The sequence below is a fragment of the Balaenoptera ricei genome, chromosome 8 (assembly GCF_028023285.1).
Source record: "Balaenoptera ricei isolate mBalRic1 chromosome 8, mBalRic1.hap2, whole genome shotgun sequence".
NCBI classification, from domain to species: domain Eukaryota; kingdom Metazoa; phylum Chordata; class Mammalia; order Artiodactyla; family Balaenopteridae; genus Balaenoptera; species Balaenoptera ricei.
In genome coordinates, this window is record NC_082646.1 from 8,678,910 (window position 1) to 8,783,761 (window position 104,852).

The 104,852-nt window shown below is 45.7% G+C and overlaps 5 protein-coding genes and 2 long non-coding RNA genes across 16 annotated transcripts; 4 read left to right on the top strand and 3 right to left on the bottom strand.

The window, feature by feature from the left end:
• Positions 1-25,475: 25,475 nt before the first annotated feature.
• On the bottom strand, positions 25,476-26,355 carry LOC132369530 (small ribosomal subunit protein eS6-like). Its single transcript, XM_059929212.1, has 2 exons — positions 26,331-26,355; positions 25,476-26,134 (listed from the first exon to the last, which is right to left on the bottom strand). The coding sequence occupies exons 1-2, from the start codon at positions 26,353-26,355 to the stop codon at positions 25,476-25,478; spliced, it is 684 nt and encodes a 227-aa protein (XP_059785195.1).
• A 6,719-nt stretch (positions 26,356-33,074) lies between these two features.
• MSANTD2 (Myb/SANT DNA binding domain containing 2) lies at positions 33,075-61,705 on the top strand. Of its 8 annotated transcripts, XM_059930135.1 has the most exons (6): positions 46,665-46,810; positions 48,015-48,081; positions 52,000-52,089; positions 55,990-56,089; positions 57,697-57,757; positions 60,393-61,705. In XM_059930135.1, exons 4-6 carry the CDS (start codon positions 56,014-56,016, stop codon positions 61,243-61,245), a joined length of 990 nt encoding a protein of 329 aa, XP_059786118.1. In that variant the 5' UTR covers positions 46,665-46,810; positions 48,015-48,081; positions 52,000-52,089; positions 55,990-56,013; the 3' UTR covers positions 61,246-61,705. The 8 variants fall into 8 exon arrangements, with proteins under 8 accessions (XP_059786122.1, XP_059786121.1, XP_059786120.1 ...); XM_059930134.1 differs by lacking the exon at positions 48,015-48,081; XM_059930131.1 differs by lacking the exons at positions 46,665-46,810; positions 48,015-48,081; positions 52,000-52,089 and adding an exon at positions 33,089-33,982 and having other exon boundaries at positions 55,834-56,089.
• On the bottom strand, positions 41,580-65,836 carry LOC132370319 (uncharacterized). Of its 3 annotated transcripts, none has more exons than XR_009504544.1 (6): positions 65,736-65,836; positions 63,373-63,413; positions 46,792-46,950; positions 46,475-46,704; positions 41,831-41,970; positions 41,580-41,668 (listed from the first exon to the last, which is right to left on the bottom strand). It is a non-coding gene; the product is annotated as an uncharacterized LOC132370319 (long non-coding RNA). The 3 variants fall into 3 exon arrangements; XR_009504543.1 differs by adding an exon at positions 46,070-46,223 and having other exon boundaries at positions 46,475-46,950; XR_009504542.1 differs by having other exon boundaries at positions 46,475-46,950.
• On the top strand, positions 65,784-74,204 carry ESAM (endothelial cell adhesion molecule). Its single transcript, XM_059930140.1, has 7 exons — positions 65,784-66,125; positions 69,556-69,752; positions 70,812-71,013; positions 71,183-71,338; positions 72,602-72,724; positions 73,005-73,131; positions 73,356-74,204. Exons 1-7 carry the CDS (start codon positions 65,867-65,869, stop codon positions 73,669-73,671), a joined length of 1,380 nt encoding a protein of 459 aa, XP_059786123.1. The 5' UTR covers positions 65,784-65,866; the 3' UTR covers positions 73,672-74,204.
• A 68-nt stretch (positions 74,205-74,272) lies between these two features.
• On the top strand, positions 74,273-79,890 carry VSIG2 (V-set and immunoglobulin domain containing 2). The gene is made up of 7 exons (XM_059930141.1): positions 74,273-75,381; positions 75,758-75,921; positions 76,506-76,713; positions 77,519-77,677; positions 78,642-78,761; positions 78,873-79,017; positions 79,754-79,890. Exons 1-7 carry the CDS (start codon positions 74,973-74,975, stop codon positions 79,884-79,886), a joined length of 1,338 nt encoding a protein of 445 aa, XP_059786124.1. The 5' UTR covers positions 74,273-74,972; the 3' UTR covers positions 79,887-79,890.
• A 315-nt stretch (positions 79,891-80,205) lies between these two features.
• On the bottom strand, positions 80,206-87,411 carry NRGN (neurogranin). The gene is made up of 4 exons (XM_059930143.1): positions 87,268-87,411; positions 81,653-81,879; positions 81,407-81,424; positions 80,206-80,999 (listed from the first exon to the last, which is right to left on the bottom strand). Exons 1-2 carry the CDS (start codon positions 87,280-87,282, stop codon positions 81,658-81,660), a joined length of 237 nt encoding a protein of 78 aa, XP_059786126.1. The 5' UTR covers positions 87,283-87,411; the 3' UTR covers positions 80,206-80,999; positions 81,407-81,424; positions 81,653-81,657.
• LOC132370321 (uncharacterized) lies at positions 80,385-83,094 on the top strand. Its single transcript, XR_009504545.1, has 3 exons — positions 80,385-80,420; positions 81,070-81,154; positions 82,533-83,094. It is a non-coding gene; the product is annotated as an uncharacterized LOC132370321 (long non-coding RNA).
• Positions 87,412-104,852: the final 17,441 nt, after the last annotated feature.

Genomic DNA, 104,852 nt, shown 5'->3' on the forward strand with positions numbered 1-104,852 from the left:
TTATTGTTGTGTTACAATTATAAACAGGACCTTTCTTTTGGACTCTTTCTAAATTCTTTATACCTCCCCCCCTTAAATCCTGAACCTGAGGATGCCAGTCCAGTGAGTCTCTGAGAGCTATTTCATCAGCTCTTGTACCTCCTGCCCGTCTCCACAGCCACTGCCTTAGTTTAGATTCTCACCATCTTTCACTCTGACTATTGCAAACTAACTCCCTGCGTTCAGTCTCCCACTGGGAATCCATCCCCTGCTCTGCTGCTTCAAGGAGTTGTCATATATTTGTTCAAACCCCATTTAGTAAGCAACTGCCAAGTGCCAGACACTGAGCTACATGCTTGTCTCTGATGTTCAAATCTGATCATGTCACTCGCCTACTTAGAAATGACCATGGCTTCTCAATTCCTAAAGGAAGTGCATACGAGTATCACCATAGATCATGTGTGCCTTTCCCAGATCTTCTCCATTACCCCACCTCTCACCCCATCCCTCTGGCCATCTACATCTCACCACCAAGCTGCCTTTTTTCTTTCACGTGTGGTGCTCTCTCTACTCCTGTACCTTAGCTCTTGCCGTCCTCCACTTCCTCTCCCTTCTGTTCTCCACCTGCCAGGATTCCGTGCACCCTGGCAATCCAGTCACCTGGTTAGTGAAGCCCTCCCTGACTCTCCCAGACCACTTGATTTAGTCCCCTACTGTATAACTTAACATGTGATGTTTAAATTATTTGCTCCATGATTAGCTTCCCCATGAGCTCCAAGTTCCCCTTAGGGAGCTGGAACTTATATCTGACTCATCTTTGAACCCTGGGTGCCTGACATAATGTGTAGCATAGCATTTATTGTGAACTTACTATTGACAGGGCTGTTCTAGGTGCTTTGCTCATTTAATTCTCCTAATAACTCAATAAATAGGTACTGTTACTACCCTCATTTTACAGACGGGGAGATGTAGGCACTGAGTGGTTAAGTAACTTGTCCAAAGTTAACTTAAGTGGCTACTAAATGGAGGATCCAGGATTTAAACTCAGGCTGATCATACACCTGTGTGCTTGGTATACCACCTCTCTGTGAAAGACCTGCATCTGAGGATAGCAGAAGGAAGATTCCCCTGCCCCCACCCCACCATTCTTATGTATAATTCATAATTCTAGTAACAGAATGACTTCTACAATCACATTGCTGAGTGTAATCCACTAAGACCTCCAGATCTTTTTCTACCATTCTGTTTTTAGTTCCGAAATCCCATAGTACCTGGTACCTATCAGTATTAAACCTGCTGCTCTTTGCATTTGCTCATTTCTATAATTCCTGGAACTTTTGCAGTTTCAGGGGAGTCAGAAATGGACTATGTTTTTTATCACTCTTTGTCTCAATTTCCCAGCCTCAACCTCTCTCTCTCTCTCTCCCCCTCTCCCCCCTCCCTCTCTCTCTCTCTCTCTCTACGTGAGCATAAAATTCACAAAGGAAGAGACCAATTAAGATCTTCAAATCCCCTGCATCCAACAGAGAATGTCTCATTTTTCAATTAAAGAGAAATAGTCCCATGCCTCTAATGATTTACATTCAGAGGGAAATGTTTTTGCGTTAAATACATATGTGAAAGGTTTTCCACCTTACGTCACTGAGTCTTTAGTCTCTGTGTTCTTTGAGTTGCTACTTGTGTTCATAGATTTATTTGTATTCACCTTGAGTACTGGACCTATCTCCAGTGTCTTTAGGGACCCCTCTGCCCTGGAGTCCTTCCTTCCACTGCTCTACATTGATCTTTGGTTTTCTACACCATAAGGGGCTCCGTTTAACTGACATACCTGGAGCTCAATTCCTGGGAGTGAAGATGACTCCAAGATCTCTCTGGGCTTCCATGGTCTGACCTGGAAAAGCCAGCATCATTGTGACCTCATTCACCATCTACACATGTAGAGAAGTCATTATTCTGACAAGTCATGAGAACCTATTCTTCTTCTTCCTTCCTTTCATGTGTCCCTCTCCTTTCCCCATGGCTTTTCTTCCATGTCCCTCTCTCTCCTTCCATCTTCCCTACCCCCATCCTGCTGCCTGTTTATTTCAAAGCCTTACCTCCTAGGTCCTGATTGCAAGGCTCATAAATATTCAACATTTCCTAGAAGCAACCTCTGAATGTTATTTCACCACTCAGTGTTGTTATCACATCCAATCAGAAATGGAGCTAGACTTTACTCAGGGTCACTTGCCTCCACCCCCTGAGCCCTACACTATCAGCATGGGGGACTTATTTTCCTCTCCAAGATCTTAATCATAAAGGGATGGCCCACTGTGACTTTGGAGCCCTTTATGGATTCCAACCTTGACAGGTGCTGAGACCCCCATCTCAAACATGAGAATTTCCAAATATTCCATCATGAGAAGGTTTACCTATTCCAGAGCAATAACCCTGTTATTAAAAGAGGAGAAGGAAAGATAGGAACAGGTCTGGAGTTATAATCCAGGTAGAAAAACTATAAGCGCTGTGCCTGACGCACAGAAGACATTCGGTAAATACTTTAGTTGTGTGGAATGATTTCTAAGCATACGATGAAAGAAAAATAAACCAAAATCTAAGCAATGGTTGGTTAGTTATGAGGGACTATATGCAATTTTTTCACCTTTCCTCCATTTAAAAATATTTTGATAATTAATAATGGAAAATATAAAATTATCATTTTAAAGATTTAAATAGAGGAAGGAGGGCAGGCAGATCACAGGTCGAGGACTCTCCTCAGGACAAAGAGTTCCTGCCTCAATGGGCACCCAAGCCCAGGCAGCAGCCAATCTCTTCTTTCCTCCATTGGTTTGGAAAAAGGGTCAGCAAACCCACAGCTCTTCATATTGGAGGGAAGGAAGGAAGAGAGATGTAGGGATAGGAAGCAAGTGCAGGGAATCAGAGAATGGTAGGTCCCTTTGCAAATATCCTCCCCAAACCTTTCTTCTCATCCAGGCTTGGCTTGAATCCTTCCAGAGACAGGGAGCTCAAAACCTGGTGGGACGCCTAGGACAAGATGGGCAGCTCCAACAGAGAGAACGGCTCTGGTCTGTAGATACCTGCCTCATCTTTGGGGCTTGGTTCTAGTTCTGCCTCTAAAGAATTGGTTGGGAAGTGGGTAGGAAGAGAAGTAGGATCAAAAAACAGAGATGGAGTCCAAGAATTAAGGAAGAGAAAATCACTTGGTGAGATTCCAACATTAGTCGAGTCATTGGAGACTGAAGGCCAAGCTCATCTTTTAACACAGCCTGGAGCCGTCTCTGCCCAAAACCCACACGGGGACTTAGGTTGGCAGAGGTTGGGGGTGGAGTGGGTGGCGATGAGTTGTGCCAGCGTCCAAAGAAACAGCTTTCCAGCTCCCATTTCAGCACAGCTTAGGTGGGAGATGGAAGTGGGGAATATTCCGTGGGGCTATTTCAAAAGGCCAGGGCTGCTGTGAGAGGAAGCTGTAAAAGTGTGTGTGTGTGTGTGTGTGTGTGTGTGTGTATGAGGGGGAGGGTCGGTGTGGGGACAGGGCCCATGTGTTTTGGGCTCTATTAACTAACTCCCTCCCATCCATCACAGCCTCCCCCCAGGCCTCCGAAGCCCTGGCAGCTGGGTCACCCCGGGGAGGCTGGGCTGAGGGTCCCTAAAGGGAACCAGGCTTCAGGCAGAGCAGCGGAGACACATGTGTGCCTGGCTGGGTTGGGGCTGGCGCCTCATTGAGAAGGGGGCTCTCCAAGCTGGGCTTCATTAGGGCAGTGGCACTAATAGGGGAGGGGGTGCAGGGGGCTGGGCTGACAGCCAATTACTTGCTCGTCTGCATTATGGATTAACCCATCTGGGTCTGGGAGATTGGCTCCGAAAGGGGCACAAAAGGGGGGGCGTGACCACAATCACACACTGAATTATCCAGTCTGAGCACAATTGTCCACCAACAAACGGGGCCTCAGGATGGGTGACCCCCTTGGGTTCTCTCCATCCCCCACCCCTCGCCCCACAGGAAGAGCCAGAGATAAACTGCCGCCTGGTTAAAAGGCAGGGTCTGGGATGAGGAGAACAAGGATGCCAGAGAGGCAGGGAATTTAGGGAACGGGGGGGCTGGGTTTGAGGTTAAGCCAGAGAAGTCAGGAGCCAAGCAAAAGTTCTCCCAACAGACTTTTTAACTTCAGTCCTCTACTTCAGAGGCAAAACATGACTTAAACTTGCCCATCTGAAATACCGGACAGAGTCAGAGAGCAGAGGGTCTCAGCTGAGTCTAGGGGAAAGGAATGGAAAGACTCTCAGAATTGGATGTCTCACATCTCACCCATCACCCTTTCTGAGGTTAATTGATTCCAGAAGTGAATAAGGGGCTTTTAGATGGGGTCCAGGAGGACCCCTGCCCTGCTCTGGCATCTCTGATGCTCTCCCAGTGGGAGTGCCCTGCACCCTCCCCCACACCTCCTCCTCTAGGAATAAGCCCACCGTGCAGGGTGATGGAGGAAGAATGGGAGGGGGCGGCAGGCAGGGGGCTTCTCTCCTCTGGCTAATCCCCTCATTACCATCTCATAATCAGAATCACGCTTTCAATGTAAATGGGGTTGTTAAATATTGGTTTCTCTAGACACAAGCTCCTTTGGAGAAAATTATTGATGCTCCCTTTTTGCCATCCCTGGCTGGCTCCCACAGTGAGGGTGGGTGGTGTGGAGTGTTAGTGAGGGCTGGGGGCTTCAGGGGCTGGTTGGTGGTGAAGGTGAAGGTGTCTGACAAGCAGGGGAAGACTGATTTGTTTTTAGTTGGCCCGGGCAGCCTCAATTTCCCTGGTTCAGCAGAAGAAACTCATCTGGAGGAAACTGGCTCATTTTGAAGTCAAGAACTTCTTGACTTCAAGAAGTCAAGCTGATTGGCTTCTGGTACCAAATCACTTTAGACTGGAGATCAGTATAGAGCTGTAGATCCCAAAGTGAGATTACTGGGAGAAGGGAGGTGTATTCATTGGGCAGCTCTGGCATCTTGCCCTTTGCCCATTGCTAGAAACCCATGGCACGCCCCAGGGCAGTGACCTGGACTCCCTGGCCAGCCATTTCTAGATACAAAGCACAACATAAAGTTACAATGACTCTTTACATGCAAAGCTTCATGCTTGTCCTGTTACAGCAGTCCTGTGAAACAGCTATGGTTGTTACCATCCCAACCGGCAGATGAAGCTCAGGGTCGTCAAGCTACTCACCCAGGTCCACATGGCTGGTCAATGGCAGATTCATATTGGAACATGGTTCTTCCAAGTCCAAACTCAGCCCCATCCCTTTGTGCCAAGCTCTATCCTTTAATAGTGAGTCTACTACTCCCATGCCACTGTGTGAACATGGAGACCATTTGGTGTGTCTGTAGTATGACCGTAGAGGTGTGTGCCTTGAGAGGTGGGTACGTAGAGCAAAGCAGGTCATTTTCTGCTCTGCTCTCCCACTATGGTTAGGACACAAGGCTGCAGACTGTTGGCGAGGCCACCACACCGCCTATTGTCTCTCCCTGTTCAGGGGCCACATCCTTCCCAGCCCTGTCTCTACCTTGGGTCCAAAACTGAGTATGAAAATAATAATAATAACGACAACAACAACAGTGGCTTCTTCTTACATTTGCTTAGCATTTAACACTTTACAAAGACTTTTTCATGTGTTATATGATTAAATCCTCACAACCACCTTGCAAACTAGCACTGTTGCTTACTGCTAAGGACACGAGCTCTGGAATCACACCGTAGGTTGACGTCCCAGCGCCACTTAGTAGCTGGGTGGCCTTGGGCAAGTTACCTCACGTTCCCTGCTTCTATGTCCTTCTCTATGGAATAAAGATGGTAAGAATTGAGCCTGCCTCCTAGAGTTTGAGGGAGCAATTAAGGAGATTATACATGCCAGCTGCTTACAGGAGTGTCTGGTACATACTAAGTTCTCAGTCAACCTTAGCCATTTTGAGGTGGGGTAAGGAGTATGATCCCATTTTACAGATGCAGAAACTGAGGCTTAAAGGACTAAGTAACTTGTCTAAGTTTAGTCGGTTGGTAACGACAGAGTTGGTTATTAATTCGGGTCGGGAATGAAATCTGCAGGGGGTCTGGGACTCCTGCACGACAATGAAGAAGGCGGTCTCCTGAGGTCCTTTGTTGGGTTTTAGTCGGGAAGGGCAGGTTCTTTCTCTCTTTAGCGAGTTTGGGCACACACAGAGGAAGGAGAAGCAAGTTCTCCACCGCGGCGAGTGTGAGGCGACCCCTCCTCTCCCCGGCCGGAGGCAGCGAGCGGAGCCCGGGCACCACGTGGCTCGCGCAGAGCCTCGGCCGAAAAGAGAGGGCGGGAGATGCCTTCGGAGGCCCCCTCCCCCCCCCAGGGCCTGAGAGTGATTCCGCTGCTCGGCTCCCTCCGTTTAGCTTTCTCCTCATTAACTCCCCGGCCTCATTAATCAGCCGCGATGAAATGCGCCCCCGGGAACACTGCCCGCCCGCTCCGCCGTTTGGCGCTTTAATTATCGTCCCAGCGGGAGGAGGAGGGGTGGGCAACGTGCGCGCGCGTACACACACACACACACACACACACACACACACGTGTCCTCGGATGGACAAGACCAAGCCGGGCCCGGGTCGTGGCTCAGCCAGGGCAGCAGACACAGGCTTGGTCCCCAAGATGCTGCATCAGCCCCAGGCAACCCTAGCCAATACTTGGCATCTGTCAGTGAGTTTACTGTAGTGGTGTCATTTGCATCAAGCCCCCTCCCCACAGCGGAAGGGAGAACTTTCTTCTGTCCAAAAAAGTCCACAAAGCTTCATCTCTCTGGTCTAATTTCATTTACTAAACAAAATCCTCGCTGACCCGCCTACTGTGTGCTGCGCTTCTAGGTGTTGGAGATACAGACATAGCACCTGTCAGGCCTCAGGAAGCTCCCACATCGTCCAGGTGGGAGACAAGTGGAAGAAAAAAACGAACCTAACTTGAAACAGAGAATACAAGAACAAAAACCCACACAGGAGGCCACAGAAGTGCAGAACAGGGCAGGGAATGCAACCAGGGCCTACCCAAAACAGTTTTCCAAAGAAGATCAAAGCTTGAAGGGGACTTAAACTATAAGTGAGAGTTAGCTGGGGAAGGAGTGGGTGCTTAAAGAAGCAAATAGAAAGTACAGAGGACAAAATATAGACAGCACTGTGTGTGCAGAGTCCTGTGGGTAATTCAGTCTGGCTGCAGGACAAGATCATGACAAGGGGACAGCATGTGGTTAAGACGCAGGTCACGGGGAACCTTGTCTGACGTGCAAAGGAGGCTGACTTAGATCTAACCTAAAGGCAATGAGAAGTTACTGACAGATTTTTAAGCCAGAGAGTGACATGATTAGACTTATGGTTTGGAACACCTCTTTTTGATGAGGAGGATGAATTGGAGGGGACAGGAATGGAGGCAGGGAGGCTAATTAGCAGGTAGGTGACTGATTGGGTGTAGAAGGCAAGAGAGAGAGAGAGAGGAATTTGGGATAGCCTCAAGTTTCCTCTGCAAAGTGTGTTTTGGGAATTGGGAGGAAGGTTGTCTTGAGGCATTTCAAGGTCTCTGACTCAGCTCAAATTAAAGGTAAGGCAGAGTCCAGCTGGTTCTCTCCTCTGAGGAGGCAACCAGGAGACTTGTCTTCTAGTCCCAGGTAGGTAAATTACTTCACCAGTTCTCTCATCTGTAAGATGAAACACAGATTGAATCTGGTTTACGAACTCACACCTGCAGTGTCCAGGGAGGTAACAGAAAAGATCTGAGTAGACCAGGAGAAGAATAAATGCCCAGTAACGAGGGCAGTGCCCTTCAACAACAGACTGCTCTAGCCATGTTGGAAAAGCGCTCAGGATTGCCAGATCATCTGCAGGAGAAACCAGAACTCAGAATTTTTAATATGGTACCTCCTAATTTAAAAATACCCATGTAATCAAAGCATACTTGGTGTGAAACATATCAAATATATTTAAATCCATGAGTTCATAATGATTTTTTTTAAAAAGTCATTGCTTACCTTTAGAGGATGCTAAGGAATTGGCTCATTATTTTGAGAAATAATAGGTAAAGGAAAAGAATCAAGCCTTTATCCTACCTTTTCTATTTGGATGTACCTAAGTGTAAACAAATAGTTGATGACAGGTTTTCTTTAGAAAAGTATTCCAGCTAATACATGAAGATGGAATCACAGAATTAGAATGCCACAATTTGGCAATCCCTAATGAAATAATGGATCCAGGCAATGATCTTTACTGGATACTGGATGCTGATATAACAACAACAAAAAACAGACAAGCAGACATTACTCCTGATACAATTACACAATATTGCCTATGAAGTACTCTTGCAAAAAAATATCAAGCATTAATTGATCAAGCCTTTATATCTAACAACCAATTTACAGGAAATATAGGAGCAGAAGAACATGTTAAATGACACCATGGGGATACATTCAACAAAATTCAGACTGTGGAAAATTCTACAGAACAAATGACCCAGTTTTGTCATTTGCAAAGAAAAAAAAAAGAGAAAGATTAGAGGGGAACATCCAGTTAAAAGAGACATTGCACTGTATAGATTCATTTGGATCCTAATCTGAACAACAACATTGAAGAAAAATCATTGAAACAACTGGGGAAGTTTGAATATTGATTATATATTGGGAGATATAGGTGTGACAATTAGGTGTCAATTAGGGAGATTGTGTGTGACAATTAGGGAGATCAGGTGTGACAATGTTATTACTCTTATTATGTTATCTAATGAGACCTCACCTTTTAGGACTACTTTGAAATATTTACAAAAGAAATACGATTTCTGACATTTGCTTCAGAATCACGAGGGGAGAGAGGTGGAGATAGATGAAGGAAGATTGTTTTTGAATGGACAAGTGCTGAAGCTGAGTGATGGATCCATGGGGCTCATTCTATTACTCTCTCTGATTTTGTACATGATTATTATCCAGAATATGCTATTATCCATAATAGAATGCTTAAAAATACTTAACGGGCCAAAATGTGTCTGTCGCCTAGATTTGGTCCACGAGCTGCCAGATTCTGGCCTCTGGATCTGATGAGCTTCGGCTTCCACTCAACGCTACCCCCCCACCCCCACCATGGGTCCGAACCCTCGGTGGTGGGCGCTTTATCTCTAGACCTCGCTGTCCCTTTTCAGGTCCTTTCCCAGAGGTGCCCATCTCCCAGGGAACGTAAGAGTGTGGCAAAGAGGAGCATGAAACAAAGCCATAAAGACCAGCGCGAGTTCCCTGGGACAGAAGACATCCCAGAATTAGGGAGCAGGGAGCTGGGTGTCAGGGGCCGTCACAACCTAGCACACTTCATTTAGTTCCCTCCCTCCACCCCTCCTCTATCCAAGTCTTCTACCTCAACATCAAAGGTACACACACCTGTGCAGACCTCCCAGCTTTTATCTCAGCATTCCAAAGCCCAGACAAAGGCTTCAACTGCCCAGGAAAATAAAATTAAATAAAAAGAGGGCATCTCTCCCGGAACAGTTCGGGTTAGGGAAGAGAGTCGTCAACCTGGGGAGACGAAGCATTTGGGGCGCGGGAGGGGAGCGCGTGAAAGTCCCGTGATCCGCAGGCACGAGTGAGGGACGGTGTTGGAGGCCGGCTAGTGCTTTTCTGTGCAGCCTCTGCTTCCTGCCTCCCCTTGCTCTCCTCCCCCCAGGCCCCCTCCGTGAAAGACCCTTCCCCCGGCACGCGCCGGTGGCGCTAGCTGCTCTTTCGAACGGACGGGGCCAGCAGGGAGAAGGAGTTAACGCCAGGCGAGCGCGAGGGGCGGCGGCCGGGCGCGGGGCGCGGAGGGGACGCGGACAATAGGCAATCAGCAGCCCAGCAGGGCGCGCGCTCCCCGGGCGCCGCCCGTCCCTCCCCAGCCCCCTTGGGCCTCTTGTTGTTCCCTGGCTCCTCCTCCCGCCCGGCCTTGGGGGCCCAGATTGGCCCGGGCGTTGGGGGTTTGGCGAGGCTCGGAGCTCGGCCGCAACTGGAGCGGTGTCCACGGTGCAGGCCTCGCCCCTCCACCCTCGCGCGCCCCGGCCCCGGGGTCTGCGCGCAGCGGTCTGGCGGCCGGCCCTGCCCTTCTCCCCCCTCTTTCAACACCCGCTCCCCGGCCCATCGGGGTAATGAGCCGCCCTCGGCCTGGCCCCGGCCCCATTGTGTGCACATAGGGAACGAAACTGGGTCTCCGCGGTGCGATGGAGAGTGACCGCGCGCGCGGCTGCGACCCCCGCTTCACACCTGCTCCCCGCCCCCAGCTCGGGGCGGGCGCGGGTGTGTCCTCTCCCTCCCCGCGGGAGGGGTCTCAGCTGGGGCTGCACTTGGTAAAGAGGCCGTGGAGAGGCCGGCGGCGGCCCGAGGAGGAGCTATAAATTTGGAGCAGATGCGGCCTGACAGGCCCCGAGCCCGGGGAGGTGGGGGGAAGGCTCCGTTCCCGGCCCAGGCCCCATCTTCCCGTCTGCAGCGGAGTTGGACGGACTCCGGGCGAGGTGACCCGGGACTTTGGACGTACAGAGCCCGTCCCCCCCCCCCCACTGCCACCTCCGCTTCGGCTCTTTGTGTGCCCACGTGTGCGGAGGAGGAATGGAAGGCAGGGGGGTGCCGGAATGAGCTTATTGCTTTCCCCTTAAAAAGAGTGGTTTCTTTGGAAGAGACTGGCAAAGTCTGAGCCCCTGGCTCTGGCCTGACACTTCTGGGCAGCGGCTAGAGAGAAAAAAAAGCAGATAATAGAAGCATGCTTCGGCTGTTCATTCCACACCATTTAAATGCCCATTTTGTGCTAAAAATGCAAGGTAGGGAGACAGGCAGACGGGATGGGGGGAGGATGGGAACGGGTGGCAGAAAAATACTAAGGAATAATGCCTGCCATGCTGTAAGTACTATAGGTGCTGCGATACCGTACATTTAAGTAGCATTTCCCTTTAGTAAGTACAGTCCTCCCTGGGTATCCTCTGGGGCTTGGTTCCAGGACCCCCATACCAAAACTCGGATACTCAAGTCCCTTATCTAAAATGTCCTAGTATTTGCATATAACCTATGCACAGCCTCTCATATACTTTAAATCATCTCTAGATTACTTAAAACTCCTAATACAGTGTAAAAACTATGTAAGTACATAGTTGCTCTCCCGCAGCAAATTCAAGTTCTGCTTTCTGGAATTTTTTTTTTCTCAGTATTTTCGATCCACAACTGGTGGAATCTGTGATTGCAGAACCAACGGACCCAGAGGGCCCACTGTAGTATTCTCTCTGTCCAACAGAGGAGGGAGCAAGGTGCTGAGTGCTGCCAGGGGCTTGATGGAGTTAGTATTCAATCCAGGTATCCCAACCCCAAGTGGGAGGAGGTGGGAGGGTGTGCTAAGGGGGCTTTCCAATACACTACACTGCCAAGGAGGTGAGGCGGGCCTGTCATGGATCTGGAAGGGAGTGGAGAGGGTTGAAACTGAGTGTCGGTAGCAGTTGACACAGCCCTGATTGACCTTACCTGGACTCGACACTGTGCAGCTACTTCTCTGGAGTGGCACGAATTGAAGGCTGAGTCCATGTCCCAAGTCTGAAGGTCGTGGTACGGTCACCATTCTGACCTAGGGTGAACTGGGGGTTAGTGTCTACAACACTGGTGCCAAGCTGAGTTGGCAAAAGCCACTGTGTGCAGTGTCATCTCCGTTTACAGCTGTTCTCTGCTTCCTCTGCTTCTAACACGCCATGGGGCTAACCAGATTGGCCTGCAGGAACCATTGCTTCTTCCCTTCCCTTCCCTTCCATTCCTATCAGTCTCCCTGGTCCATACCCACATAGTTTTGTAGACTAATGGTTCTCAAACTTTGGCATGCATCAAAATTGCCTGGAGGGCTTGTTAAAAACACTCCCAGGGTTTCTGATTTATTTAGTCTGGGAAGTCGTAGGGCCTGAGAATTTGCATTTCTAAAAGTTTCCCAAGTGATGGCGGTGCTGATGGCCACAATTTGAGAGAGCTGACCTAGATGGAAGGAGAAACGAGGGCTGGTGAAAGAGGAAAGAACTGATGTGTGTGCAGTGCTGGAGAAGGTTATTGGAAGTTCAAGCTCCCCAGGGTCCTGGGGTGTCTTCACTCTCTGTGAGGGATAGATAGGCTATATCCCCAAGCAATTGTGGGCATATTCCGGAATTAGCCCAGTATGTGGGTTCCTTGTCTGGAGACTTAGCACTCCCTCTAATGGACTCAAACGATTCTGCACTCTCCTCAGCCTCCTAATGGAAACAAGAATTACCCTAATTTATTTTCCCAACCTATCTTGGTCATCCGTTCATCTCTTTGTCACTAAAGGTGCAGGGATGTTGTCTTACACATTTCTGTTAGCAAATTGATTAACATGTTTTTTTTTCAAGGAAAGGCATTTTATTTTGATTAGCATGGTTTTGGGCGCTCAGTGGTGACTCCGTGAATGAATGAATGCTTTCTTTCTTCTTTAGGAGAACCCTAACATCTACCAGTCCCCTCCCCCTCACCTTTGCTTCTCCCAGCTGCTCTAAAATACTCTACAGGTGATTTAAGACCCAGATATTTGCTGAAAAATTCTCCTCAACGTGTCAGCATCATTATCACCAGTTACAAGACTTTGGCTGGGGGCAAGCAAGCCCAAGTCAGAGGCTGAGGATGGGTTTTGTAAAAATGTGATTAAAAAAAAAATAGTATAGCAAGAAATTAGATGAGAAAAGCAGGTGGCATTTTATTTCCTACCACCAGGTGGCAGACCTTGCCCCATTAATGAGAATTTACCCTGGACTTGAAGCCTGGCCTCAACTACTTTTTTCAAATCAGAGCCAGGACAAAAGGCTGTTTCTCTACTTAAATGACTTGGGAGTTGAGGCAGGGAGAGCAGTTACTTGAAAATACCTTTGTTAACTGCTGCTACTCAAGGTACTTGAGTAGATCCCTTGAGTTTCCTCAAGGGCTCGCTGAGACGTGCTAGTTTTTCCTTCCAGAAAAGAGGTTCACCCTCTTGTAGATGGAAGAAAATGGGTTAGTTAACTAAGAAAAATGCAAAAAATGTAACTTCAAACCAGAGGTTTCTGGCGCCGCATACACACGTGGCAGCCCTGAATGGCTTTAAGCCCCAGTGCTTGGCTTCTTCTTCCCAGCCCCCATCTGGCAGTCAACCTCTATTTCCTACCACCCGACAGTTCTTTGTTCTCTTGCTCATACTGAATCTTCCTCAAACTAAAAATGAACGCTTTATTTTAACTCTAGAGTCCACTCCAGGGCCTTCTTACTAAATTCCAGTTTGCAATCTAATGGACATGTGGATGGTCTCTAATCTACCCCTCTCTCAGAGGATCCTCAGTATGTTACAAAACCTAAATCATACAGCAACTTGAGCAAGAGTTACAGGCTCACAGCAAGAATATACATACATATGTGTTTGTGTGAAAATATATATATATATATATATATATATATATATATATATATATATATATATATAAAATGTCTTACAGGAGGGCTCAATGAATGTTTTGGCAGACAAGCAGGTGAAGATTCGGTTTTATGCACCTTTTTTAAATCTCAGTTGTATGTGCAACAGATATTGAGAATAGAGTAGTATCCACCACAGTGCCAGGGTCAGAGCAGATCTATACCTTACACAGAAAACAGGAAGTTGTCTCTACCATTGTTAAGGGTCTCTAACACAGGTGAGCCATTACCCTCAGCTCATCAGCTTGCAGCTTCCTCCCTCCCTTTGGGATGTGCAAATCTCAGGTAATACTGACCATCTTAGACTAAGTAAAACTCACAGCCCAGAGCGCTTCACTGGTTCCCTACCACTGCAGCAGCTCCCTTGGTGGCCTAAAATGTTTATAGATATCTGTGCTAAAGACAGAGGCTATGAGAAAATAAATAATTGAAACAGTACATATTTGGGTTTTTTTTTTCTGTGTGGATTGTTAACAGAGTCAGTCAAAACATATTTATGGCCTGCCTGCAGGGCACATAGCATGGTACTTCACCCCTCATTGAAAATCCATTAAAACAATTACCAGGCCATGCTTGGAAACTTTTTTTCACAAAGGAATTTGCTTTAGTTGCTGGGTTAGCAGGAACTAATTTGAGATGCAAAACTAACAACCCCCTTTGTACTAGGAAGCCCTTATGTAAACTGTCACATACTACAAATAATATATGTGTATTTATTCATACCTGTGTCTGAGTATATGGACTTAAAAGCTACAAACCTAATGGGATAGTGATATAAGGGGAAAATAATTTTAAAAGTTAGTGAATCATCTTCTACTAATGCTGCAAAGTTAAATGTTTACCTGGGAGGTTGTGCCCTGGTTATAGGCCATTAACGACCATCAAAAAATAAAATCATGTTCACATCTATCACACTTACGGAATGTCGTATTGTTTTGACTCTCATACGAAGAAGCTAGGTTCAAAAAACCCCACTTTTATTGAGATACTGTTGATCAATGCAAATAGTGAGACTCATTCAAACCAACATTTGGTCTTTGAAATTAATTTATAAACATAAGAAGATTTCATAAGTTTGTTTATTGCTTTTCCCCACTGCTAACTGTAACAACCTTTATTAGCATATGTACATACACATAGTTGGTTCTGTCTTCTTTCAATTATTTGTTCAACAAGGAATTTTCATTACCTACTTAAGGCACTGAAACAGAACTTACCCCCATATCTTGCAAAGCCCAAGTTATCTAGTAGAGAGATGCAGTTTGAGGGAGTTGTGGGGTCTTGTTAATGGTACCCAGTTGTAGTGGGAGCCCCACCATTGCTACTCTTGTCCTGTGTTTCTAGTTCCAAATCTTCTCTGCAACCAGTGTCCAACCCAAGACCCTCTACTGAATCCCCTACCTACTTTAGGGCAGAAGGAGAGAGAAAGAGTAGACTTGGGCAGAGGGCCTTACTCTTAAGAGAAGAACACACTTTCCATCAAATGGTAGAACTGTGGTGACTGACACAAGGAAAGTAATATAGGTTTAAAGCATAAGCTGAGGTCAGACAGTCCCAGCATCAAAGTTTAGATTCATCATTTACCAGTGATCAGGTTTTGGGAAAGTAACTTAACTGCTCTGAGCTAAGGCTAAACATCTCACTTATAACGTGACAATAAGATAATGCATGTAAAATTCTTAGTATAGTGTCTACCAGAATGCATCAGTGAATGGAAGTTCTTGGTATCCACCAAAGCTCTGTGAGAGTAGAAAACTACTTCACCTCTGATGCTTCAGGTGGCTTCTGGCTGACCTTCACCTGTGATCAAGAGAGTATGTATGGGGAATTCCCTGGTGGTCCAGTGGGTAGGACTTGGCGCTTTCATTGCTGGGGCCTGGGTTCAGTCCCTGGTCAGGAAACTAAGATCCTGCAAGATGTGTGGCCAAATTAAAAAATAAAAATAAAATGTAAAAAGAGAGAGAGAGAGAGAGAGAATGTATGCACTTGCAATACAGCAGAAAGCTCACTGATCTGTCAGTAAGCCAGGGTACTGCATCATGGGAACATTCTATTTGGGGAAAAGCTCTGTTTGGGGCTAGGAGTCATAGATGAGTAAGACTCTTTTCTTTTTTCCTAATTATTTTTCCAATTATTGGTAGGTTAGTTTGGAACTTCCAGAGATCGACGCTGAGACAAGGATTAGAGTGCAAGGAGTTTACCTGGAGAAGAGGACCACCAGTAGGGAAAGAGGTGTTTAAGAAAAGGAAGGAGGGCAATAAAGGGTGAGTGTGGGCAACTGGGGTTTAATCCCGTCAGGGAGCCCTGGGAGATGGTGTAGGACACACCTCAGAGCTATCCCACAGGGAAGAGCAAGGATGTTGGGATATTTATTTACCAACTCTCCATCATCGGTTAAATCTGCTTCTGGGAACATTAACTGTTGCAGGCACAGCCATGCAGCAGAACCCTGGAGGTCTACACTACAGTTTTCCCAGTGGAGCTTGCAAAAACTCTACATGGCATACACATGTACAACTAACGCCACTAGCACCAAGGAATCTACTGGTCATAGGGCCAGGCAGCAAGGCCACTTAAACGGTACCCAGAACCTGCTACAGAGTCTGCTCTTGCTCTGGCCCCCCTCATAATGTGTGACCTTTAAAGTCACTAATACATGGATTCGAGTGGTATTCCCTAACGTGGTATATGCTGTCTCCAAAATCCCAAGAAGCCTACCAGAACTACACCTCCACGTGGTAGGCGGAGCAAGGTACAGGAACTTGTCCTCAAGCTTGGAGTGGACCTCTTGGGCATGCCCCAGACAACTGGACCCTAATAACTACTGATATGGCAGGCACCCCCAATCATTTTAGGGTGTATATCCTCCCTGCTGGTATTCAAGTGATCCAATTAACACAATGCTATCAAAATAGGGGAACTTGTGGTGTTTCGTGTCACATATACCAAGACAATCAAGGTCTCTGGGGGCAATAATTTGGAACTACTGTGGGAAAGCATCCTTAAGATTCTCAGAAGCCCTTGCTGAGAGTCCTTTAGGCATTTACCTTAAATCATTCAGGAGTCTTAACAAAGGTTCTCACAGCCATACCCTTGATTTTGACCAAGGCCTTGGACTCTTTTAATACTGAGAAATATAAATGAGCTGGGAAAACAGGGGGTAAGAGACGGTTCTATCAGCCAAACCAGCAAATCCTTGTGTCTTCTGCATCTCCTCCAGATTCTGCTTGTAAATTGCATGGTGCCTTCTTTCGCTCACCCCTCTCTTCCTGTGCGTTATTACACTCCGTTAGAAGAAACCAAATGGCACTTTCAACATTCTGTCTGGAGATCTCTTTATCGTATATTTTAAAGTTTATTAGGTACGTTTCTTATCTTTCAAGTTTCCACAGGCAACATTTTGCCAATTATTCCATCACACATAACACGTGTTGTCCTTTCTCAAGCCTCTAATAACTATTTTCTTACTGCTTTCTCAGCCTCCAGCAACTGTTTGTTCACCATTCCTCCAGGCTTTGCTAACAGCGTCTTTGGTATTTTTCCAGCTTCTAACCACCAACTGGTCCAAGGGCAGAATTCCAAGAGCATGAGAGGTTAGGCTCTGGAACCCTTCTGCTGCATTTTATTGCAAGCAAGCCCCAGGGCCATTCCAGATTCAAAGAGTTGGGGAAACAGATTCATCTCTTAATGGAAAGCATTGTAAAATATTGTGACAGTGTTTTTCAATATACAGCAGACATCTTTACACTAACCAGTGGATACATTTTTAGAATAAATTCCTAAAAGTGAACTTGCTGAGTCAAATGCAAATATGCATTTGTAAAATGTTGCCAAGCCACCCTTCACAGAGGTTATACGAATTTTGAATCTCCCCAGCAACATAAGAGGGTGCCAGATGAGGTTTCCCCAGATCTCACAACACAATGTATTATCCAAATTTTTTTCTCTGCCAATCTGACAGGTAAAAATGACATCTTCTTGTAGTTTTAATTTGTATTTTGCATACTATGAGTGAGATTGGGAATATTTTATTTACTTAAGAGCCAATTGTATTTTTTTTTCTTGAAACTGACTATTCGTATGTTTGCCATTTTCCATTTGGTTTGTAGGCTTGGCTTATCATCTTTCAATGCACTCAAGAACTTGTATATGTTAGTAGTGTGATACAATTCTGGGACAGGCTCTCTCAAGCCTCTGAACTGAAAGTTTCCTTACATACCTAATTTTGGTCTTTCTGAGGGTAATGAATTCTCTCCTCCCCTGGGAAAGGCCAATAGTATGAGACCATTATGAGCTCTAAGGGAATATGTGGTTCTCTAACTGGCGAAGACCTGGGTTTCTAGAGATTTTTCCCCAAATTTCACTGCCCCCAAAGAAGAAAGTCACATAAGTGGAAGAGGATCCTGAGTCCTAAGTCTGGAGGAACCTAGTTGCCTTCAATTTCCTAACAAGGGCTTAGGCAGAACTGATCATAAAGATACCCCTGCTTATGTGTTATAATTGACTTCTGTAGTTTGTGGGTACTACTATAAAGAGTTCTGTGTTGAAGTAGAACACCTGTGTTTGAGTCTAGTGACCTTGGACAAGTGTCTCCCCTTCACTTCAGTTTCTTTGCTTCTAAAAGGAGGATGATATTACCTGTTTAGAAACTCAGATTTGAAATTTGCCAAGGTAAGTTGTACAAATATGTGGTGTTATGATGTTCACCTAGAGCTACTGGGTACCATCCAGGATCTAATGCAGGCTATGGAAACTCAGTAGTTCTAAACTATCATTGTCTGCGGGACACTACTATTTCTCACAACCTGAGGTACTAGATATTGTTGCCTAACTTCTTCTAATGCTACTGTTAGAGCCAACCGAGGTTAAGAGCACAGACCTCCAGACTGCCAAGTGTGCCTGAGACTAGGCACCAACTGCAAGTTCAGGGATCCCTAGGGCCACGCTTACTTCAGACCAGCTGGCTACAAATTAGGAAACTTCCATGACCACCTTCAGGTTCCATCCTTTGCTACAATGACTCACCGGACTCAGGACTTATGATGGTAGTTTTGTTATAATAAAAGGATACAAATTAGAACCACTCAAAGGAAGAGATACATATGGCAGAATGTAGAACTGAGAGAGTTCCAAATGCAAACTTTTGTGTCCTCAAGAATGAGTTTCTCTCATGGCTTCAATGTGTGGTAATATGCAGAATATTGCCAACATAAGAAGCTCATCCACACCAGTCCCTCCCATCAGGAAGCTTGCACAAGCCTCTTAGATAGCCTCATCCACCAGAGGGCAGACAGCAGAAGCAAGAAGAGCTACAATTCTGCAGCCTGTGGAAGGGAAACCACATTCACAGAAAGACAGACAAAATGAAAAGGCAGAGGACTTTGTACCAGATGGAGGAACAAGATAAAACCCCAGAAAAACAACTAAATGAAGTGGAGATAGGCAACCTTCCACAAAAAGAATTCAGAATAATGATAGTGAAGATGATCCAGGACCTCGGAAAAGGAATGGAGGCAAAGATCGAGAAGATGCAAGAAATGTTTAACAAAGACCTACTAGAATTAAAGAACAAACAAATAGAGATGAAAAACACAATAACTGAAATGAAAAATACACTAGAAGGAATCAATACCAGAATAACTGAGGCAGAAGAATGGATAAGTGACCTGGAACACAGAATGGTGGAATTCACTGCCATGGAACAGAATAAAGAAAAAGAATGAAAAGAAATGAAGACAGCCTAAGAGACCTCCGGGACAACGTTAAATGCAGCAACATTCGCATTATAGGGGTCCCAGAAGGAGGAGAGAGAGAGAAAGGACCAGAGAAAATATTTGAAGAAATTACAGTCGAAAACTTCCCTAACATGGGAAAGGAAATAGCCACCCAAGTCCAGGAAGTGCAGAGAGTCCCACGCAGGATAAACCCAAGGAGAAACACGCCGAGACACATAGTAATCAAATTGGCAAAAATTAAACACAAAGAAAAATTATTGCAAGCAACAAGGGAAAAACGACAAATAACATACAAGGGAACTCCCATAAGGATAACAGCTGATTTCTCAGCAGAAGCTCTACAAACCAGAAGGGAGTGGCATGATATATTTAAAGTGATGAAAGGGAAGAACCTACAACCAAGATTACTCTACCTGGCAAGGATTTCATTCAGATTTGATGGAGAAATCAAAAGCTTTACAGACAAGCAAAAGCTAAGAGAATTCAGCACCACCAAACCAGCTCTACAACAAATGCTAAAGGAACTTCTCTAAGTGGGAAACACAAGAGAAGAAAAGGACCTACAAAATAAACCCATAAAATTAAGAAAATGGTAATAGGAACATACATATCGATAATTACCTTAAACATGAATGGATTAAATTCTCCAACCAAAAGACACAGGCTCGCTGAATGGATACAAAAACAAGACCCATATATATATGCTGTCTACAAGAGACCAACTTCAGACCTAGGGACACATACAGACTGAAAGTGAGGGGATGGAAAAAGATATTCCATGCAAATGGAAATCAAAAGAAAGCTGGAGTAGCAATACTCATATCAGATAAAATAGACTTTAAAATAAAGAATGTTACAAGAGACAAAGAAGGACACTACATAATGATCAAGGGGTCAATCCAAGAAGAAGATATAACAATTATAAACTTATATGCACCCAACATAGGAGCACCTCAATACATAAGGCAACTGCTAACAGCTATAAAAGAGGAAATTGACAGTAACACAATCATAGTGGGGAACTTTAACACCTCACTTACACCAATGGACAGATCATCCTGACAGAAACTTAATAAGGAAACACAAGCTTTAAATGGCACAATAGACCAGATAGATTTAATTGATATTTATAGGCCATTCCATCCAAAAACAGCAGATTACACTTTCTTCTCAAGTGCGCACGGAACATTCTCCAGGATAGATCACTTCTTGGGTCACAAATCAAGCCTCAGTAAATTTAAGGAAATTGAAATCATATCTAGCATCTTTTCTGACCACAATGCTATGAGATTAGAAATCAATTACAGGGAAAAAAACGTAAAAAACACAAACACATGGAGGCTAAACAATACATTACTAAATAACCAACAGATCACTGAAGAAATCAAAGAGGAAATCAAAAAATACCTAGAGACAAATTATAATGAAAACACGACGATCCAAACCTATGGGATGCAGCAAAAACAGTTCTAAGAGGGAAGTTTATAGCTATACAAGCCTACCTCAAGAAACAAGAAAAATCTCAAATAAACAATCTAACCTTACACCTAAAGGAACTAGTGAAACGAGAACAAACAAAACCCAAAGTTAGTAGAAGGAAAGAAATCATAAAGATCAGAGCAGAAATAAATGAAATACAAACAAAGAAAACAATAGCAAAGATCAATAAAACTAAAAGCTGGTTCTTTGAGAATAAACCAAATTGATAAAACTTTAGCCAGAGTCATCAAGAAAAAGAGGGGGAGGACTCAAATCAATAAAATTAGAAATGAAAAAGGAGAAGTTACAAGGGACACCGCAGAAATACAAAGCATCATAAAAGACTACTACAAGCAACTCTATGCCAATAAAAGGGACAACCTGGAAGAAATGGACAAATTCTTAGACAGGTATAACCTTGCAAGACTGAACCAGGAAGAAATAGAAAATATGAACACACCAATCACAAGTAATGAAATGGAAACTGTGATTTAAAATCTTCTAACAAACAAAAGTCCAGGACCAGATGGCTTCACAGGTGAATTCTATCAAACATTTAGAGAAGAGCTAATACCCATCCTTCTCAAACTCTTCCAAAAAATTGCAGAGGAAGGAACACTCCCAAACTCATTCTATGAGGCCACCATCACCCTGATACCAAAACCAGACAAAGATACTACAAAAAAAGAAAATTACAGACCAATATCACTGATGAATATAGTTGCAAAAATCCTCAACAAAATACTAGCAAACAGAATCCAACAATGCATTAAAAGGATCATACACCATGATCAAGTGGGATTTATCCCAGGGATGCAAGCATTCTTCAATTTACGCAAATCAATTAATGTGATACACCATATTAACAAACTGAAGAATAAAAACCATATGATCAGGCTTCCCTGGTGGCGCAGTGGTTAAGAATCCGCCTGCCAATGCAGGAGACAAAGGTTCGAGCCCTGGTCCAGGAAGATCCCACATGCCACAGAGCAACTAAGCCTGTGCTCCACAACTACTGAGCCTGTGCTCTAGAGCCCTTGAGCCACAACTACTAAGCCTGTGTGCCACAACTACTGAAGCCTGTGTGCCTAGAGCCCATGCTCCGCAACAAGAGAAGCCACCGCAATTAGAAGCCTGTGTACCACAAACAAAGAGTAGCCCCCCACTTGCCTCAACTAGAGAAAAGCCTGGAGCAGCAGCGAAGACCCAATGCAGCCAAAAATAAATAAATAAATTTATTTTTTAAAAAAACAACATATGATCATCTCAATAGATGCAGAAAAAGCTTTTGACAAAATTCAACATCCATTTATGACAAAAACTCTCCAGAAAATGGGCATAGAGGGAACCTACCTCTACATAATAATGGCCATATATGACAAACCCACAGGAAACATCATTCTCAAAGGTGAAAAACTGAAAGCATTTCCTCCAAGTTCAGGAACAAGACAAGGATGTCCACTCTCGCCACTATTATTCAACATACTTTTGGAAGTCCTAGCCATGGCAATCAGAGAAGAAAAAGAAATAAAAGGAATACAAATTGGAAAAGAAGAAGTAAAACTGTCACTGTTTTACTATACATAGAGAATGACATGATACTATACATAGAGAATCTTAAAGATGTCACCAGAAAATTACTAGAGCTAATCAATGAATTTGGTAAAGTTGCAGGATACAAAATTGATGCACAGAAATCTCTTGCACTCCTATACAATAATGATGAAAAATCTGAAAGAGAAATTAAGGAAACACTGCCATTTACCATTGCAACAAAAAGAATAAAATACCTAGGAATAAACCTACCTAAGGAGACAAAAGACCTGTATGCAGAAAACTATAAGGCACTATGAAAGAAATTAAAGATGATACCAACAGATGGAGAGATATACCAACAGATGGAGAGATATACCATGTTCTTGGATTGGAAGAATCAATATTGTGAAAATGAGTGTACTACCCAAAGCAATCTACAGATTCAATGCAATCACTATCAAATTACCAATGGCATTTTTTACAGAACTAGACTAAAAAACTTAAAATTTGTATGGAGACACAAAAGACCCCAAATAGCCAAAGCAGTCGAGAGGAAAAAATGGAGCTGGAGGAAGCAGACTCCCTGACTTCAGACTATGCTACAAAGCTACAGTAATCAAGACAATATGGTACTGGCACAAAAACAGAAATATAGATCAATGGAACAAGATAGAAAGCCCAGAGATAAAACCACACACTTATGCTCAACTAATCTACGACAAAGGAGGCAAGGATATACAATGGAGAAAAGACAGTCTCTTCAATAAGTGGTGCTGGGAAAATTGGACAGCTACATGTAAAGAATGAAATTAGAACACTCCCTAACACCATACACAAAAATAAACTCAAAATGGATTAGAGGCCTAAATATAAGACTGGACACTGTAAAACTCTTAGAGGAAAACATAGGAAGAACACTCTTTGACATAAATCACAGCAAGATCTTTTTTGAGCCACCTCCTAGAGTAATGGAAATAAAAACAAAAATAAACAAATGGGACCTAATGAAACTTAAAAGCTTTTGCAAAGCAAAGGAAACTACAAACAAGACGAAAAGACACCCCTCAGAATGGGAGAAAATATTTGCAAACGAATCAACGGACAAAGGATTGATCTCCAAAATATATAAACAGCTCATGCAGCTCAATATTAAAAAAAGAAACAACGCAATCCAAAAATGGGCAGAAGACCTAAATAGACATTTCTCCAAAGAAGACATACAGATGGCTAAGAAGCACATGAAAAGCTGCTCAACATCACTAATTATTAGAGAAATGCAAATCAAAACTACACTGAGGTATCACCTCACACCAGTTAGAATGGGCATCATCAGAAAATCTACAAACAACAAATGCTGGAGAGGGTGTGGAGGAAAGGGAACCCTCTTGCACTGTTGGTGGGAATGTAAATTGATACAGCCACTATGGAGGACAGTATGGAGGTTCCTTAAAGACCTAAAAATAGAATTACCATATGACCCAGCAATCCCACTACTGGGCTTATACCCAGAGAAAACCATAATTCAAAAGGACACATGCACCCCAATATTCATTGCAGCACTATTTAAAATAGCCAGGTCATGTAAGCAACCTAAATGCCCATCAACAGACAAATGGATAAAGAAGATGTGGTACACATATACAACGGACTATTACTCAGCCATAAAAAGGAACGAAATTGGGTCATTTTTAGAGATGTGGATGGATCTAGAGACTGTCATACAGAGTGAAGTAAGTCAGAAAGAGAAAAACAAATATCGTATATTAATGCATATATGTGGAATCTAGAAAAATGGTACAGATGAACTGGTTTGCAAGGCAGAAACAGTGACATAGATGTAGAGAACAAACATTTGGACACCAAGCGGGGAAAGGCGGGGATATGAACTGGGAGACTGGGATTGACATATATACACTAATATGTATAAAATAGATAACTAATAAGAACCTGCTGTATAAAAAAATAAATAAAATAAAATTCAAAACAACATTAAAAAAAAAAAAGTTCATCCATATGCTTTGTATATTCAAGAAACAGGAAGAAGTTTGGTGTGACCGGAGCTGGGAGCAGCAATAGGAGATGAGGTCAGAGAGGTAACTGGATGGCAGCAGGAAGACCACTTAAGCAGTTCTCTAAATAATCTAGGCAAGAGATAATGGTGACTTGGAACTAATACTACTGATATATTATTTCACTAAAGTCCGTAGTTTACATTAGCATTGGTTCTTTGTGCTGTAGAGTTGTATGGGTATTGACAAATGTATAATGTCATGTATCCATGTGTGTATGTCAGTATCATACAGAATAGTTTCACTGCCCTAAAAATCCCTCCTGCTCCACGTATTCTTCCTCCTTCCCTTCCTGCCCAACCTCTGGCTGCCACTGATTTTTTTTTTTTTTTTTTACTGCTTCCATAGTTTTTCCTTTTCCAAAATATCATATAGTTGGAATCACACAGTATGTAGCCTTTCTGACTGGCTTCTCTCACTTAGCAATATGCATTCCTCCATGCCTTTTCATGGCTTGATAATTCATTTCCTTTATTCGTTGAATAGTATTCCATTGCATGGATGTACCACAGTTTGTATTTCCATTAACCTATTGAAGGACTTTCTGGGTGCTTCCTGTTTTTGACAATTATGAATAAAGCTATTATAAACATTCATTTGCAGGTTTTTGTGTGGACATAAGCACTATTGCTGGATTGTGTGGTAAGACTATGTTTAGCTTTGTAAGTGGTTGAACCATTTTGCATTCCCACCAGCAATGAATCAGAGTTCCCATTGCCCCACAGCCTTGTCAGCATTTGGCCTTGTCAGTGTTTTAGATTTTAGCCATTTTAATAGTTGTGTGGTGGTATGTCATTGTTGTTTCAATTTGCAATTCTTCAATAACATATGACATTAAGCATATTTTAGTATGCATATTTCCATCCATATATCTTCTGTAGTGAAGTGTCCATTCAGATCATTTGTCTATTTTTTAATTGGGTTGTTTTCTTTTTGTTGAGTTTTAAGTGATCATTGTATATTTTAGATATGAGTCCTTTATCAAATATTTGTTTTGCAAATATTTTCTCCCAGTCTGTGGCTTGTTGTTTCATTCTCTTAAGTCTATTATTATTATTTTTTTTAATGTCTGACCTTATTTATCTGTTACTCTTAGAGCATCTCATTTTTGACTGGACTCAGACTTAGAAGTAGAAGCTCTCAGGGCGGACAGCCTCTGTCTCATGGCAATCTGTTCCTGCCATTTTTCTTTGGCCTCCTTCATTCTTTAGGCCAAAAGTTTAGCATATTCTGTAGCCTCTTCCTTATTCTTCTTAGTACGCTGTTTCTTCAGAGCAATACACCTATGTTTATGTTGCAGAACACATGGAGTAACAAGACGCTGAATTTTAGGTGCTTTGGTCCTAGGTTTCTTACCTTCTTTGTTTAGGGGCTTTCTCAAAACATATGGGTGGACGTCATGTTCTTTAGAGAGACTGAAAAGTTTGCAGATTCTGCAAGTTCTTTTGGGCCCCAGGCGACGAGGCACAGTAGTATCAGTGAGTCCAAGAATATCCTTCTCCCCTTTTTCTACGATGACCAAATTGAGAACGCTCAGATTGGCATCCACAATGCAACCCCGTACAGATTTGTGCTTTCTTTCTCCAGTCCTCCTCGGTCTGTAACAGGAATGCCCCTTATTCAGTAGCAGGCAGGCTCGGCCATTGGTCAAGACACCCTGCTTCATGGGGGAACCTGGTTTGTCGTTCCCACCACTGATACGGACCACATAACCCTTCCATTCTTCACCCAGAGCGTCAGCAGCAACTTCCGTGGCCATATGCTTCTCATAAAAGGTAGGAAGTTTTCGTTCATCATCCACTTCAGTGAGTTTCTGGCAGCCAGTGGCCGGGAAAGAGATGGTCAGCTTCTTCCTGAAGCAGCCGACTGCCTCCAAGGTGCCACAGAAAATAGCAGTCTATTATTCTTGATTAACAAAAAATAGTCTAAACATCTCTCTAAGTTAATTCATTTGCTACATCATTTTTCTTGTCAGAATAATATTTCATGGAATGAATATAGCAGTGTTCATTTAACTGGTATCTTACTGCTGGGTTTATAGATCCATTCTAATTGTTGGTACTGCACACAGTGTAGAGGTGAACCATCTTGTAACTGAATCTTTGTGTGCAATCTTATTTTCTCAGTATACATTTCTAGAAGTGGAATAGCTAGATCAAGGGGTTCTTACGTTTTTTGAAGATTTTGTTATTTATTAAAATTGTTCTACAGAAAATTTCTCCCAGTTTACGTTCTGATTAGCAGTACAGAGAAAGCATCTATTTCCCCAATCTCTTAAGTAGGTATTATAAAATGCTTTAGAAATGGAAATAGCTTTCTTTTTTCTTCTGAATACAAAAATAACTCATGCTTATGCTATCATTTAAAGCTATTTGAAAATTGAAAGGTTAAAAACAATATTTCGTTCTTTTAATTTGTATTTCTTCGATTGTTAATGAAGTTAAACACTTTGTCAAGAAAAATATCTTTAGTCCCACTTAAATAACATTAATATAATGGATGTGTAATAAATGTGCCATGATAATATTCATAAAACATCATTTGAATACTTGGTACTCACATGGTACTTTGCTGGGTATTACCTAAATATGTATAGAAGAGTCAATCGCTAACCACTAAGAAATCACAGTCCAAGAAAATCAACAGTCAGTCAACAGATGTTTATTGAGTGTCTACTATTTGCCTGGAACTATGTTTTTTTATAACAACTTTACTGAGGTATAATTAACATACAATGAACTGTACATAGTTAAGTGTACAATTTGATAATCTCTAACATATGCATGCACCTGTGAAACCATCACCACAATCACCTTGTTTCCCATCTCTTGGGTTCACTCTCCTTTGTTTTCTGATGTCCTTTGTCTTGAATACCACTGTTTCATATATTTTGTCTGGTTTTCTAGTTATTCAAGGGAGGAGGGTATATCTAGTCCCGGTTGCTGCATCTTGGTTGATGATGAAAGCCTGCCTGGACTATTCTAAGTGCTGGATCTAGTAGAGGGAACAAAATGGACAAAATCCTTGGCTTCAAACAGCCTACATTCTAGAGGGGGGTGGCAGACAATAAATATATGAAAAAAATTAATTTGCATAAATAAATGATTTCAGAAAATGTGTGTCAACAAAATAAGATGGTAGGGGCTTCCCTGGTGGCGCAGTGGTTGAGAATCTGCCTGCTACTGCAGGGGACACGGGTTCGAGCCCTGGTCTGGGAAGATCCCACATGCCGCGGAGCAACTGGGCCCGTGAGCCACAGGTACTGAGCCTGTGCGTCTGGAGCCTGTGCTCCACAACAAGAAAGGCCGCGATAGTGAGAGGCCCGCGCACCGCGATGAAGAGTGGCCCCCGCTTGCCGCAGCTGGAGAGAGCCCTCGCACAGAAACGAAGACCCAACACAGCCATAAATAAATAAATAAATAAATAAATAAATAAATAAATAAATAAAAACCAAAAAACCCCATTTATTTGGCCCACTATCCCCTAAAAAAAAAAATAATAATAATAAGATGGTAATGTGATAGAGATGCCGTAAAGGCGTCTCTGGGGAGGTGACATTTGAGGAGATGACTTATGAGAAAGAGGCTGTCACTTGAAGAGCTAAGATAAGAGCGCTCCAAGGTAAGGATATATGACAAGTCCAAGGGCCCCCAAACAGAAATAAGCTGGACTTACTTGATAGGACAGATACAAGGCCAGTGCTGTTGGAATGTATCTGAGACGGGAGATGAAGTTGGTGTGGTAAGTAGGCTGAGCTTAGAGTAAAAGGGTCTTGTAGATCAGTGTTCCATTACCAACTGCTGCATAGCACAGAACAACAATCGTGCACTATGCTCATGAAGCTGGGGGTGCCTGGGGTGAGCTAGGTGGCTCTTGCTAAGGGTCTTGTGTGGTTGCAGTCAGGTGGTGGCTCGGGCTGGGGTCATCTCAAAGCTTCTTCATCCCCCTGTCTGGAGCCTGGGCTGTTTAGACAAATAACTGGAGGATGGAACATTTCTGGCTCCTGGGCACCCTTTCTCTGTCCCTCTCTCTCTCTCTCTCTCTCTCTCTGGTATCTCCACGTGGACTTAGGGTAGCCCAATTTTGTACATGGTGGCTAAAGGTTTTCAGAGTAAGTATATCAACAGAAACTGGCAGAAGCTTCAGGGTATTTCCAAACCTAGCCTTGAAGTCACACAATGTCACTCCCACCACATTTGGTTCATTGAGATAGTCACAAAGATTTACCCAGGTCCAAGGGGAAGGAACATAAATTCAACTTCTTATTGGAAGAGCATCACATAATGTGTGGATATATTCTTAAATCATCACACTCAGGACAAAGAGTTTGGATTATATTTTTACAGTGGGAAGCCATTGGTGGGTTTTTAACGAGGGAATGATATGCAATGATTTACAATTTTAAAAGACCAATCTGTCAGGATTACTTAGATGCAAAATCAGCATTCAAGCATCAATCGCATTATTATATACCAGCAAAAACAATTAGAAAATAAAATATGAAAACATGATACCATTTACAAGAGTGTTTTAAAAATACCAACTACCTAGGAATAAATCCAAAAAAAATGTGTAAGACCTTTATGCAGAAAACTACAAACATTTTTTGAGAGAAACTAAAGACTAAATAAATGGATATACTATTTTCCAGGATTGTAAGACCAATTCCTATAAAGATGTCAGTTTTTCTCAAATTGGTCCATAGTTTCAATGCAATAGCAATCAAAATACCCACAGCTTTTTCTGTAGAATTTGACAAGCTAATTCTAAAATGTATATGGAAATGTGAAGGATTAAGAATAGCAAGCCACTCTTGAAGAAGGAGGAGGAAGAAAGGAGGAGGAGGAGGGACTTTCTGTACTTGATATAGACTTATCATAAAGCCAGTGTGACCCACTATTAAGGCAGTGTGATATTGCCACAAGGAACACAAATAGAAAAATGGATACATGGACCAATGTAACAGAAGAGCCCAGAAATAGACCCATGAACATATGGACACTTGATTTATGTCAAAGAGACATAAATGTCTTTTTTTGGCATTGCAAAAAAAGGAAGGAAAGGATGGTCTTTTCAGTAAATGGAGTTGGAGTAATTGTGTATCCACATGGAAAGGCGGAAGGAAAGAAGGGAGGGGGAGGCATATACTCTGCAGAAGTACTTGCACATATGCACTGGGAGACATGTACAAGAATGTTTGTAGCGGCATTATTCATAACATCCTAATTTAGAGACAACCCAAAGATTCAACAGTAGGATGGATAAATAAAATGTGATATGTTCATAAAACAGATTATTTTACAGCAACAAAAATGAATAAACTGCAGCCTCATAGAGAATAGATGAATCTTAGTTAAAAATATTGAATGAAAGAAGCCAGACACAAAATACATGTGATTTCACTTCCAAAAAATTCAAAACCAGGGAAAACTTTTAGCGATGTATAATCAAGTGATAAAACTATAAAGAAAAGCAAGTCAGGATAGTGACTTTATGAGGGAGATAGGGGTTAACATTGGGAAGGGATTTTAGGGTAGGCCTTCTAACGTGCTGGCTATATCCTATTTCCAGTCTTGGGTGGTGATTATATAGTATTTGTTTCATAATTCACATAGTAGTTGTACATGTACGTTTTATTTACTCCCCTATATGCACGTTATATTTCATAAGAAAAATGTTTTAAAATACCAAGTTCACTCTGGCTACTGTGTAAGCAGGCAAGTATGCAAGTGGGAAGTCCAGTTGTCCAGTAAAGACATGATGGAGGCTTGGACCAGGGTTGAGAAGTAGTCAAATTTAGGAAATGGTTTAGAGGTACAGGTAACAGGACTTGATATGCAACTTGAAGGGCAAAAAGATAAAGCAACAAACATACCGACAGTCATAAAACACAGCAAGAGAGTATGCAACAGAATTAACTAAGCTTCTGAAACAGAAACATTAATGTGAAGTGCTAAGTTGTGTGAATGGGTATTAGATGGAGGACTTCTGTCCAACAGATTAGGGAAGGCTTCATAGAAAAGCTTGGAAAACAAACACTTGACTCAGATTGTGGAGGAAACGGATAAGGGGTGATATGGTTAAAGGGAGTAGTGTATATTTTACAGGTGGAAGATTTGTATTGTTGTGTACTCTTTTGCCCATTATTATATTTTTGAGACGTTTCATATATTATCTCTCAAATAAGATTTTATCTACTTATGACTACCATTTGGATCCACAATAAAAGGTGTAGCATATTACTTCAATCACAATAGCCATTCCATAAGTCCTGATTAAACCATGAAGTCTTGAACAAGTATATCGCACAACTTCTGGGACCCAGGAGCGGCCACAGGGAGCCAACATGATGATCACATGATCCTGGTGGACTATATAGCAGTGCCTCTATACTATGGAACACATATTAATAGCTTTTACATTATTGGCTTCATTTTAACTTCAGGGTGTTAATGGAAATTTTATTATTTTATTTTTAAAGTAATTTTTAAATAGATTTATTTATTTATTTTTGGCTGCATTGGGTCTTCGTTGTGGTGCGCGGGCTTCTCATTGCGGTGGCTTCTCTTGTTGCGGAGCCTGGCTCTACGTACGGGGGCTTCAGTAGTTGTGGCACGTGGGCTCAGTAGGTGTGGCTCACGGGCTCTAGAGCGCAGGCTGAATAGTTGTGGTGCACGGGGCTTAGTTGCTCCGAGGCATGTGGGATCTTCCCGGACCATGGCTCGAACCCGTGTCCCCTGAAGTGGCAGGCAGATTCTTAACCACTGCGCCACCAGGGAAGTCCCCAGAAATTTAATTTTTAAATTTTTATTGTTTTTATTTTTTTAAATATAAATCTTTATTTATTTATTTAATTTTGGCTGCGTTGGGTCTTTGTTGCTGTGCGCGGGCTTTCTCTAGTTGCTCCGCGGCATGTGGGATCTTCTCGGACCAGGGCTCGAACCCTTGTCCCCTGCACTGGCAGGTGGATTCTCAACCACTGTGCCACCAGGGAAGCCAAGAAATTTTATTTTTGATACAAGATTTTCTCATTGGATAGACTGATGGGTGTGGGAATAAAGGGGGGGTATATAGAAATAATGTCTAGAAACAGAAGTTTGTGGGAAGGGAGACTTCTCAGTCAACCCACTTCATCTAGGAAGGCTTCCTGAATGAGTCAGAGTTGATTTGAGAATCATCCAGAATTAACAGTAGAAGGAGGGAGGATTTTTTTTTTCAGGCTTGTGGTAAAATGAGAGCGGGAGAAGCAATGATTTTAAAACTCTTGGGAGTTTCTGATTTCATTATGATTCTAGGCATGTCACTCCCTCTCATACATCTTATGACATTAAAAAACTTACTGTTGGGCTGAATGATAGTGAATTTTGCTTTGATAGGTGTTTGAGCTTCCACTAGAGCCCTTAAGAGAACTGGAAATGAGAACACTGAAAACCAGAAGTGGAGAGAAAGCGACAAAGGGAAGATTCTATTAATGAGAGTACAGGCAAAGTGAGATGACAGCTAATGCTCATACATGTTTATGTGAACCAGGCACCATTCTAAGGGTTTTATCTGTATTAACTCATTTATTCTCATGACAATACTCTGAGGTCATCCTCAATTTATAGATGAAGAAACCAAGGCACTAAGAGGCTAGGCACATAAGTTGGCTGAGGCTGCAGAATTGGAATTTGAAGCCAGGTATTCTGACTCTAGAAATCATACACTTAACTGAGGTGCTAGACTATATCTTTTATTTATTTATTTATTTTTGGAAGGATGTGAAAATTTTGTTTTTTGTTTTTAATTTTTATTGGAGTATAGTTGATTTACACTGTTGTGTTAGTTTTAGGTATACAGCAAAGTGTATCAGTTATACATATACTATACTATATCTTTTTCTTAGAAAAAGAGGAAGAGATAGCATAAATGTTGGAATTTCTTTATGTTTCTTCATATTGCTAACATAAACTACAGTGTCATTTTAATATGACATACGGAGACAATTATCTCCTCTACTTCATCTCTATTGCTTATTCCTTTGTCTTTCCAATGACAACCATGTCATTCTCTGGGGTGATTCTGAGTTTAAAATGTAGCTGACCTCAGTTCTTTTTTTTTAAACCTAAAATATATTTGCTATTTAAAAAAACATTGAATAGGTTATTCATATTTGAACAAAAAAATCAGCTGGGGCCTTCAAGTTAAAGATCCAAGATAAACAATTAGATTTTTGGCTTTGAAGAATATTGAAATATCTTACAGCGATGTATTGGACTTGGGGTGTTAATGTTCATTTAACTGCAGCATGTTATGGAGGGTTCAGGCGCGGTTACCACTAATTACCGGAGGTCACAAGAGCTGTCATAATTGACAGACTTCTTTTTAGCCTCCTTACACTTGAGAGCATGAAACACTGTGGGAAAAACATGCAACTTCCAAATTAGGGCGGATGGAGAATGGTATTGTAAAGTAACTTTTCTGCCGAGCTCGGGAGTTCCTACCTATTTAAGTTGTAGACAAACCGTGCAAGCGCAATAAAGACATCTAACTATTCTACAAACCGTCACACCCACCCAGATTAACTAGAAAATAGATCAGAACTGGAATCAGAGTTGCTCTTCAAATAATGCGCTTGGGTTTCGTGAAAAGCTACGCCGCAGGAACTCTAACCCTGGTCCCCAAATGCTTTTTAAAGTCTTCCCCAGAAAGCCTCCCCCTGCAGCCTCGGCGCCTTCCTAGCTGTGCCCCGCGCAGGGCTCCCCAGCCTCCGCCCTGGACGTCAGCCTCTGCACCCCGAGGCCAGTTCCGAGTGGGGAGCGGCAGAGCCGAGGGAGAGAGGCGAGCGAGCGAGCGAAATGGTCAAGTCCTCCTTAACTCTGGGCCCCCTCGCGGGCCTCACCCCTCCTCCCAGGGGCTGAGATTGGAGAGGAAGTGGGAAGGCTTCAATCGGTTCCTCACACCAGCGCCCTCATGCCCCCACCCTACTCTTCGGCTCGGGGCTTCGGCGCGCCTCACCGCCGCCCCTCGCCCCGGGAGAGGAGCGGGCGGCGCGGCCGGGCTCGCGGTGAGAGGCCTGGGGCGGCAGGCGGCCTCCGCGGGGCCGCCAGGGCCCGCAGCCGTCAGCCCGCTGGAGGGCCAGGCCCGAGAGCAGCCCCGGAGTCCGCGGCGGCCGGATGCGCGGGCGCGTCACTTCCGGGCGGTGCAGCGGCGGCCGCTTGGAAGATGGCTGCGCCCTGTGGCTCGGAGCTGCCCGCCAACTCGCCGCTAAAAATCCCGAAGATGGAGGTGCTCTCCCCGGCTTCTCCTGGTGGCCTGAGCGACGGAAATCCATCGCTGTCCGACCCTTCCACGCCTCGGGGTGCCTCCCCGCTCGGGCCGGGCAGTGCGGCGGGCTCGGGGGCAGCGGCGTCCGGGGGTCTCGGGCTGGGGCTGGGGGGCCGCAGCGCCGCCTCGTCCTCGGTCTCCTTCTCCCCTGGTGGCGGCGGTGGCGGGGCTGCGGCAGCCGCCGCCGCCGCCTGCCGGGGCATGTCGTGGACGCCGGCCGAGACGAACGCGCTCATCGCAGTGTGGGGCAACGAGCGGCTGGTGGAGGCGCGGTACCAGCAGCTGGAGGGAGCCGGCACGGTGTTCGGCAGCAAGGCCCCCGGGCCAGCCATGTACGAGCGCGTGTCCCGGGCCCTGGCCGAGCTGGGCTACGAGCGGACCCCGTCCCAGTGCCGGGAGCGCATCAAGGTAACCGGCCGCCCGGCCTGGGGCAGCGAACCAGAGGCAGAGAGAAGGCGGGGAAGCGGGCCTCGGGGGCGGGGGCCGGTCTGAGCGCAGGGCTCCCCTCCGGGGCCCGGTGGGCGATTCGCATCTCCTCCGCCTTTTTCTTCTCTCCCTGGGAAGGGGGCTTTTTTCCAGATGGCCGCCAGCCCGTAGGTTTCCTGAGTTTGAAGTTGGGCGTGCCTGCCGCCGCCCCTCTTTCTTGCCAATTGAGGATGTTCTCGCGCTCTGAAGTTGGTAGTTGCTCATTGTGCGGCGGGCGGCGGTCCCCGTGCTGCCCGCGCCTCTCGCCCCCACCGCCGGGGCCCCTCGCTTTGTTCCAGGCCGGGGGCTCCTAGGCAGAGGCTTACCGGCCGGGGCGGGACGGAGCAAGGGTAGAAGAGCGGGGCCGCTGAGCCCCCAGTTTAGGAATTTTCAAGTGAGTGGCAGGGGCAGAGCCGTACGAAGGGCGCCTTCGGACGATGGCCTTTGTGTCAGTCGTCTTGCTTCCGACTTGAGCTTGCTTCTAACTCGAAGGGCGACCAAGTCTTGAGATGCTTTGGAGAATTGGAAAGGCTCGGTTGTAGCCAGATAGTGTATTGCTTTCGTGGAGTTAGGAGCACACAGTTCGCCTGGCTGGTAGTTGGTCTGGAATTTGGAGTGTGATGCCTGCAGAGTTAGGTTGGTTTGAGGCCCTGCTATGTTTCTGACTAAACTCCTTCTTGAAAGCCAGTTTTCCCCTGCTTTAGCTGTTGTGCCGGCTGCGGTGACAAGTAAAGCTCTCACTGTGCATCTGGCCATCCTTGTGTACCTGAATGTTTAAATACAGAGACTTAATTTGGGCTAGAAATTTCACCTGCAACCGGGTTATCGTTTTGCTCTTCCTACTGACTTTTAATCTAGGAGTTCAGATTTGTAGTCTTGGCAGATACGGAGTTATTTTTTAGGTAAGCTGGTTCCCTCTTCACAGTGTCTGCTAAAAGATTCTGGTAGGATTCTTTCTCCCAGTTTTCACGGAACTCCTTCTTGTTCAGAGTTATAGTATCTGTGTGCTTCTTTTCTGGCAGGGATGACACTTTTTTGGGAACTCCTTGGGGGGTAGAAACCCAGTAAGAACTGTCATACTCACACTAGAGAAGGAGATTGCTCCAAAGTTCCAGAGATCTTGGCTTAAGTAGTGTTCATCTGAGGACATTGTTGCTTAGAAAATTTGGTCCAGAAACCAAGATATTTCAAACCTATTAACTCTTGTTCAGGGAATTTGACACCCATTTCTCAATTACAAAATTAAATTGGTGTACCTGATAACATGTACCTCTGGGTTCCGTCTCCCCCCGCCCGCCTTTTTTGAACAAGGATGTCATTAAAGTGATAATTTATAGGTAGGATTAAAGTAGTAGCTAATAGTAGCCACTGTTCTCTGAATCTCATTTGTTGTTCTGTTCAAGGTTAAATTTGGGGGAGAGTTTTTGCATTGTACTGTTTAGCATCTATCCATGAACTTTTCTTGAGTTAAGTGCACTTTAGGTATTTATAATTGTTTTAGCTTTATTGATTTTTGTCCATAGAAATTTCCCAATCAAAAGGAAAGAGTGTCTTATCCAAAACTCACTGCTTATAAATCTAACTGATTATAAAATTGTTTCTCAAATAACCAGGAAATCTTTAGTTGGGTTGCATCTTTGTCTGGTTATGAGAAACATAACCTAAAGCAAGGAAAGGAGATTGAGTGTCTCTGAAGAATTTTAAAAAGAGGATCGTCTTATCTGTCTGCAAACAGATAAGATCAAATTGACCTCAAGCTCTTAGACTATTTTGAGACTATATAGATGATGGTGATGGGTTCTCTGATCCACAGCAGCAGTTGGCAAGGAGGGTAGATAACTGTTTTTTGTTTTCTTTTTTAAGTGCTCTACTCCTTAAGTCAACCAAGGAACCAGACTTCTTCATTAACAATGTAGGTCTTTCCTGCCGGAATTATAAGCTCCGTAAGGACAAGTTCTGGTCTCTCTTATTCACAACCGTATTTCCAGTGTCTAGCACATAGTAGGCACTGGATACATATTTGTTAAGTTCACCAAATAAAGTCTAGAAGGAGAATTTTGGAAAGTATAGAAATCTAGAGCAGTGTTACTCAAACTTTAACCCCAAAACATAGACTTTGAAACCCAGTTTGAAAAAACTGCATTAAAAACTAAGCTCTGTCCCTTTAGGAGGCTTAATATGAATGTAATCTTAAGCATAGAAGGACACATAGTCACTGAAATCATAGCTTTACACAATTATGATGTGGATGTCCAAGTACTCCAGATTACATTTATGAAAATAAAAGCACAACTTTAGAAAATTCTCAGAGAATCCCAAACCCCTGAAACAAATCTTTCTATCCTAGTTTCAGAAATGCCAATTTAGAACAAGTAGTTCAGAAATCTCTTTCACTTTATCGTGTTAATGATAACTGCAAAAAGAAATTCAGTAATCCTTTTTGCTTTAGAGTTTGCAAAACAGAAACAAAGTAGTGCAGTAAGATATGGACCTGGAAAAACATCTTGTATAGGCTAATGTAGCTCACTTAAGTGTGAACTCATGTCAGAGGCTCCCAGGGAAGGAACACCATGTGCGTCAGTTACATTTCTGGTCAAATGTATTTAAATATCTATCAAAGTTCAATTATGAAGACCCAGTAAATAATTTCTTATAAATTTGAAAGGAAGCATGATACATAGTAACTTCAGTTTTTCCCTGAAATTTTCCCTTAATCATAGTTTCAATATATTGATGTAGCGGCCTTCACCTCATCATATGAAGGCAACAGCAAGCTGAGTCCTATCCCAGCCTCTTCGCAGACCACCTTCCTGAGTAACCTTAAAGCACGTCACTTCCCTTCTCTGGACTGCCTCAGTCCTCTTATCTATACAGTGAAAGTATTAAAGTTTTAAATATTGAAATTGAATTAATGACTCTTGGATTTTGCTACCAAAGTACTATTTTTAAGTACTCTCCAAGCGAATATGTATATTTCTAAGCACACAGAATTTGAACTTAAAGTCAGATACAGACATTTTTTTTTTATTGCTGCAAAGACTTTCATTTTGAAGTCTGACATGTCCTGTTATTGGTATTTGTTCAGCCATTTGGATAAATGGATGTGTTTGAGACTGCCTTGCTACACATGTTATTGTTTGGTTCTGAAGTTTTGTTGCTTTTTGTTTGTTTGCCAGAAGAAAATTAGTCTGCTAGCAATTTCAGCCTAATTTTGGAGTCAGATCAACAAATAGGTGGTTTTCTGTTCTTTTCTGTAGACCTTGTCTTCATATCTCCATTCGCCAAATACTTGAGTGTTTACTGTCTGCTAGGTGTTAGGACGAAGAAAAGAACTGTAATATACAGTCCCAGAGCTTAACAGTGCAGTTGAAGTCTGTAAACACACACCCAAAGTTACAAAGCTGTACAAGACAACACAGGGGATAGTATGCAGTGCGGTACTTGATTGAGTGTCGAGTGACAAAAGCAGACAGTAAGTGTGATAACTGCAGAGGGGGGAGAGATCTCAGCACAGTCCATACTGTAGTAGTTGAAAGACCTATCTAGACTTGGAATTCATGAAAGCATTCACTTCTGAGCCAGATGCTGTATTCACACTTCAGCCAGTCAATCTGATGCACTGCAAAACCCATTCTCAAGTCCCATATTTTTGGGTCTTCTCCAAAAATTTGCCTCTTGAGGGTTGGCTTTATGTCTTTGAAACAGATGTGTACTTTTAGCTCTCCCTCAAGGTGAAATGCAAGGTGATTGTATGACCTAAAAAACTTGTCTTTGCTGGATCAATGCTGGTTGCTCATCAGGTAAATTTAAAAGTGGTAGGGAGTCTTCTGCCTAGCAAACAAGATGATTAATCTTTTAGGGACTTTGCTTAGATCTATTCATCATAATTCATCATATCTTTGGAACAAATATTGTACTTTAGCAGACAAATCACAGTATAGTATATGTGGTCTTCATTTTAGCTATCAAGACTTGTCATTATTTGTCTGTGAGAACCAATAGGGCAAAGATAACTTGGAGCCCAAAGATACCATTGTCCCTGTTTAAGCATTTTAAGACTCTATGGATCTCTGAGGACTCTCCTCTGGTGTTTGCAGACAAGACTTTCCTTCTGCATTATCGTTGAAAGATTTTCCAGAAATAACGGTATACCACTCAAAGAGTTCGTAAGATTTAGTGAGATTTGTCTCCTTCCATTTCTGTTGTTCTAAAGCCGTTGCCACCCGAAAGCTTGTGTGTTCCAGTGTTTTTGTCTGCTTGTGAATCTGACAAAGCCTTGATATGTATCCTAAAAGAATAGACCATCCTAGACCCCTAGCCATACATTTATATTCAGGCTTTCAGTTTTGGAGGTAAGGGATCTAGTAAGCACATGTTAAAACTGTGCATGAACAGGCAGGCATCTGAGTTTATTTCCTGGCGTTTTGGGAAGTCTACTGAAGAGTGGAGTGAAATATTCTGGATCCTTCATTAAGAGGATATATTTAAAAAATTTAAAAAAAAAAGAGGATATATAAAAGGAAAAAAAATTAGAAAACCCATAGTACAAAACAGTGTAGTTCAATAAAACTTTCTGTAATGATGGAAATGTTCTGTATCTGCTGCAGTTCGGTGTGATAGCCACAAGCCACATGTGGCTGTTGAGCTTTTGGAATGTGGCTAGTGTGCTTGAGGAACTGAATTTTTAATTATATTTCATTTTAATTAATTAAATTTTAAATTATAAATAACTACATGTGGCTGCTAGTGGCTACCATATTGAACAATGTAGATAAAAAGTTATTATTCAGAATATTAAAAAAGTCTTTATTTTATGAAAGGATTCTCTTGGCTACACACTCAAACCTCCAAAAGGAGCTCCAAGTTTCTTCTTCTTGCCCTCCCTGTCTCTTTCCCCTGAGTAGGAGGAACCTCGATAGAAGTCAAGAGATATGGTCCACCATCATAGGAAGAGGAACTTTTCCTGTAAGGAATAAAGTATTATAACCTCAGTTGGCTGGGGCAAACCATGTCATATTCTTGGTTCTCTAGGGCAGGGCTGTCCAATAGAACCTTCTGTGGTGATCTGAGTGTTCCGTATCTACACTCTCCAGCAGCCACTGTGCAGTAGCCACTGGCCACAGGTGGTGATTGAACACTTGAAATGTGCCTGTGAAACCAAATTTTTAATCTCAATTTTAATTAATTTAAATTTAAATAGCCATATGTGGCTAGCTAGTGGCAATTATATTGGCCAGAACAGCTTTGGAATAATGATGTTCAAACTTTTTTGCTTATGTACTCCCCAAAGAGTTTTGAAATCCGTGCACTCTCTTGAACATTTTAAAGCTGACATTAAAATTTTTTCATCATATGTTTGAAAGTTTATGGGGAATTAACAGGATATAGGACATATTAAATCTAGTATAAGATGAATAAGATGAGAATTGGCTGTAAAATTTATTGAATAATGTACTCTGAATCTGAAAGATTCACCCCAATTCTTATCTATAGGTTTTATCAAATGTACCTTGAAAATGCTGATGATCAGACAGTATTCCACTTACATTTAAAGTAAACAATATCACTAACCTATATTCCTTTGGCTATTCTAAATTCAGCAGCCAAGCTTCATGCCTAAAAAATACATGCAAGACTGAGAATGACAGGAGTTCCTAAGGTTTAAGTTGCCTTGATCAGTCATTAAAAAAGGCATATAGGTACCACAATTAAAGACCACTGCTTTAGAACTTTGAGCATCTTTTCGATATCCTTCTTGGCAGATGTAGAGGGCCTGGGCCCTTGAATTGCACTGCCCATAGGAAACAGGAGAGAGGGGTGGAGCTTAACTCTTGGCTGAAGTCCAAGCACCTGGGGGAGGATTTGGAAATCTTACCCATTCCCTATCATCAGACTCATCTGACAGATTCATCACAGGGTTTCTTTAAATACTAAGGTCTGAAATAAGGACTTCACTTTTTTTATTATTCACCAGCAGATACTCGAGTGCCTCCTGTGGGAGGCCCTGGAAATACAGCAGTGTACCATTTACTGCCAAGGCGTCCGCCTTCCAGGGCAGGAGTCAGGCTGCTAAAGCGCCAGTACTGTGACCACGGCCTGGGTGTTGTGTGGACATTAGGCTCATGGTGCTGCAGGCACACACAGGAAGGGCATGTCAATTTAGGCTTTCAGGAAGTGGATCGCGAAGGTGAGGGGGGACTAAATTGGGCAGAAGGGAGTAGAGATGGATCACTAGTTGGGGTAAAAGCCCAGAGGCAGCATGGCCTAGAATGGTGCAAACTGCAGATACAGTAAAATCTATTTTGTCCAAGAATCCAAAGTTGGAAGCATCCAAATAATGCAGTTCCAAAAATTTTAAGTGATCAGTTATTTAGAAAGTCATGCCTTTCAGTTGAAGAACAGTTTGCCATAGCTCATGAAGGTATTGCTGTAGACACCATGAATGACTGTTCGGTGGTGTCATCAAGGACCTTGTCAAAGGGTGGAGCCGATAGTTTTGGGATAACCGCAGACATACCAATTCTAGAAATTTATATGTTTTGATAAATAACTTTTTTATAGTTTGAATTGCAGTTATGCAAATATCCATTATCTATCTAATTCCTTAATTTATATACTAGAAAGAAAAAGCAACGCTATGTATCTTTTTGAACATACAACAAGAAGAAACATATTTTACCCTGTGGCCTAGTACTCACACAACATACATATATGTGCATAAATATATACATGTATATGTATAACTGAAACAAATTTCACAAAATAATAATGCTTATATAGCATTTACTCTGTGTCATCCACTGTTCTTAGTGCTTTACAAATACTAACTTATTTAACCCACATAATGACACTATACTTAACTGTGCAGTACACTCTGGTATGTTCCACCCTATTTGAACGCAGATCTTCTAGCCCCAGCGCCTCTTGAGTAACGCACGTGCCCGCACCTGGCAGGGCCTCTTTCTCCAGCCCCTCCCCACACCCTCCTCCTCCTCCCCGCCAGTGCTTTTCAGCATTGCCTCCCCTGGCACCCCGGCCCCTCTGGTATGTCATCTTTCCTCTACCCCAGCTGCACTCTCAGTGTCTCCGGAAGGCCCCTCACCTAAAACAGGTGCAAAGAAGACCTGGGAGGATGGGGGCGACCGCACCCACTGGTATTGGGCAGCGGGCTTACTCCTTGGGGACTGGCAGCGCAGGGTCACGTTGGTCCCCACGTGGGGCACGCCCCGGAGGCGGCAGGATGGAGGAGCTGGAGGAACTGGGGGAGGGGAGACAGGTTAAACACTCACATCCGGGGGCCAGCGGCTCCCCCTCCCCCGCTCCCACCCACCGACGCCCTGTCACTCTGTTTGCCCCTCCCCCAACCTTCACACTCAGTCGTTTGGGGGAGAGACCTGCCCCACCTCCCATGGGTGCCTCTCACTTACCCAGCACATTGAGTTCTAAAGTCTTGCTGCTGTGACCTCGAACAGTGCCTTGACTGTCTTGCAAGTTCACGGAACAGAGGTAGGGTCCGGAGTCTTTCTCCTGGAGGCCCTGCAGCCGCAGTGACACATTCCGGGAGGGCATGGGGTAGACCAGGGATGCTCCAGGTTTGCTTGATGTGACCCCACTGATGTGCGCCAACACCTGGTGGGCGGGCGTAACACCTCCCCATTATTACTTGTCTGCTCTGTGCCCAGGGCTCAGCTAGTCCCCCTCCCCCAAACTGGGGGTCTTCAAATGCCCCTCACCTGCACCACCCCCTCTAACCTCTACCAGTTCTCCATTCACCCCTGTCTCTCTAGCTACCATCTCACCGCCCTGGGTCCTCTGCACCAGAACAGGTCCTGTTCCCCTGGACGCTGTCTCTTCATCTCCCACTTGGGGTGTTTGGAAAGGTGCCCACAACTCATTAAAATGGATTGCCCAACGTACTAATGGGCCAGAACCTGCAGTTAGATAAAAGAGGAATGGAAGAGAATGAGGTGAGATCAAGTTGAGAGATCATTGTGCTACTTTAGACTTAAGGTATCAAAACTCCAGAAACATCATTAATTTGGAACAGGTCATGTCCCAGATATTCTGGTGAAATATTTTATCCTGTGTAGTTCTAGATTGCTAGAGCCTAGGGTTTGAGGGAAAGGGTGAAAGGAGGTGGGAAGCAGTAAGAAATGAGACGGGAGACATAAACACGAGATCAGATGATGGGCTAAGGAGTTTGGACTTTATCCTAAATTATCAAAGAATTTTCAGCTGGGGAGTGACATGGTTCATCTTAGGTTCTAGAACTGGCTGTAAGGCGGGAAATGAATTGGAAAGGGTGAGAGTGGAAGCACAGAGACCATTTAGAGGCTGCTTGCAGTGAGCTAGGCAGGAGGTGAAATAAAGCAGTGATGGTGAAAATGGAGAGGAGAGAACAGATTTCAGATATACCAAAATCAGTGGAGCTGTTTCAGAGAATCTGAAGATTCTAATTTATCGGATTTATTAGATCTTAACCTGGCACACAACTCACTCTGTGCTTCTCTACCAACTTACCCAGAGGATTCTTAGTTGAAGTCCTCAGAGATCATCACAGTACCTCATAGCCTAAGTTTTAAGAGTTGGTTCTTTTTTTTTTTTAGCCTTGCCGCATGGCATGCGGGATCTTAGTTCCCCGAACAGGGATCAAAACCTGTGCCCCCTGCAGTGGAAGCGCGGAGTCCTAACCACTGGACCGCCAGGGAATTCCCTAGAGTTGGTTCTAGAACCCAATGAGATCCAACTAAAACACTGTTTTAGGGCAGTCCTGTCTGTGTTACATCCAGGCTATATACAGCCTCTCTTGATTCAGATCTAAAATTTCAAATGTTAATTGTCATGCAGGCACTCTGAAGTCTGCTCATATCACTAGGATGAGGTAGAATAGCAGTCCCCCGTCCCCTACCCTTTGGATGGTTGTATCTGTGTAATGTTCACAAAACGTTAAAAAAAAAAAAAATGGGAGAAAAAACTTATTGAGTTTCAAAAACAAAGACCAGTACCATAAAAAGCTCTAGATTTTAGACAATTGTTAGAATTGCCCATTGATTATTAGGTAGTCTTTAATTTTATTTCTGTTGTGGGGATTATGCAATGTGTTCTTCTGCCTGCTGTTTACCATTGCAATAACTCCCTTCAGTGTTCAAAATGAATGCTTAATGACTCTGTACCTCGTGTGCTGCATATGTTACAAATTATCTGGGGTTTGTAATCTATGTGGCGTCTCCCCCCTATTGTTCTGAATAATTGAAAAATGTCTTCATATTGGAATAAGGCATGTATTTAAATCTGTATAATTCTTACCTATTCGTAGTTGAGAGAGTCCTTGAGAGCCAATGGAAATACTTTTTTTTCTTGGCACCAATCAAGTGAGTGTTACCTTGTCACTTAGTGGGTGGGATGTGGTGTTATTTCTTAGTAAAATACAGACCTGTGTTTATTCTCAGACATCTTAGGAATAACAGCCATCATCTTATTTTTATATATGTGTTCTTGGCTGTATTCATAAATTACATTTTTTGAGCTACCAAATAATACTTCACTCAGTATAAAGTCATACGATAGAATGGAAGTTATTTACCTAGATATGTTTTCTAGTTGCATTTTCTCAGCCTGTGTAAGATGACTTTGTTGTAATAGCCTGAATTTTTGAAACTCACAATGTTGTTTCTCTACTATCTACCTTCAGATTACTTCATTTATCCAAAAAGTCAATTATGTTTGTACTTGATATTAATAAAACCAGAATAAAGTTCATATCTACCAAAACCTGCTTTTATCATTATTATTTAAAATTTACAAATACTTTTCTCTAAATGGATAGAGCTGGTTTATGATTTAGAAAGAAGAGTGTGGTAGGTCAAAAAGTACCTTGACCTTATATTTGACCTCTCAACTGCCACATACAGTCTTAAGGAGTTTTCATTTATTCATTCATTTAGCGAAAATCTATTGAGCCACTTCTGGGTGCCAGGTACTGGGAATACTTCAATGAATAAAACTGAAAAAAAACCCACCTGTCTTCAAAGAGCTTATATTCTGGTAGAAAACAGTATATTTTAAATATGTTAATTCAAAACAACACAATTAGAAAACCACACAAATATGATATTCCTTTATATCAGCCTCATTGACCTTAGAAAGTTTGAGCTCTCTACCTTTCATTATGCATAAGAAATAGAAATTCATTTGCCTTGGCTTTATTAAGAATGATTTACATGATTTCATATTACGCCTTCTTATTGTGATATGTTCAGTTGTCACTTTTACCCCTCCAAGCAGCAAAGTGCCATATTGTTGGTATTCATGCAGTCATTAGATAATAAGCATGTCTGTGCTGGTCCTGAAGGTACAGTTTTCAGCAGAAATAGGTAATGTTCCTTCTCTTTTGTACAAATTAGGAAACATGGTTAATAGTTGGACTTGAGAAATCAGAGTTGTGCCAATTTTAGAACAATATAAAATATTTTTAACATAAATTACGTAAACCACATTACAAAATAAAGAGAAAAAAGCAAGGGAAGAATTTTACCTTCTCCACTGTAGCATAACTACATATCTGTGAAATGTTATTTTTCAAGAAGTGGTGAATCTGATTTTAATTCCAGTAAAATTTCCATGCACCAAAAATGAGAGGTCTACATGCTTTTTGTTTTATTGAACTCCAAGAAAATATATAGGTCATTCATACTTCTTATTTGATTCATGCCTGCCACCTGCTTCTTGCAAACAGGTTGCCCAGTGAGTGAGGCCAAATCCTCACTCTGGATGGGTAGTTAGGATTCCTTTTTTCTCCCTTGTTTATATATCAGTGTGTTAGTCACCATATTCTTGCTGAGACTATAAACCTTTGAAAATGGTTAAATGATTGGCTTTTAACTATAAAAGAATAAATATGAGTGAAAAGTTGAAGCTGTGATGACAAAGCCAGGTGTTTATGAAACTTGAATAATGTGTGGCAAAAACATGTTTGTATAACAATGTTACTTAACATGTAACAAACCTAAATCTAAGTATAAACTTTTACTTATAGATTTCACATGTTATTAAGCAAAAACAACTTTATAAAATATTTTAAGTACTAATAAAACTAAAAAAAAAGAAAAATCAAGTGAGCATTCTTTTAATATTGGATGGTGTAGTTTAGCTGAAACTTACTTGCTTTTCCAAACAAGGTTCTGATACTGACTGCTACAGTAAGGTTCTTTGGAGTTTGTTATTCTTACCATGTGCTTAGTGATAAAACTTCGCTGCTACTTTTTCTCTACTTGAACTGACCTTTACATAAGGCACCTTGGTCTCCAAATGGTGTGACTATCATTTTTGTAATAATAACAAATAGTTAACATTTACTGAGTACAAGCTATTAAGCAAACACTGTTTTAAATGCTGTGCTTGAATTTTTTCATTTAACACAATAAATCTATGATGGAGGTACTGTTATTAGCTCCACTTTACAGATGGAGAAATTGAGGCAGAGAGAGATTAATTTGTCTAATGTCACAAAGCTAGCAGGTGGTGAAGCCAGACTAAGGAGTCTGACTCCATGCTCTTAACCACTTGATTATACTGTCACCTTGTGAATTATCAGCCCACCTTTATTAAAATTTGACAGTTGAACTAATATTTTGGCAACAATGAAATCATAAAGTCATAAATGCCAAAAATACCAAGATCACATAGCAACACCCAATGGACATCATTGTGCTCATACATGTTTCTTGTCATAGAAATGAAAACACAAATTTAAAAAATTCTTGCAGATAATTCATGGTGTCCTAAGATTGTAAACACAGTGAGAAACATTGATTTGGAAGTCCCAAGGAAGAATTTAAAACAAGTGTTAAAACATCAGACTTTTATTGTAGAAGGCTCATTCAGTCATTCATTCAAGCCTTTATATACGTGATGGTATTTATTGGACTACCAACTCCTCTTAAAGGAAGTAAGTTTGACATTATAGAAGGAGAAACATTTACAAAGTAGAATTACTTTTTGACAGTAAAAGTGGGTAAGGATGTGGCTTACCAAAGGAGGCCACGGAGTGTCCATTATTTTATGCCTGCCATTGTTCACCTGATGTGTAAATGATTTGGATACTCTTCTTAGAGATGATGAGGATGAGACAGACTGTCTTGTATAATACAGATATACAAAGAAGGAAATATGCATATGAAGAAAGCTAAAAATAGAATCAGAACATGAGAAATCAGAGTACAGGGAGTATAGCAGTAACCCAGGTAAATATGGTTACTTCAGCTAAATAGTAAAATGAGCTATGAACTTCCCGGCAACCAAGGCAAAAAGGTAAATACAGTGACTTTCTGTACTTTTCAATGTCTGCAGGAGAGACGCATACCAGGTCCTAGTTTTGAAAGCTAAGATGAATTTGCATTAAGGACACTCTGATAGTGACCTCGCATAAGCTCTTACCTTTCTTTTAGTTCTCTTTTCTGTTAAATAGCGATGCATCACATATCTTCTGTGATATGTAATACACTGCCCGGACCCCTCCTCCAGGAATGAGACACTGGTGCGTCTCCACCAGCTGCCTGGAGCGCTGACTGGTGACGGCTTCTGGTTGGATTCCTCCCAGGAATTTCCCGTTGCCCAAGGTTAGGCTCCCTCTCCAGTGGCGTCCTGGACCCAGTGATTGGTCAGTGCTGAAATACAAAGGTACAGCCTCCTTGCCTCAATTCAGGGCAATTCTGAAGGGTCATCCAGCTTCCATACTTCACTTTAGGATTAACCGAGGCCTCTGCTGCAACTGTGAGTTCCTTCAGCTCCTCTCTCTGCCCCGTCCTGCTCCTCGTTTGCTCACAAGTGCTGTTCTGAAGAGCCCTCCGCTGTAAACCTCCTGCACGGTCTCCTCAGCCTCTGTTTCCTGGGACCCCTCTCTTTTAGCATTACTGTAAAAATTAGAAATAATAAATGTAAACTGCTTACCCCAAATCTCAGCACATGGTAGGCACTGAGAAAATGGTAGTTATGGTTGACTTTCATTGCATGGGACATTGAGCCACCTGTGGAAATGTTTTGATTTTTGTAGAAGGTACAGACATTTTTTCATATGGTGATTGCTTTTAGCAATCCTCATAAAGGTAAGGGTAAAATGTAAAAATGCTACCAAATGAGCTATAAAAAGTGTTATGATTACCTGAATTTCTTTCTAACAACTTCCTAAATAAGTTCAGGTTGCCCAAGGACAGGTGCATAAACTTAAAACAGGCTAATTTTCAGATTTTTCATAGAAAGTTTATATGTCAGGATATGAAGATGTATTCTTTTCATGCATTTATGACCTATAGTTTATACCATGTAAATGTGAAAAAAAAATTTTAAAAACCCTTTTGAAGTAATTTAATATTTACCAGGTTTTAACAGTTGACTGAATCTTGACTTAATGCTTGTACCCAGATATCTTGATGGAGGATTTCTAATAACCTTACTTTTTAGATGATTTTGTCTTAGATGTCCAAATTACTTTTTTTCACAACCAAATACATAAAACTTACTAATGGGAAAAAAGTCTGTATTGTAAGTTATCTTTGCATCATAGATGATAGTTTTTAGTAACAAAATAGCTACAAAACAGAGAATCACATGGTCACCATATGAAAGGAATCAAGTGACCTGTTTCAGGGGTTAGCCTGCTCTGCATAAACATTGGTCTCATGAGTATAAGAAAAGTACCTTTGTGTTTGGGAAGCCATACAATGTTGTAATGATAAAGGTCTGTGAGGATTTTTGGAATGTGTGTGCATGTGTGCACGTGTGGTGCCTAACCTTTAGACACCGCTGATTACAGAACAGTCAGTGCGTGATGCAGGGTGTTTGTATGGCAGGACTTTAAAGATGAATGGCTCTCACTGCTATCCTAGATATATTTTAGGTAATTCTCTTGAGTGTGTTTTCTAGTTCTCACATACTAATAAAAGTTACCATTTTAATATCATCCAAATACTACTTCTAGGTGGTGCCGTGGGATGGGAAGTACTGAGAAAAGATTCAACAGAGATGCTAATGTAGCAACGTCAGAGGTAATACAGGAGGTCAGATGAAAATAACCTCTAATCCAAGTCGGTGCTTTACCAAACAACTGATTTCTTTTCCCTTTTAGGTGGGAAGTTCTAGATACATAGTGTTATCTGACTATGTTTGATGACTAACTACCTGCTGCTTATGTCTGAAATAGTTAAGTAGTTCAGTAAACCCTAATTTTTTTACCTGTCTTGTTCTAAATGGAGAAGCCCTTGAAGATGTCTAGAAGGATTCTTGTGTCCCAAAGAAGCCCTTAAACATGACCATACATACTAGGTATAGCTTATCTAGTATCGCTGCCAATATGAGATTTTGTATGAGTATCTGTATGATTTATATACAGAGTAGAGTTAAAAGCTTTATGGCCATATGAGTATAGTTCCTTGAGCCAACGAAAGGTATTTGGTTCTGACAATTAGTATTGTCCTCCTTGAGGGCTTTTTTCTTCATAATCTGAATGGATTAAGACCCTCAGCTCTTAGCATGGAGGAAGCTAGAAAGCTTAGGAGTTGATACTCACTGAGAACAAAACTTCCTGAATGATTTGTTCTGTGCAAGTATTTCTCCCTCATGAAGACATACTGACCAGTTAATAGACATCAAAGTGAGTCGTTGATAGGCAGATTCGGGATGAAGTGCAGCTGATAGAATTCAATCCTGGTCAGTTCCCCACAAAGACTAAGGCTCCAGAGAGGCAGGAGCTCTTGGTTTCTGGTGGTCATTCTTCTGTCTGACCCTGTTAAAATCCAGGAAGCAATTGAATCTTTTTTCCTTTTCTACCTTTGACAGAACTACTGTCAAAGAATATTATATTCTTGAATATTTTATTTATTTAATTTGTAAGGCATAAGAAATACAATTTGGACAGGGTTACAGAGCTCCGTTTGGCAGGTAATGCCGCCCCGCCCCCCCAAAGAAAGTGTAACATGGTAGATATTTAAAAATAGCCTTGCCCTCTGCTGTTAGTCTTCCTTTGTTACAAAGAAATTAATTTGCTTTGCTAATTATAGCTGTATCTGTTTTATACCCTTTAGGGCTCCTGCTTTTTTCAAAAGGTTTTAGGAGTCCTACCTACCTTGGATTTATTGATTTTTATAAATATAATCCATCGTTGTGGTTAACCAATGAGTTTCCTGATTTTCTTTGCTAAAAAAATTTTGATCTTCTTGGTAGTGATTTACTACTTTAAAATTACCTCAATTCATTTAATAAATATATATTGAACAATCCTTATGTGATAGGCACTCTTCTGGGCTCTGGGAAGCAGCGAACTAGGCAGACATAACCCCTGCCTCATGAAATTTACAATCTAGTGGAATAGCTTTCTTAGGATACAGTAACATTTTGTGAGTGGCATTTGGTAATTTTTATATGCCAGATCCCTTTTGAAGGAATACTTAACTTGTCTTGGGACCTTGGCTCCTCATTTGTTAATTAGACCTAGATGATCTCTAAAGTTCTTTTCCATTCAAAACTTCTGTAATGTTTCGGAGGTTGGAACCTGGTTTGGTATCAGAGCATTGGGCAGCTCCACCCACTCTCTGTGAATCAGTATATTACAGAAAGTTTTGCAAAAGAGGCACTTGGCAAGGATGGTGACACAGATAGGTAATGAATAGTATTAAGTGCTGCAGGAAAGTCAAATGAGTTAAGGACAAAGTTTGAGGACCATTGTTCTTAGTAATTAAGAAGGCATTGCTGACCATGACAGTTTCAGTGGAATAATGGATCAGATTTTGATCCCATTGAGTTAAGGATTGAATTAGTGTAGACATTGCCTATTCCTTTGAGTCCCTTTAGTCTTCAGGCAGTGTTAAAATGGGGAAATGTTAAGGCTTAGCCATTATCCACTAAGGAAGGTAGTCAAGACTTACTTTCCTATACTTGTTTCTAGGTGTGTGCATTTCCCTAAGTTGTTACCTTAGGTAATTTATCTAGCATCTCTATTGATAAGTTAATCAGGTAGTGAATGATCAAGTACTATGTGATACAACTGGAACAGGTGATCAACATGTTATGAATCATTTATTATTGTTTAATTGCCACTTCAGAAAAAGATTTCTTCCCCAGCAGGTAGAAAAAAAGCGCTATATTTTTGTGAAGAGTAAGTTGATATCCTTGTATGCTTTTACTGATAGAAATTGTTTCTTTCAAGAAATGGGAATTTTGCTAATTTACCTCTTAAAGGAAATATTAATGCTGCTTTATCTAAATGAGCAGGATACTGAGGAAACTGGAGAAGTTATTCTTGAACTGGCCCCAGTCTCCAGACTCTCTTGTAAAACCTATGACACAGACTAAGTCTACCTCATTTTAAGGTTTCTGACTAATATCTATTATATTTTTTTATGGAAGAAACAACCACGTGGCATAGAGCAGAGTTTCTTAACCGAAGGTTCTTTTATGAGCTCTTCAGTGAGTCCATGTTCCCCTTGACATTGTGTGGGACAGTTTTGTATGTGTATTCTTCTGGGGAGGGAATCCAGGACTCGAAAAAGTTAAGAACCTCTTCTCTGGAGTGGAAAAGGAAAAGGAAATCTTAAGAATAAAAAGATTTCTCACTTGCCAAACCTTCTGTAGCACTAAGAACCGGGGAGTGTGAAACAAGTGCTGTGTTTTTGGTTTTGGTTTTCTTCTGTTGGGGTTTTTGATTGGTTGGTTTTAAAGGATTAGGTGATTGGCAGGTTAGTTTGCCAAATTTTAATGTACAGAAAACCTAAGAAAGTAGGTAGTAAAGCTTCTACTGGCCCCAGATGGATTTTACCTTAAGATGATTTTACCTCATCATTAGTTACAGCTCTGTGCCAAAAATATATATAGTAATTTATACTATGTCCGTAATATCCCTCTTACTGTGCAGAAATGTTTTTACAGTTGTCTGCCATTTCAGGGTTTTTTTTTTGCCCTGCCTTTGTGCTCACAGAAAATAAAACTAATTTAAGAAATTTTGAGTCTTTCTTAGAGATACTGAAATAAACTCAGTATTGTTCTGTTGCCTCAGTTAACTAAGAGCAACTAATTGCAACACAGTAAAGCAGTAGCTTTAGTTTAAAGGAAGAGGATAGATCTATTTCACAAAGGCTTCTTTTGCTTTGCAGTACACATTGCTTAGGCTGAGGTACTGTTCTTAACACTTTTATAAATAGTCACTGGAGATGTGCTCCCAGTATAATTTCCCCTATCTCTTGCGGAATATAATATGTGATTTTTAAGACTTTGTTTGCAAATAAGTGTATTCTTTATTTAATCATTTGGGTTAAAGAATTTTAAATTTATCATATTTAGTTGGCAGAGGGTTAAGATAAACTATAATATGTAAGCCATTTCTAGTATGGCCAGTTTGACAACTACATTTGAAAATCTGTTTCACTGCTTGTTTTTTCTTATAACACTGTTTCCTGCTGTTGTAACTGAGCTGTCCTCCCTGCAGTATGACTATTTTCATCTGACATCTTAGACTGATCATGCCGGTGTTTTCTAAACAACACGTTTATATGGCAATTATGCCTTATTTCTGTTCCCCCCTGTTATATACCCTGTTCCATTGATAGACAGTTCTGTTAGAACAGTGGTTTTGTCAGGGTGATGATTTTATGATTGTATGAAATGGGGCAAATTTTGAGAAAATGATTGAGCCAGTAGCAGAATTGGTTGGCATATGCTCGTATGATTTATTTAGCTTGCTTCCTACTTTGCCATACCAGGGAAGAATTCTATTCTTCCCACTTCTTGAAAGTTGAAGGAGGGATTGGAGGACACTGAAACAAAAGAAACCTTATTTTTACCCCCAAAGTAGCTTATATAATGTCAGGAACGGCTTTGATGAAACCACTGGCCCTACTTAAAGATCTTATTTTCCAAGCCTTTCATTATTTTATTTGCCCTTTTCTGAACTCTACAATTTCCCTCTCTTGTAGCTGGTTCGATGCCCAGAACTGAATGCTGTGCTCCAGCTGTGGCCTCACCGGTGCTGAATAGAGAGGAAGAGCCACCTTCATAGCTTACATGTGATTCCTCTGCTTATACAACCCAATACTGGATTTACTTACTTTGGCAAGATAGCTGCATTGTGCACTGTATTTAATGTTACGTGTACTGTAACCCTGGGTCTTTCTCTGCATTGCTGCCGTTAAACCCCCAATCCTGCCAATCTAAAACTCCTGCCTTTGTTTACCTGCCCCATCCCCTACCTCCAGACTCCCCTTACATTCATCCACAATGAATGTCATCTTTATTCTCTCATTTTCTTTCACTGTAATCTTAAACTTTGGCAAAACTTTCCCTCTGTCTATAAATTGTCAGTTGTCAGCCATCTGATTTTTCTCCCTGCTTTGGTAATGGGACGTCTTTCACGTCTTTCCTGTGGTACTTTTCCTTTCCTAGTCATTGAACACTTGGCACGGTGGATTTACCAAGCATTCACTTGGCATTTCTTCCACATCAAATACCTTTGGACTTCTCTGATCTGACCACCTGGTCAGGTTGTTTCCTGTGTTTTAGTTCTTCTGTTCAGATTTTTTTGACTTCTCCTGACCTCTATCCTTATAACTTCACTCAGGATATAGTATTATCTCATAGCTCTTGTCCCAGGGAGGAGACAGTAATACTGATTTACCATGGACATTCCTAACAATAAGGAAAGTGTTCTTCTTCACTGTGACTAGAATAGTCTTTAATAATTTTAAGCAAATTCTTTCCCCTCTGAGATCTTAATTTTTTAAAAAATGCTAGAGCTAAGTGACTATAAATTTCTAAGATGAGTGAGGTAAAGGAAGAAGGAAGAGAAACAAGGTTTTTGTGTTGAACAGGAAATGGTTCTCCAAGGAAGCTGAATTGAGGTTCTTGTTGGGTTTGGTACAGCTGTCCAAAATGGGAGGCAAGACTTCGTTTTTCCTAGATTCCAGAGCATTATCTTAATCTAAGATTTACAGTAGGTGTTAAGTTGGTTTATTTAGGACTGTTGACAGAGACACACAATCACTTAATTATATGCTTTGGTTAATCATGTAGAGTGTCGAAAGTGTAACCTTTTCTGATTTATTATGGATGATAAGAACTGGAAGGTCTCCATATGTCCTTTTTATCCATTTCTAAAGTCCCTCTCGTTTATCTAAATCTGTGTTTCTTATAGTAGCAGTCAAGCTGATGTTTAAGTTCTTGCTTCTTTTTCTTAGTTGATATGTGCTATTTAAACAGCCTCTCCTTGGATCTGTGGTCTTTACTGAACCCAGAAGATACGTCTTTTGTATATTTATGTCCTGAGAGAGTTAAAATCAATTTGGAAACCTTTCAATACATCAGATACCTATCATATGGATTTAGGAGTTACCAAACATTTTGCATTCAGACCCCTAATAGATATTTTACATATCAGCATATTGCACTATTAAAGTGCATTTCAAAAGTACACTACAAAGTAAGAGGTGGCAAGATCTGTTAGGCTTTTCTGATGAAATATAAAATATATCATCTGACTATTCTTCCATATCTAGAACCCTTAGATATTTCTAGTTTCCTTATTCATAATTACACAAGCCAAGTGAAATTTTAAGCTCGATTCGGTGGTTTAAAAGAAAGTAAATCTTTTCTGTGGTTTCCCACCATATATAGTGTCAAAGATTGGTCGCTTTGCTTATGCCTAGATCACATCCTAAGTGTGGCCCCTTCCTTCAAAGGAATGTTAGTTTTATTCCCTGACTTCTGAAATAACCCTCCGTGACAGATCCAGTTGGGCTCTTTTGTGTGCTGAATGCCTTTCTCTAGGCAGCCAGTAAGTAGTGAGCAGTGGCATGGTTTCCATCTCCATTTATGGCCTTGGAAGGGTGACAGGGACATGGCTGGGACTCTCCATTTACGGTCCTTGGAGGAGCTGAGAAGAGTGGCTGGGGTGCTCTTGGAGGGCAGAAAGTAGACATTGTGAGATAAAAATAAATAGGAGATGTTTGCAATTCAAATTCCAGTCCCTGGGGGGAGGGCAGAGGGCACCGGGAAGGGGAGTGTGTAGCAAGTCAGATGAGATCTGCTGCAGGCATTTGTCTCCTTCCATTGGAAGGGTTGCTCATCACACGTTTCCCAGGTTCATTTCTGATTTGTTCCAGAAAGTTGTGTGTTATGTACTTGTGACTCTCCTTTACGAAGAGAGAGAAGGAACACTAATTAAAGTGTGGCAGAAACCTAACTTCTTTAAGGCATCATTTGAGGCACCAGAAGAAATCTCCAGAAGGGGGGAATGAGGCAGGTGCTTTACGCAGGGGATAGGCTGGCTGGTTTTAGGATGGGGTGACTCTTGTCACTCCTCTGCTTGTGTCAGAGGGAGATCATCATCCGTGTCTTATGTTTATTATTCCTTTTGCCCATCTGGATTTCTGGCCTCGAGGGACAGATCTGCAAAGTATTCAACAGAGTGTCTTCCTGTAGTTTATCAACTGCGATTTAAAGGTACTGAACTTCCGAGGAGGCCCGATAAAGATTATTCAGAGTTGTTTTTGTTTGCCGAGAATAGAGGACATATTGGCTTATGGAGAGTCATCGCACATTCAGGAGAAATTTATAGTCTGGCTAATGTGTGTAAAGTAAGCCTGAGGTGAACTGGTTTGGCACAGCTGAGTTAGAAAGTATTTGGAGCCACCCGAGAAAAAGGGTCTTGTCTGTCACGAAAATCCTCAGAGTAAAACCCAGTAAAGTAGAGAGGAGAGCTGAAGGAACAAAAGGAGGCAGCGATGGGACAGAGAACGATGTAATTAAACTAAATTTGGGACTAAGTCCTTGATTTATCTTTTGAAATTTCGTGTAAGATAGCATAAGATGTACCATGAAACTAAGGAAAGAAATCATCAGACATATGTGTTAGAAGACCACGAAGCAAGTTGAAGGGTTGTGCAAGATAATAAAACTGTCCAGGTTGTATCTGTGGATTTGCATAATGATATTTGCTGTGTGCCACGAAAAAGAAGTGAAATAACACCCTTTCACCTCACTTCCCCCGCAAAAGGAAATTATTGGCTTCATTTGTTGGTGCATTTGGCTGGCAGTTTGAGTTGGTAGAATAGATTAGTATTATCACTGGCTAATTTTAGATGTAGGTATTAGTGTATTGTTTCTTGATAATTGATGTTTGAGACTGGGAATCTGTAGCCTTATTGATTTGATCTCTTTTAAATTTTAGCAACTTCCCCAAAGACAGAGTGAGTTAGTAAAGATTATGGACTATGTAAGGAACAAGTTTTACCAGCTGATTTGTTGAGGCAATTGTTTTTACCCTGTATTCCTTCTTAATCAAGGGTAAGGAAGGTTATATTCTTTGCTTTGGGAAATTCTTCTTTCTGTCCTCCCTCCCCTCACTTTTTCCAAATTCTGGGCACAAATAGCAGCTCTTTCTTTTCTGTGGCAGGTGTGCATCCTATTGGCTGGCTGGTATTTCTTGTTTTCCTTTTTTTTTTTCTTACTCTTTTAAAATGGGGGTGGGGGTGTACAAATACGTGTATGGGACACATGCAATAATGTTGTAATGTTTCTTGTTGTTTAATGGATAATTAATTGCAAAGTAATTGTTTGAATTATAACATGTTTGAGTAAATGCTAAATTAGTATTTTTTTTTCTAATATAATCATGAATTTAAAATCTAGCATTCCTGTAACAATGTGTCTGTGTTTGTCTGTCTGTGTCTGTCTAATAGTAATTAATATCTGTGGTCCGTACCTGGAAGAGGAAGTACAGCTTTAAAGGAATAACAAAAGACTTTGTGTCTTAGACCCTTCGCAGGTGTTACAGTCGGGTGAAAGAACATGGTGTTGGGAAAAGAAAGAGCAGTTACACATTTGAACAGTTGGAACAGGTGTTTGGTCAGGGAGGATGGGATGCTCAGCCCTGCCAGCCTGTACTTATTAACAGTAGTGGCTTGTACCAGGAGCTGGAGTCAGATGGCAGCACTATGGAGGAGTATTCACAGGAGGACTGGGGAAACCACAGTCAGGATCTCCACGGCTATCCAACAGATCAGGAATTGGGTAAGAGAGCCAGTATCTATGTTACTTGTGTGTGTGTGTGCGCGCGCACGCGCGTGCACGTGCATATACATATCTTTATATGTGCACAGGTACTTCATATCTGTAATATCTTCTTATACCATTCCCACTGACAGCACAACGCATATAGCCAGTCTATTGGGGGCAATTTGGGCATCCTTAAACTACCAGCCTAGTGCCTAGTGACTTGGGTTCCACAAAATTCCTAAAGACACAGAAGAATTCCTAATTCTGAGCCGCACAAGGAAGCTCAGTGACAGGCTATGCAATTAAAAATATCCTGCACCTCTTAGTTCTAAGACGACTGCTAAGAGTGTTGACTCTTGGCTCGACTGGTATAGATATAACTGTCTTTTCCTTCCTTTATCCCAAATACTTTTTTTTTCCTGTTTGTGATTTGCAAAAGGTCCCTTTCCAGGCTTCAGTCTGAACAATCAATGAAGGGAAGCCTTGGTTTGAAAGGAGCTGATATTTGAACATTATCAGGGATCATACTCCTTCAAACTCTGTAAAGGATCCCAACCCAACAGTAGCTGGAATGATTTATTCCCAGTCTTCACATTAAAAATGGAAAACAAAACTCCTGGCCATCAAATCTAAACTTGTGTGGACTAATTAAGAGGGTATATGTAGTTGTTTTTCTTTTTTATTTTCAGTAAATGGTCCAATTTTAGTTTTCATAATTTGCAAGTACTAATCAAGTTTCTGCTGCAACCTTTGTACATTCATAGCAAGTTGTGTAATGAGTGCTCACTTATAAGTAAACGTTCTCACTATCCAGTGAAATACTCAGGTAGCCCCCAAGGAAGGATAAGTAGGATTGGTACTATAAACGTGCCTCCCTAGCTTAAGACAAAAGCCAATGGGCACTATTTTACAGAACTCCTGATGATAGAGAAATGCTTAATTCGAAAGAAAAAGGATTAAATGTTAATATTTCTTGTGAATGCTGTGTCTAAAAAAAATCTCTCAAATATCAGAAGAGAGAGGGAGCGAAGAAAGAGGTTATGAAACTGTAAGACTAACACAATGTAAGAGAGAGAATTGATGACTAGAAGAATAAAAAGGGCAGATGCTAAGTGATCACTACCTCTTAATTTCAAAACGGTACTAAGGTCTAAATTACTTTGGCATCCTCTAACTCTGGTTTTGCTGAAGAGAGTTAAGTCACCTAAACCTTTGGGAAAAAAATAACATGTGTAGTATATATTGATCCTGATATTAGGGGAGTAATTGCTCTCTAAAACCTACATATAAAGTCTAAATAGAACAGAATTATTTTCATTCTCGTTCCTTTAAAAATCATGTTTGCCATGAAATTAAGCTTTAAGCTCCTAGCTAGAAATCCACTGGTGACCTTGAAGAATTTTATACTTGTAGAGCTGGGTTCTGATCTTGCATATAAATGTATGCATCTCATTATGTAAGAGTTATATTTATAAATCTGGCATTGGACAGTGTTTGACACTAGAATTAAGTTCTCGCATTGGAAAGTATGGAACAAACAGTAGACATATAGCTACTTAGCTACATAAATGTATGCCACCACTTAGGAAAATATAACTTTTTTCAAAACCTCTGTTTTTCAGATGAAATACCTGTCACAAAGAGAACATTAAAAATAAAACAAGAGTCTTCTGAAGAAGCACAGTAAGTAGATGTTCCACCTTTCTACAGAGTGTATTTACCTAAGTTTAATGACAAAGGTCTTGCTGTAATGAAGCATGCTATGAGGGTTACAGCCGTGCCACTGAGAGAGCATGTCTTGTTGTTCTTCCTCATCTTTTTAGCCTAAGTTTTCCAGTGGTTAATCCAAAATGTTGAGAATGTTGTATACAACAAGAAGAAATAAATATATTATATGAAAATAAGCGTGTTTATGGTATTTTCCTGTGTGTGGATGTGGTATTTGGATGTTTAAATATGATACAAAGTTAAGTCACAGGGCCCAGAGTTTGTCTGGGGTTAAGTGAAATGATAGGAGGGCCAGAGGGACACTTAAATTCCTTATAATATTCCATTTGAGGACTCAAAAAGCAAGTTCTTAGGAACTACAAGGGAGGCCCAATTGACGTAACTGGGGATGAACTCAAGCTTCACAGAACTGGTGTCACCAATCTCAGACCCCCTGAACTTTTCCCATGGTTGGAACTTCAGAAATACAACAGACAGTTCTCAGGAACTGTTTAAGTAACTGGATCTAGTTCTCACTGTGCTCCACAGCTGTGGAAAGCTCATCTGAGGGCTGAGCCCGGGGAGCTTCAGGCCGAGATCAGATCAGTGGGGCAGGAACCTGACAGGCTCTGCAGAAGTGTCCTGTGTGGCTGCCTGTTCTCCAGGTTTCAGCTCACAGGGTGCGAGGGTTCTAAGAGGCGGTTCATTTCCCAGTGCAACAGTTTCCTCAGACCTGTTCCTTACTGATGATTTAGGGCTATGACAGCGCTGCATAAAATGACTTCATTTGGGCACTGGATCTCTTCACTCTAGGTTTAGGTGGGATTAGCCTGAACTAGCTGCTGTAGCCTGCAGTCAAATACACCATCCTTCACCCGCGAAGAAGAGTCACCACTTATTTATCAAATGCCTACTGTATGTCAGGCATAGGAATACAGCAGTGAGCAAAACAGACAAAAAGCTCTGCCCTCCATCCCACCTCCTTAGCCTAGTCCTCCTTGAGATCAGTAAAATATTTTAAAAGAGGACAGGGAGAATGGTAGCTATGAAAGATAATTTTTCTTTAAAGCATTGACCCATGCAGAAGCATGGTCCTATGTCTTAGCCTCACAAGCACCACAATCTAAATATTAGAAAAGTGATCAAGTGCCTTTGTGTACTCTGAGAAGAGAAACAATCTCCAGAAATGCAGTGATTTCATCCTGATGGCCACTCAGATACTTGAGTAGCTTTCAAGACAAACTAAAGTGTGGAGGGTAAGTCCAGGGCAGTCTTTGGTTCAAGAAGCAACTGATAACAAAACGTTAGCTCTTTGCCATCTTGAAAAGAAAATCAAGGAAAGTAAGAGAGAAGGACTATGTGGAAGATTTCCCCAGTTTGTTCCAAAAGCTCTTCCAGAAGGTATGAGAATTTAAGAAGAAAGTTTCCAGGATCTGTCTCCTTCCAAGAAGCTGTTAGCAAACCACCCTTACACCCTGTTTTCTTGCCTGTGTTTGATTGTATGTGAGTGTGGTAGTTGAGTATTTTTGTAGCTTAAACCTATGATTGATGTCGAGTGTAATTGTTTGTTGCTAAGTTGATATTTAACAAACTAAAGTCTTCCAATATCAAAGTTGTACCCTACCTGAGAAACAAATATCCTCATATATATGTACAAATCATCATGAAGTATCCGTTGGAATTACATGAATTAAGCAGCATATGAAACAAGAATTTCCCTGTACTTGTCTTCTTCTGTTAACTGTCCAGATCAAAATTGAAATAATTTCTATACTTTTGCTTCCCTTTATAAAATATATTTTAGAAAAATCTCAATTCATTATCTGGAATTTTTTTTCTCTTACAACTGAAGCTTAATAATGGAACTTTCGCATCTGAATTCTCAGATCTTAATTCTGTGCTAAACTGACAGTTCTTTTAAATTTGGGAGTAGTAATGTATTTCAGACAAATAGAAGAAAATGTCCTTTTTTCATGTTTTTTTATCAGATCAATAGTCATAATCAGTTGTATATTTTCCTATGGCCAGCGTGTATGGGCCAAACTTATTGAACTTTCAGAATTTCCAGGTTAGAAATTAATGTGTTCATTCTTTTAAGTGATACCTACTGGTTACTTTTCTGAATACAGCATCCTTCACCTGCTTTTGGTAGTTAGGTCTGAAGGTCATCATATGCACTATAATAGCCACTTTAAAAAGTACATGATCCTTGGTTTCTGAAATCCTTTAAAAAGTACATGATCCTTGGTTTCTGAAATCTTATGTATCAATGGTTACTAAGTGGAATACAGCCAGACTTTAGAAGTAATGGAAAGCAGTTTTTCACTAGTTCCTAGGAACTTCCTAAGGGTGAGCATGTCTCAGATTTTAATACTATGATTATCTAGACTTGCACAGTCCAATATGGTAGCCACTAGTCACCTAGGGCTATTTAAATGTAATTTAAAATTAATTAAAAACTTAATACCTCACTCACACTAGCCACATCTTAAGTGCAATGGCTAACATATTGGACAGCACAGACACAGGACATTTCCACCATTGCAGAAATTTCCACTGGACAGTGCTCATGTAGACACCTGAAGAATCTGACTTTTATTTCTCTTTCCAGGAAAAGAGACATCATGCAGAATATCGTACAGATTTTGGAATCAGTACAGTTGAAATGGGAACTGTTTCAGAGCTGGACAGACTTTTCAAGGCTTCATCTTTCTAATAAACTGGCCATTTTTGGAATTGGTTATAACACCCGTTGGAAAGAGGATATCCGTTACCATTATGCTGAGATCAGCTCCCAGGTGCCCCTTGGCAAGCGACTCCGGGAGTACTTCAATTCTGAGAAGCCCGAGGGACGGATCATCATGACCCGAGTGCAGAAGATGAACTGGAAAAATGTTTACTACAAATTTTTGGAGATCACTATTAGTGAAGCGCGGTGCCTGGAGCTGCACATGGAAATTGACTGGATACCCATTGCCCACTCCAAACCAACTGGTGGGAACGTTGTTCAGTATTTATTGCCAGGAGGCATTCCCAAAAGCCCAGGCCTTTATGCCATTGGCTACGAAGAGTGTATTGAGAGGCCCCCCTCACCCCACATGGAGCGACGTTCCCTGGACCCAGGAAAGGAGGGCCGGGTTGACTTGGAAACCCTTTCAGCACAAGCCTCACTACAGGTGGAAATAGAACCTACCCGAATTATCTATTGCTACCTCGGGATCGCTGAGGTCAGGACTCTGCAGCAATGCTTATTTTTACATTTCCAAGCAAATACCAAAACCTTCAGCAAAGATTGGGTCGGTATTAATGGGTTTTTGTCTCAGAACTGTATTGTGGATCCTGGAGTTTCCCCCAAATCCATCTATATCAAATTTGTAGAAGTAGAGAGGGATTTTCTTTCCGCTGGCTCTTTAGTTGAGTGCCTGGAAAAAGCCATTGGCTACCCCTTAAAATTTAACAACTGAATGTCATCCTTCATAAGGATTTGGGCTCTTACCTCTCTCTTCTCTACTCACATCCCGTTACCCAGACTGTCCCTCATCCAGATGCTGCCATCAGACTTCATGGAAACTCTTTCCACGATCGGGCCAGTACAACTAAGAAATCATAGTAGACTTTGGGCAGAAAAAACAGACCTCACCTGAAAATGCTCATTTTGAGCCAGCAAGCTATACAGCGGACTTGCATGGTGGGTCAGTTGTTTCTTTTTTAAAAACAAAAAACAATTTTTAAATGGATTTTAGAGCCCTGATGTAAACAAATGTAGGTACATTCCATATTGGACAAAACTTATACTTTGAGTTTCATATGAAATTGAAAAATTGTATTTTTTTCACGATGTTTCATTTTTACACATCTCTATGTCTCTATATAAGTATTATTTACAACCTTGAATAAATAAGCAATAGATAATGGCAAGTTAAATCTTGAGTCACAGTAAATAAGACTTTTTCAATATTACCCTTAGCTACTATTGTATATAATTTAGAGTTTCATTTTTTTCACCAATCAAGTGTTTTGCTATTCCCAATCAGTGTTGCCTGCAAAGACCTTTGTTTCTGTGATGTACCAACTTTATGGTTGTGCTGCCATTTAAACTTTTTTTTAAAAAAATCATTAAAGTAATTCCTGGCCTCTTGGCGTACTAGTGGAGCTTTTTGCAGCCGAGTGTGGTCGCACTGGCAGTGGGGCCGTGCTCTGACTTTACTGCCAGGGATGAACACAACAGAGTAGGGCAGCTTCACTCCCTCTCGCTCTCTGTACCCCACTGACCAATGTCATGATCTCTTGTCAGAGTAACAAAGGTCATTGGACATTTCACTTTGTGCTACTTTTTAAAAAGCTACAAAAGGATATTCCTTTTGGCCCTAAGTACATGAATTTGTAAGAGACTCTCATTCCTCATCTTTACACTCAGTAATCAGGGGCAGCTCTCTCAGGAGCACAGGTGGAGAATTGATGTCATCATACTGCCTGTGAAAAAGGAGAGAAGATCTAATAGAAACATCCAAACAAAAATTTTAAGTGATCCGTAGGATAGGAAACTGTAAGGTATCAGTCCATTAGGAGGGTAACTATCACCTTTAGATCTTGCAGTGATTCCTGTGGGTCAACTAGCACTCCAGTTGGAGGTTAGTACTCTTGGCTAAGAACTACCTTACTAGTAGAGTAGTCAAGGGTCACTTTGGTCTCATGACAGGGACTTGTTAGATTGGTTATTTATCTTTAATGATTCCCCCAGCATCTCTCGGGTACTCTACTTTAAATGGACTGCAAATCCAGGTAAGAGCTATAATTCTCCCCATTTTTCTGTACTATTGAAGATAAAATTGCACATTGATTAAAAAAAATGTTCTTTCCTGCAGCCTGAGTTGTCTTAAATCAGTGGTTTTTCTCATTCTGATACCTCTTGGTTGGTTGATGCTTATTTATTTTTCTAGTGACTAGAGAGCTTATAACCAATGGGATGACTTTTATTAATGTCATTTGAGTCTAGGTTTATGGAGTTGGCTGTTTCCTGATGTGAGTTGCTAAAAGTGGGTGCTAGTTCAGGGAGAGTATATATAAATATTCTGGAATGTTTGAGTGCAGCACCTCTTCTCCCTGGGCACAGGCTGTAGGTATCGGCTTTAGGAAATTCTCATGAGTTTGCTCTTCTTTGGAACTTGGAATTATAGTCCTAAAGACCGAGCCTTCATTGACCATTTTGTAGCAATAATCTCATAATATTAGTGCCAAGTGCTGCAGGAAAAAGCATTATCACCAGGAGTAGTACATGGCATCCCCCAAACTTTGCCACTGATCAGCCCTAAAACTAACATTATGCTTCATTCATTTCTTCCCCCATCCCACTTTTCACTGCTGTTAGTTACTTAGCAGGGGCAGAACATTTGGGAACATTTAGTGAGGATGTCTGAGATCTACCTAACATTACTGAGAATAGGGCATTGCTAGACCACTATGAGCGGCACAGAGTGTATGGCAAAGACTGATCCAATATGTGTTTTCACCATGTGGCTTGGGATGGGTGAGGGGGAGGGGCAAGAGGACAAAGCTGAGCACCGGGAAACGGAGACTTGGAAAGAAAGTACCTTGCTGATGCTGAATATCCATTCTCTTTGGCCAGAACAATCTAGAAAAGAGGACAGCAGGGTGTCAGATAACTATATGAGCATTTCTAAAAACAAAAAGTAGACTATTTAGACCTCAGTGAAGCCTTATAACTGATTCCAGGAGGATGGAGACACTACATTCAAATGTAAGAGTCAGCATTAAAAAATACTGTAGAGATAAAAGATGAGGTATGACGGGGAGAAACACTAGTGAGCTGCAAGTCTCTTAACACATGAAACTATGAACTTAGCTCTTGCACACAACCTGTTGATGCAGGTCACTCACAGATCATCTGCACTAACATTCCCATTTTACACAAGGGTAGAGAGCAATGTTCACCCTAAACTGCAGCTCAGCAAAAACTTTCAGAAAGTAATAGAACTGCTCTGCTAACTTCTACCACTTGACTGCCTCAGGGTCAGCAGAAAAGAAGTGGCTGGAGTAGGAGATAGTATAGAAAATTCTTTGATTGGGTGAGAGCAGTGAAAGAGTCCTGAAGAGACTGTTTCATTGTCACATGGAGAGAATCACTGCCTGCAAATCTTTATTTGTATCTTTACTTCTGATGTTGTAAATTGTTTGGGGCACAAATTCTGGAAAGTTACCTACTGAGAGTGAATGTTGAGGCCCTCCCTGCCTTACGTAGCACTTGATAGGGATGAGCACAGCCTCTGTAATCAGATGCTCTGGTGCTCCTGGGATACAACCGAGAGCATTGTACTGCTGTTTTTGGAAGGAATTACTTATTTGGGGTAACCTAGGCCTGACCTGGAAATAAAGGAGGGATGTTTACAAGAGGTGCTTTGCAGTGAAGACTAAAGTAAAAAAAAAAAGAGTGTGATAGACTAGAAAAACCAAACCAACAGCACCCTCCCCCCATATATATATACACACACACACACAATCTACTTGACAATTCAAAGTTTGTAGGTCCCTGTATAAGGGTATGAGACTAGCAGTTACCTATTACTGTTGCCTTTGCTGTCACTGAGCTGCCAAGTACTATGATTCTAGGGGTTGCATGAGCAGTCTAGTGTTTGCATAGCCATTTCTCAAAGCCACTGCATGGCAGGTATTTGAAGAGCAGCCAGGCCGGTCACACTAGGAAGAAGCAGCTGAGAGCGTCTACAGGGCGCTGTGTAGAAAAAGACCTTGGGCAGCGCAGGCTCAAAGACCACATTCAGTGTTAATGCAGGGCCGTGTGGAGTAAATGGAATCCAGGAGGCCTGGCTGCTTTTCTGCCCAGTCAACTGGTCACCTAGAGCAGGCAGCGCCAGGGACTCCTTGTTATGCCTTCTGTCCTCGGTGACCTTTGCTCGGTGGTTGAGCCGTGCCCGGATGTTTGAAGCATCTTTATTTTGGCTGTCCGACCGAGAAGCCAGAACGGGTGCGTGCCCTTCTGTAAGAGAGCTGCGGCCGCCAGAGGGCGCAGAGGTGCCTGTGACCGGCTGGCGCGGGGAGGGACGGTTAAATTAAATTTCACAGCGAACATGATCTAGTCCCGGGAATTAAAGGATCAGAGCGGGCCTGAGGAGGGCTGGGAGGCAGCAAAGACATGGGGATAAATAAATGGAGGGACTTGGTCCAGTCTACCTTCCCGCAGCTGCCCTCTCCTTCCCAGTCTGCATAAGGCTTTTCAGAGTTAAGCGGGGAACCGGGATCTTGTTTCCTCAGTTTCCTGCTCAGCTCCTGGGGTTTCCTTGCGCCAGTCACTTCCCTGCTCGGGTTTGCGGCGCAAGCTCCGGGTGACCCTCGGGCCTTGGTTTCAGGGAGTCTCCGAGAACCTGCTGAGAGGCCCCGTCTTCTCCCGCCACAGGTGAACACGGTCCTCGGGTCCACCGCCGGCGCATCCCCCACCGCAGCCTCGGGGCCACGCGGCACGTGCGGGGGTGGGCGGGGGTGGGCGTGGCCGCCTCCCTTCCAGAGCCTCTCTCCCTGCCCGCTCCCGCGGCCTAACCCGCCCCTGGCCCTGGGAAATTGGTAGTTGCGGGCAGCAGAACCGGGCCCGCGCGGCCGGCACTCTGGACCTGTCCTGCCGCCTCAAGCCCCACACTGCGGAGCCCCAGTGGCCCCGGGAAAACGCGGCTCCCCTCCTCCCCGCTTAGGCTGAGGACGCGTTACCCCCAAGCTCGGAGCCGGTTGGTCGGGCGGGAGCCCCGGCCGCTTAGGGTGTCGGGTGCGGGTGGCCCCTGGACGTCGGATAATCCCCAAACCTTCCTTCCTTCCTGGCCCTCCTTCCTACCGCACTTAGCGGAGGGGGAAGGCTATGGCGTAGTCTGAGAATTAGGGCTCTTCTCCTCTGCCCTTGCCCCCGGCCGGCTGCGAGGGCGCCACGACTCACCCGACCCCGCCCCTGCGTCCTGACCCGGTGGAGGCCGCGGGAGCCGGCCGTCGGAGCGCGAGGAGCGTCCCCCCGCGGCGGGTCACCCTCGGGCCCCGCCCGCGAGGACGGCGACCTCTCCGCCCCCTCGAATGCCCCGCCCCAGTCCCCGTCGGTCCCCACCCCACCACCGGCACACGCACGCAGACTCTGGCCAGAGCCGCCCTTGGTGTCAGTGGCCCGGCTCCCGCCTCCGCTCCGGCCGTCGTGCGGCCCCAGCACCTGTCGCTTGGTGTGTCCCGGAGCCGGCGCCCCTGACTCCGTCGGGGCCAGGGAAGGCCATGGTTTCCCTGCCCGGGTTCCCTGCGACCAGCTTGCTGCGGTTTTTGTTCCTGGGGCTGACTACTCTCGGTGAGTGAAACCCTGGACCTGGAGGGGACGTGAGATGGGAGAGGTGGGGTGAATGCGACCCTGAGGGAGGTGGTTTTGGGCACTGATGAGGAGCTGGGTGGGACAGGACTCCCGTCTCTGACTCTTTCCCTCCCCGCCCTTATACTTCCCCCCACGCAGGGCATCACTTGTGTCCCCGCTGCGTCGGGGAACAGCTCCCACTTTGGGTGCGGTGTGTTTGTGGTCGGGGAGAGGGTTAGGGCACCGCCTGGGGTGAGTTGTTGGAGCCATTCCTCACCCCCACTCCCCACCTCCACCCAGCAGAGCCGGATGAGCTGAGCTGCTGGATGAGACACTGGCTAAAGAGCTTAAGGACTTAACTCCAGCCCCCCTCCCGACCCCCACCCCGCCACAAACTGATGTGCGAGAGCCCCTGGGGAATTCCCTGGTTCCCGGGCTTGACACACGCACTTCACCTCAATTCCCCAGCCCAGATCCTCCCACTTGCCCCCTCCTCCTGCTTCCTGCCCTGGGAATCAAGGGAGGTGCCCCCAAAGCACGACCGTGAGGTCATTTGGGACACAGGAAATGGAGGAGGGCTTTGAATGCCTAGAGGAGCAGAATTGTGAGCCCCCCCAAGAGGTCCACCCCCCCCCATTGGCTCCCAGAGCCAAAGGGACAAAGGAAATAGAGAAGAGGGCCTTTGAGTCAGAGAGGAAGGGCCCCTCCTTGGAGCAAGTGCTTGAGGAGTGTTTGAAGGCCTCCAGGAGCGCCCAGGAGCTGGGGTGGCCCAGGGCAATATCTGGGAGAAAAGGACCCACAGGAACTAAGCTCATTATAAGCTGTTTCACATGCTGCCTCCCAGGCTTTCTTGCCATCTTTCTTCAAGGATCCCGAATGAGGGTGAAGGGTGGATTTGTCCAGGTCAGCTTTAACTCCTCATTTCTCTCAGGTTGGAATCACCAGGGCAAGTAAGGCTTGGAAAGATGTAGAGTGAAATTCAACCACAGTGATGGGGCCCACCTAACTTTTACCCGTGTCTCCTTTAGCCCAGTCTGTGCTGCAAGGGTGTTGGGGCATGAAGTATTAGGGTCCCCAGACAAAGTGGGGCTCAGGACCAGACCACCAGCCCCTCTAGGCTTGGTGGGGCTGCTCCAGGATCCCTTGACTTCTCAGGCCCCCTCTCCCAACTTCAACATCAATACCTCTTTCCCTTCTGCATTCTACCCCCCAACTTCCCCATCCCCCTTCCTGCTGGGGATCTCTGAAGAAAGGGAGAAAAATTCAAGTTAGCGGCCAGGGCGTCATCGGCAGCTCTCCTGCAACCCGTCCTCTTTCTATCCTAACTCTGAGCCTCAGATTTCATACTGAAGACCCAGGCTTCAGCATCCCTACCCGGCCACCCCCGGGGGGCCACTTGAGGGTTAAATGGCCCTCGGGATGGTCAGCGCTTTGGGTGGCACAGGCTCCATTGGGCTCTGCCCGACAGGGTTCTCCGCCGAGGCCCTTCTGCTCCCTCGCTCCTCCTCGGACGCTCAGCGATGCTGCCCCTGGGGCGTGAGAAGCCCGCGGGGGGAGTTTCTCAGAGAAAGAGGGAGACTAAAAATAGTAGCCCTGGGGAGCAGGCCCATTTTCCTTCTCCTGCGCTCTAGCCTGCTCCACACTCCGGTCTGGCGTGGGCCAGAAGGGTCCCTTTCCTGGGCTGCTCCTGTCTCCTTCACTCAGACCCAACCACCCCCTTTGCCTCTCCCTGTGGCACCTGGGAGCAAAAAGGGCCAAAGAGTTGAGGGGCTTCTGCTCCAGCGGACACCCCGGACCAGGGCAGCGAAGCCTGGGGCCCTCTGCAGCTCCTAGCTGGCCTTTGCCCAGACCCCAGTGTGTCCACATTATTATTGATTTACCACCCCTCTACCTTTGGCAAAGTGACCTCATAAATGCAGGACCGGAGGGAGGTGGCTGGGGGTGCCTAGGGCGGAGGCGGCTCACCCCTCTCCCGGGACCGTGGCCGCTTTCCGGCGGGAACTGTGTCTGGCCGCTGGGGGTGAGCTGCAGAAAGGCTGGGCCAGAGCCTGCACCACCCGTAGGCCTCTCCGCGTCCCAGCCGGCGGGCTGGTCCTGAGCTGGTGTCAGGCTCCTTGAGGCAGAGGTTGTTTTTGCTTGCAGAGCCTCCGGTCCAGCGGCGCCCTCCTCATTGTCTTCTGGCTTATCACCGGGCACAAGTTTCCTGCTTGGCCCACAGGGACCTGCCAGGAAATGGGGAGGGGGGTGCTAAGAAGGCCAAGGAATCGGGCTGGGGGTTCTGTAAAGACACGCAGCCAGGAAGCCATGGGGGCGGTGTGCATCCTGGCCGGATCCACTCCTGGGCCCTTAGAGGCCTTCAGCCGGCCTCTAGCAGGGTGGAAAGCTGGACCCGTGCGCGGCCGCTGTCCGAGCGGTGGCCCCCTGATCACCACGCGGATGTGGCATCTCACACTCCAGGGCAGAGCGTTGAGGCCGAGGACTCAGTGCCTCAGTGAGAGCAGGGCTTAGGACTAGGGCGGCCAACATCCTCAGGCCTGGCCACGGACAAGCCCAAGCTTATTCCCCCAAAGGGCTTTTGACTGGCTGCTCCGTTGCCTCTCCAAAGGGCAATAAGTGAGTGCTCCTGGGCGCCATGATGCAAGCTTTGATTCGACAGGCCCCTCCTTGAAACCAACACCCCAGGCCACCTCCTGAAGGTCAGTCACAGGCAGAGGCAAGCTCTGTACTTGATTGCTTTGTACTTGATTGTCAGGGGAACCTTCATTCTCCTCTAGCTCTGCCAGGATTCCCTGCGACCCGCCCAGATCCCCTGGGCCCCAAAAGGACCCTTGGGAGCTTTCCTGGGGAAGCCCACGTGTGGGAACCCAGCAGGAGGCCGGGGAGCACGGGCAGTCACTGGGCCGGGTTGGGCGCTGGGCCACTCCAGTTTCCCTGGCTCGGAGTAGTTCAGAAGGAGCCGCGGAGTTAATCGGTAACCGATTAACCCTCCCACCCCGCTCCGCCCATCTGGTTGAGAACGCAGGAGATGGGAAAGCTGCTGATCCCGACCAGCGTCTTACCGCCCAGGAAAATTGGGGGAGCAAGTGGCCTACGTAGAGTGTAGATAAAAAGTATTGACTCTTCCCTTCCTCTTGGATGTCTTTCCCTTCTCGCTGGAAATCTGCCCCCTCCTCCTCTTGGTGCGCGGAAATCTGTGCCTCTGGATACCAATAAATGCGTAGACACGGGTCCCTATCCCTGCCGCAAGCCAGCGGGCTGAGGTTGGGGAGAAGAGGCTCTGATGAAATTGACAATGGGATCCCAGGCCAGCGGGCCCTGGGCAGTCTTCGAGGCCCACGGTGGCGGGACCCCGCGAGGTTCGTCCTCTCCTGCCGCCGCGTTGAGCTGGGTCCTTGGGCTCCGCGCTCACCCTCCTCGCTCTCATCCCCAGCGTCCCCCTCGCGGGCCCAAGTGGAGCTGCACGTGCCCTCCGGCCTCACCAAGTTGCGGGCGGTAGAGGGAGCGGAAGTGGTGCTCCCGGCGTGGTACACCCTGCAAGGGGAGGTGTCTTCGACCAAGCCCAAGCCTTGGGAGGTGCCCACCGTGATATGGTTCTTACTGGAAGGGAAGAATATGAATATGAGCCAGGTGAGGGAAATCGTCTCGGCCAGAGGCTAGCTACGCAGGAGGGGGGGCGGGGGCGGGGTGGGGAACAGGGGAGAGCTGGCAACGGTGGGAGGGGTGGCCAGGGGATGGCTGACTCGAAGGAGCATCAGGGAAAAGCAAGGTCCACCTCACCGGTTCAATTTTTGTTTTGATCTTGGAGGCTTCCCCAAAGAATTCTCTTTTTCCCAGGAGTCCCTAGAAATCCAGCGCACCAAACACTGACAAGTGGAGAGGCATTTTACTTTGTGGGGCAAGGGGGAAAGTGAGGATTGAGGGTATAGGAAACAGGAAGGGTTAGGGCAAGTATCACACAACTTTTAAAAGTTGAGCTTCTTCCTGTTTTCACATTATCTGTGCTTTGGACATTGTCACAGGCCGCGTCTCTTTCCAAATGATTTTCTGTCCCCCTGCTCCCACATAACCTCCTTGAGAGGCAAGGGTACATGTCCTCCTACACTCTCTCACCTATCTTCCTTCCTGACATCAGATGAAGACTCAGAGGCAAATTTACCCAGAAGCCAAGGAAACGTCATTTTCAGAGCTCCTTACTTGCTGGGCTCCTTGCAAGGTCCTAGAAAGTGTGTTCAGGAGGTCATTTGATAAGTAGGGGGTGTGTATGAAAGAAACTTAGATTGCAGGGGTAGGGCCTGGACTTATACACTGGGGGGCTGGGGATCTTCAAGAAAAAGAAAATTTAAAAAGATATTTTTTTCTCTTGGCACTACCCCTGCAGTCTAAGTTTCTTTCATACATGTCCCCCTATTTACATTATCCCTCATCCATTTTACGACTTTCTAAACACCCCAAGTGGGAGATGAAGAGACAGCGTCCAGGGGAACAGGACCTGTTCTGGTGCAGAGGACCCAGGGCGGTGAGATGGTAGCTAGAATGACAGGGGTGAATGGAGAACTGGTAGAGGTTAGAGGGGGTGGTGCAGGTGAGGGGCATTTGAAGACCCCCAGTTTGGGGGAGGGGGACTAGCTGAGCCCTGGGCACAGAGCAGACAAGTAATAATGGGGAGGTGTTACGCCCGCCCACCAGGTGTTGGCGCACATCAGTGGGGTCACATCAAGCAAACCTGGAGCATCCCTGGTCTACCCCATGCCCTCCCGGAATGTGTCACTGCGGCTGCAGGGCCTCCAGGAGAAAGACTCCGGACCCTACCTCTGTTCCGTGAACTTGCAAGACAGTCAAGGCACTGTTCGAGGTCACAGCAGCAAGACTTTAGAACTCAATGTGCTGGGTAAGTGAGAGGCACCCATGGGAGGTGGGGCAGGTCTCTCCCCCAAACGACTGAGTGTGAAGGTTGGGGGAGGGGCAAACAGAGTGACAGGGCGTCGGTGGGTGGGAGCGGGGAAGGGGGAGCCGCTGGCCCCCGGATGTGAGTGTTTAACCTGTCTCCCCTCCCCCAGTTCCTCCAGCTCCTCCATCCTGCCGCCTCCGGGGCGTGCCCCACGTGGGGACCAACGTGACCCTGCGCTGCCAGTCCCCAAGGAGTAAGCCCGCTGCCCAATACCAGTGGGTGCGGTCGCCCCCATCCTCCCAGGTCTTCTTTGCACCTGTTTTAGGTGAGGGGCCTTCCGGAGACACTGAGAGTGCGGCTGGGGTAGAGGAAAGATGACATACCAGAGGGGCCGGGGTGCCAGGGGAGGCAATGCTGAAAAGCACTGGCGGGGAGGAGAAGGAGGGTGTGGGGAGGGGCTGGAGAAAGAGGCCCTGCCAGGTGCGGGCACGTGCTGCAGACTTACATTACTCAAGAGCCGCTGGGGCTAGAAGATCTGCGTTCACTAGGTGTTTGATTTTGTGACTCTGTTTCCTCATCTGTAAAATGGGGATATCAATAGCCCTGATTTGAACACACCAGCTATAAAAAACATTTGGGGGCAATTGGAACTTTTTTTTTTTCAATTTGACTGAGATAATCGATGGAACAATTTTAATATGGAGTACTAGATGCTCTTGGAGAATTAGTCTTAATTTATCAGGTGTGGTAATGGTATTGTGGTTATGTAGGATACTGTCCTTCCTTATTTTTGGAGTTTCATGCTGAAGTATTTACTTTAAAATGTCTCAGAAAAAAGAGAAAGAGAAATGAAATAAGTATAGCAAAATGTTAGCAACTGTTGAATCTAGGTTGTGGGTATATGGATTTTTATTTCGTCCCTCTTTCTACTTTTTATTTGACCATTTTTATAATAAAAGTTTTAAAATTATTTTTACATAGAGCTTACCTCATAGGTTTGTTGTGAAACTTTTCTAAGTTAGTACATGTAAAGAACTTAGTCTTTGGTGCAGAGTAAGCAGCCAATAAACTTTAACTGTTAAAATCATTAGAATATTTCATATATTCCTTTCAACACCATCAAGTAGGTCGTATTACCCCATTTTACAGATGAAGAAATTGGGACCCAGAGATAGCAGGTAACTTTCTTAAAGTCAATTGACCAGTCTTCCCAAGGAGAAGACTGGTCAATTCCGGATCCTAGGTTTTCTCATTCCTCGCTCAATGTCCTTTCTCTCTCACTCTCTGCCATTCAGAAATAAAAGTAAAAATTGGATTTTGGTTTTTCTGGGCATCACTTCCTCTTTAGCCTCCTTTCAGATATCACTTGGGGACACTGAGCGGTGGAAATGGAGAGGGGTACTGAGCTGGCAGTTAGGCAACTGGGAGCAGAACCCAGCATACTGGCTGTCACACCTTTCCCTTCCCTCAGGGAACGGATAGCCTGGGAGTCTCTCCCAGGGAGTCAAAGAGGACATTCCAGAGGAGGGGCAGGATGATTTTTATGGGAAAGAGGATCCCTGGACTGACGGTTAAATTGTGTCCACAGATGCCATCCATGGATCTTTAAACCTCAAAAACCTTTCCACTTCCATGTCTGGAGTGTATATCTGCAAGGCCCACAATGAGGTGGGCAGTGCCCAGTGCAATGTGACCCTGAAAGTGAGCACAGGTCAGTGAGGGGTAAGTGTGGTTAGGGAGAAGATTGGTCAGTGGGGGGTGGGGTGGGTTTGCAAGAGAGGGGAGGAGGCCTTTCATTACAACAGGACAAGGAGCTTGTCTTGGTCAAATGTTCATGCAGGTGCTTGGTCAGTGACCACTTTCTTCTTGACAGCACCTTCTTCTTAACAAAGAGAAAATGTGTATGGTGGTGGTAGGGCAGTGGGGCAGTGGGGTTGGAAGGGGCCAGGGAATAAGCTGAGAGTCCCCCGCTGACAGCAAGGTTTTTCCAGGGCCTGAGGCTACGGTGGTTGCTGGAGCTGTCGTGGGCACCATGGTTGGATTAGGGCTCCTGGTTGGGCTGGTCTTGTTGTACCAACGCCGGGGCAAGGCCCTAGAGGAGCCGGCCAACGATATCAAGTAAGTGTCCCTGATCTCTGCCAAGATGAGGGCTGTCCTTGGGAATTCGGGCAGCTCTCATCTAATGGAAGGTTGGGCGGTGGTTGAACCATCCTTCTTGTGGGCAGATTTTAAGTGAGAGGAGAGTTGAAGGAGAGGGGAGGTGAGAGTAAGACAAAGCACGTGGAAACTCTCCCCCTTCCCCCTTCCGGCTTCTGACCTCTTATTGCTTCTTTGATGACTAGGGAGGACGCCATCGCTCCCCGGACCCTGCCCTGGCCCAAGGGCTCAGACACAATCTCCAAGAATGGGACCCTCTCCTCTGTTACCTCTGCACGAGCCCTTCGGCCACCCCACGGCCCTCCCAGGCCTGGTGCATTGAGCCCCACACCCAGCCTCTCCAGTCAGGTCCTGCCCTCACCAAGGCTGCCCAGAACAGATGGGGCCCACCCTCAGCCAATATCCCCCAGCCCTGGGGGGGTCTCTTCCTCTGCTCTGAGCCGCATGGGTGCTGTCCCCGTGATGGTGCCCGCCCAGAGTCAGGCTGGGTCTCTGGTGTGATGGCCCAGCCACTCGCTGGCTGAGCATCTGGCTTCTCTCCTTCCTACAGGGGTCACCCCTAGCACAGAGGCCTGAGCCTTGGGAGGGTGGCCGCCTTCCAGACCTCCGGTCCTCTGCCCCCACCTTTCTTTACTATGGGAAAACTGAGTCTCAGTTAAGACCCAAACTTCCAGGAGGTAGAAGAAGAGGACGTGGACCTAGGATTAGGAAGGCCCCCGCCCTGGGCTCTCTCTAAGACTGCAGTGGGATGCTGCTGAGATTGCTACCTCTGCCTCTCACCCCCATCCCCCAGGGCCTGGTCGGGACCGCCAGTCAACCAGTCCTCCAGGCCCCCTTGGTCTGTACCCCGTCCCACCTAACCTCATCCTTCACTGCCCCTCCAGCTCCCGGCATTAATATAACCTGTCCTGCTGGTTTGGTTGGGTTTTGTTGGGGCAGGGGATAAGGAAGATATTTTTTATACTAACTTGAAATGCATGGTTTTGCTTTTATTTTGCAAACCTCAATAAAGATACATTGTGTTTGTGTGGAAAGTGAGAGTCAAATCACCTTTTCAGACTTGGAATTCCCAGGAGAAGCTGAGTCTCAGGATGATGCAGAAAGGACCCTGCCCAGGCTGTGGACCCAGAAGGGCTTCTCCACACAGCCTCCAGCTTGGCTTACTGGCTCGGGATAGCTCTTCTAGAGTCTTTCAAAGGGTCATTTGCTGTCAGGCAGTGGTGGAGAGGCACAAAGGGCCTGGGGCTGGGAGACCCTCACTCACTTTGAGCAGCAAGGGGATAAAATTGGTGACTTTCTGCTGGAGCTTGAGTGCTCACAGCTCAGGTGTGTGTGCACTGAATCTCCTGTTTCCTCCTCAAGGGCAGGGGAGAAGAACCTAACTCCCGCTCCTCTCCCCCAGACCACTGAGTCCTTACCCGTCTTCGTGCCCGTCCAGCAGTGATCCCCCTCGTATTGGGGGGCAGCCAGGCACAGGATGTGGTGGCGGTGTGTCCACCCCAGTCCTGCCGCACCTTTTCCTACCAAGGGTAGGGGCTCCTCCAGATCTCAGTTTCTCTGCCCGTGAAATGGGGTGGCTCTGGGAGTGGGGAGGGCTTGTAGTTTCCATGGAGACTCCTGCCTCAGCAAGTGGTGATAAAGGTGCCAAAGAAGGGATCTCAGAGGAGTAACTTGAAGAGGGGCTGAGGGGCTCAGAAGGAACAAGCCTCTGAAGGGGGTGGCAGGGTCTTGGCCTGGGGCTGGAGCTCACAGTGTGAGACCCCAAAGTGGTGACGTCATTTGCCAGCTCCCAGGTTCTCAGAATGCCTCCCTCTTCCTCCTGGGTCACTCTTTCCCTGCAGAGCACCAGTTCTGATCCCTCTCCTGCCCTGAGGTGCCCGCCCCAGGCCCAGCCCTTTCCCCAGGGCCTGACTGCTTCAGAAATCGGGGGGAAGGGGACAAAAGAAGGGAGTAGGGCTAGAATGATTCCCGTACTGGGGCCTGGAGGAGGGAGGCGCACTTCCTTACCTGAGGGCCAGGCCTCTCCCCTTGTTTGCTCTGAGATAGCCAGTCTCGCTGGGGCCTGGCACCAGGAGGCTGCCCTGTGGGCACTCGCTACCTTCTCCCAGAGCCAGATGCCCAGACGGACCGAGAGCCGGCAGGACGCGGCCATGGCCTGGCTCCCGGGGCCCTTCCTGTGCGGGGCGCTGCTGGGCTGGGTCTGCGTGAGTGGTGAGGAGGGGGCCTGCGGACGGCGGTGGGAGGGGGCGGGGGCAGAGGCCGGGGAGAAGACGTCAAGGCCGCCGGGAGGGTGGAGGACAGAGGAGGCCGGCGGGCCAGCAGACAAGTTGGGCCTCTCGGGAGGGTTTAACCACCACCCGACTTTTGTTTTCCTTTCCCCGACAAGCACACCCTCAGACCGGGCCCAGGCTTGGCCCTTTCAGGTCCTTTCACCCAAAAAGCCGGTGGTGTGTGGGCTCCTCCCTCCTGGAAACCCCAGGTTTCAGGAAGGGAGGGATGGAGCGGAGGGAGCTGAGCCCCAGGGGAAGAAGGGCACCCCGGCCGGGTCAGCTGAGCGCTTCTCCCACCGGCCTCTCGGCCACTCCAGCCCCCGGGCTGGCCGTGGAGGTGAAGGTGCCCACCGAGCCCCTGAGCGCGCCGGTGGGCAAGACCGCCGAGCTGACGTGCAGCTACAGCACATCGGTGGGAGACAACTTCGCCCTGGAGTGGAGCTTCGTGCAGCCTGGGAGGCCCATCTCCTCGTCCCAACCCGTGAGCTGAGGGCACCCGCGCGGAATGGGGGGCCCTCCTGCCTTTGGCGGGCTTGGCCAGGAGAGGCAGGAACAGGGGACCCACCCAGAGATGAGGGCGAGGGGGTCGGAGAGGGCGCATTTGTGGATCAGTATGCTTAGATGAAAAAGATCTTTCTAGATCTTCTTAGGAACGCAGTCTCTGTGAGGCTATATCGCACATACAGCCCTGTGTATCCAACTGCCTCCCCCAGAGTTCCTCCATGCAACCCCAATACGTTAGTGCCACTCCGGTGTCAGTTCATAAACCCACCAAGGCTAAGCTGTTGTGATTAAAAGCAGGATAAAAATGCTGCCCCCTCCGGGAATATTTGCTTCCCCTCCCCCCAGATTGAGAGCATGCTTAGCGGAAAGCAATGAATCTAGTTCATTCAGCACCTGGGAAGGGATGGTATTTGGCGACATAGATCTTCCTGGTTCTGGCTACAGAGTATCAGCTTCCCTGGCTGCTATAAGGGAGGGGCTTCTATTATCCGCTTTGAAGAAGGACTACAGAGTTGACGCCAGGTGGCAAAAAGCACATATGTGTCTTCTGCTTCTCCCCAGATCCTGTACTTCACCAATGGCCAGCTGTATCCAACTGGTTCTAAGGCAGAGAGGGCCAGCCTGCTTCAGAACCCCCCCACAGGAGGAGTGGCCACCCTGAAACTGACTGATGTCCACCCCTCGGACACTGGAACCTACCTCTGCCATGTTAACAACCCGCCAGATTTCTACACCAATGGGTTGGGGTTAATCAACCTTACTGTGCTGGGTGAGGCAGGCTGGGGATCCACCAGCCACCCACATAACCTGAAAGATTGCACTGGCCCTGCTAAATCCTCCCCTATCCTGATTTCCAGCCCAAGGGCCCAACTGCACTGGGGACCCCGAAGGAAAATGCCCCCTTCCCAAAGTCATCCAATCCTACCCCTGCTCCACCGTCCACAAAGAATGCCTCCTCCCTCAGTCGCTAGTGAGGGTTCAAGAGAAAGCCCTTCCCACAGATAGGGATCTGAGTCATGCCCCCAGCAGCTCCATCTTTGGGGGAACCTCCCATTTGTAGCTAGGTTTCTGTCCCTCTCTAGGTCAGTAGCAGAGAGGGGGAGTGCCCGTTCAAGGAAAAAGGGCCCCTATCACTGAGCACTAACTTTGTTCAGAGCATCCATCTCACCCCAAACTAGAGCCTGCTTGGAGATGAGCAAGCAGAAGAAACTATTAAAGGGGCTGGAGATGTTTAGATGGAAAAGAGAAGACTTAGGAGGTGGTGTATGACAGCTGCATTCAAATATCTGAAGGGCTGTCCTGGGGAGGAGAGATTTTTTTCATTTCTCTTTGTGGGCCCAGAGGGCAGGAATTGGGACCAACTGGGATATTATACTAACACAGATTTTGGTTCAACATGAAGAAGAATTTTCTAACAATCAGAATTTCCAATAGTGGAAATCATTCCCCTGGGATGCAGTGGTATGTGAATAGAGGTGGACCGCTACGTGGTAGGAGGTATTGAAGCAGGAAACCTAGCACTTCATGGGGGTGGGGTTAGAAGATGGCTAAGGTACTTCCTGTGATTTTTGCAGTGCCCCCCAATAGCCCCTCGTGCAGTCAGAGTGGTCAAACCTCCGTGGGGGGCTCTGCTGCATTGAGATGCAGCTCTTCCGAGGGAGCCCCCAGGCCAGTGTACAACTGGATCCGCCTTGGATCTTCTCCTACACCACCTCCTGGCAGCATGGTGCAAGGTAAGGGCCCACGCCATCAAGGAAGAAGGGACTCAGAACCTGGGCAAATCTGGCCTCTAAACTCCACACACCCACAGTACAAGTTCCAAGCTTTCAGGTATGAGACACACTGCTATACCTTTCCCCTGCTTCTTCCTTGGCTCCCGTTATTGTTCCCTCCTGTCTTCCTGTACAGTCTGTGGCTGTGTGGTCCCTGGAGCATTACTCAAGCTAAACGTACTCCTGATATCCTGGAAGAGAGTGGAAGGCAGGGGCATTCTATGATTCCCACTTGCCTATTTTGGGGATCAGGATTCCTTTTAGATTTCTTAAGGGTCATGAATCATTTCCAAACTTCCTAGAGAGGAAGCCGAGGCAGAGTAGCATGGACTGGCTTGAATCATTTAGCCAGTTTCTTCAAGGAACCATGTGACTGTCTAAGAGCCTTGGCTTCTCAGCCTCCTCATGCTGGCTCCAGTGCTCTGGTTCTCCTCCCAGCCCCAGCAAACCCCTCTATCAATCCAGAGAGCCCCCAAGATCACCTCCCAATGTGTGCTCTTCCTTCTAAAGGGAAGGTAAGCAGTTTAGAAGAGCATTTGGGTCAGCTTAGAGCCACCCAGAGGACACAGTTTCCAGCAATCAAGCCCTTTTCCCCCAACCAAGAACCTGACATCAGCCAGTAGACACCCCACCCCGATTCCACTGTGGTTTCTGAACCCTTCATGTGTGTGCTGTCTCCCCCTTCCCTGAAAAGGCAGCTGTGTAGTGTGGAAAGAGCACAGAAGTTAACAGTGGTTTTGACACTTCCTCTCTGGATCACCTTGGACAATTACTTTCCTTTTCTGAGCCAGTTTCCCCACTAATAGAATGAGGTTAGTCCCTTCCTGACAGGATTATTGTAAGGATGAAATGAAATATGCTTTTGTCATAGTATAGCTCACTGTGAGTTGAATGAGTGATGGAACGCTTCCTCTTTACCCTCTAGATGAGGTGTCTGGCCGGCTCATTCTCACCAATCTCTCCCTGGTTTCCTCGGGCACCTACCGCTGTGTGGCCACCAACCAGATGGGCAGTGCATCCTGTGAGCTGACCCTCTCTGTGACCGGTAGGGGATGCTGGGCAAAGGCTGGGCTGGCAGGCCTGGGGTGGGGGTCTGCATGAAGCTAGCTGAGGCACCAAGGAAGGTCTGCAGCGCTGAGGATCCTGTGTCTCCTAGACGCTTCCAAAGGCCGAGTGGCCGGGGCTGTGATCGGGGTGCTGCTGGTCGTGCTCTTCCTGTCAGTTGCTGTGTTCTGCCTGATAAGGTTCCAGAAAGACAGGAGGAAGAAGCCCAAGGAGACATACAGGGGTAGTGACCTACGGTGAGCAGGAGGACTGAGGGCTGGTGCAGAATGGGAAGAAAGGGCTTGGGTTAAGAGTTGGTGACTTCAGCCCTCAAACTCTGACACCTTTAGGGGGTGTTTCAGGGTGCGGGGTGCTGCTCAGCGCTGGGCTTTTGTGGTAGGAGTGGCAGTACATCCCGTGGAGTTGAGCGTGTGAGCAAAGCATGCAGGGTGGAGGGCTTGGTTCATGAGCTGCCCTCACCCTCCTCACACTTTTCAGTAAGGTAAAAAAGAAGAATTTTTACTTTTCACTATTTAAGGCCTTTTATATACATCGACAGGATGTGGAGGCCAGGAGTTGTTTGTCCTGAGCACTCAGCTGAGTTTAGTTCTTGTGTGTGGGGCAGTAAGGGAAGGAGAGGCAAAAGCCGCCTGTCATCAACTTCAGCTGTCAGTCATGGGGTCCAGAATAGGGATCAGAGCAATATTTCTCCAAGTGTGGTCCTCAGATTACTCGAACAGAAGTCACCAGGAGCTTGTGAAACATTCAGATTCAAGCCACTTCATATCCCTCCTGAAGCAGAATCTGTGTGTGTGTGTGTGTGTGTGTGTGTGTGTGTGTGTGTTGGGGGTGATGGGGCCTGAAATCTTCATTTCAACCAAAGTTCCACCATGATTCCTATGCAGAGTGAGAATTAGAAGCCCCTGGGTTAGAGGATGATGGTGCACTGAGGGATGCTTCCAGCCTTCACTTAGAATTGCCTGTGTTTATCAGGGAGGATGCCACCGCACCTGGGATTTATGAGCAAACTTCTGTGAGGGCCGATTCTAACAATGGGCTCCTGGAGAGGCCCCCGTCTGCCAGCACTGTGACGACCGCCAAGTCTAAGCTCCCTATGGTTGTCTGATTTCTCTCCCAATCCCTGAGGGGGAATATCAAGAATTAAAGCCTTTGGGTACCATATTGTCTCCTTCTTTCTGCCGGTATAGCGAATTCCTCTAGGCGGCCCAAAGAGTGTTACTGGTAAGGGAAGGAGTGGGCTTGAAGTCCCAGAGGGGATGCTGTAGGCGGGAAGTCTGGTTGGTTCCGAAGGTACGTTCTAACCTAGGTTCCTCTCCTCCCTTCCCCCTCTCCACCTCCACTTTTTGGTTCGGTCAAAGGAGATTGTTCAAATTTCGAACGGTGGCCTTGTGCACCCAAACTCCCTTCCCCTCTGGCACCCTCTGAACACTTGGACATTCCTCTTTATTGTTCACATTCCAACCCAGCACGGTCACATGCACACACGGAGATAAAAACCCTCCCGGCCACAGCCCCAGGAGCCCGTGGGGGCGGGGCCAGCAGGAGCAGGGGCGGGGCCTCGGAAGACTCCTCCTACCTAGCCTCCCCCGCACTCGGCCTTTGCAGAAACAAGCAGAGGGCTGGAGAGGCGGCTCTCGGGGTGCGCTGGGGAGAGGGGAGGGCAGATTACAGGCAGGTGTGGGGTTGGGGTGTGAAATGGGGACTTCCGATCACAGCAAGGGGTATCCGACATCGTAAAAACCCTCCTCCCCTATCCAAAGTTCTGGGACTAAGCTGGGACGTGAACAGCGCAGAGAGGCATGGCGCCCCCTTTAGCTGCGCAGAGATCGAAAGGACTTCTTTTTTGGAGTGTTTTTGGGCAACGCTTAGGGCGCCCTCCGCAGAGCGCGAAGGGAAGCGCACCGAGGCTGCGGAGGCAGAGCAGCATGCTGGGTGCGGGGAGAGGTGGGCGAGAAGCTAAAGAAGGAAGATTTGGGAGCGCGGAGACTGGGGTTAGGGTCGGAAGGAAGGGCGAACGGGGACCATACTAGACTGGAGAACTAACTAAAAGGGCATGGCCTTAGTGAGTCCTCGACGGAGTCGGCCTCGGTGAGGGGGTCTCTGAGGACGCAGAGCGGGCTCCTGAAGCTGGCAGGTTGGTGGGAAGGAGAGGATCACAAACACGGCAGGGAAGTCTCGTCGCTGCGAAGGGGACGTGGCATCCATCTCTCTTCGGGAACTGAGGAGAGAGAAGGTCTGAGTACCTGCCCTCTCCCAGTACTTCCTCTCCCCTCTCCTTCCTGAATCAGGAAACCAGGGCGGGGAGCACCAGGGAGCCCCGGTCACCCGGAACTGCACACCCGGAGTCACTGAGCTGAAATGAGCCCGCGGCCGGTACGTGTGAGACGCTGGGTGCTTATGGCCCCCGGCCGGGCTGGTCAAACGCGGGTGACTGGGTATCTGCGTCGGTCCAGGTGCGTCCCCGTCGCAGTCTCAGGCGTCTCCAAGTGTCAGAAAGCCTGCCGGCGCAGGTGCATTTTCCCTGGCTGGGAGGAGGTGAGGGCGGGCGGAGGGAAGGGCTGGGGATTTGGTCCTTTCCTCCCACTCAGGGGTCCCACCCCGCTGCTTCGGAGTCGTATTCATTACCTTCGAAAACGCTCAGTTCTTCGGTCCGGGGCGGGGCAGCAGGGAGGGTGGAGAGAGAGAAACAGGTGAGCGCTCCAACCCGCGGCATCTTCAGCCTCCTCCCACCCACCGCACGTCTTAGATTTCTAGGCCCCCATCCTTGACTCCTTCCACACCCGTCTCCGCCCCCCAGCCGCCCTTAGTCTTCCTTGCTCCTTCGGAGGAGGGGGTCCGGGGTCGGGAAGGAGAGCCTGCGGCCCGCCTCACCTGGCCTAGTCTCCGCTGGGGCCGCCGCCCGCGCCTCCCCGGGCGCCCCCAGCTCCGCCAGGACCCCCGGGGCCCGGGCCCTTCCGGCCGCGCTCTCCGCTCTTTATCTTCTTCCGCGCCATGTGGCCCCGGAAACTCGCCTGGATTTTGGCAGCGGCCGCATTGGCACCCGGATCGTCCAGCGGGATGTCTAGAATGTCGTCGTCCGGCTTGGAGCAGGCGCTCTCCTGAGGGGTGGGGGGGGTCCTTGTGGGGTGACCGGGCCGAGGCCCCCCGAGAGTGGGGTAGGAGGAGAGTGTTGGGGGATTGAGACGAGAGCGACGCGGGAGTGGGAAGTGCAGAGAAGGACTAAGGCAGCGCCCGTGTGTGTGTGTGTGTGTGTGTGTGTGTGTGTGTGTGTGTGTGGCTCCTGGGCAGCGGCAGGTAAAAAGGAAGGTTCAGGGTCAGGTGGACACAGTTGTGTTCCCAGCTCAGGAAAGAGAAGTGCACGGTAGATGGGATACAAGACAGCCGGGTAGCCCTGAGTGAGTGAAGGCCCCTTGCCAGCGGCCGAGTTAGGGGAGCTGCCCAGCTGACTGGAGGGTGGGTTTGGAGGAGCAAAGTAAACCACAGCAGGGACTCCTGGATGTGGCTGCCTTTCCCCCGTCCTCAGAGGGTGCCTCCAGCTCAGAAGGGTCCCTTCTGAGTCCAGGATTCCCTGGGAGAGGGTTCAGAAGAACCGGCAGGCCAGTCCCCTCGCTGAGTAAAATCGCACCAGAGCTCAAAGCTGGAATTAGGGTGAAGATGGGGCTTACCCCTCAGCGAGGCAGCCCCCCTCCACCCAGGGCTAGAGGCCAGAGACTGTTTTCCCATTGCCTCTCCATTTTGCACTGCTCCTCAGGATGTACTCAAATACAGAAGAGAGGAGATGGTCTGGAAGAAGCTACAGAGAAAAGGCTTCACTCCAAAAAAGGACAAAAGGAAAATAGCAGGAGCAAGAAGCCCTTTCCATGATGTGCTCAAGAGAAAGGAAAGAATTATGACAATAGCTACCATTTAAGCAACACCCTTGTTCCCGGCACAGCATCACAGAGTTTTACAGATGTTATTTTATTTAGTCTTGGCAACAACTCTATGACGTACCTTTTATTGTTATCCCAGTTTACCCCTGATAAAACTGATTAGAGTGTTGAAACCATACCTGAGGTCATACAGGTAGTTATCAGTGGACCAAAGAGTCAAACCTTTGTATGCCAGAGTCCAGAGTATATTTTTAACCCCTACTCTGCAGGTAAGCAAAGGCAGTCAAGAAAAGGAACCAAGCTCTACCACTTGCTAACTGAGTGGTCTTGGGCAAGTTTTCTAATCTTTTCCTAACTCAGTTCCTTCATCTGAAATCAGATAATAATATCTACCTCTGGGTTGTGGGGAAGAATAAACAATGTGATATGCAGAAAGCTTCTGGCACCATCTAGTTGGTCGATTAATGGTAGCTATTATGATTCCTTTAAATGATAGTGAGTTGATGTGAAAGAGCTGTTTTTGTAGGCTAAAGTGGTCATATAAAAACAATTTCATAGGGATCAACCTAAAAATAATGAGACCCACCCACAGGCTCCAGGTTTCTGTTTCTCCAGCAGCCAGCCTGCCCTAGCTGAGAATAGAAAGGGGTAGGGAACTGATGGGACTGATTTCAGAGGCGAGGCTCTGGAACGGAGAGGGCCTCAGCGCCCCCGCCCCCAGCCTGCTTCTTGCTTAGTGTTACTCACAGTGATGACGTGGGGTAGGAAGCAGAAGGGTACTGGGGAGTTAGAAGGGCATTTCTTCTTTGAACTGACCCTCTGGCTTCTAGGAATTTGCTTTTTTTTTTGCCTGAGGACTTCCACTACTTTCCCTGTGCTTTGCTTCTCTGCAGAGGTCTCACGCAGTAGTAGTAATTCAGTTCTATTCCTTTCCCCTCGCTCCATCACCCGTCCGGTTCACAGAATTGGGATGGGTGTGCATGGGGCCTCAGTGATCACTGCCCCAGCCCAGTCCTGTCCTAGGAGGCACAGATTTACATCCCAGATGCCCTAAGCCCAGGTTTACAAATGGCTTCCTCTCATTATGGTTCCCAAGGCTGTCTTCATTTCCTGGGCTTTAGAGCTCCTCAGTTTGTGCTCAAGACGTCCACAATTGATTTAACTTCGGTTAAAAGGAGTTATCAAGGGCCGGTGTGGTTGTGGAGGGGTCTGACACACTCTTTTTGTCTTTCCTGGGTCTAGTGCTCACCCCCTGACATCTTATTCCCCACTTAGAAACAGAAACAACCCTTTTTGGATCCTTGATTCTCAAGAGCTCAAGCCTTTCTTGGGAGAGTCTCAGGGAACAGGGACGCTTCTTCTCAAAAGAGGACAGTGCTCAAGAAAACATTCCTGAGCCCCTCTCCTGGGCCAGCAGCTGTAGAGGTGGGGCGGAGGAAGGGGTATCTTCCCCCAAACATGCTAAGACCCACCTGCGGTCACCACCCACCCCAGCTGGATCCAGGATGGAACAACAGGCAGAGCCACCCCCAGCACGCTGCTCCTCCCCGGAATCAGCCCCCTCTCCCTCCAGCTGAATTCTCAGGGCAGAGCTGGAGGGACAGAAATGGAGGGACAGTAAAAGGAATCCAGGAAGGGTCATGGTGCCTGCGTTGGTGCCTTCCAAAGCCAAGATCTGATGGTGTGTGCCTGAGAGCTCTGCATGAACTGGGGGGGTTTGTAGGAGGGGGAGGGGGACAGTGGTGGGCAAAACACGAGCCATGGCTTCTGGCCCCAAATGGTCCCATCACTTCACCTCTGAGGGTCTCAATATCTTCAGCCACAACTAGAACTTGGCCTAGATGAATAAAGTCTCCTTCAGCTCCCAAATCCTAAAAGCTTTAAGAATGATCCCTGCCTACTGCTTGTTATATGCTGGGCCCTGTGTTCAGCGCTTTGCACACATTACCTCATTGAATTCCCATTTTACAGGTAAAGACACATCCTCAGAGACATTTTGTAACTTACGTAAGGTCACAGAGCTGACAAACGATGGGATTCAGAAACCTGTGCTGTTAACCACTACCTCAGGGCAGGTAATTATTTCTATGAGTTCAGCTGGACCAAGTCAACTAGACTAAGCAAAAAATGGGTCCAAAAAAATGTTTCTTTGCCTTTTTATATTAAGTGAATTCAGGAAAGTCAGATATAAAGTCAGACTATGTAAATTGGCAACTGGTACATCTGAATCAACAGCTCTTGCTCTTAAAAAAAAAAAAAAAGCGGATCTGTTTTCTTCTTCTCATTTCTGTTTGAGCCTCCTTACAACGGAGAAAGAAGAAAATAAAGCAGGACTAGGTGTTGCCCAAACACCAGGTTGGATGGTCAGCAAGGAGAACCCCAGAATGGAAGGTGAAGAGGGACCGGTCCTCACCCCCCAGATGTGCTCTGCTCTCTATGCACGTCCCAGCTGCTTCCCAGCACTGAGCCCAGCCCTCCGCAGAATGGGGTTGGGTAGGAAGATGATCAGTGCCAGCCCTGCCCCTACGCTCTGCCCCGTTACCTCTTCTTGGCTGCCATGCTACCACCACCACCCCCCCCCCCCCAACGCCATACACAGCCTGACAACGGTGCTGTCTCTTGCTCAGTTCTTTAGCCCTGCAGGCCTAGGACAGGGCCTGAAAGGGGAAGGCTCTGGTGTAGAGAATGCGCTGGAGGAGGTGACCCAGGGTGCTGGGCCTCTGGGATAATTATGCATTTGCCTCTTCTGTACTGTTTCGGTGGGCAGCTTCTCCTTTTTTTAGGGGACACTTATTCCAAACATGTCTACCAATCCCTCAGTATGGCCTTGTGGGCACCCAGGAGTATGGTCCAGGGCAGATCAGAGCCTACAGGCAGGGACCCGACATCCTACTCTAATTAGTCCTGCAGGTACCAGGGGAGACAAGTTACATTCCTTCCCTGGCTTCTTGGAGTCTTTGCTCTCTCACCTCTTTCCACTGACCATTCTTCCTACCTTCCCTTCCCCATCATTCATACCATCTTGGCAGTATTTCCTCTCCCTTACATGTGTATCCAGAACCCACCATCCATTTATTGTCTCTGTTTTGTAAAATACTGCTGGGGGTGAGGAGCCCAGGAACCTCCATTAAGAGCCCATTCCTCCTTTCACAACCAAAAACTGCTTCCTGGGGAATAACAAACAGAGGAGAAAGACTGGAAGAAAATATGTTATTAGAGCTTTCTCCAGGGGGTGGGATTGTAGATGATTGATATGTTTCTTTTTTATACTCTTCTTTAGTTTTTAAATTTTTCTGTTATGACCATATTACCTTTATAATGAGGAAATACAGTAAATGTTTATAGGAGAGGTTAAATTACAGCTATTGGAATCAGACAAGGCTAGTGTCCCACCTCCACACTTAGAAGCAGTGCCTCCTTGGGCAAATCATTTAATCTTTCTAAACCTCAGTTTGCACATCTGTAAAATGGGAAAAATATCTACTTCACAGGGTTGTTGTGATGATTAAACATAAAATGTTAGGTACATGGTAAGCATTCACAAATTGACAACTATTATTTGTATTAATAAGAGTTAAACATCATAACAACAACCACAACCACTTGTCCCTAAGTTCTTTCTGCCTCTTGGTACCCAGACATAGGGAAGTCTCACCTCTTCTAAACTGGTCTATTCTTTCCTTCCAAACCTCACTTTTTTTCCTTTTCTAAGCAGGCAAAGTCATAACCTCTTGTATCATTAGCTGGGTTGACCAAACGTCTGAGAATACAAGACTTTGGAGTAGGACTTTCTCCATATGTAGGGGCTAAAATAAAATAAATAAAAATATCAAATAAATGAACAAATAAATTGTATACATGCATGATCACTGCACTCCTCGACTGTGCCAGCAGCCTGGTCCTGTACCAGGCGCTTTCATACCAGAGTACTTTAACAGCAACCCGCTTTGGCATTAGGTCTCCGTGTGGGCGCTGACAAATTGCAGACACTTCCTTCCCTCGCCAGCAGGGCTCTCTCGCGGTCACTTCACCCAGCCCCCTCCATGGCTAGAAGGCGTTGGAGGTCTGGCCAATCCCTCCCCAGAACCACACGGACTAGGCTCTTCGCAACCCATCATCACTACTAAGCTAACCAATAATAATTGACTATCTCACCCGGCGCTGTACAGGGCGCGAGGGTCACGAGAGTTAACCTGTCAGCCCACCGACGGCGGCGGCGGTGGGATGGGGAATGGGGCGGGGGACGAAAGCCAGGGGAAAGGAGTCGCGGGAGCTTCGCTAGGCGACGGTTTCCAGCGTCTCTCTGGGGGAAGTTCCTCTTCCCGTCTAACCTGCAGCTTCCCTGTTGCAGAGCCTTGCCGAGCTCCCAGACCAACCTAGACTGCCTGGCGGATGGGCGCCCAGACGCCCCCACGAGTTGGGGAACATTCTTCCTAGGGCTTTCAAGTCAGGCGGGCGCCTTCCACCACCCACCACCCACGTCTCAGCAGGCACCCTTATTGCTGCTAGGTCCTCTGCACCCACTTCCATCCCTCGCTCGCCCTCCAGGGGCTTCTCGGGTGCCCCTTCCCCCAGTCCAAGCTGAGTGCCCGTCCCCCAGACCCTCTAACTTACGGTGCAGCAGTCCATGCTGGTGTTGGGGGCCCTTGGCTGGGACGGAGGCTGGCGCAGGGGGTCGGTGCGGTGCCGGGTGGGGACTCTGGGGCAGTGGGGAGGCAGCCGACCGGGGCCAAACCAGCCGCTCAGCTCTCGGGTCCTCTCTCCCGCGCTCGGCCCTGCGGGAGAAAGTAACCTGAGCCCTGCGGTCGAGAAGCCAATCAGGAGAAGCCTTCGGCAGGGTGGGCGGGGAGATTGGAGGGGGACCACGCCCCCTCTCGGCTCCCTCCGGCTCGCTCCCCCTCCTGCCCCAACCCCTCTGCCTACACACTTCCATCCATTCCTCCTACACACCCCCATCCTCCCAAACTCACCCCCGATGCTGCCGAGGCGGCAGACTGCCAGGCAGATGTATGCTGGCGCAGGCAGAAGGAGGACCCCGACATCCCGGGCACAAATACACTCGCATCTGTGCACAACACCCCTCCCACCCACATAGAGAAAAGCATGCACCCCTCACCCACCTCCCCACGCTTCCACAACCTAGCTAGAGTGCCAAATATGGCTCCCTCTACCTTCCCTCCCCCTCAGTCCTCAAAGAAATGCCCCCTAAGACGTGCGGTTTAAAGGTACCGTCGTCGCTCTGCTGTGGAATGGAGAAGGTGGGCACACATAAACACAAAAGCTCACGCCTGAGCCCCACAGGCCCATATATGATACTCCCCAGGCTCACTAAAACGTGCACTTCTTCAACATACAGACACTACAGACACAGCCTGCAAAAATAACTACACAGACCTTGTACACACACTGAGCAGATACATGCAAACGCCCTGTTATGTGCACACACAAGCACACACATCCACAGGCAATCACACTATCCGAAATGTCTGCATTGCATATCTATCTATCCATCCATCTATCTAAATGCCCTGCACTAAACAGACAAAATCATACATGCACAACACCCATTTTGTATGTATTTATATATGGATATGGGCACTCTTCCTTCCCACTCACTGAACCACACTCTCCCTACCCTCTTAATCTACTGTTTCTGAATAAGACAAAAACTGACCACTCTCACCCTTGCCCCTGGGAGGAAAAAAATACTCTCAACCCAGTTTAGGGAAATATCAGAAGTCATCAGTTCTTTAGGTCCATGATGGAGGAAGGATGTGGGCTTTGTGAGAGGCCTGGGAAGGGGAGATAGGAGAGGAGCAGCCTGCCACTTTCGTGGTCGCCAGCCTCCCCAAACCGGTCAGGGTACGAGAGCTGGCAGTGTGGCATGTTAGTGAAGAGAGCGGGCCACCTCTGAGAAAACTAGAACGTCTTTCTCAGCTGAGGTCCCAGAGGAGGGAAGGAAGAAAGGAAGGCTGCCCTTCAGGCCTGTTGACTGAAGCAGAGGGAGGAGGGGAAAAATGCCCTGTGGCTCTGGTCGGGACAGGGGATCCTGCAACAGCACTGCTGTGAACCAACAGCCCCTGGCCAGTCCTAGCATGGCTGTCACACGCTTCCTTCTTACCTGAATATTTGGGCCACGGGCTTTGCTTGCCAAAGGGAAGATGAGCGGGAGGGAAATTCCAGTGGCCACTCTGGCTGGGGACAGGGTTAGCCAGCTTGGGGCCCCAAGCTGAGCTGGATGCTGGCTGGGATTCCAGAGCTTGGGGTGTAGGGGTGTCTCTCCCAGCATGTTTGGGACCCACCCACCCTTGTAACTGAAAATCTGTTCCCCAATCTGTCTCTGGCACATCCTCCATCCCCCCACCTCCACCAAATGACAGGATGTCTTGGGAACTCGAGCCCTTGCCTAAATGATGCGCACATCTAGGGCCTTGGTTTGTGCCAGTTCCCATTGGATTTCAACTCCAGATTCCAGAGGACAGAGGGAAGGAGGACACTGGGGGCAGACTGGATATCAGGCTTGGACTCCGTGCTTTTCTCTTCCCAAATTAGAGCTGAGGAATTCAGGATTTAGTGAGTTTGCAGTAAAGTCTCCCAAGTTGCTAGGCAACATCCCTCTGCAGGCTGCGCTGCCTCTAGGCCCTTCTTCCTGCTGGTCAGAGCTGAAGAGGGGCTATCTTTAAAATGTGCCCCCCCCCATCAAACCCCCTCACAGGCAGCACAGCCCTTTCGTCTTCCTAAAAGACACCTTTGTGTGGGGTGAGGGTGTCTCTGAACACCAGTGGGCCCAAGGGAGAACAGATACGCGCGCTTATCAGTTCCATCGGCAAAACAACCGTTTCAGCCACAGCCCACTTGAGGTGCCCACGCAGAACTGGCCACAGTGTTTGTCCTGGGGGATGGGCAGGCCCCGAGGTGAGGAAAAGGTAGACAGACAGGAAAGCAGAGACTGGAATAGGAAGACAGACACCCACAGACTCAAATATCCAGAGGCAGGAGCAGCAACACGGATGGCCCCATTTAGTGACACCCACACGCAGACACACACAATGTCCACGCATCCACAGAGACACATACACATACTCACATCCAAAGACACGCACAGAAGTGGACCCCTTCACCAGCATACATCAAGGGCATGCACTTCCCCTGGTAAGGGGTTCCTCATCTGGACTAAGTGGCCAGAGTTTGTCAGCGAGTCCGGCTGGGTGGAACTCTGAGCCTCTGATTCTCGAACCAGTGAGAAGGAAAGGGGGCAGGAGCAGTGCGGAATGCCGGGTCCGGCTGGTTTAAGGAGCGGTCTGCCTCACCCTGCGTCTCGCCTGGGGCCAAGGTCAGCCTTTGGAGGGTTACCTAGTAACCTGCTGGGCTTGGGCCCTACAGTTATTCTCCTTGACTCTTGAGATTTCAAAAACTCTCCTCTATCTTTGCTCCGCCCCCCCCGCCCCCCACCCCCCACCCCCGCGCCAGCTACTGAAGGAGAAGGACTGCAGGCCTGGACAGGAGAGGAACTCCGGAAGGGCCCGGTTAGAGAGGGAGCTGGGACCTGTGGGTGCAGAGTCTGGACCCAGCATGGAGCATGGAGGAGGAGGGCACAGAATAGAAGGCAAGGCTGGCAGAGGAGGAGATGATCCAAAAAAAAAGAGAGGATAAAAGATGGATTAGTGGGAAGCTTCTGGGGTCCAATACAGATCCTTCTTGGGACAGATGGAGGGGGATTTGGAGAGAGTTGGTCCTTGTAAGCAGAGAGAAAAGCCAAGGCACATGGCAAGCTATTTGCCAATACTTGCGGCTTCCCCTCCTGGGAGTGGGCACTTTCTGAACATAACATCCCGGCTCAAGCCCACAGAGGGACTCCATGATAAGACGAGGGTGGGAAGTAGGAGGCTGTGCCTTTGGTGGAGCTGATCTGGGGGCTTCTTAGGTCAGGATTTTACTCATTTGAGCGGAGGGGGTGAGGGTGGCAGGAAATTCAGTTTTCTCGGCAAATATTCCAGCTTTTGCTGTAGTAGTATTTTTAGCAACTTGGCTGGCAGAGGGGGAGCCCGGGTACAGCTTTAAAGGGGCCTCTGCTAGACGGGAGGCCTCCTCCCGCCCTCACCCCACAGGTCATAAAGGCGAGGGGGAGAAAGCACGCAGCTCAAGGGCTGCATCCCAATTTAAAAGTCAGGCTTGCTGGGCGTTGGATGACCCTTAAGTCATCTTCACCGATAGTCGTTATCCGTCATCATCGACATCGTTCTCATTAGCAGCTTTATCAAGAAGAGTAAATATTACTTGGACTTCTGCTGTGCGCAAGGGACCGTTAGGGACACGATACAGAAGGCTTAACACGACATGCTTGGTGAGATGAGGGAAGGAACCAAGACTTCTGAGTGAGTGCTGGGAGCTGTGTCGTACTAGCCACGTTATATATGTGATTTCATTTAATTCTTACAACAACTCTGCGAGTTAGGCATTATCTTTCCTGTTTTACAGGTGAGGAAGTGAAGGCTTTTAGGGGCTGAAGAATTTACCCAAGGTTACACCGTCATGAAATGGAAGAGTCCGGGTTAAAACTCAGAACAGCATAATAATATTATCCTAAATCCGAGGAGTGATTTACAAGGTGCTTCCACATCCATGATTTAATTTGTTGCTTTTGAGAACTGTGTGAGGAGGCGTTAGTATTTTTAACCGCTTTTTCTGAGGAGGAAGTGAGGCCTAGAGAGGTTAAGTGACTTGTGTCTTGTTGGAATTAGACCTCTAGTGAACTGCGGTACTAGGGCTAAAACGCAGGAGTTCTAGCTTTGAATTCTGTGTGTGTTCACCTCTTCGGCTCCCAGCACTTGCACTGGGCTCGAAGGAATGGGTTACAGCGGTTAGCAAATCACTCACAGTCTCTTGGCTCTTGTCTCTTACAGTCTTACAGATAAAAATATATATGTATGGGGCTTCCCTGGTGGCGCAGTGGTTGAGAGTCTGCCTGCCAATGCAGGGAACACAGGTTCGAGCCCTGGTCTGGGAAGATCCCACGTGCCGCAGAGCAGCTGGGCCCGTGAGCCACAATTACTGAGGCTGTGCGTCTGGAGCCTGTGCTCCGCAACAAGAGAGGCCGCGATAGTGAGAGACCCGCGCACCGCAATGAAGAGTGGCCCCCGCTTGCCGCAACTAGAGAAAGCCCTCGCACAGAAACGAAGACCCAACACAGCCATAAATAAATAAATAAACAAATACTTAAAAAAAAAAAAATAATGACCTTCGATATATGTTAATGACATTAAAATTTCCTTTAAAAAAAAAGTATATATGTATGTATGTGTGTATATATCTATGTGCATATATATCTTATGTATATATAGATATGGATGTATATAAATACATATGTATCTACATGTACATGTATGGGATATATTTATATTTCCTGAAGTAATACACGGTAGATGCCAAATGAATGGTGTGGACAGTTAAGTATTATGACAATTGAGATGGGGGAGAAATAATTGAGAATTTGGATGATCCAGGAAAGCTTCCTGGATGAGGATGGTTTGGAGGAAGAATAGGACTCAAAGAAGTAAAGGGGCCTGGGAATAGGCAGGAGGACATTTCAGGCAGGGGCAAAAGTTGTGAGCCATGCACTGCATTTAGTGTCACTGTTAGCTTACGCTGTCCCAGTCCGGAAAGGCCCTGAGGACAGCAAACCCCGCCTCCTGCCTCTCACGCAGCGTTTTTTGTCTAAAGCTCAGTGCCCTGACTAGATACACCGGAGCCATTCCAGCCCTCTAGGTCACACCAGCCGTGTGCTCATGCCTGCTCGGCAGCCCTACTGCTCCTTGGAACTGTAACACACACTCCCCGCTTGCTCCTGCTGATGTGCCAGGTGCCTGCTTCCTCCACCTCCGTGCCTTTTCCTCTGGGTCTCAGTGTAGTTCAAACTCCTGGATGTGGTTTGCTCCTCGTTCCTATATCACCCCAAACATTTACCTGTTCTCTACTCCTCCACTTCCCTTTCCTCAGTTTGCTTCCCCACGCTCCTTTACGAATAAAAGCTGGTGGTGGGGACTTCCCTAGTGGTGCAGTGGTTAAGAATCCGCCTGCCCAGGCAGGGGACATGGGTTCGAGCCCTGGTCCGGGAAGATCCCACATTCTGCTGAGCAATGAAGCCCATGCACCACAACTACTGAGCCTGCGCTGTAGAGCCCATGAGCCACAACTACTGAGCCCATGTGCCACAACTACTGAAGCCCGCGCACCTAGAGCCCGTGCTCCGCAACAAGAGAAGCCACCGCAATGAGAAGCCCGCGCACCGCAACGGAAAGTAGCCACAATTAGAGATAGCCCGTGTGCAGCAACGAAGACCCAACGCAGCCAAAATAAAATAAATAAATTTTTAAAAAGCTAGTGATGGCCAAGCAACATGTGTACATGTTGGGCCTCACATCCCACCTGCAGACATTGGACCAACACAATCATTTTTTTTATATAAATTTATTCATTTATTTTTGGCTGCATTGGGTCTTCATTGCTGCTCGCGGGCTTTCTTTTCTCTAGTTGCGGCGAGCGGGGGCTACTCTTCCCTGGGGTGTGTGGTCTTACTGCGGTGGCTTTTCTTGCTGTGGAGCACTGGCTCTAGGTGCGCAGGCTTCAGTAGTTGTGGCTCGCAGGCTCTAGAGTGCAGGCTCAGTAGTTGTGGCGCACGGGCTTCAATGCTCCCCGGTATGTGGGATCTTCCTGGACCAGGGCTCGAACCCATGTACCCTGCATTGGCAAGTGGATTATTAACCACTGTGCCACCAGGGAAGTCCCACAATCATTTTTATAACAAGGATACAACCATTTTGCTAATATTTTAAACTCTCATACAAACCTGAGAACCACTTCAATTTTGGTCCAGAAAAATGCCTATTTTAATTGTTTTTTTAATAAAAAGGCTTACATGAGGTATGATTTTTCCTTATTCCTTAGTCTGTTTAAAGACCTTTTCTCCTTTTGTGGTTCAGCTGGACAGTCAAATAAAAGAAATTCGTGGTTCTTCCAGTAATGTGTGTCATGTGAGGTGCAGGCCATTCTCCCCTGCCATTGTCTACCTTAGGGAAGAAGGGAGAAACTCTTATATAGGAGATAGAGACTCTCAGAATCATCCAGGAAGAGCACCTCTTAGAGTGTGTGTGTATGGCCAGTAACCCAGGCTCACGCTTCTCCACGCTGACACTCTCTAGTCTGAGAGCTTGGATGTAGTGGTGGTTTTGACCTGGGTCCATGCGCCATGGTGGTCATTCATTTCGCATCTAGCGACTATTGCCTTGTATTAATACTTTTAAAAAAACTTTTGTTTTACTGTAGAAAAATTTAAACACATGCAAAAGCAAATAGAGTAGTATATAAGGAACTCCACTGTATCCATCTGTACAACAATTCTCAGCTCATCACCAAACTTATTTTATCTATATTCCTTATTATTCCCCCATTATCCTTTTATTCATAAATATTCAAGTATGTGTCCCTGAAATATAGGGACTCTTCAACACTTATTTTTAAGGCATATGTTCATTAGACTGGAAACTCCAGAAAGAAAAAGATTAGTATTGTTTTCTTTACCCCTGTAGCCTTATCGCAATCTCTGGGACATACATAGTGGGTACTTCATAAATATTTTTTGAGTGATTGAATGAAGAAGGGGGTGAAGGAATAATACTGTCTAGAGGAAGCAAGGGGTAAAGAAAAGTGCATATTTCTGTGGTCAGGCATGATCTAATTTGCAGTGGGCCATGAGTTTGATAGAGGACCAGGCATATCTTCAGCAAGAACTTAGTAGGTGGACCTTAAATAGGGAGGAACTCCTCATCTCTCTGAGATTCAGCCTCAGGGCTTCCCTTCTGAGGAGCAGAGGCATTTGGACACATGTTCCACGGACGTCCTTGCTGAGGTGGCCCCCTTTCATGGGAGGAGCGTGGGAGACAGAACATGACAGGGCCAGCGAGCCTGGGAATCGCCTTGCCTACAACCAGTTTATCTAGTTTAGTATTTCTGTTTCCGTTTTATGGTTTCCTTCCTTTAGCTTGGTTGAGCATTTCAATTTTGTCTTAGCTATGCAAAAGGACATCGAAGGAAGAATGATATACTCAGTTTTAGACCAGAGGGCCAAGATCAAAAGGCCAGTTGGGTGGCAACATCCGTTACTCAGGGACCTTAAGAGGAAGCTGGCTTTCAGGGGATCAGAGCCCGGCTTTGTGGTCTTGCTGCCCTTTTTAAATTTGGAGTTTCTCTTTCTATTGATAACCTTGGAAGGTTTTATTTTCATTTAAAAAAGTGGGAAGTTTCTTTCATGGGGTGTTCTGATGCAATTGATCCCAATTCCCTTGAATAAGTTTATATGTTAATGACTTCTGCATACCAGCCCAAACCAATGGCCTGTTGGGTAGACAAGACCAGCCTGCCACTGCCATTTATAAGGAATTAAGGGCCTACCACTGTCACTTTTGTTAAACCAGTACAGATCAGCCATCTGGCTGCAGATGTGTTACCACAATCATCTTCTAGTGAACTTGCATATGAGTTTCTGTGAGGACAGTTAGCGTTGGTATGGAAAGGTCTCTTACCTAGACTGCAAAAGGAAGGAGACATTGACAGAATTGTCCTCACAGACTGTCATCCAATATGGCCAAGACACAGGTGAACAGATGTTAGAACTCAGCCATTGTAGGGCCTGGGTGGCAGGCCATCTGCAAGAGAAAGCTTCCTCAAGGGCACCACCCAACATGAAAGTCATGTCACACACCCCTCGGATTGGATCATGACACAGGAATTTGGTCATTCAGTCAAATGTATTTTCCTATGTAAAAATGAGGGGAAGTTCTACTCAGATTAACCCTGGCTCTAACCTTGGGAAGTGATGTTTGTTTGGTTTGACTTTTTTTTTTTCCTTTTTGGTCATACTGAAGCACTGGAAAGTAAAGGATTATTATCTACAAGCTTTTGTTATTCTGCAGCTTGGGTGGAGTGTTTGCGTTTAATGAGGTAAGAACTGATAGTTATTTGGGTTGATATACTTTTGTTATTTTTGCTTTGCCTGCCGTGGGATCGTGTGTTGGAGTGGGGTGAGGGTGGGGAGTGCTGGAACATGAGCTGTTTTTGGATTGTGTTGTTAGTGGAAACGTTCCTGCTGCTTAGACAGAAAGTATGTTAGATAAAACCACTCTGTCCCTTTGACCCTGAAGCCTTAAGGTCTTTAGTCTTTCCACAGGTGTTCAGTGTTCACACATACGTGGGAGACCAAGTCTCTGTACAGTAGGCACAATCCTATAACAAATGTTCCTCAGAAGTGAAAGAGTATAAAGCTTGGTTCTTTTTTTTTTAAATTTATTTTATTGAAGTATAGTTGATTTACAATGTTGTGTTAGTTTCTGGTGTACAGTAAAGTGATTCAGATATATATATACACACATATATACACACACACACATATATATGTATACACACATTCTTTTTCATATTATTTTCCATTATGATTTATTACAGGATACTGAATATAGTTCCCGGTGCTATACAGTAGGACCTTGTTGTTTATCCATCCTCTATATACTAGTTTGCATCTGCTAATCCCAAACTCCCAACCCATCCCTCCCCCGCCCCCTGCCCTCCCCTTTGGCAACCACAAGTCTGTTCTCTATGTTTGTGAGTCTGCTTCTGTTTTATAGATAAGTCCATTTGTGTCAATTTTAAATTCCACATACAAGTGATATCATATGGTATTTGTCTTTCTCTTTCTGACTTATTTCACTTAGTATGATAATCTCTAGGTCCATCCATGTTGCTGCAAATGGCATTATTTCATTCTTTTTTATGGCTGAGTAGTATTTCATTGTATATATGTACCACATCCTCTTTATCCAGTCATCTGTCGATGGACATTTAGGTTGTTTCCATGTCTTGGCTATTGTGAATAGTGCTGCTATGAACATAGGGGTGCATGTATTTTTTTGAATTATAGCTTTGTCCAGATATATTCCCAGGAGTTGGATTGCTGGATCATATGGTAGCTCTATTTTCAGTTTTTTGAGGAAACTCCATACTCTTTTCCATAGTGGCTGCACCAATTTACATTCCCACCAACAGTGTACAAAGGTTCCCTTTTCTCCACACCCTCTCCAGCATTTATTGTTTGTGGACATTTTAATCATGGCCATTCTGACTGGTATGAGGTGATACCTCATTGCAGTTTTGATTTGCATTCCTCTAATAATTTAAAGTTTGTCTCTTAAAGAAGAGAGAGCACTTTCTGTTCTACTGGGAACCGGATGGTGGAGCTGAGCTATGTTATAATTTGCTAAACATATGTCAGATCATAACAACGGGAAAGTTCCATGTTTGGGATACTGTGTGAGGATGTGTAGATCTTAATAAAACCATCATGGCAGACACTGTTGGTTACCTAGCCAACATCCATGCATTCCCCCTACTTGCTTCCTAACAGAACTGCAGTTTTGTTGGAGCCTGTCATGGGTCCGGGCCTGAGAATGCGTCATAATCAGTCTAAGCCTGTTTCCACTTTCGCAGCTTTTATGACAGCTAGGGCTGATCACACGGCCCAGATATGACCAATAAGATAGAAGCAGATTTCTGCTGAGAAATCTTCTGGGAAACTCTTGCTCTCCAGATAGGAGGAGGCAAAGGCAGCTGTCACCACCTGTCCCTCTCCTTTCTGCCTTGAATACAGACCTGAAGTTTAGAGCTGCATCAGCTGTCTTTTGACCAGAAGGCAACAAGTCAAATGCTAAAATCATGAAGAAACAACTGCCTATATATTTAAGCCAGTATCATTCAGGCTTTCTGGAAGATTTACACGAAGGAATCCCTAATATGCCATAATAATACAAGAGATGTTTGAGTGCCTCAGATCAATGTACCCAGCATTGTGACAGGACGGGGGCAGCATGTGCAAGTTATTTCCAGGGATTCTTTGATGACAGACCCTGAAAATTCTAAGTTCGAACAGCTATCGCTTCAGACATGAGTTTATGCGATCTCGTGCAGCTTGGCCTCTTAATTGGTTGTCCTGGACTGGCTCTGCTTAGTTGAGGAACCATTGTAGGATTCTGGGTGACCATTTATAGTTCCTGTAGTCACACTCAAAGCCTTGGCCCCCTGGTCTCTCTCAGCATTTCTTTCTTTCTTCTTTTTTTTTTTTTTTTAAATTTTTATTTATTTATTTATTTATTTATTTATTTATTTATTTTTAGCTGTGTTGGGTCTTCGTTTCTGTGCGAGGGCTTTCTCTAGTTGCGGCGAGTGGGGCCACTCTTCATCGCGGTGCACGGGCCTCTCACTGTTGTGGCCTCTCTTGTTGCGGAGCACAAGCTCCAGATGCGCAGGCTCAGTAGTTGTGACTCACGGGCCTAGTTGCTCCGCAGCATGTGGGATCTTCCCAGACCAGGGCTCGAACCCGTGTCCCCTGCATTGGCAGGCAGACTCTCAACCACTGCGCCACCAGGGAAGCCCTTTCTTCTTTTTTTTAATAAATTTATTTATTTTTTATTTTTGGTTGCGTTGGGTCTTCGTTGCTGCGTGCAGGCTTTCTCTAGTTGCGGCGAGAGGGGCCTACTCTTCGTTGCGGTGCGCGGGCTTCTCATTGCGGTGGCTTCTCTTGTTGCGGACCATGGGCTCTAGGTGCGTGGACTTCAGTAGTTGTGGCACACGGGCTCAGTAGTTGTGGCTCGTGGGCTCTAGAGCGCAGGCTCAGTAGTTGTGGTGCATGGGCTTAGTTGCTCCGCAGCATGTGGGATCTTCCCGGACCAGGGATCGAACACGTGTCCCCTGCATTGCCAGGCAGATTAACCACTGCGCCACCAGGGAAGTCCCTCTCTCATCATTTCTATCACATCAACCCCTCACCCTTGTCCCATGTCTGGTGTGTGGGCTTGCTATACTTAGACTTACTGGCGAGTAAGGAAAATTCCTTTAAGACAGAGAAGAGAGCCCAGAGATAGATGAGGGCTGGGTGGATTTGGGCATTTTTTTCTCCAGTCAGATGGCTGATCTTTATTGTTTTAAAAAAAGTGATAGGTGGGAGACCCGTAATTCCTTATAATTGGCAGTGACAGGCTGGTCTTTATCCACCCAACAGGCTTGGTAGAGAGAAGTCATCAACATACAAACTTCTTCAAATTGGGATCAACCATATCAGACCACCCAGTGAAGAAAGTTCCCACCTCTTTTACTAAAAATAAAACCCTCCAAGGTTAGCACTGAAAGGAGACAGATTCAAGCAGAGCAGATATTCATCCCGAATCTCTTGTTTGTAGAGCCTTTAAGAGATCCTTCAGGGCACGTCTCCTCTCCCCCACCACTCCTGAGGACAGTACGTCCACATGCAGTTGCCAGTCTAGTTGTGCTGATATGTTTTTGTTTTGAATTTTATTCTATTTTATTTATTTTTTTATACAGCAGGTTCTTACTAGTTATCTATTTTATACATATTAGTGTATATATGTCAATCTGTGCTGATATTCTGAAGGGTTAATCAGATGTCCTTAGGACAAATATTCCTTACCAGTTCTTTGGGTAAAGTAGACTTGTCTCCTTTAAAATAGGCATTACTTTTAAGCACTACATGGGAATGGCTTGTACCTATAAGCAGAAATCTCTGGGACACTGGGACGGCACTTATTAGTAGACATTATTATTGTTGTAAACACATATGTATATACAAGGACTTCTGAACTTACCTTAAACTAAAGTAAAAATTTCATAAGTCTGAAAGATCTCAAACCGTTTTCCTGGGAGCACTTTCAAATATGCCAAATATTTATTGTGAGCATTTATTATGTGCCATCTGCCTTACATTAGGGGCATCACATATTGTATTGATCAAGAGTCTCTTGGTTGTAAGGGATAGAAACCCAACTTACATCAACGTAAGCATCAATACACTGCAAGGGCAGAGGAGGAGCTTCACAAACAACCAGATGCAGGAATACAAAATCTTAACCAAAACTCTCTTCTTGCCTTTTTAATCTCTTGTCTCTGCTTCCTTCTGCTTAACGCTGCCACCCCCATAATACTAGAATTGTGGCTGCAGGTATCACTGGACTTAAACCATTATAGCCTTGGGAACAAAGAGGAAATGTCTTTCTTCAATCCCAGCTTCATTAATAATAATTGTAAAATTCCCAGGAGTGGTCTCTGATAAACCTGACTTGGGTCGCCTGCCCACCCCTGCACCAATCCCTGTGGCTAGAAGGACTAAAGTATTATAAGTAACCCAGCCTGTGGCACAACTGTGTCGCCAGCTGGATCGTATGATTGGCAGTGCCCTCCAGAACCATTTGGTTAGAGTGTGGGAAGAGCAGTTCCCCAAAAGAAAGGGGGTTGTTCCGGACGGGACTGACTGAGTAATGCATGTCCATTCTCAGTACATTATGTCCTATAATGCTCACAGTAGCCCAATGACGCAAATAGTATTATCCATGTTTTACCAGCAAGGAACATGTGGGGAAAAAGAGAGGTTAGGTAACTTGAACAAAGTCACACAGCTGGGAAGCAGCAGAGCTGGGATTCCACTCAAGTCTGTTTAACCCCAAAGCTCCTCCATTACCTTGCCACTTCTCCTGCCTGGATGAATTTCTCCTCAATCCATGTATCTTAGAGTCATGGGGCCATAAAGACAAATTACACTAAATTGGCACGTTAGGCAACCAGCTTCTGCTTCCCTCTAGGAAAGGGTCTTGGTATTGAGGGCTCTTGTCAGGTTTCTGCTTCCTTCTGGAATTACTAGTTTAAACAAAACCAAGAATTTCTTGGGCCACTTAACTGGGTTGGCATGGCTGGACCCAGGGGCTTAGGATGGTGTTGTCAGGTCTCTGTTTCCCTTGCCATTTTCAGCAGTGCTTCCCTCAGAGTCTCTCTGTATTAGATTTACCCTCGCATTGGTGAGAAGGCTGCAGTTAGGCCCAAACTGAAAAAAAAAAAAACGAGAGACCATCTCTCTGTATGTATCCATATACCACATTTTTTTAAAAAATTTATTTTTGGCTGTGTTGGGTCTTCGTTTCATGTGAGGGCTTTCTCTAGTTGTGGCAAGCGGGGGCCACTCTTCAGCGCGGTGCGCGGGCCTCTCACCATCACGGCCTCTTTTGCTGCGGAGCACAGGCTCCAGACGCGCAGGCTCAGTAGTTGTGGCTCACGGGCCTAGTTGCTCCGCGGCATGTGGGATCTTCCCGGACCAGGGCTCGAACCCGTGTCCCCTGCATTGGCAGGCAGATTCTCAACCACTGCACCACCAGGGAAGCCCCCATACACCACATTTTTGAAAGCGTTCTGCTCAGCCCTTCATGGGTATTTGTCCACATTACTGACAAACACTCCAGGACAACACAGACTGGACCAAGCCTAGGACGGGATGCTGGCAGCCATAAACACATCCATATCAACCCCTACCAAGGCAGAATCATAGAGTGAAGAGCTATGGTCAGTCTCCTCCTTCTCAATATTCCGCTAGCACTTTATTAACAGTTACAACCCTGCCTAGTAATTGTTTACATCTTATCTTCCCCACTAGGCTGTGAATGCCTGTGGAGCCAGGATCAGTCTTTCATTTTGACATCTCAGCATCTAGCATAGTGCCTGACATATAGGAACTCAATAAATATTTATCAAATGAATATAATACAGGATAATGCTATGGTTTGCAATGCTATGGTTAAGAAAACAAACATTCTCCAGAGGTCTGGCGGGCACCACAATAATAAAAGCTACCACTTAGATGCCATTGTATAATTTACAAAGTAAATGATAACTACTTTGCTGAAAAATTTTATATCTGCATCTCATTTAAACCTAAACACAATGAAAATGCATGTACCACTACTTAGAAGCCTTGCACTTAGCTTGTGTAGAGGAGGGTGAGGGACGATGCAGAGGGAGAGGATGTGATCTGTAAGGCGAGTTTGGTCCTGCGGAGGCAGGACAACTAAGACAATTAGAAAACCTCTCCGAGGCGGTGCAGGATAAGTTCCGCCATTCAGATGGGTGCTCAGGTGCTCCCTGGAGAAGGCCCAGCGTCTGCTGAGGTTCCAAGGAGGAACCTGGGGATATATTCAGAGCGGAGTTAGAAGAGTGACAAGGAGATGAGCTAAAAAACATGACATGTGTGGAAAGGTTAAAAGAACCAGAATGACTCAGGTTGGAGAAGAGAAGGCCGAGAGGAAACTGAATCATCTTCTTCAAGACAAAGAAGGGCTCTCTTGCTGGGGGGTGGTGACCAGCTGTCCTCCTTTGCCTCTGCATGCGGAGCAAGGGGAAATGGGCTTAGACCGAAGGCAGGGCTAAGATTAGAGAGAGGGAAGAATTTGGCAGGAGGGATGTTGTATAACCTACTTTACAGACACTTGGGGGACGGAGGAGACTCCCACACTCCTGGTTCCCGCCCAGTGGACTGGATTTGGGGACGGTCTGGCAGGCTGGCGGGGAACGGGGGAGGGGGGTCCTGTGGACCTTCTGTCCGTGGCCTGATCTTTCTCGGTGTCCTCAATTTCCCGTTGGAAACTAAGTTCCCCAATTTTGGAGCCGGCAAGGCAGCACCTCCCCCACCCATCACGCACTGCACCAGTGTTCTGGGCTGGGTAATAATGCCTGTCATTTCCTCTCCCGGGGGAGTGGGGCTGCATGCGCCCTGACAGCCCCGAGGGATTGAAGGCAACTAAAAATAGTGCATTAAATATAATCTGTGGAGGGGCACATTTGCATTGCTTTTCTTTCCCCCTCCGGTCTCTTTATCCTTCTGGGCAGGCCAGGCCCGGGTCTAGCTCTGGGCCCTGGGGATTGGGTTCTGAGCTCCAGCTGCGCTCATCTTGTTGCAGAAGGGTTCTCTAGACAAGAGATTTGAGCGAGCAAAACCAAAAAGTACAACCGAGGGTCCTCAGGGGCTTCCTCTGCCTCCCCTCCTCACTTCCCGTTGGACCCCCTGCGTCCTTCAGGGCCCGAAGGTACAGGGAGAGAAGCTGGAAGTGGGAGAGGCAGTGCTGAAAAGGAGAGCCAGCTCCAGCTTTGTTCTCCCATCAGCCTCTTCCGTCTGCTGCACAATCTCTCTGAGGTTAAATATTAATTAAGAGCAGAATGACAGTGAGAGCTGAGCAGTGTCGCTTTCTGTCCCAACACAAATGCTAATTTCCTTCCTGGTATAAAGTGACTTTGGAGCGGGATTGGCAGTCCAGGGAGAATAGCTGGGGAGAGGGAAGGAGAGGAGGTGAGGAGAGGAGAGATGGGCAGCCCAGCTTCAGAACCTTTAAGAGGAATGAGGCGAGGGAGGGGGGGAGAAGAGGGCTGTCAGGTTACAGAGGATGTGGTCACAAGACAATCCTAGACTCTCCCCACTTTAACATGGTGATTTAAGAAGCTGGGGTAGAGCTGGCTCTCCCCACATCTCTAAGGCAGGGTTCTTAACCTGGGGTCCGTGCATTGGTTTCAGGGCTCAGGAAACTGGAAGCTGTTTGCAAAACTATGTGTGTGCACATAGGCAGCTTTCGGGGGAGAGTTATGAATTTCCCTCAGAGCGGGTGTGGTGTTCCACAGGGTGGTCCTCAGCATGTGGTACCCATTTCATGGTTCAAGATGGCTGCTAGAGCCTTAGCTGAACATCTGTCTTCTAGAAAGGAAGCAGGAGAACAGTGCGATGGGGAGGGGAGGGCAAAAAAAGCTCCACCCCTGGGGAGGGGAGGGCAAAAAAAGCTCCACTCCAGTGTTCTGTCCCCCTATTAATGGGCTGTCCCAGAAATCCACTTCCATCTTCCTGCCCACACCCACCCTCAAGACAGGCTGGGAAATATGGTCTCTCGGCTGAGCGGGTTGTAACTCCATGTAAAATGTGTTTCTATTAATAAGAAAAGAGAGAGAATGACAGATAATCAAGAATTTCTGCTGCAGTCTCTGTCTCACCGAAGGTCAAGAGTCTCGGATTCGAGGGAGGAGATATTACATCTCTCTGTGATTTCCATGCCCACTGCCCAGGCAAAGCTGACTGAAGACAAAGGCCGAGCATCAAAGTGCCTACTTTGTCTTGGGGACCCATCAGCCACTCCTGAGTTCACGCTAGGTCTTCAGAGGCTGGTCCTCCCAAGTGAGGTTGGCAGGTTTAGCCTCTGACAAGGGTCGTTATTTGAAAGGATGCTAAATAAATGGGTGCTTGTTCCATTGAGGAATGAGGGGACTTTGTGATGTGTGTCGAGGAGCGGCTTTGTTTGGTCTGTCTTCATCATCTTCCTCCTGGCAGCACAGCCTGGAATAGGTGACCAAGGAGAGAGAAGACATTTTTACTTCTTAAGAAAGACACAAATGGGGGCAGGTTTGGGGTGTGGGTGTCAGAGAGGTGAACTGGACCAGAGTAAGATTCCACTTGTGAAGGACCTGGGTGGTAGATTCAATTCCATTTCTTTCGGGTCGGGTCTTTGTGCCTTTGCACGGGCTGTTCCATCTGATCAGTGTGGTCATCCCATGGTGGACTTTCAATCCCTTTTCAAGAGTCAGCTCCATGACACCGTTCCTCGTGTCTCTGGCTCTACCTCACCACCACAGCTGCCTCAGGAAACTGGTTGCAGTTTTGAACGTATCTTTGTTACAACATTGGTCACATTGTTTAGAACTGTTCCCTTGTCTTCCTCCACTGGGCTAAGAGCTCCTTCTTGATAATGTTTCATGATCATCTAAGGTAGACAACTCTTGGTCGGGCTCAATGCATGTTTGATGGGGATGAACCAATTTTAAAAGGTGTTAATGGGCCTCTATGGTGAGCAAAATATTCTAGAGGTAATAAGGGGATTAAAAAATAAAAATTACATGGACACTGGCTTCTAGGAATCCACAGTCTAGTGGGGAAGACAGAAGAACAGATTACCGATCAAAAGCAAAGGTAATGGTGATACTATGCAGGTGTTTTTAGAACAGGGAGGGAGAGATTAGTAGAAGGGAGAGGAATCTGGGAAGGTAACACTGATTTGTGTGAAGCCTTAAGGAAAAATCAAGCCCCCATCTTTAGGGCAGTGGCTGGGAGAGAAGGAGCAAGAAAGAGGAAAAAACATAATCTTTGGAGATCAGGTGTTTTGGCAGGGTTGGAGAATTCCTTTGGGAATCTAGAAGTGTTTCTATTTGTTTGTTTGTTCTAACATGGGGAAACTATGCTCTCTGTACGTTAGGTTGAGTACAAGACTCAACTTTTTTTCTGGAAGGAA

Bases quoted from the DNA above. Each gene is read 5' to 3' on its own strand.
- LOC132369530 (XM_059929212.1), bottom strand. From the start codon at position 26,355: ATGGTTCACCTCTACACTGTGTGCA. The intron at 26,135-26,330 runs GTACCAACAATT...CCTTGGAGGCAG, and splicing joins TCACCTCTACACTGTGTGCA to TCGGCTGCTTCAGGAAGAAG.
- MSANTD2 (XM_059930131.1), top strand. From the start codon at position 33,221: ATGCCCCCACCCTACTCTTCGGCTCGGGGCTTCGGCGCGCCTCACCGC. The intron at 33,983-55,833 runs GTAACCGGCCGC...TTTGTGTCTTAG, and splicing joins AGTGCCGGGAGCGCATCAAG to ACCCTTCGCAGGTGTTACAG. The intron at 56,090-57,696 runs GTAAGAGAGCCA...TCTGTTTTTCAG, and splicing joins TCCAACAGATCAGGAATTGG to ATGAAATACCTGTCACAAAG.
- ESAM (XM_059930140.1), top strand. From the start codon at position 65,867: ATGCCCCGCCCCAGTCCCCGTCGGTCCCCACCCCACCACCGGCACACG. The intron at 71,339-72,601 runs GTGAGGGGCCTT...TTGTGTCCACAG, and splicing joins CTTCTTTGCACCTGTTTTAG to ATGCCATCCATGGATCTTTA. The intron at 73,132-73,355 runs GTAAGTGTCCCT...TTTGATGACTAG, and splicing joins GAGCCGGCCAACGATATCAA to GGAGGACGCCATCGCTCCCC.
- VSIG2 (XM_059930141.1), top strand. From the start codon at position 74,973: ATGCCTCCCTCTTCCTCCTGGGTCACTCTTTCCCTGCAGAGCACCAGT. The intron at 77,678-78,641 runs GTAAGGGCCCAC...TTTACCCTCTAG, and splicing joins TCCTGGCAGCATGGTGCAAG to ATGAGGTGTCTGGCCGGCTC. The intron at 78,762-78,872 runs GTAGGGGATGCT...TGTGTCTCCTAG, and splicing joins GCTGACCCTCTCTGTGACCG to ACGCTTCCAAAGGCCGAGTG.